The 144,179-nt window shown below is 39.9% G+C and overlaps 2 protein-coding genes, 1 long non-coding RNA gene and 1 pseudogene across 4 annotated transcripts in view; 3 read left to right on the plus strand and 1 right to left on the minus strand.

Moving 5' to 3' along the window:
* Window positions 1-15,121: 15,121 nt before the first annotated feature.
* On the minus strand, window positions 15,122-45,903 carry LOC108704865 (vomeronasal type-2 receptor 26). The gene is made up of 7 exons (XM_041586542.1): window positions 45,705-45,903; window positions 22,979-23,270; window positions 21,980-22,810; window positions 20,571-20,780; window positions 18,224-18,231; window positions 16,472-16,593; window positions 15,122-16,023 (listed from the first exon to the last, which is right to left on the minus strand). Exons 1-7 carry the CDS (start codon window positions 45,890-45,892, stop codon window positions 15,122-15,124), a joined length of 2,553 nt encoding a protein of 850 aa, XP_041442476.1. The 5' UTR covers window positions 45,893-45,903.
* Window positions 45,904-53,124: 7,221 nt separating this feature from the next.
* On the plus strand, window positions 53,125-86,425 carry LOC121401514. The gene is made up of 3 exons (XR_005966302.1): window positions 53,125-53,155; window positions 73,681-73,908; window positions 86,299-86,425. It is a non-coding gene; the product is annotated as an uncharacterized LOC121401514 (long non-coding RNA).
* A 4,746-nt stretch (window positions 86,426-91,171) lies between these two features.
* On the plus strand, window positions 91,172-91,296 carry LOC121396306 (annotated as a pseudogene).
* A 10,477-nt stretch (window positions 91,297-101,773) lies between these two features.
* LOC121401515 (vomeronasal type-2 receptor 116-like) overlaps window positions 101,774-144,179 on the plus strand; it is a 76,255-nt gene continuing 33,849 nt past the window's right edge. For both annotated transcript variants that reach the window (XM_041586561.1, XM_041586558.1), the window contains exons 1-3: window positions 101,774-101,855; window positions 128,472-128,699; window positions 130,537-130,660. In XM_041586561.1, the coding sequence (XP_041442495.1) occupies window positions 130,616-130,660 (45 nt within the window). In that variant the 5' untranslated portion in view covers window positions 101,774-101,855; window positions 128,472-128,699; window positions 130,537-130,615. The remainder of the gene's footprint in view (window positions 101,856-128,471; window positions 128,700-130,536; window positions 130,661-144,179) is intronic.

Raw genomic sequence — 144,179 nt, forward strand, 5'->3', positions numbered from 1 at the left:
CTCACATGGCACCTTCTGACACTGGAGTGTCAGACGTACGCAGCAAAGTGACACCAGCGTCAAGTCGCCAGCGTCAGAATGGATGCCGGTGTCGGAATGGACGCCAGCATTGGAATGGACGCCAGCGTCATGATGTCATCAAGCCCATTTTAGTGCCAAAGGAGGCCTATTTAAGGAGCCTGGACATTGTAAACATTGCCCAAATATAGGTTCTTCTTCCCTTATTGGATTCCTGTTTTGACTTTGGCCTGTTTTTGGATATTGAACCTTGCTGCCTGGATTGACCCTTTTTGTCTGGACTTTAACTACTCTTTCTCTTAACCCTTCTGATACCACGAACTCTAGTGAACCATTTGCTTCCTCCTTGGTCCGCACTTCCAACTGCACCTTCGGGCCCTTACACATAGTTTCTATCAAGAAACCATGTATGTGATTCATTAACTCTATTAATGAATTAAATTCCCCTATGACCACATTAGCCTGAGGAAAAGAAGACATCTTTTGTAATAACTGATTATAAAATACTTCCTTGTTTTGATAAGGAGCACATTTTGATCCTAAATAGTACATTAAGATTATGAAAGAGAATAGTAACTTTTATTTATAGCAGCAGTAAAAAATGCAAATCTCACAGTCTCTCAAACAGTTTTCCTGTTTATTTAGGTGGGTTTTCTATAATAACACAATGTTGGATTTCAGTCGTTTTAGTTCTCTTAATATTCTGTCTACTTTAATAAAATGACTCAAGCAATTTGCATTCCATGAATTAATATTCAAAACATTACTTGTATGCGCATACATAGCTCCAAACTTAAATGTCCTTTCACTCAACACATTATCAGCATATTTAAGACATTAATACATTTTGTGCATTAAGTATAAGGCTTTGTTTTGTAATCATTTTCTACAAAGAGGGGCTTATTTATTATGCTTTGAATTTTTCTGGTCGAGTTTTTAAAAGGGAAAACTTAAATTGTTAGAGATTTATTATTGCACAAAACTGCTAAAAATTCAAGTTTGGAAAATACTCCATCTCATACTTGTCAAGATCATGTAGAAGCCAATGGCAGATGTCCCTGAAGTTGTTTCTTGAAATCATGATTAGTGATCCAATAATCCCAAAAATTGAGTTGCCATGGCAACAATTCAATAAAGTCAGAGTTTTCTGAGCGTCAGTTCAAAAAAGTCATACAATTTGACGCACAAATTGGATGTGAGGTTTTTTTATGCACCAACTTTTTAAAGAAGAATTATTGATAAATGAGTAAAATCCATGTATGGGAGTTAGGTTGAGTTTGTTTTGATAAAAAGATGAGATTAATTTGAGTTTTACTAATAACCCCTATAGTGGGAAAACAAAGATCTACGAGTTTCAGTTTGCAACATTTGATATGATTTAATTATATTAAAAATTGTAATTCTCACCTGAGAAAGGCCAACGGTGCTCAAAATCTGGGCTATGGGTACAGTTGTCTCTGATGCTCCATCCCCAATAAATCCAGCAATGTTTCTCTTTCCCACACAGGAGTAATTGGGAAGCGGCTCCCTGGTACCAGATAATATCTGTAATACACTCTTCACGGCCTTTTGCACATCCCCACAGGAATCATATATATGGTACCCCAGAGATACATTTGGTAGTAAGTCTGGATTTTTATTTATTTGCTCAATGGCAAATTGGAAATCCACAAAGAGTTTTGAATTCTGGCGATGGGGGCTGAAAAATTGAATATTGAAGCTCAGATATCTACAGAGATCGAAAGCCAATCTAATTTAAAAGTTAAAATTCTAAAGTTGTGTTACACTTGGTTTTGAGAATAGTCGATTTCGATGGGATTTAGGGGCTGCTGTCACTGAAACAAAAAGGGTAATTTATGACAATTTCCATGATTTTCCCCCCTTTATTCAGCTTCTTGCCCCCCAAATTGCAGTGTTGCGTTCATCGAGGAGAGTTGTGTCTGATGCAATTGTGGACTATGAATCAAGATTAAAGTAATAGCACTGGGCAATAAACTAGATGTAATTGTGCTGAAATTCTGACTGGTATAATTTCCAGCATTTGCCATGAGATATGTAACATGTATACCTGACTTTTTGGATGCAAGTGTGATACACCTATTGACACTGATGGAACTGGTCCAGAGGTGGAGGTACAGTAGCTTTAGCTTTCAAATTTAGCTTTACTGAACTGTAACGAATGCCATTTGAAGCAAATACCTTAAATGAATAGGGGTTTACACACAACTACAGAAATCTTGCAATTGTAACAGAACAGAAATAACTCCCAAAATGTTCATAGTCAATTAGATACTTCAGGGTTTGGACTGGAGTTCTTGGATCTTGAATAGATAAATGACAGAGCAAAAACAAAAGCAAAAATATATGAAGTACGAATTATTTACTTGTATTCTTGAACATCAAATATGAGTTTTAGAGGGCATATTATTGACTCTATATAGTGCCACTAGAATGTGCATAAAAGTACAGACAAGGAGGATAAATATTGCAATAAATGAATATAAATTGTAGGAACTGCAGGTAGTTGGGCCTTGGACTCACTATGTGATTGGCCTTTGCAGACAATTTCAGAAACCCAAAACAGAGGCACAGATTGTTCAATGCACTATAACTGGTCCTTGGCCGGTTTATTTAAGGCTTTTCCAAAGAGGAAAAAAAATACGTAGCTCTAAATAATACCCCAAGCCAAGAAGTAAAGTCATTTACAGTGGCTGTATCTACATTCTTATGAAATTATGCTTTAGAAGATTGTACAATTAAATGCCCTAAGCAAACTAAGTGATATACCTGTCTGGGTTAGGAATTTATGGAGCCCAATGAGACTACCTATATCACCTTTCATCTTATATCCTATAATCTGACAGACAAAGGCACAAACTTATAGAAACATAGAGGTCCATTCCTGCCTGTCCACACAATGTGTTTCCTCATCTGCTTCAGCCATGGTGGAGTTTTTGATAAATGAACTTGGTGTGTAGTTTCATGCATCATAGATATTCTACAGTTTAAACCTTTTGCTACCTACTCAATACACAACAATCTCTGGGAAGATTTCCCTGGATCAATCAGAGCAGATGATATATGTCCAGTCATTATTCCTCCAATAAGGACATCTCCTTCTTTAATGTATTCGTATTCCGCAACTGCCTTTATGATCTCCAGGTGACAGGCAGGTCTCACTGATTTGCAGGGTCCCACACACAGGGCTATGAGATATAGAACAACTTGGGAATCAGATAGGGCCATTCTTACTGTTTTGTTTCCTCACAAAAGCACAATGTGCCCTTATACCAGGCCAAGAATCAGAGGATTTCCACAGCTTCAGTCAGTAGCACAGAGAGACACCGGGGATATAGGATCAGACTTGATGTAAGGGGACTGGCTACTCCAACCCTCATTTTATAGAGAGCAGATGACACAATTTCTCAATATAATGAATATAGACACAGGCACCTGGGGAGCTCTACTGTATTCTAAAAAGTTTCATTTCCCTGATTATCTCAGCTTTGAATATAAATAGTCAATTAATAGAATTTACTGTGCATTTCCATATTCCAACGTGATTGCCAAGACTGATGCAAACTAAATCTAACCAAAACTATTTTTTTAAAATAAAAAAGTCAATGTATGTGGCTAGCTGGACCTTTTTATTTAATAAATAGTTTCCTAAAAAATGTTTCCATATTCCAAGAAGGAAATGACTTGGTCTCATTGTCAGAGAAGTCTAGAGCCCTTATACACTGTATGTATAGATAGGCATTTTACTAAATATATTGTTTTATTTTTCCACAGTTTGAGAGATAATGCACTAGTTTAGCTGTCTGTACACATCCCCTACACTTTCCTACCTTCTTTCTGGCAGCTCACCAGATTTCTCATCACCGACTTCACATACAGTATACCATACATAACTACATGTTTGCCATATGCTGTAAAGATGCATTTTATTTTCCTGAATAAATTGGTGGGATATTCATCAAGGATGATTCAATCCTGATGACATTTGTATACTAGCCATAAGATATAGTTTTGGCTTACAACAATATCTTTTATAGCCTAGTGGTTAAGTTGTCTGGCACCAGTGTGAGAGGTCATGGGTTTGAAAATGTTATTATTGAGCTACTGTCTCATGAAAATGAGCTGCCAAATTTAAAGAAAATATTTTATGATATGACATTGATTTTAGCACTTAAATATTAATTATGGAATAGGTTTAAACATCAGATATTTAATAGAGTTGAATTTATAAACTCCTATTTTAAATACCAATCTAAAGTGCTACCAAAAAGGCTAAAATCAGTGCTTTAAAACGTTATGGCCTAATGCTATGGATCAGTAAGGACTCCAGTATGTTAGGGCTCAGTGTATCATGTATTTGTAGCACCAATGGATATTCTATATGCTGGAGCTGACACCTGTGGTGAGACTATTAGTGTATCTATTGGTGTATTGCTAAGTCTATTGCCTCATCTATTATTGTTGTAAGGAAATACTTTATTCAATCATTCAAACCCATTATTTGGTCTAATAAAGTATTTAGGTCATTGTTCAGAAACATCATCCTTCCTCCAGAATCTTCTAACATGGACCCATTTCATGAGAGAGATGTAAATGTACCAGTGCTCTACTACTCAACAGCTGAGGTGAAGAAGAGACTTCATTAATAGTGATTGTCCAATTTGTCCCGTTTCGTTTCACTGCAACATTTGGTAAAAAATTTGCAAAACAATTTTGGTGCTGGCGACAATTTCAACGCGCTTTACAGTCAATGGTCTTGCTTTAATTTTCGTCAGTGTAGGAATTTTCGCTGCAGTACTTTTATAGCATAGCATGGCAACGTCCAGCATTTTATCCCCATACATCTCAAATGTACCCCAATATACCCAGCAAAAGACTAGGAGTATTTCCCCAGCAGCTGTTGGGTTCATATGTTTTGCTCTCTTTTATATATAATCTTCCACTAGGGATATTTATGTCTCACCCACAATGAGTAAGTCTCTCTTAGATATAAATAAATACTGACTCAAATCGAGCCTGGTCTGGGGTTCCTCCTAGGCCTGACTACAATCATTCCGGTCCACTCAGGTATTAACCAGACAGCTTTAGCCCAAGGGTATTACAATACAGAGTATTATATAATAGCTTGTATGTCTTGAGAGCTCTTGAGGACATGGAGGGACATTTAGCAATATACAATGTTGCCATTTAACCATTTCTTCCTCCATGGGGCTGATCCAATTGCATCATCAGTCTTGTTTTAGCATATCCAGGCGGGGTGAGTGGAGGAGCAGCTTTTAAAGCCTATTTTACACTATTACACACTTACCATTTACACTACACAACACTTACATACATTTTTGGGGGATCAGGCGGGTTTCACACATTCACAACACTCACACATACTTGCACACACACACATGCACACACACATGCACACACACACATTGTACATGTCAGAGCCCAAAGTCTCTGCTAGGATTTGTGGACCAAGGAGGAACACAGTTCGCATTAACAAAGGGGGTTAAGAACAAGAGTAATCAAATTCCAGGCAAAGGGTCAATACAGGAAACAAGTCGATATAACAGGCCAAAGTCAGTAAAAGAAATCAAGATCAATAGCAGAAGTCACAACCAGGAACACAATTAGTTGAACGCATAATTGGGCAAGGTCTGTAATGTTCTGGCATCTTATATAGGCTGGTTTTCACGCCAAACGAGCGTAATGATGTCATGTGTCATGTGCTGCCATTGTGCGTCGATGCTGCACATTTGACGCGCCAGTGTCATGATGCTGCACATGTTTCAACGCGCTGGCATCAAGACGTTGCGAATGTTTTGATGCATTGGCATCAGAATAGGCCACAATGAGGACTGGGTGCCGCCATCTTGATCATGGCATTGGCTGGAATCGCCAGACAGGTAAGTATTCCCTACAGTACACTCACTGCATCATGTGTTGTTTTAACTGAAAAAACAGTTCATTGCCATTGCGAATAGTGTTTTTGCTAATTGCACTGTACAATACCTTTTGTATGTTATTATGGTGATTATATTGCAATTTCGGTGATTTTGGTGCATTTTTAGCCATTTTATTGCATTTTCAGCTTTGCATAGGTGTTGTTTGCTTAATTCTGTCCGTAAAACCTATTTGGCCTTGGTAAAATATTCAAACTGTGATTCTGACTGCTGATTACACTAAGCAAAAAAAAGCATAGATTTTTTGTGTTTTGTTTGATTTTAGCGATTTTAAAACATTTCGCTCTGTTCTTTGTTACTTTGTTTTGCCAATGGAAACTGTGTCTGCTTTTTGCCAATTCTCAGAAATTTCATAAAAACAGTTGTGTTTAGCATAGATTTGTAGTTTGCAATAGAAAGATGTAATTTCCTGTTTTAGATTTCTCAGAATGTGTACTTTTGGAAAATATATGTTTTATAGGGTCTCCATACTGTTAGGGAGTCTAATGGCACATTAGTTGGGAGTAGAGAGACATAGTTACCCATTTTGGAATCAGCAGAATGTGTACTTTTCAAAAATATATGATTTTCTGGGGTAAACCTACTGTTTCAGGATTTTTTTTGCCTTGGAATTTAAAGTATGCCGTTTTCTGCCTTAGTGCTTTCAAAATTCAGTAATATACTGTACAGAAGTCCTAAATCTCCCTAAAAATATCTGGTATTGGCACATTTGAGAGACATAAAGCTTTCGAAATCAGTTGGATTTTCATGTGTAAAATTAAATATTTTTATAAATGTTATAAATTCACTCGAAAAATACTTGAAAAATAGGAATTTTTCTTTTTTTTGGTATTTAGCACTATAAATCTTTTTGCAGAGGTGGAAATATAAGAAAACTTAGGCAGATTTAGAAATCTCAGTGTGAAGAGTTACCCTGGTGGTCTAGTGGCGGGATGGCTGCTGCGAGGATCTGCTCCTCTTCCTTGCTGAATGCCCTATGGTGCGCATGGCGTGCACTTCCATGTTTTTATGCGTCGCGAGCGTCATGATGTCAGCACATGGCACAAAATTCAGATATTTAAAGGGGCTCTGTGAACAAACTTGTTGCCTATTGTTAGGTCTAACTTGTTAGTTCCTGGGTGCGATTCTGATGCTGTTTGATTCCTGTTTTGACCCTTGCCTGCCTGACTATTCTAAACTCAGCCAAATCTGACCCTTGCCTCCTGACAACTCTGAACTCTGATTATCCTGACTCTTGCCTGCCTGACTATTCTGATTCCACCGGTATGGACCCTTGCCTGCCTGACTATGCTTGAACGCTGCCTGCACTGACCCAGCCTATCTGACCTTCCTTGAATTCTGCCTGCACCAACAATTGCCTGTCTGACCCTGCTTGAACTCTGCTCGCACCGACCCCGGCTTGTCTGACTACGCCTTTGTCTATTCCAAGTACTGTGCTTTCCATCTGAAGACATTATAACAACCTTGTCCCATTGCTCATTCAGAACTTTTGCTTGGCTCCTCTCTTATTAAGACCTGGTGGAATCCAATTAGCGGAGGGCTCCTCCCGAAGTAAAAGGTGGCTGCTACAGGAAGAAGTGGAACCGAGGCTAGGGAGCCTAGCACCTGTTCTGGATTTTGTGAGCCGTTCATCACACTAGAATGGGCCAAGATAGGCACCGAAGGTCATGCTGCAGTGCTTGGAGGAACAAGAGCAGAAACATTTCTCAGGTTGGAAGCCATGCAACAGATGCCTAATCTTGCAGCCCAACCTCCTGCTGCAATTCCTGTGAGTCCTTCCACTTCGGCTGTTCTGGATAGCAGGAGCAATCTCCACAAACCAAAAATTTCCTTCCCCGACAAATTTAGTGGGGATAGGAGTAAATTCTACATTTTTCAGGAGGCATGTAGGTTGTATCTCAGCCTTTTCCCTCATTCCTTCCCTTCTGGAGAGGAAAAAGTGAGGTTTGTGATGACCTTGTTACAAGGTGACCCACAAGTTTGGGCACCAAGGTTACCCCCCTCTGACCCTGGCCGCTTTTCCTTAGAAGTATTCTTTAGTAACATGGCATTATTATACGATGACCCAGAAGGTGCTGGGGGTTCTGCTTTTGTGTATTCTGGGGGTGCAGGGAACTTCTTAGATGCTGCTTTCACACTCCCGTGAGAATCTTGTCAATTGATAAGAGTCCACTTGGGTCTGGGCTGGTGACCCAAAAATCTATGCCTGTCTCCATTATACATTTTGAGGAAATATCCTTTCTTAAGACTTCTTCCTCTTCTCCCTTGATTCTAGGGTTACCCTGGTTACAAATTCATAACCCACACATAGATTGGGTTTCTGAGGAGGTTATTCAGTGGGGGTCAAAATGTAAGGCTCCTGTATGAACTCCTCTCAGGTGGTTTCAGTAACCTTTTTAGAGGGTTTGCCTTCTCTTTATATGGATTTCTCTGATTTATTTTCAAAGAGGGCCGCTGAGACTCTACCACCTCATAGGCGGTATGACTGCCCTATTGATTTGGTTCCAGGATCCACTCCCCCTAGAGGAAGAACATATCCGCTCTCTTTGCCTGAAGCTCAGGCTATGAAAGATTACATTAAAGAAAACCTGGAGAGAGGTTTTATTAGACCCTCTAACTCTCCTGCAGGGGCTGGTTTTTTTTGGGCAAGAAAGATGGGGGTCTTCACCCATGTATTGACTATTGTGGCCTTAATAACATGATGGATAAAAACCATTGTCCCCTTCCTTTAATGTCTCAGCTATTTGATCAAGTTAAAAATTTTCACTAAATTTGATTTTAGGGGTGCGTATAATCTCATCTGGATTAGGGAGGGGGTGAGTGGAAAATGGCCTTTAATACCAGGGATGGCCACTATGAATATTTAGTCATGCCATTTGGTCTTTGCAATGCTCCTGCATTGGTCTGTGGTCTATATGTAGTAGCTAACCTCAATTACATTTTGATTTTCTCCTCTAATCTGGGTGACCATCGTTGGCATGTACGTGAGGTTTTACGCAGATTAAGGGAAAATAATCAGTTTGCCAAATTGGAGAAATGCAATTTTGAGGTCTTTTCAGTACCATTTTTGGGGTTCAATATTTCTAGCAAGAGGTTGGAGATGGATCCCGGGAAGGTTAAGGTTGTATTAGACTGGGCTCAACCCCTCTCATTAAGTGCAACCCAAAGATTTCTAGGCATTGCAAACTACAGGCAAATTCATAAAAAATGTTTCTATTGTGGTATCCCCAATTATGGATCTGACTAAGAAGGGTGCAGATCCCAGTATGTGGCCTCCTGAGGCTATCCAAAGCCTTTGCATTCTTAAAAAAGGAGTTTGTGTCTGCCCCTATTCTTCATCATCCTGACACAACCCTACCTTTTATTGTAGAGGTTGATGCCTCTGAAGTTGGGGCAGTTCTCTCTCAAAGGCATCTGATTACCAACAAGGTGCATCCATGTGCTTTGTTTTCCAGGAAATTCTCATCTGCTGAGGCCAATTATGATATTGGTAAAAGAGAATTGTTGGCTATTAAATGGACCTTTGAGGAATGAAGACACTTGTTGGAGGGGGCTAAACATACCATCACTGTTTATATTGACTACAAGAATCTTTTATATATTGAGTCAGCAAAACATTTGAATCCAAGACAGGCCAGGTGGGCATTATTCTTTACCAGATTTAACTTTTCTTTTTTTTTTTTTGTATAATCTTTTTTTATTCAAGAATTATTTCAGAAACAGGGAGAACAGAAAGAAGAAAAGGGGGAGGCCATTTTTTTGGGCTCAGGGCTTTTGCTGCTTGCTTTAAGAACAACAACAGATGATTCTTAATAGTCAATTCTGTTTTTGGCAGAATTGTCTAATTTTTTCCATTATTGTTCCTACTTTTTCCCAATAGTTTTTAAGCACTTCACAATTATACCAGATATGGGTGTAAGTTCCTTCCTGCTTGATGCATCTCCAGCAGGTGTCTTGTGCATTAGGGAATATAGGTTTTAATTTAGTGGGGGTGTAGTACCATCTAGTTATTAGGTTGTATGCAAATTCTAGCGTCTTAGACGCCATTGATGATTTATGGATATAAGCATATATAGTGGGCAATTTAGCTTGTGGAATTGCAATCTTGAGGTCTTTTTCCCATCTCTATTGGGGGGATGGGTTAATTTTCAAATTAGTTAAGATCGGGTTTTTATAAATCAGTGATAGAGGTCTCTGGGGTATTGTTTGTGTTAACAGAATTTTTTCCCATCACTTAGTTGTTGATTTCATCAACAGTAGTTTAGACCTGTCTATAAAGTGGTGTAGTTAGTTGTAACTCCATTGAACCCTTTGGTGCGTACTCCATACGTATTTTTAGCTTAATTTGGTATTTCCATTTCAAAAAATACTGGGGCATGATCCGATATTGTGATGTTACCTATATTAGCTTTTGTTATCAAGTGAAGCCAGTTTTGATTTATAAATGTGTAGTATATTGTGTTGTAGCATTGAGAGGGTCCTGCATAATGAGTATAGTCCTTTATTTTGGGATTTTTAAATCTCCACGTGTCTATTCGGTGCAGGCAATGTAAAGACTTTTTGTCCTGGCTTAGTCTCTTAAAAGAAGTATTGAAGCTTCCTATTGATGAGTCAAGTAGTGGGTTCATAACTAAACTGAAATCTCCTCCTAGGATTAGTATTCCTTCAGTGAACCCAGCTAAATCCTTGAATCCTTGGAATTTTGATAAAAAAAGATACTTGTCCTGTGTTTGGTGCATATACATTGGCTATTGTAGTTTTCTTATTGCTTAAAGTGCTTTTGATTATTATGTATCTGCCTTCTAAGTCTTGTTTATAAGCAGTGGTAGGTTTTTATGTAGAAGAATCATAACCCCTGTGGCTTTTTTTGTTGGGTTATTACTCATATAAGCTTTATGGAATACTTCAATGGAAATCTTGGGAACTTTTGTTTTTTTAAAGTGTTTCTTGTATCAGGGCTATTTTTGCCCCACTTCTTGAGCATTCCCTGAATATCTAAGCTCTATTTTTAGTTTCATTTAAGCAATTAATATTCCACGAACATACTATACATTTGTCTAAAGCCATATATAATAACACCAAAATAAAGTAACCATTAGCTCTTGTTCTATTTAATAAGGATATTTGCGCTATAACCTGGGATGAGGGGGAGATAGGTAAGCATATAGAAAAAGGTGGAGAGCTAGAGAGATGGTAGTGCAAAAAGATTGGTCTTTTGTAACATTATACCACACCAAAGTAATACCAGGTCTATGATATGCCTGGGTAGTATGGGTTCCATGGTGGTTTTAGTTGTCAATTGGGGGGTATGTGGTTGCCACCTCTGCAGCCCACCTTGAGAGTTTTTTACTCATTTTTACTTTAGTCCACTTTTCCGGGCCTTTTGGGCCATTAATAGAAATTGGTTAGATTGGTCTACAATCCAAAAAATCCTTTCTTTCTCCTTCTCTTTCTATTTTAATTTTGTTATTAATGAACAGGGGAGAGTAGGCAATAGTCTAAACAAGTAAATGAAAAACAATTAATTGAATTTTTAGAATTGCATGTAATTAAGCACAAATAAAGGAGAAAAAGCAATGAGAAATATTAATGTCTCAGCAGTGTAATATATATATACTTTTTACAAGCCAGATGGGATATATCATGGACGGCAGATATGCTTCCCCTCTTTTTGTGTTCTGAGTCATCCAGTTAAGTGATCCCTTTAAGAAACACCAGAGGGTTAAGCAGCCAGGGGGTGGGCTGGTCAGCCAAGAGGTGTTTAAGGGAGTGAGTAGCAAGTGTGCAGAGAGTGAGTATGAGCTGTACAGGAGAGCTGCCCTGGATGTTTGTTTTGTTCCCCGGTTGAGCTTTCAGAGACCTGGGGGTCTGATATCAAGTTGGAGTCTGGAGGGAAAGTGATTTGAAAAGAGAGTGTAACACCGGCAGCGCGCCAGCGCATAAACACTGGAGCGCGTCAACTTAGGCGCCGGCGCATAAACAACGGTGCACGCCAAAATGGACACTCCCGCCAAAACACTGAGGAGCTATGACCTCTAAATTGGGCGCCTGGCTTCCTATTGGTCCCTGATCTGTCTGTCTTCCTCAGCCTGCTCCTGATTGGTTCCTGTCCCCTTAAATACCTTCCTCTTCCTCCTCACATTGGCCAAGCCGGCTTCTGTTTCCACAGTTCCTGCTCAAGCCCCGTTTGCCTGCTTTCCTGTTTATTTGACCCTTGGCCTGTTAATTCAACCTTGCACCTTCGCTGCCCGGACCGACCACTGCCTGTAATTGACTACGCCTGTGCCTGATCCCTGGATACTTCGCTTTTGGCTAACACGCTTGGCTCCTTTGCTGACTCTGCCGCAGAAAGTCCGGGGCCCCAAAAGGGCGTCGGTGAAGACCGGAGCTGGAGAGGAATTCCAGTTGCCATCTGTCCACCTAGGACCAGCTGTCCTTCTCCGGGATCCCAGGTAACAGATCGTTACAGAGAGAGGATTCCTGCAGAGAAGCAGAATTTCAGTGAGAAGTTTTATGTAGGAGACTGCACAGAACTCTACAGAAAGTCACACACAGGTGATAATGTGGGTGCAGCAGGGAATCTGTGGGTGGGTATTTTTTCTAGTGAATTACACTGACATCTTAATGTAACATGGAGGCTCTGAGGGCAGAGAGCTGCAAATTATCTTTCTAGCTCAAAACAAATCTGCTTCCCAACTATACTTTTTATATATTTGTGCAATAAATGTGCTGTACAAGCGATTGTATTGTGTTTCTTAATGCTAAAATAGTACAACCCTAGCTGATTTGTTTATTTCTAACATTTTTAAATTACATGGTTTTCCAGTTAATATTGTATCAGATAGGGGAGTACAATTTGTTTCTAAGTTTTGGTGACCCTTCTGCTCCTTGGTAGGGATCAATCTAACATTTCCACTGCATACCATCCCCAAACCAATGGTCAGACAGAGAGAGTTAACCAGTCCCTTGAGCAATTCTTAACATGCTAATAACTAATCCTCCTGGGCTGAGTTGTTACCTTGGGCAGAATTTGCTTATAATAATAATGCATCTCATGCTTCTACTGGTCAATCTCCATTCTTTATTGTGTATGGGTTGCATCCTAAAGCATTTTCATTTTGTGGCCATTTGTCCTCTGTACCTTCTGTGGACGCTTCTATAACTAATTTTTCTAAAATTTGGTCTGGGGTGCATGACTCCCTTTCAGCAGCTACTATTGCTCAAAAAAAGAGCAGCCGATAGGTTCCGTAAAGAGGCACCCACATATCATGTGGGAGATCCAGTCTGGTTATCCACAAGGAATATTAAACTTTATGTTCCCCGTCTCTCAAGTTGGGACCTAGGTTTATTGGTCCATAACTCTTGTGGAAATTATCAATCCTTCCTCTGTCTGTCTCAAATTACCTGACAATTTTAAGATCTAATTCTTTTCATGTCTCTCTTTTGAAGCCAGCCATACAGGACTGTCAACAACTTTTCCTCCTCCAGTTTTGGTAGAAGGTCAGCCTGAATTTTTAGTCCAGAAACTCCTCTCGCCTTGTGTGAGGTAAGCTACAATACTTGGTACAGTGGAACGGGGTAAGGTCCTGAGGAGAATTCTTGGGTTCCTGATTGTGATGTCAGGGCTGATTATCTCAGGAAACAGTTCCATCTCAAATTTCCTGAGAGTCCTGGGGGTCCGGTGGCCCCTCCCTGAGGGGGGGGGGCTAATGTCACAACTAGTCTAGTGGGCTAGCAGGGACACCCGCCGTGACGATCTGCTCCTCTTCCTTGCCAAATGCCCTATGGCGCAAAATTCTAATATTTAAAGGGGCTCTGTGAACAAACTCTGTGAACTAACTTGTTAGTTCTTGGGTGTGATTCTGATGCTGTTTGATTTCTGTTTTGAACCTGGCCTGCCTGACTATTCTAAACTCTGCCAAATTTGATCATTGCCTGCCTGACTACTCTGAACTTTGATTATCCTGACCCTTGTCTGCCTGATTATTCTGATTCCACTGGTATTGACCGATTAGCATCAAAATCAGCTTGTATTGCAGCCAGGGAAGCTCATTTTCTGCTGGATAATTAGTGACGAGCCCTAAGCTTAGCTTCTCAACAGCCAATCAGAGCCCACTGAGCATGTGAGTGTCACAGACACTTTCCAAGATGGTGACCCCCTGTGACAAGTTTGAAGTCCTGGATCATTGCTGCTATTGACAAGCTCAAACTTTAGCCTCGTGCAATAAGTTGACTTTAGAAAATAGGCCATTTTAGCCACATTCAATTTTATAGTTCAGTTCTCCTTTAACCTTTAGCGCTAAAGTCTTCCACAACACAGCAGTTCTGTGCCAGTGTCATGTTCTATAACCTTTGTTCTTTGATAAAAACCAAGTGTTTATAGCATACATCTAAACCCCCAATATCTACAGTAATATAATGCCTAAATTGAAAATATAAGGATATCAAAGAACCCCAGAGCCAAGTGTTTTCAGAAAATGAATGGACCTTTGAGGTACTGGACACCCTAACATATTAATATTTAAAATATAGTGGTGCATGTGACATCACAAGCCACAAAATTTGATATATTTTATGTTATTCATTGCAATTGTATATTATAAAATGTACATTATTGGTAATTACAGTATAAAGATACTAAGGGGTGGATTCATCAAGGGTCGAATTGAAAATTCAAATTCAAAATTAAAACGTTGACGTTTTTTTAGATGGTCAAAACTGTCAAATTTGACTATGGAGTTATTCAAATTCGATTTGAGTTTTTAAAAAAATTCCGATTACATTTTCTAAATGTAACATACTCCAACCCTTTAAGACCTTGAATTCAACTATTCGCCACCTAAAACCTGCCGAATTGCTATATAAGTAAATGGCAGGGAGGTCCATTGATAAATTTGGAGTTGTTTACAGCTTTCCTGACATTCAAGGTTTTTTTGGAGAAAAAACTCAAATCGAGTTTTTAACATTCAAACTTAATTTGATTGAATTCAATTCAATTTTCAGTTTGATTTAGAATTTATGGGAGTTTAGGGGAGTTTTTAAAAACTCATGACATGAATTCGAAATTTAACCTTTGATAAATGTGCCTCTAAGAGGTGCAACTGTTATTGGTGTTTGCAGCATTATTTCTATTTGTTTCTAAGCAAACTGGATTTCAGATTAATTTCTTGCCTGAGCAGAATTATGTAACATTTTGGCAGAAATATACAGAATAGAAGTCCAGCACTTGAGGTGAGTATGGCAAATATCTCCACACACACAGTGTTTTTGCCTTTGGTGCTCAGATAGGCCGGGATCATTGTGATCCAAACACTGCAGAAGAGCAACATGCTGAAAGTGATGTACTTGGCCTCATTAAAACTGTCCGGTAATGTCCGAGCTAAAAATGCTAAAACAAAACTAACAGCTGCCAGAAGCCCCATATACCCAATAACTGAGTAAAAGCCAATAGCTGAGCCCTCATTGCACTGAATGATGATGGTTCCAGGGTAAGTGTGAAGGTCCAGTTCCTGAAAGGGAGGAGAAATGGCCAACCAAGTCATGCAGATTATTATTTGAATGGATGAGCAGAACAAGACTACAGAATTGGACAGTTTGACTCCCACCCATTTTCTCCATGAGCTCCCTGGCTTGGTGGCTTTGAAAGCAACACAAACCATGATAGTCTTGGCCAGGAGAGAAGAGACAGCTATGGAGAAGGTGATTCCAAAAGTGATGATGCGCAACATGCAGGTTATATCCACAGGGCGACCGAGGAACAGAAACACACTGAGGAAGCTCAGCTTGATGGAGACAAGGAGGAGGAAGCTGAGGCTTCTGTTGTTGGCTCTCACTATGGGGGTGTCCTGGTATGTGATGAAAATTGCCAGTATGAGCACAGTAATTAAGTACAGCAAAACAGAAAGAGATGGTAAAAATATAGAAATCACATCATTAGTGTAAGATAGAAACTCCTCTGTTTTAGGAACACACTGATCCCTCTTCTTATTGGGCCATTTTGTGGGAGAGCATCTGATGCAGTTTTCGCTGTCTGCAATGAAGAAAACAAATATTATACAGTCGATAAATGTTTCTTCAAATACATTTTTGACATATTTTAATATCCCAACTGCAATTTAAGCCTTAAGGTGTTTTTTTTTACAATATGCATACAGTGATAATTTGAGACAGTTTGTACTTGGTCTTCATTTTGAGGGGTTCTAATTATTCAGCTCTTTGGTCAACAGCTCTCTATTAGATATTTTATTAGATATCTCATTACTAGGGAACAATTTACCCAGTCAAACAAGCAGCAGGTTGAATGAGAGACTGGCTTGCATAATCTTTGCCTATAAATGTAGCCAGAACTATAGACTTTCCAGCCTTTCTTTGCTCGACTTGTCCTTAATTGTTTTTATTTTGTTCTAATATATGTCTGACATACACATGTTGATTTGACAAGTAAATATACTGAATTTACATTACTGAACCAATCAAACCCGTTACATTGGAGATCTCCCCCTCTGAACACTGGGCACAATCATAACAGGAGGGACAGGTCCCCGTCTTTGATGCTTTCCTGAAACCAATTGGGCAGTTGTCTGAGCACTGAGCTCTTGGCCTCTAGAAGACAAATAAAATACACAAAAAGGCTCATTAACATGTTATGAATAATCTACAAGTATTAAAGAGTCGATGAATGAAGCAAGGATCCAAACTTTGTTGGGGTGAAGGTGTAATGGCAGATAAGTACAAGGTGAGGGCTACCATATAAATCCTTTCATTCTATATCTCTGGTGATTATCTCAGCTCATTGAGGCTCACTTGAAGTATTACAATTGGGAAACTTTGCAGCTATAGTGATGAAGCACTGCCATGAAATGTAAGCATTTTAATAACCATTAAGTTATTAAATGATAAAATATATTATTTGACTCAATGGTTACTAGAATCACCTTGCAAAGCAGCCAATTGTGATATTGCATAAGAGCAAGAAACACATGTTATGTGAATATCCAGACTGAAAGGGCTACTTTATTTCTATAGACTGTCCCTCATAAAGCCTGGACTAGTTCTAATCCTTATACTGCTATAGAAGCAACCAATGTGGTTAGGGGTGTTCAAGTGAAAGTCATTATGACCCATAGGTAACATTACCCATAGATACTCCAGGGCTACTTTCATCAGTATTTACACCTGCTCACTGTGCCCCATATTACCAAATCTCTGGCTGTTATAGCTGGATCGAAGATGATGGAGAAGATGAATGTGTAGAATTGAACCCTCCCTGTGACTTAGATGTAAATTTAATATTTTTGGGTTATAAATTACTTTATGGGAAACCACAAGTTGTTGTTCAAACTGAAGCCCAATCCCACAGCATGGAAAGGGTTGAAGTGTATTATCTCCCCCCCCCCCAGTCATCTCTGGGAATTTCTCATCAGAGCCCGTGGCTGGGAAGCAAATCCCTCTTCTTGCCTTATGGTAAGACCACCCCGTTCGGTAAGTACTGTATACAAATGGAGACTAATTAGCAGGATAAATAATGTTCTTGTCCCTGTGTGAGTTTGTATTGGACTGAAGTTAGTGAGTTAGTTTGTAAATTAGGAATCCACTTGGCCTCAGTAGCAACTATGATGTGAATTTCTGCTGATTATAAAGTCCATCTGTTTCCTCATATCAACACAATTAAGGTAAATCTAGTAAAGATCTCCACATCTTTTCTAAAAATGTTATAATTGATTGTTCAATAACAGTCCATTCCCCAACCTCACTGTCTTCACCATTAAGAAGCAATTATTCTGCTTCAAATGAAAGTTCTGTTTCTTTAGTCTAAAGGGGTGACGTCTGGTGCATTGATCCTTTTTATGGGTATTTTCTAGCTTTTTATTGAATTTTATTTTCTTGACCATATATTGTATATAGGACAGCCCACTGCACAAAATCACATTGTTTTACTGTTTATAATTTTTCCTTTTGTTTACTCTTTTTCCTTTATTCACAGGTCTTGGTGTCAAATATAAAAACACGTGTATGCTGTATATTATGAAGCAGACCCCTACTCTTTACTTTTGGGTTTCAATGCACCTGATTGGCCCAGTCTATGGCATGTTACCAAGTGTTTTGTTTTTTTGCAGTTGTTTGTATTGGTTGGCTTGGCTATTGTTTTGATTAGACCCAACTACTGTAATCCATTCACTGCCAGCTGATTTGGCTGATTTGGTACTTTTATTGCCAGAGCATTTTTGAACATTTTGTACTCTTTCCTCTTTCACTTTGAGAGCCTTTCCATGGAGTGGTCTTTTAGTTTACCCAGGAAAACAATCTATTGTTTTTTCAGGACAACCCAAACTTTCAAAATGTGCAAGAATTTTGGTGTAATTCCACTTCTGTAAAAAGATATAGGCTTCTAAGTGTCTATGTCTATGTCTATGTTCCACATAGTACAATCACATATGTCAGAAACATAATTTATTTTATGTATGAATACACAGTTTATTTGGAAAGTTCTGTCTCCTGAATGAGCCAATACCAAATATATATAGTTTTATGAAAACTCCATACTTCTAATTTCAATGCCAAACATTCCACTAACAGTAGGTTTACCCTAGAAAACTATGCATTATAGAAAGATCTGGCAAATCAAAAATTGGTAAATATATCTATGTGCTCCAAACAACCAAGTTGCAATTCATTCTTAAAGTTATACATTTTTTTTTATAGAAATTGGTGAATTTTTTTGAAAAATTACCTTAAATTTTCCAGTCTACAGCATCATATCTCCCACACCTTATTAGGTACAAATGTAAAACTCCCTAAATAAATATGAATGCCAGGAGTCCATTGAACAGTTTAATGCCCAATATTTATAGGTTTACCTAAGCATGTGGCACATAGGGGCCCCAAAATGTAGACACCATTCTGACTAATCCAAAACAGGAAATGATGTTTTTCTACTCCATCTACTATACTGCAAAGCTACACTAAAGATAATGGTTTCTATAACATTTCTGAAAATTAGCCAGCATTTTGCAATTGGTCACTATTATCTCACCCAATTTCATACATACAGTAGTAAAACACCAGGGGGGTAAAGGTAGAAAAAATTATGTTCACCCCATAATACCATAAATTTTCATAAGGTACACATTTCCCTGACTCCACAAACCTTTTTTAGGACATTCCTGAAAATCGCCTAAAAATATTGCAGTTGCCCACATTTATCTCACCCAATTTCTTAAATACAATGGTAAAAACCCTAAATATGAATGTTATGGGTCTACTGAACAGTTTGATGCCCAATATGCATAGATATACCAAAGCAACTTGCATGTGTAGACCCCAAATGAAAGTAGTACATATGAATTTTCTGGGCTGCCAATTTGTCTTCTGTGAACAAAACTCCCTGACTGTGTATAATATGCTACAAGACCCCCAACAGTATAAAGACACCCCAAAACCATATATTTTTGTAAAGTACACATTGTGACTAATCCAAAACAGGAAATTATGGATTTCTACTCCAAACTACTATACTGCAAAGCTATACTAAAGATAGTGGAGTGGTTTCTATAACATTTCTGAAAATTAGCCAGCATTGTTGCAATTGGTCACTTTTATCTCACCCAATTTTGTACATACAGTAGTAAAACACAATAAATATGAACTCCAATGGTCTACTGAACAGTTTGATGTCCAATGTGCATAGCTATACCAAAGAATGTGGTATGTACGAACCCCAAATTAAAATAGTGCATAGGAATTTTCTCAGCTGCCAACTCAGCTGCTGCAAACAGAGTTCCCTGCAAGCATATTATGTTTTGTAAGACCCCCAAATTCTACAAAGACCCACAGGAAACCATATATTTTTGGAAACTACACATTTTGACTAATCAACAATGAGTAAATACATCTTTCTACGCCAAACTATCAAACTGTAAAGCTATGCTAAATACTGCACATATAATGAACAATTATGCAAGGAAAAAAAAGAAATAAAACCACAAAAAATGTGCAAATCAGTGAAATAACTAAATAATTAGTGGTAAAAATACCTGATCAAATAGCTCTACTGCTAAATAAACTGTTTTTATGTTAACAAAAAACAAAATGGTAAAAATAGATAATAAATAAAACAAGTGAACTACAAAAACTGTATGTGTATGCATGTGTGTACACTTGAAAAAGTTGTGTGACAGTGTGGTGTATGTGTGCAAAGGTGTGCAAAAAAATCCCAAAAAAGCCCCATATGCAGAAAAATACAATCTTTAGAAAATAAAAGGCAGGCAAAGTGATAAAGAGTCTAAAGGGGTTGTGACCACTAGACTTTGAGTGTCCTGGTTTGCACAAAATGCGTTAGTGATGAGTTTCCATTTTAACTGATCCACTACTTCATTCATTTTTTGCTAACCCTGCCACTTGAGCATTTTTGAAGTGATCAGAGATACCGGACACAACAGCAATAATACAAATAGTACAGTAAAGACCTTTTAAGAGATATTTAATGATCACTGCTCCCCTCCCCTAATCACATATTATAAAGGAACCCTCTTCTATGGATGTTGTTGCTTTAATGGAAAGGAAGAGACAGTCTCTCACCTGGCCTGTTTTCCATTTTACATTTGCTGGAATAAGTTTCTGTTCTGGTGGAGCCAGTGGGTTAAATTCAAAATATTGCACATCTACTTTTTGTTTAGCTTCAATCATGTAGTTATATATGAAATATTGACTTTTGAACTCTCCATTTCCATCAAAAATGTAAGGAGACCACTGGGCTGGATATCTAAGAATCTTCAAGTAGTGATGTAACTATAAAGGACACAGATTTAGAACAATTAAATACTAAAGTTTCGTTCATACGTCATTGAAAGCTTCATAGTATCAATGACAATATAAAAATAATAATAAGAGATTCTAGGAAGCTATTTGAAGCTAGAAGATAGGGTTAAGGACAATAAATAATAATGTAGGTGTTGTTCCTCTCTGGATGCTTTTATGATAGATCACTGCAAACTTATCTAGTACATCTTCCTGAGGAAGGAAACATCTAGACTATAGATAAGATGGCTCTCTTGTTTATTCAGACATTTAGAAACAATGCACCAATCTAAGTGGTTACATCTGCACATGGATAAGGACATTATATTCTCTATGTCTATCAATATCAGTATAGATAGTGTCTTACTCTCTTTTACCCTCTAGCAGTTGGAGAGTAAGGATAGTTGTAGTCCTTTTCCATAAATACAAGCTTTTATAGAAGCTAAATGTAGTCCATTTCCATACATACAAGCTAAATGATAGGGTCCAATGGAAGAATTTAATAATAGGCTTGAATATCAGCAGTGTCAATCAGAGTTTAGACACTAACAATAACTAAGAGAAAATAACATGTATGGAGGGGTGCAGCACCCACATATAAGCTTGTGACAGAGACAAACAGGATCGGGGAAGCAAAATAATAGTTATCAGATATTTTACAATAAAAATTGACAATGGGCATATTTATCAAGGGTCGAATTTCGAATTCAAAAAACTTTGAAATTCGAATTCAAAAAGACTAACTTAAATTAAGGTTTTTTTTGGTCGAATAGGTCCATTTTTGATTGAATAGGTCCGTATTCCGCTGGATTCGAATCGTTTGAATCAAAGGAATATCGCATTCGATCGAATTTGATTCAAAGTTTTCCCCAAAAATAACCTAGATTTTTCAAAGTCCACCAATTGGCTCCAAATAGGTTCTAGGAGGTCCCCCATAGGCTAAAACAGCAATTCAGCAGGTTTTAGATGGCGAATGGTTGAAGTGGGATTTTTAAAGAGACAGTACATGACGAATTTCGATATTCGAATTTTCGAATTTTTTACAAATTCAAATCGAAATTTGACTATTCCCTAGTCGAAGTACACAAAAAATAGCTCAAAATTCTAATTTTTTTCATTCAAAAATTGATCTTGACCTTTGACAAATCTGCCCTATGTGTATGTAGCAGTTTCAGATTCAATTCATTTACCTGATACCTGTAATTATACAATCTTCTGTCCTGTTTGGGGTTTAGCTTACTGAGGGACATGTGCATGTTATAAATTGCACGAGACAGAAGATTGCCTGCAAGGTGCACCTGGGGGGAGTGTAAGATATTGTCAATGTTCCAGATGTCAACAATACGTTCTTCTCCAGTGCAGTTGTACAGACGATATTCAGGGTACAAATATTTATAAAGGTGATTTTTATATCTGTTACTTGAGTAACACAACTTATATTGCATCCAAAGATCTTCAAGCAACTTGTCTTTGGGGTATTTGGAAGGATGGATGCTCGCTATGAAAGCCTTCACTTTGGGGCCACTTAGTTTATATGGTGAACGCTGCATAAACCCCAAACTGCCATTAAACACTTCTATAGCAATATACATTATGTGATTGTCTGCCCAGTTAGTAGTGAGAACTAATGTCTTCTCTCTGAGAACATCATTTAATATACTGAATTCCCAAGCTATTGCTGTAGACACCGTTCCACAAACTACAATTACACTGGTGGTGGATGTTTGGATCATCTTATGTTTAGCAATATAGGAGTCACTTGAGTTTGTATCTGCATCAAAATTTATTTTTGTTGTGAACTCAATACATATTCCGTTGTTAGAGAAATATTTGGTCAGAAGTTGGAATTCTCTGTCTCTGGCATCATCATTGAATCTAACAACTCCAACCCAAGTCCAGCCAAAATACTTCAGAAGCTCCGTTAGAAGAGAACAATGATGGTGATCACTTTGTACTGTCCTAAAGAAGTATGGGAAGGTGAGTCTGTCACTCAGTAATGGGTCTGTAGCTCCATAACTGATCTGAGAAAATGAACTGGAGGTTAAACGTTGTATATTGGAATAGAGACAGATACATACAATAGACACTTAGTTCAACAGAAATTATACATAATCATTGCAGCTTGCAGGATTATAATAAGTCTTAAATTTATCTAAAAATTATTTTATGAAACAATATTTACATCTTACCTGGGAATATCCATACAGAGTCAGTATCTGGGCTATGGGTACAGTTGTCTCTGAGGTGAGATCCCCAATAAATCCAGCAATGTTTCTCTTTCCCACACAGGAGTAATTGGGAACCGGCTCCCTGGTACCAGATAATATCTGTAATACACTCTTTATAGCCTTCCGGGGGTCCCCACAGGAATCATATATATGGTACCCCAGAGTCAGGTTGGGGAATATGGCGGAATTATTGTTTGTTTGTTCAATAAGATATCGGAAATCTATAAACTGTCTGTAATACTCAGGCATGATTCTGGGGAAAATAATGAGGAAAATCAAGTTCATGGAATTGCTGTATGTCCTAACAGCACATGATTTCTGAAGAGAATATTATTGTCTATTAATGTAAAAAAATAGAATGTGGCACCAGAAAAGGAATAGGAAAAGGATACAGAGAGTGGATGGGACATTGGGGAGATGAAGAATACTTGGAAAGAATACATAAATAAAAGACAGAGGTGTGTGGGATAGGGGGAAGAACAGGGAAAAGGTCACATTTGGTAAATATTAATTTGTTACTGTGTAACCTTATCTCAGTGTGAAAGTGTCTTTTCAGCTAATACAAGTAGAGCATGAGTTACACTGGACTCTCTTACTCAGGTGGACTCTCTTTAATTGGAAGATAAAGGTAGAGGCTGTTTGGCCACTAAACCTCTCTACTGCTGTGTAGACATAAAAGTTAGGACACTAAAGGGGTTTATTGAACCACACCACAGGGTTACTACTCAGATTCAGCTGAGGTGGTATTTGTATGCAGTCAGATAGGGTTCTGTGACACCACTGTGGAGACACTTAGTAGACTTAAGATACACCTTTAGGTTATCAGCTAGTGGTCTTGATCCCCTTGCAGCATAAATTGTTCAGAGAGTAATGTACTAAGCCAGAATCCCTATTGAGTACTGCTGTCACTTTACTTTAGAATATACTCCTGACAAAGCTAGGTCTGTAATCTGACTAAATCTAGTTTGTAGGCTTTATATATAAAGTTTTTCCTTCTAGGACAGAACACTCTGTTAGGTCTTGTTGACGCTAGGCTCCTCAGACACTTCCATCTGGGTCAGAAGATGGAGGCCAAAGAAGAAGAACCAACCCTTTCCAATCACTATAACAAGTGGCTAATAATATAGATATGGAAGTAGGGTAACATATGTGCACAGGCTTCTGCCAAGCAACTAGAGGAATAGCACTTCCCAGTCACTGGAACTGTTAAGACTATGGGTCCCTAAATTTTATATAGATACTTTCCCTTTACTGTATCTATCTGAAATATGAAAAGGCCACAGTCTGTTTTCTCACATTGTTGTTGTTGTGGTATAATCAAATAACAAGTATTAGGGAATTGGTCAGTGCAATAACATGGACATATCTGCTGAATGACATATCTGCTATTCCCATGTACTAAGCACAAGTCAGTAAGGACATCCCACTAGTGCTCACCTCATAACGTTGTATTGCAGCTGAGAGGAACAAGATGATTGTGAGTATTAATTAAGCTCAGTCATAAGTATAGTCTTCTTCTGCTACTGCATGAGATCTAGCACGCATTTAGTTGCATTTGGCGCTACAGGAGTCCTGTTGCTTCAAAGTCCTGAGAAGGACTCCCTTTGGCTTTCTGTGCCCTGAGAAGAGCAGCTTTGTTCTTCAGAGCCCTGACAAGGACCCCCTTTCCTTCCGCACCCTAAAGACAACGCGCTTTTCTGCCACTGGGGTTCCCTATTAAGTTTCACACACAAAACTCTGGGAGTCCACCGTACTTGTAGTCTGCTGATTCTATATCCCAGCAGCACTTCCTTTTCTCCCAGCAACACTTTCTCTCTCTCAGCAGCACTTCCTTTTCTCCCAGCAGCACTTTCTCTCTCCCAGCAGCACTTCCTTTTCTCCCAGCAACACTTTCTCTCTCCCTCTTCCTTCCTGTCAGCTGACAGAGGGTGGGACTCCTCCCCCTCCTTACACAGAATCAATACAGAGGAGATACAAGTGTACAGAGCTCAACTACATAATCAATTTTAGTCCTGGTGGGAGTGGTGCATCTAAGAATGTTAACCCAGGACTCAGCAATATCATTTAGGCCTTGTGGGGCTTCTGCAAAAGAATATGTATCTGAGGGGCCCCGAATGGAGTCTTCAGAGTCAGATGCCTTGTTTAACCCTGAATTGCAGCTTGGTGATCCAGATTCCAAGGTTAAAAGGATCCAGAGGTAGAAAGATAAAAACATAGAGATTGCTAGTTTTGTGTTTCTAATAAAGACCTAGAGGAATGAGTGTACAGGGGAATACAGTCTGGCTTGGCCTAAGAGAAAGGTGGAAATTGCTGCCCTGACAAGCGGCATACACTGGATCTGGAACTGGACTTTCTCGGCAAAGGAATTGGCATGGTAAAGGAAGAATTTGATCATGCTGAGTGGTTCTGGAATATGCAATAAAGGCACCAGTAGGACAGGGAATCACTTAAAAGCAGACCAATTGCAAGGTTGTCCAATGATGATGACACTAATAACTCTAGGGCCCTCCAGCCAGTTCCAGGGAGCCCTGGGACCCCCATTAGTTACCTCCTCTTTTACCCCCTTTGGTACCCCATCTAAGGATCTGAGAAGCAGAATCTGCACTTTGAGGCTATAAACAAGGGGAAGCAAAAAATATCACAGCAGCCAGAAGTAAGTGGCTCTTTTATATAGAAAAATGTTTCCCTGCTCACCAGCCAGCCTAAAATTAACCTACATCTCTGGGAGTCTCACAGGCAGTCCCCACAATCAAGGGTACAGCAACAGGGGAGAATGTTATCACCTACTGTATTGGTCCAAAAGGCTCAGAAAACCAAAGCCCATGTGGATGCAGCAGTGGAAACATCTTTTAGACGAGCATATCAGGTAGTGCAGGAAAAGGCAGAATGGAAAGCAGTTTGCCACATCTCAGCATTCTCCTGCTACTCAGCCTCTTTTAGGAAAACAGTGGGAAATGGAATGGACAACATAGTGATCAGGTTCAAATCTCCCAAGAAGTAGTTCAGGAGATGCCCCACTTCTGTTCTACCAAGTTTGGCTATGACCATAACAAAAAGCAGGATAGTTTTATTAAGGTAGGAAAACTCATGAAAGCTACTAAGACTATGCATGGGAGATCACAGGAAAATAGGGCAAATAGAGGAAAGTGTGGAGGTCACCCCTTCATGTGTACAGGTTAAGTTGGGATGGTACAATTCCTCTATCTGCAAATAGGTTTGCCCCATTATCTTGGGGTCAGAAAGCAAAGCTGAAGGAACAGGAATTTGAAAAGAAGAATTGGATATTCAGCTGAAGCTGAGATCCTATTGTACTGCTTACTCTACCTCTTCTGAGTTTGAGGAGATAGATCCTTCTGAATTGGAAAACATATTAACTGGGAAAGACTTTTCACATGCTTAAACAGAACAAAAATGGGAAGTCTTTAAAATGCTTCTTAATAAATCTACATGTCAGTATATTACCCTTGTAAGCAAGGAACATCGTTGCAAAGCAAAACCTTTGTGGTTGGATAGAAGCGTTGGTGTTGAGGTGGGTAAAAAAAGATGTGCGTTTAAGGCTTTCAAGTTAGCTGGGACAGCTGAAACATTTGTCAAGTACAAGGAGGCTAAATCAGCCAAGCTAAAATTGAGATGGAAAAGGATATTGCAGTGAATAGTAAAAAGAGTCCACAATTAATTTAAAAAAAAGTAAGTAGTAAAAAAATAAACCATGAAGAGGTGGGACCCATAATGTGAGATGGGGGTCAGTTGGTTGATGAGAACAGAGAAAAAGCAGAGCTTCTGTACTGTTATTTTTCATCTGTCTACACAAATAAGGAAACAACTAATTAAGGTTTCCTTCTAATAGACCCAATTCTAGTAATACAACTTATGATGCATGGTTCATGCAAGAAGAAATTCAAAAGAGACTAGAACATTAAAGGAGAAGGAAAGGTTAAACCTAAGTAGACTTCTATCATAAGACTGGTGCATTCATAACTTACATAACTTGTCTAGAACAGCGCTCTGCAGAGAATCTAGTAGTGGACTCGGGTGACTTCACTCATTTTCAATGCAGCTTCTTCCCTGTTGCCTGAGGCAGCCTTGAGGTGCATTGGGCTCAATTATAGTTTAATGCGCATGTCAGAGGCGCAGCCTTTCTCCCCAGATGATGCGCTCGTGCTGCTATTGCTAATGAGCGCTGTGACCCGCTTAGGGGAAGTATTTTTTCCGCACATGCGCATTACTGTCTCAAATCCTTTCGCAAGATGGCTGCTGCGTTCTACAGTTCTACAGCAGAGCAGAAGATCAACCATCATTTTCTGCTTTTGTATGCGCATTGGTGAGGAGAAAATATAGCGATTAAGGACAACAATGTGAGTCCTATAGAGGGAGGTAGTGTATGAAATTTACCTTTCCTTCTCCTTTAAAAGATAAACAAACGTCCGGGACAAGATGATATTGATTCCAGGGAACTAAATACACTTAGCTCTGTTATTGCCAAACCTCTTTACTTCATTTTTCAGGATTCATTGGCATGGTCTGGCATGGTGCTGAGAGTATGGCTAATTGCTAATGTGGTGCCAAAAATGGATCCCGTTATCAGCCTCAAAACTATAGCCTGGTTAGTCTGACAGTAGAGAAAGGAAAGCTTTTTGAAAGGGTATTAAAACAAACTACATCCTAAAATAAAATAACACTATAAAAGCTGTATTTTGTATGCTGAACATAAACATAAAAATCTAAACTTACCGTATATACCCGTGTATAAGCCGAGTTTTTCAGCATCCAAAATGTGCTGAAAAAGTCTACCTCGGCTTATACTTGGGTCAGCGGTACCCGACCCGAGTAGCTGAGATTGCAGTCACTTTTAATCATTCCTATACCAACAGTTCACTTGTGGAGAGACTGCAATATCCCACAATGCCCTCTGTTGGTTATATGAAAGAATAACAGTGACTGCAATATCACACAGCGCCCTCTGTTGGTTATATGAAAGAATAACAGTGACTGCAATATCACACAGCGCCATCTGTTGGTTATATGAAAGAATAACAGTGACTGCAATATCACACAGCGCCATCTGTTGGTTATATGAAAGAATAACAGTGATGGCAATATCACACAGCGCCATCTGTTGGTTATATGAAAGAATAACAGTGATAGCAATATCACACAGTGCCATCTGTTGGTTGTATGAAAGAATAACTGTGACTGCAATATCACACAGTGCCATCTGTTGGTTATATGAAAGAATAACAGTGACTGCAATATCACACAGCGCCATCTGTTGGTTATATGAAAGAATAACAGAGACTGCAATATTACAGCACCCTCTGTTGGTTATATGAAAGATTAACAGTGACTGCAATATCACACAGCGCCCTCTGTTGGTTATATGAAAGAATAACAGAGACTGCAATATCACACAGCACCCTCTGTTGGTTATATAGTAACATAGTAACATAGTAACATAGTAAGTAAAGTTGAAAAAAGACACATGTCCATCGAGTTCAACCTTTTTTTTTTTTTTTTTTATTAACTACCTATCTGCCAGTTGATCCAGAGGAAGGCAAAAAACCCATCTGAAGCCTCTCCAATTTGCCTTAGAGGGGGAAAAATTCCTTCCTGACTCCAAAATGGCAATCGGACTAGTCCCTGGATCAACTTGGACTATGAGCTATTTCCCATAACCCTGTATTCCCTTACTTGCTAAAAAGCCATCCAACCCCTTCTTAAAGCTATCTAATGTATCAGCCTGTACAACTGATTCAGGGAGAGAATTCCACATCTTCACAGCTCTCACTGTAAAAAACCCCTTCCGAATATTTAGGCGGAACCTCTTTTCTTCTAATCGGAATGGGTGACCTCGTGTCAGCTGGAAGGACCTACTGGTAAATAAAGCATTAGAGAGATTATTATATGATCCCCTTATATATTTATACATAGTCATCATATCACCCCTTAAGCGCCTCTTCTCCAGCATGAACATCTCCAATTTGGCCAGTCTTTCCTCATAGCTAAGATTTTCAATACCTTTTACCAGCTTAGTTGCCCTTCTCTGTAGCCTCTCTAATACAATAATGTCCTGTTTGAGTGATGGAGACCAAAACTGTACGGCATATTCTAGATGGGGCCTTACCAGTGCTCTATACAGTGGGACCCCCTCCTCCTGTGACGCTCTGCCCCATTTAATACAAGTCAAGACCTTATTTGCCCTTGATGCTGCTGACTGGCATTGCTTGCTACAGACAAGTTTATTATCTACAAGGACTCCAAGGTCCTTTTCCATTATGGATTTGCCTAGTGCAGTCCCATTAAGGGTATAAGTGGATATTGTTACATCCCAGGTGCAGGACTTTACATTTATCAACATTGAATCTCATTTGCCACTTAGCTGCCCAGATTGCCAGTTAGTCAAGATCCTGTTGCAAGTGCCACATCCTGGATGGAATTAATTGGGCTGATAGTTTTGTGTCATCTGCAAACACTGATACATTACTTACAACACCCTCCCCTACCCCTAAGTCATTAATGAACAAGTTAAATAAAAGTGGACCCAATACTGAGCCCTGGGGGACCCCACTAAGAACCTTACTCCAAGTAGAGAATGTCCCATTAACAACCACCCTCTGTACCTGATCCTGTAGCCAGTTTCCTATCCACGTGCAAACGACTTCATTAACCCCAACAGACCCTAGTTTAGAAAGCAGTCGTTTGTGGGGCACAGTATCAAACGCTTTGGCAAAATCCAAATAGATCACATCTACTGCCCCCCCACTATCCAGAATCTTACTTACCACATCATAAAATGCAATCAAATTCGTCTGACATGACCTATCCTTCATAAAGCCATGCTGATTGCTGCTCATAATGACATTCATTAGGACAAAATTTTGAATGTGATCCCTTAACAAGCCTTCAAATAATTTGCCCACCACAGATGTCAAGCTTACTGGCCTATAATTGCCAGGCTGAGATCGTAATCCCTTTTTAAATATTGGAATAACATCAGCTTTTCTCCAATCCATAGGCACCATACCAGATGACAGTGAATCTGAGAAAATCAGAAATAAGGGCTGGTCAAAAACTGAACTAAGCTCTCTTAGAACCCGGGGGTGTATGCCATCAGGCCCTGGAGCCTTGTTTACATTAATTTGTATTAAAGCTTTATGAATCATATCCTGAGTCAGCCACTGACTAGATTGAGCTGAACCATTCGTGCAGTTACCTCGGCTTATACTCGGGCCGGCTTATACTCGAGTATATACGGTACTGCACCAGCCCAGAAGTTGAGAAACCCAATTAAACAAACAAATTATGCGTTCAAAGTTGGCCACAGGGGGTCACCATCATGTAACTTTGTTAGACCATGTTAAGAGCAATACCATGTGTGATCTGTGCTGATGTTGGGAGGCTAAGCTTAAAGGGATACTGTCATGGGAAAAATTTTTTTTCAAAATGAATCAGTTAATAGTGCTGCTCCAGCAGAATTCTGCACTGAAATCCATTTCTCAAAAGAGCAAACAGATTTTTTTATATTCAATTTTGAAATCTGACATGGGGCTAGACATTTTGTAAATTTCCCAGCTGCCACAAGTCATGTGACTTATGCTCTGATAAACTTCAATCACTCTTTACTGCTGTACTGCAAGTTGGAGTGATATCACCCCCTCCCTTTGCCCCCCCCAGCAGCCAAACAAAAGAACAATGGGAAGGTAACCAGATAGCAGCTCCCTAACACAAGATAACAGCTGCCTGGTAGATCTAAGAACAACACTCAATAGTAAAAACCCATGTCCCACTGAGACACATTCAGTTACATTGAGAAGGAAAAACGGCAGCCTGTCAGAAAGCATTTCTCTCCTAAAGTGCAGGCACAAGTCACATGACCAGGGGCAGCTGGGAAATTGACAAAATGTCTAGCCCCATGTCAGATTTCAAAATTGAATATAAAAAAATCAGTTAGCTCTTTTGAGAAATGGATTTCAGTGCAGAATTCTGCTGGAGTAGCACTATTAACTGATCTGTTTTGAAAAAAACATGTTTTCCGATGACAGGATCCCTTTAAGGATCAGAACAGTAACAGCTAACATAACATAGAAGAATTACTAATCAGCAAGAATGATTCATAATCAGAATCAGAATATGCAGACTGCCATGTAATGAAATGTGGCTTTTATAGTTTTGTATCGTTTAATAAAATGTTTCCCAGCTCTCTAAAGTCAGTGGCTCTATTAATATGTTTAATAATCCTCCAATGAGAATCCCATCTGATCTGTGTGACTGTGACTACAAGTTCTTTGTTCCTACAACTGGAGTTGGGAGCAGAAAGCAACACATTACTGCGTATTTTCACAAGGCTATATAAATAAATGATGAGGATGATGATGATGATGATGATGATGACATCACTAAACAAGTCTGTCCTTTATTCCCTTCTGATTCCAGTGTCACATAATGAAGCCAAAAACGATGTAATTATCTCTGTATGTAAGATATGAGCAAGATGACATTCTCATTGGTCAGTTCTCTTGCATTCATAATTAGTATTTTTATAATTAGTATTTAGTAAGTATTTCTTTAACTACTATAGAGAAATAGAGAATTAAAGGGATCTAAAAAAATCAATACTGGAAGGATTTCCATAAATGAGTCTGGGAATAAAGGTGCAGGTGTATCATATAATCAGGTACATATACAATTATTACAGTGTAACTTGTGACCAACATGGAGATTAAACTACTACAATAAAATCCCACAGCACTGAAGTACAATGTGCAATGAAAACACAATCATCAGGTTACTTGGCACATTAATACACTGAACATTAGACATGGGGAGATCACAAGGTGCAGATACAAATCACTATATCACATATAGAGAAACCTTTGCTTTGGCTGCAATAAATTGTGAATTTTTTTGTTTCTTTATTTGGTATATAGGTGATAGTTCCAAACTATTTTAATTAAGGATATAATGTATTTAAGTCATTGTGCAGAGAGAGTTTCAATCTTTGTGGCCTTCCAGTAATTGATATCAGTGACAATGAGACAATGCAGTGTAAAGTCTGATATACTGACCTGAATACACTGCTCCAGTCTTATCATCCTAACAAGTTCTCATTTTTATCATTTATACTTTTTTTTTTAATTAAAAAAAATAAACTTTCTAAAAAAACCAAATGCCATTTTATCACATATACAAGTAGTGAATATGGTTTCTCTCTTCCACTCCCCACCCTGTACTTGTGTATGTGTCTCCTCTCCCTGTATATATTCATTCTGACACTCACCCCTTGATTATGTCAGGGAACTAACACAGTTCAGCATTTGGGATCATTACAAGGTGGAAAGTCACACAACTAGGGATGGAGGGAATTAAGTATTCAGATAAACTCTAGCTCCAACCTCAACCTGTCAGACAGGATCGTGATTGGTTAGTGTGTGTGTATGATTAATAGTGAATGGGAGGAGACTAGAGGGAGAAGACAGGACTGTGATTGGTTAGTGTGTGTGTGTATCATTAATAGTGAATAGGAGGAGACTAGAGAGAGAAGACAGGACTGTGATTGGTTAGTGTGTGTGTATGATTAATAGTGAATGGGAGGAGACTAGAGGGAGAAGACAGGACTGTGATTGGTTAGTGTGTGTGTATCATTAATAGTGAATAGGAGGAGACTAGAGAGAGAAGACAGGACTGTGATTGGTTAGTGTGTGTGTATGATTAATAGTGAATGGGAGGAGACTAGAGGGAGAAGACAGGACTGTGATTGGTTAGTGTGTGTATGATTAATAGTGAATAGGAGGAGACTAGAGAGAGAAGACAGGACTGTGATTGGTTAGTGTGTGTGTGATTAATAGTGAATAGGAGGAGACTAGAGAGAGAAGACAGGACTGTGATTGGTTAGTGTGTGTGTATGATTAATAGTGAATAGGAGGAGACTAGAGGGAAAAGACAGGACTGTGATTGGTTAGTGTGTGTGTGTGATTAATAGTGAATAGGAGGAGACTAGAGGGAGAAGACAGGACTGTGATTGGTTAGTGTGTGTGTATGATTAATAGTGAATGGGAGGAGACTAGAGGGAGAAGACAGGACTGTGATTGGTTAGTGTGTGTATGATTAATAGTGAATAGGAGGAGACTAGAGAGAGAAGACAGGACTGTGATTGGTTAGTGTGTGTGTGATTAATAGTGAATAGGAGGAGACTAGAGAGAGAAGACAGGACTGTGATTGGTTAGTGTGTGTGTATGATTAATAGTGAATAGGAGGAGACTAGAGGGAAAAGACAGGACTGTGATTGGTTAGTGTGTGTGTGTGATTAATAGTGAATAGGAGGAGACTAGAGGGAGAAGACAGGACTGTGATTGGTTAGTGTGTGTATGATTAATAGTGAATAGGAGGAGACTAGAGGGAGAAGACAGGACTGTGATTGGTTAGTGTGTGTGTGTATAATTAATAGTGAATAGGATGAGACTAGAGAGAGAAGACAGGACTGTGATTGGTTAGTGTGTGTGTATGATTAATAGTGAATAGGAGGAGACTAGAGGGAGAAGACAGGACTGTGATTGGTTAGTGTGTGTGTGTGATTAATAGTGAATAGGAGGAGACTAGAGGGAGAAGACAGGACTGTGATTGGTTAGTGTGTGTGTATGATTAATAGTGAATAGGAGGAGACTAGAGAGAGAAGACAGGACTGTGATTGGTTAGTGTGTGTGTGATTAATAGTGAATAGGAGGAGACTAGAGGGAGAAGACAGGACTGTGATTGGTTAGTGTGTGTGTGATTAATAGTGAATAGGAGGAGACTAGAGAGAGAAGACAGGACTGTGATTGGTTAGTGTGTGTGTATGATTAATAGTGAATAGGAGGAGACTAGAGAGAAGACAGGACTGTGATTGGTTAGTGTGTGTGTATGATTAATAGTGAATAGGAGGAGACTAGAGAGAGAAGACAGGACTGTGATTGGTTAGTGTGTGTGTATGATTAATAGTGAATAGGAGGAGACTAGAGGGAGAAGACAGGACTGTGATTGGTTAGTGTGTGTGTATGATTAATAGTGAATAGGAGGAGACTAGAGAGAAGACAGGACTGTGATTGGTTAGTGTGTGTGTATGATTAATAGTGAATAGGAGGAGACTAGAGAGAGAAGACAGGACTGTGATTGGTTAGTGTGTGTGTGATTAATAGTGAATAGGAGGAGACTAGAGGGAGTAGCCAGAGGAAAGAAAAATATTGTGAGTCGGTCCCTAAGCTCAGGTCAGGAAAAAAAAGTAAAAAAACAAAAATAGTGACAGTTATAATAACAGTATAATATTCCTGGGAATCTTTGAAAAGTTGCCAGAAAAAAAAACTTGGCATATAAAAGCTGGCTAAGTTCAATATGAGTCAATGGGAATTGTGTCTAACAGCTTTAAGTATATCATTTATTTTCTCCGCTCATTAAAACATTTGCATTTTTAAGCAACTTACATGTGACTTATTTTCAGTTGCTTTTCTCTTACATAAGCTTGCACTCCAGTTATTTTGCTCAACCTCTAATTTTAAGTCTTCCTAATTTTACAACTTTCTTTGCTGTTCTGTCTATATATTTATATCCCTAAATTTTACATTTTCCTGGATTTCACACCATTTTTTCTGTTCCTTTGAAAAACATAAAATGGGGGTTCTACTAAGAAGTATGTATGGTACAAAAGTTTATGAGAATTCAGTTTCATTATAGGACATACTTTGTACACTGAGGGGCACATTTACTATTGGTCAAATATCGAGGGTTAATTAACCCTCGATATTCGACCCTCGAAGTAAAATCCTCCGACTTGGAATATCGAAGTCAAAGGATTTACCGCAAATACTTTGATCAATCGTTCGATCAATCGATCGTTCAAAGGAAAAATCGTTTCCAAGGATTTTAATCCATCGATCGAAGGATTTTTCTTCGATCACAAAAAGCATAGAAAACTTATGGTGAAGGTCCCCATAGGCTAACATTGTAGCTCGGTAGGTTTAAAGTGGCAAAGTAAGTTGTGAAAGTTTTTTTTTGGTTATCCAGTATTCTACATCTTTTAAATGGGGTGTTCAAGCCTCCCACATTCTAAGAAACAATTTTGAAGTGGTCAATAGGTTTTTCCTGGACACTCCATGTCATACTTACCGGGATAGCCCCGCCCCAGTGCTCCCATCAGAAGGACCCTCCCCAAAGCTTTAAAAGCCCAACCCCACCCCCTAGTCCGGTGTCTTTTTTTCCTTCTGCTTCAGTTTTTTTTTTTTGCTCCTGTTAGAAGCAAGTTTTCTTTTTAACCTTGGGGAAGCAGTAGGGCTGCTGTTAGCGTCCTAGGGACTCGGGTTGGTCCTGGTGATCTTTTACCCCTAAGCACATTACCTCAGGTGGAATCTTCAGTGTTTAAACATCTGGATCAGGTAGGCACAGTTTTTACTGTGGCTAATATCATTGCTTTCCTTGATCCATGTGCCCTCCAGCCTGATTACATCCAGGTCTGTGGCAAGTGCTATGTCCCCCCATCCGTATGCCTACCTGGGCATGTCTAAAAAGCGTCCAGCGGCATTGGGGTATATGGCTCATACACCCTTTATGATTTTTACGGATGGGAGAGGGAGGTGGCAGTTAGGTACGTTATTCTGATGACAAATATTTAGTTAGCGGCCTGAACCTTATGGCCTCCTTCTCTTTTTTCCCCCACATGGGGGTATTATTTTTTTTCTTCTGGAGGAATTTAGGTGTCAGAGCCAGCTGCCTCCCTCAAAAGACTTTCCCAAGGTTGAGGTAATTGGCAGCTTCCAGGGTTAAATAAAAGAAAACCCTGAGGTCTTAAATCTACTGGCAGTTAAAACTAAATTTAAGCTGAGAATGCCACCTTGTTCCAGAGTCTCCTAACTCTTAAAAAAGTATGAGCCTTGTTGGCCATTGGAAGAACTGTGCAGCTGCAAGGCTGATATATACGTTCTATGAGCAATGATAATGCAATGCAGTGATAATGCAATACTGTTTCTACGTGCTGAGAGCAGTTCTATGCAATGATGATCTGCAGGGTCTGAAAGCAGCATTAAGGCAAGACTTGTCTATATGTGATGGGAATGTTGCAAATACAATGTTAGCCTTCTTATTTGAGCGCTGAGAATACTATGTTGATCTGCAGGTTCGGTTAACAGCAGCTGCAGGTAATTGGGTAATTAGTCTGCAGGTCAGTGTTCAAGTTCAGTTAATGAACAGGTAGATCCCCTCCCAGCCCCTCCCTTAGCAGCTCAGATTGATTATCTGAAACATCAGGTAAGGTTCTGTGTTACGACTCTTTCCTTTATAGTATAGGTTTGTGAACTAAATTAACATGTACTTCTTCTACTCTGCTTCTGATTTAGCTAGCTTAGAAGCTTAGACATTACTGTATGGAAGGAAGTAAACTGTTTAGCCAGTATATATATGTGTTTATATATGTGTGTATATGCGTGTGTATATGTGTGAGCATGTGGATACTGGCTAGCTGGGATGGGCAGCCAGAGAAAGGGGCCTCTTTACTCTTGAGCCGAGTGCTCTGTCTGCATTATGTAGGAATTCCTAGTCCTGGCACTACTGAATATTGCAACCAAACTGACTGTTTGTTTCAGTGATTCTAGAGCTGGCTTTAATAACCAAATACAAATGCATATGTTATCCATTTATGGGCCTGTCGCTGCATAAGGCAGTAACCAAACTGTCTGTATATGTGGAAACAAAATGTGTATGTTATACATTTATGGGCCTATCACTGCATAAGGCAGTAACCAAACTGACTGTATATGTGGAAACATTTCAGTGATTCTAGAGCTGGCTTGAATAATCAAATACAAAGGCATATGTTCTACATTTATGGGTCTATCACTGCATTTTCTAGTAATCAAACTGACTGTATATGTGGAAACATTTCAGTGATTTTAGAACTGACTTTAATAACCAAATACAAATGCATATGTTATACATTTATGGGCCGGTCACTGCATAAGGCAGTAACCAAACTGACTGTATATGTGAAACATTTCAGTGATTCTAGAGCTAGCTTGAATAACCAAATACAAATGCATATGTTATACATTTCTGGGCCTGTTGCTGCATTATGTGGTAACCAAACTGACTGTATATGTGGAAACTTTTTAGTGGTTCCAGAGCTGGTTTTAATAACCAAATATGAATGTGCACTTTTTAATATTACACCAAACTGAATGTAGATGGGGTAACATCAGTGGTTCGGAGCTGGCTATAATAACCACATACTAATGCACATGTCATACATTAATTGGGCCAGCCACTGGTCACTACTATAACCTTACTGTATGTATATGCTTAAACATTTCAGTGGCTTTGGTGCTTACTAAGGTTATAACTAAAGTAAATGAACATGCTATACATCTCTCTGGTTTGGACACCAATCAATAGAACAACCAAACTGAAGGTAAATGTTAAACTGATGAGTAATGGGTGTGGTAAGGTTCTAGGCATTTCCGGAGGAGGGTGCCTATATAACCTTCAGGTTTGTATGTAAGCATGGTAACACAAGTTAAGGCTCCAGTATCCCTGGGTCATGTCTGTTTCAAGTAACTTTGATTTAGGTTATAAGCATGGATTACTCTTGCAAATAAGCCAATAGGGTAACGTATGCTTGCTGATAACAGCAGCCAAGACTGACTTAAAGGCGCTAGCCAAGTCAGATATAGGTATTATGAACTTAATTAAGTACGTCAGCTGTGTTGCAGATAAGTATTATACCCTTATTTACAGCAGTCCATAATGGCTTAGGGGACTGTGTCCCGGTAAGTATTCCACAATCGGTATATGGGTTACAGATACAGTAAAGGTGGTAACTGATGTAGACATGTATCTTGTCTAAATGGATTGGCTAAGGCCAATTCTGATTCATATAAATGCTATGTAATATATAGGATTATGCACAGTTACAAAGATGGTGTGAGAGTAGTGGCCAATTCTGGTTTAAAGGTATACGACTATATTGCATATGGGTGTTATGCAATAGTCAAACAGCAGGTAGGTATTATACAATGGCTGTATTATAACATGAACTTGTAGACCACAACTTTTGAAGTCAACGTGGTCCATATATTTGCTTACATTCAACTATAGGCTGTTGGAATAGTTATCAGTCTTAAGGATCTCACTAATTAGAATCTATGTTCTACGACTGGACTTATTCCTGCTGATTAAGAAAATAAGATAAATACGTATCCTGCTTCTGCGATAGGATTGGCCTGGGGCTAAATGGACGTAGACATGTATACAGTCATATATACATTTAACAAGGATTCTAATATCGCCACAGCTGGATATCAGGCAAGATAGATGTTCTGTATATTCCAATGATAAATCAAGGTCTATTTATAAAACTGGTATGATATTCATCAGGATCTCTTTCTTGGTTACAGGAGTGCAACTTATCTGGTCTCAGTCTGGAAGACAGTGGGTGCATCAGTCAGTGCAAATGTTTGGTTAAATCACATACTGTATACTGTATTCACTACTGCCACAGGGTTTTAGAGCTTTGCAATGAGGTATTTTATAGTACAGACCTATTTAGTTTGTCTCCAATACAATAGGGGTCAGCTCTTGGACTATATATTCATGGGACATATTATATTAATGGGTACCATATAAAGCTGGCTGTAAAATTAGGTATTCTCCATCAATTCAGTTATAGCTAAAAGTTTTGATCCACAGGTTCATTATAACAGGCTATTCTGTAATGTTAATCCATATGGTGGACAGGAAGCATGCAATCTTGGCATGCTGGGTTTTCTAAAGGTCTGTTACTCTGGGTTTAGCCTTTTACACCACCATAGACTGGCCTGGCTAGTTGAGGTAAGTATCATAGGGCTTAACATCAAGCTATAAAAAGGGTCTTATACACTATCCTTTTAGACCAAGGCTGCAGTATCGGCCTTAGGCAAGGTCCTGGTTATTGCATCTCTTGCCAACAGGCTTGGACATGCATGTATGGTTAGTAGGGGAGTTCCATTGCAGAATAATAGGTAAATAATTATATCTCCATACCTAGATTAATTTTAATCTTGAACACTTAAGGATGGTACTGTCCATGTCCGGGGATTTGAGAATAACCAATCTCTAGCAGTATTGTTGGTTGTAATACTTCCTTGAGTCATTCAAATTTCTTCCTATATGGTAAACTCATGGGAGCAGGCCATACAGATTGCTTATAAGCCCAATCTATGGTGTACAATAACTCCAGCTATGTACAGGTCACATCTGTGAAGGCTCGAGGACTGTATCATAGCAAGGTTATGCATATCTGCAGGCATTTCTTTTACCTGGTCTACTCCAGGGCACGCTGATCTTAATACTATCCAGTCTTGTTTGGTGTTGGATCATGAGCTAAAGATAAAAACAATTTCAATCTGTACAGACTGCAGAATGCTTCTAGATACCTCACAGGGCAGGTAAGGTATTCCCACATTGGCAGCACTCCTTCTCCATAAGTCATTCTACGGACCTCTCATTGAGAGGTGTATTGGTTATGGTCTGGAATAAATACAGGTTCCTTAGTATTAAAGAGACTGGGAACTACACTAGGTGATGCCATGTACCGGTAGTGTCATACAGAGCGGGGTCATGTAGAAGACTAGTGATGGTATTTTTCCTTCCCCCTACTAAATCCTCTTTTGCAGGTACCATGCTTTTGAGCCATTTCCAAGAGTCCTCTTGTGGATGTTATGCGGTTGGAATAAACGTGCTGGTATGTAGTAGGAGTAAGACTATGTAGAAGTGTTACTCTGGGTTCCTATCCGCTTCTATTTAATAAGAGATAGTTCTCTCTTTTTAAATGTAATTGTCATGCTGGTTTCACACTCGGTATCATTACTTTGGTGTGGGTTCCTTTAAAGGAAAACTATACCCCCCAAACAATGTAGGTCTCTATTAAAAGATACTGAGTAAAACAGCTCATGTGTAAAACCCTGCTTCATGTAAATGAACCATTATCATAATAATATACTTTTTTAGTAGTATGTGCCATTGGGTAATCATAAATAGAAAATTGCCATTTTAAAAAATAAGGGCCGCCCCCTGAGATCGTAAGATTCACTGTGCACATATACAAACCACATGTAAGGTCACATGAGCCAATTAACAGACAGAGTTCTGCCTTTTGCTTCCTCACTTCTTCCTGTTACAGTTAGTGTTGTAGTATTTCTGGTCAGCTGATCTCTGAGGCAGCACAGATAGAGTCACGAAATGGTGGTTCAAGGCAAGCGATGTAAAAGGGCAATATTTATGTAAATATATATTCCAGTTTGGTAAGATTCTTTAATATGTCATTCAATTTGATATAAACTATCTGTTGCTTAAGTATTCATTTTGGGGGTATAGTTTTCCTTTAAGGAGTACTATTTCCTTTTATTCTCTTCCAGTCCATTTCCTCTGAAAATAGAGTTCACAGATTTCCACAAGGTGATTTTGGTCCACCTTTGGGGGTTTCATTCTTCTGAGTTTTATCTGGTATAGATTATACTCGGCCACTTCCTTATGTGTAACAAATTCCCTCCCATTGGGATATTAGCTTGCTAAGTCCCGGTAAGTATGACATGGAGTGTCCAGGAAAAGGGAAGATTGTATCATACTTACCGTGATCTTCCTTTCCTGGACACTCCATGTCAGGTTTCCCATCCCTTTTTCGGTAGTTTCTAGAAGCTTATTACGAGACACCGGACTAGGGGGTGGGGTTGGGCTTTTAAAGCTTTGGGGAGGGTCCTTCTGATGGGAGCACTGGGGCGGGGCTATCCCGGTAAGTATGACATGGAGTGTCCAGGAAAGGAAGATCACGGTAAGTATGATACAATCTTCCCTTTTCTGAAGGGGTTTGAGAATGTGTCGTATGTGTGGAATACATTTTTTAACCTATTCCTATTTGCAAACAGTCAATTTGTAAGATATGTGTGTGATGTGGGACTGTCCCAGCGAGCAGACCTAGTCCCTAGAATATAAGCCTTATAGAACTTAGATTGTAGCCATAGCATATCCACTTGTTTTGTATCTGAAAAGACGTTGAGCTGAAATAAACAATAACTATACAAATTGCAAAATAACATAATCATTAAATGAGAGTAAAAGAACTCAGATAAACAAACATTGCATGTCTTGCCCTTTATGACATCGTCCAACTTTAACGTTTCACTCAAGTTGAGGAGATTGGTTTCAAAAATACTAGAAGTGAGTCCGTTATGTCCTAGTTAGGAATATTGGGTTTCTTCCATTATGTTTCACATATGAAATAGAGAGGAAAAAAAAGAGAAGTGATAGGGAAATTGTTTTCCCAGTTGTTGGATTAGGTATGGTCCGTGCCATTTGTTTTCCTATCAAAATATTCCTTGGCAAGTTTTGGGTTGTCGAAGAACAGAGGTTTCCCATCGTCTTTGTCTATGATCTTGAGCTTTGCTGGTAACAACAAGGAAAATCTAAACCCTGAATTGAAGAGGGTAGTGCAGATCGGTGAGAACTCAGAGGCAGAAAAATCTTGAAATATTAATATGCGGTTGGTGTCATATGATATATTTCTCGTTTTCCCGTAAGCCGAGAGAATATTGGTCTTATCTGCATAGTTGAGGAGTTTAAATATGACCTGTCTCGGTTTCTTGGCCTCTGTGGTTAGTGGGGGGCCGATTCTGTGGAATCTTTCAATCACTAAATGAGATTGGTCCTCTTCCATTTTTAAGAGAGATGGGAGGGTAGAGTGTAAAAACAGTTCCAACTCAGTTCCTTTGATAGATTCTGGGATGCCAATTATACGGAGATTGTTCCTCCTACTCCTGTTTTTAAGGTCATCCACCTTTACAGCTAGAATTTTAATTTCTCTTTGTTGTGTGTCAACTAGTTGTTGCGTTTTCTCCAATTCATCTTCCAGTGTACCAACTCTCTGTTCAGCATCTGTTATTCTCTGGTTTTGGTTAGTTATTTGTTGAAGTACTTCGGTCACTGATTCTTTGATGGTGTTCAACTTTTGATCTAGCCATGGACCCAGTATTTTCATCAGGTCTTCTGCTTGATCCGGTTCTGTTTCAGAGTCTGTTAGGTCAGCTTCTTGAGTCACCTTCTTGGTTTTTTGATTTTGTTTGCTTTTGTGATTTTGTATTTGAATGGCCCAGAAATTTATCCATGGTTGATTCATTTTCCGAGTCTGTTGGGTCAGCCTCCTGGGTTGTTTTTTTAGTTTTAGATTTTGTTTGTTTGTGTGATTTTTTGGTTGAGTGACCTAAATATTTGTCCATGGTCAGTGCTGGATATTCGTGCGACAGAGATTTGGGGTAGAACTTCTAAGAGTTCTTGAGTGGTTTAGTAGTGGTATAAGTTCCCTTTATTGGTGTGAATTGGTTTGGTTGTTTCCTCGTTATGGGCAAGTTTGGAATATTTAGTCCATCATGGTCTCAAGTGGTGAACATTTGTAATCCTGTGAAACTGCATGTGATAGTCTTTCAGTTATCTTTCCTGTAGATTGATGTGTAAGTGAAATCATTCCAACACACTTTGGTGTCTCCGATCGGGATAAAGTGGTGGTTTGTCTTTGTATTATTTGTGAGTTCCACCTATTCTTGGGTGTAGGGTATTCCCTTTCTGTAAGGTGCAGGTCATAGGTAGGTTTGTCTCAAAAGTAGAGAGTTGGTAGGTGTAGGTTGTTTAACATAAGTAGTGTTGCGTATCAACAATGTCCCATAGGCATAGCGGCCTGAATATGCTTTGTAGGAAGGTTGGGGAACAGCGTTTATGGCAATGAGGTAGCTCCTTTCCCGTAACTTATAGCCAAATCTTTCTTGTACCGTCGTATTTTGCCCAGTTGGGCTTTAATATGTGCAGTATGGTTTAAAGTTCGTAGCCTGTCTATTTAGGTAAGTGGCATATTTGAGTTGGCGGGTTCCCTTGGTGGGTCGTATATAAGCGCGGCGTATGTATGGTACTTCTGGCCCTGGTGTCGGCAACATGAAGGTTTACAGCCAAGGTGTCTTCCCATAACCGGATTGTACAGCAGCCCGTGAGAAATAAGATTCAGAAGTTGGTCACTCATCAATCTCTCTCCTACTACGGTAGGGTGAGGTGGGGCTGTATTCCGGTTCGGGTTCACACTTCCGTGTTTAGGTCTGCGAGTCCAATTGCCAAAAAAATGGAGCAAAGTCTTAAATACTTAAATATATGGCTGCGCATTTGTAATAAACGCCTCTTGATCGGCCTACACTTTCGGCCCTTGGTGCCAGCAGCGTGGGGTTGATATTCGATTTGCCTTCCCGTTAACCAAGTTTCCGGTTCGGGTCCACACTTCTGTGGTTGGGACTATGTGTCCGGTTATTGAAAAGTGGTGTCTAGGCCTGTATTATTTAATTTCCCAAATGTGGGAGTAGCTCACGAATAGTGAGGGCCTCGTGCTCGGCCTATGTTTCCGGCCACCGGTAGTAGCAATGTGGAAGTCCGTGTTTGGGCTGCCTTCCCGAAACTGGAGCGTATCACAGCTTGCAAAGGGTAAGGGTCGGGTATAATTCACTCACCGTCCCTTCCTTGTTGTTACAGGATCGGATATAGCTGCGCTCCGGTGTGGGTCCGCACTTCCCGGGTTCAGGTTGTGGTTTCCGTTTTTTTTAATGTGGCTGAAAGTTACTTAACTAGCTTAAAGTTTCAGGTTTCCACAGCCGGAGTAGGGCTGTTGATGGCAAGATTGGTTGGGTTACCACTTGGCATTCGGCTCTTTAAGATGTGTAGGCCAGCCAATTCGGGTGCACAAGGCAGGGATGCTGACTTCCAGGGTAAGCACTTGAGGGATGAGCCAAACAGATCTATATATTATTTCCCCTCACTATCCTTATGTTGGATGAGCTGTTTTTGCAGCAATCTGTGATATAGAGAGCTGAGATGGTGGTTGATTGCGATCTCGACAAAGGAGCTCTTCTAAAATGAGGCCATCTTTGGGTCCGCCCCCCGGAAGTCTTCCGTCAAAGTTTTTTTTAAAGAGACAGTACTTCAACCATCGAATGGTCAAATAGTCGAATGATTTATACTTCGAATCGTTTGAATCGAAGTCGTAGTCGAAGGTCGAAGTAGCCTATTCAATGGTCAAAGTACCAAAAAAAATTCGAAATTTGAAGTTTTTTTTTACTTCGAATCCTTCACTCGAGCTTAGTAAATGTGCCCCTGAATCTTTGCAGTACGCTGCTTCTTCTTTGTCTTATATCATTTATAGTCCTTATGGCTTCACCCTCCCTATGGTTCTCATCACTATTATTTGTATAGCACCATATTCTTCTGTAGTACTTTACAAAGTAAGGGATACAAACACTAGATATAATAGTTACATATTGTGGGAATTCACTCAGATCTTAACCTTAGCAATAAATTGTCAGAAGTAGAAGGGCAGCAAAATCCAGGTAATTTCAAAGGGGATGTAAACGCAGCCGTAAATGCAGCCGAAGAGTTGCCAAAAAATGAAATTATAGATGCAAGAAAGTTCTACTGATCAAAAACTTTATTATAAATGCAAAAGAAGTGACCAATGAGAAGGCCGATTCCCAGCACCATGTCCGGCATCTTGCTCTTATCTTATATATAAAGAAAATCATGTCATTTTTTCTTTTCATTTTATGAGATATAAAAATGCATATATTCAGCACTCTAAATTGGGTTCCAAAACAAATTCAATACATTCAGCCCCAATTTAGGTTCCACATCAGTTTTAAATGATATAGCTGTTCCCCTTTTATACTGTGCGGTTTGGGTGCATCCCGCCATGAAGCTGCTCTATACAAGAGCATTCCACAACCATCAATATAAATACATCTAGTTTGTTACCCATTTGTAGGGCCAAATTTCCATAGCATGAGCCCCTGGGCCCAGTGTCGTTTGTCACCCTGTCCCCTACCTTTTATTCAATCAAAGTTTCATCATCAGGACCAGAGCAATGGGGATTGACAGGCAGAAAATTCAAAAAACTGTTGTATCTCCTGTACCTCCCCAGTGTTTCTGAACCAATGTGGGTGCGTTTGGGCAGCCTAGGCCACCCTAGGCCTTGGTGGCCTCTCCACAAATCCAGGCCTGGCCATTTGCTCCATGACTCTGTTGCCACTGGCCGGAGTCCATCTCTAAAGAGACATCGTCACTGAAACAATGGAATAGAGCAGCGCACTCCAGGAAATGACAAAAGATTGCTTACTCAAGGGTTCAATCTAAAATCAATCATCTTACACAGTTATACCAGATAAACTCTGTAGTATACAATGGGATTCTTCTGAGTTTATTTGTGTACCCTGTACATGAATGGGTAGAATATAGACCAGCTCCAGCCTATAGCAGTATAAGGAATTACAAATGGAAAGTAACTAGGGTCCCTGTATCATCATCTTGCAGTGCAAATTAGACTGAAATTACTGAGAACAAAGCAAAAGTAACAGTGACAATGGTACAAATTCTTATGTGTTTCAAGTAGATCATCATAGTAGTGTGAGAATAATAACTAATAGACTCATTGCTATTCCCAGGGATATATCTATTACATATACAGTTGAATAAAAAGACTATGAAGAAGCCTAATACACTGGACAGTACTTGATAGATTTGGCCTCAATAAATATACTGTATCAGATCCAAGAGCCCAGACAATGTATTTATGTTTGAGTTTTGCATCTCACAGTTATTTCTGCTGGTGAGGGACGTGACTTACTCCATACACAGCATCTTGTTGGATTTATCCTCTGGGTTTTTAAACAACGTCATATTGGAGTTCACTGTTAATATCCCACCAAGTATAATGTCTCCTTCCTGAATGTATTCATATTCCTCAAATAATTTTATCATCTCCAGATGGCAAGCCAAATACTTGCTCCGAACTTCAGCCTTGCAGCTTCTCATCCAAAAGATCATTACATAGATCAACAACGTATATGGAGCCATGTCCCATGGAATTGTACCCATGAAATAGCAAAGTATCTCCCAATAAGAGCAGAGACCTGGCAGGCAGCAGCAGTAACACCGAGAGACACAGGGGCCCCAGGGTGCAGGTGTAGAACAGAGTAAGGGGCCCGGCTAATCCAACCCTCATTTTATAGAGAACAGAGAGAGGATTTGCACAGTAGAATGAATATAGACACAGACACCTGGGGGAGTTCAGCTCTATTCTGAACACTTTATGTTTTTAGAATTTAGTTATGCTTAAAAGAAATGCAAAGTAAAATACTTCAGTTCTTCTTAATTAATATTAAATTAAAATACAAAGATTATATTACATTCAATCTACTGCTTTATGTATGTAGGCAGGTACAAATGTGCAACATAAGTTTATGATATTGTTCTTGTCAGGATTGCAAGGCCAACTGGACCTGAGAACTAATGAGGACACTGGGTATCAGGGAGTGTAGAAGACAATACAACAGGAGGTACCAAAGACCTCCAATAAAATCTTGGGAATTGGCCACGGGTTGGGAAAGACAACAGACAAGAGACAAGTGTAACCAGCACCAGATCAACAGCCAATAGACCATACTATACTGTGGGGTAATGACATCATGATGCCACAAAGTGATTTGTCTGTGTCAGTGACATCACACACCATGAGTACACAGCCAGAACTGGAGCAGATATCTTATCAGTCTGAACAGATAATACAGATGAGTTGTTACCCTCTCTTAGAATAGGATCAGACTCAACATACAATGATCACTTACCCACTGGCAGTCAGATAACCCTGGGTAAAATGGAGTTAGGAGAGACTGGAAACTTGGATTTTACAAGTACAATGAATGCTCCTAATGGGAACTAATTGATACATCTCATTTTTCATTCCCCATCTAACTAGCCCTTGCACCCTGCTTGCCTTAAAGGCTGAACCTCCTGCCACTCTCTAACATGTGCCGTGCAAGTTAGGAGACAGGTAGAGGTCAGGAGGGGGGATGCGCTTGTAGCCTTTTTTGCACTTTGCACTCTGTGTTCTTCTTTTTAAAGGATCACAACAGAGTATTGCAAGAGTGATACTGTTACATAAGATATCTCAAATTCAGAACTAACTCCAAGGATCCGTCACGGCTCACTCTTCTGCCTATAGCAGCCACCGTTGGTTTTGGGAGGAGCCCTCCGATACCACAAGGACTTAATATGAGAGGATCATGGAGAAATGGGGGATTTAAGGATGGGGGAGCAGTCAGTCAGTCAGACATGAAATAGGCAGGGTCAATATCAGACAGGCAATGTGGTACCAAATTAGAAAACAGAAGCAAAGTCTGGGTCACATGGCAAGGTCAAAGCAAACAGCAGTGTGGTACAAAATTGCAATCCATGGAATAGTCAATAAGGGCTGAAGTCAGTACAGGCGGCAGAATGGAAAAGTCAAAAACAGGCAAGGGTAAGCAATATGAATTTAGAGTAGTGCACCCAGGAACTATAAGAACAGACCTTTACATTGGGCAATGCAAACCAGGGAAATGCATCTCTAAATATTTAATTTTCACCCCAGTGCAATGACGGCCAAAGCAGATGCGCTGAATGAATCCAGAAAGGGATTAGCAGCAAACCCAGAAGTGCCAGATAGGATCTGGGACTCCAAACAAGTAGCTTGTGCCAGAGGATTGTAACATGGTGGGCATCCCCACTGTAGGTGCAATGGAACCCCACTGGACCACCAGGTAATATTCTCACATTACCCCCCCCCCCTCTAGAAGGGGCCACTGGACCACTAGGTTTGTTAGGAAACCTAGCATGAAACTGATGCTTGAGACAGTTAGCATGTCAGAGGCAAAGACCCAACACCTCTCCTTGGGACCATAACCTTTCCAGTGGACCAACTAGTGCGGTTTACCCCTGGAAATACAGGAATCTATCAGCCTTTGTACCAAATATTCCATCTGTCCTTCAACAGAGATTGGAGGAGGAGAGTTCTGACGAACAACTCTGGCAGGTTTCAATAAAGAAACATTCAGGAGGCAAAATTAACCTGACTATGCTGGGATTAATAACGTTGGGTATAGGATAAAGACCAATGAATTTAGGATCTAATTTGGCCGACAAGACATTTAGAGGAATGTTTTTGGAAGACAACTAGAATTTATCACCAACCTGATAGACAGGAGACACTATCCAATGGCTCTCTTTTCGGCAGCCACTGCTGAGGACAAACAGTCTTGGATCAAGGTGGTGATCAACTAAACAGTTGACAGCAGGAACTTCAGAGAAAACACCAGAAAATGAAAAGGCTCTAGGATGCCGGCCAAAAACAGTAAAATTGGAGATTCCCCAGTGGACGTGCATAGCGTTGTTGAAAGTAAACTCAGTCCACAGAAGAAAATTTGCCCAAAGTGATTAATTATTGGAGACATAACATTTTAGATATTGTTCCAAGGATTGATTTGTTCTTTCAGTCTGACCATTAGTCTGAGGGTCATATGCAGAGAAGGACAAATCCGTACCCACGAGAGAGCAAAAGGGCCACCAAAATTTTGATAAAAATTTGAGCCCCTCTGTCAGAAACAATATTTAACGGGGCCACAGGAAATTTTAATATTTTAGACATAAAGAGTTCAGCAAGAGACTTGGCAGAGGGGAGGGCGGAAGGTGAATGAATTGAGACATTTTGCTAAATCGATCCAGTACCACCCAGTTTACAGTATTCCCTTTAGAAGGAGGTAATTCCACAATGAAATCAGTTATTTTTGTGGGATTATTCTTGAATTACAACTCCCATCATACCCTGCCTGGTGTGTATGTTTTGAATTGCTGGGCCTTTATGTTAATAAATTGCTGCTCAGATAAGGAAAGCCAGAGGGATCATATGCCCATTAATGATGGGCGAAGAAATTCGGCAGGGACAAATTCATAGTGAATTTCCGCATTTCGCTGGCGAATAAATTTGTGTAACTAACACGAAAATTTGTCGGAGTCAAAAAATTTTGCCCGCGCAATGGAAAAGCCGATAGCGTCAAAACCGTCACGCGTCAACATCATTCTGATGCCCATTGATTTCAACACAGTGACAAAATTCAAGTTTTGCAAATTTTACGCAGTTTCACGAATTTCGCTAATTTTTCTTCAAAGCAAACAGGACAAATTTGCCCATCACTAGTGCCCATTTCACTTTTCTCAATAAAAATACAAGAAACAATTAGCACTGTGTTTGTTACTAGAGAGCCATTAAATGGTTGGGCTTTTTTTTGAGACAGAAAGTGTGTGGCTATGTAGGGACTTTGGTTGGACTTTCTGGCAAAGCTTTAACAGTATTTTTATCAGATATTAGAGATGGGCAGGTGGGAGCCACTCGTACTCCTCTAGGAACACACACGGGCAGTCAGTAGTGCATTACATATAATTGGGCCATGCTGGAATCAACCAATTAGAGCAGCTGAAGTCTGGCTGACACTGCACAGGTCCCGGCTTCTTCTTAATGGGCACCACAGAGTCATCCTCTTCTTCTGCTTCTTTTTTTAAAGTCGGAGGTAGACACATGTTCATGTAGCACTATTATTATATTAGAACACCGGAAGGAGTTTAACCATTGGCATGCCAGTCTAGGGTACAGCACATGCTATTATAGGGACTTTGACTCAGAGCTGGGCACTATACTTTCTTTCTCCTTTAAGTTTATAGTTGATTTTGGGTCCATTGCTTGAGGATTTCTTGTGAGCTTCCAGTCCGACATAATCCGCACCCGACAGCACTGCCTTCCTCTTTAGCACTTGACAGATTCTCCTTGTGCAAAGTTTTAACCATCAGGGATAATTCTCCAGTCATTTCAGAAATGATTTTGGATGTTAGAGACCTATAATAAATAGTTAGAACCTGCAAGGGAGTAGATAATGGAAACAGGGGAATACTGAAATTTTTGGCAAAAGCATTGTCCATGAAATTCTCTGCTGCCCCAGAGTCTAGAAAAGCTTGCAAATTTAGAGTCTTGGAAGACAATCAAATCTGTAGAGGGAGTAGAAACTGATGAGAGTACTTTTGGGTTCAATGCCGCCCAAATAAGTGTGCTGGAGTCTCCCTGCTTCGACGGGCAAAGTGAGTCTTGCCACCACAGTATAAACACAGATCAGTGAGGCACCTCTAAAGTTTCTATCTCATTTAGTGTGGGAATAGTACAAGCAATTTCTTCATCAGCCAGGACATAGTGGTCCAGTGGCCCCACCTGGGGGAGGGGGTACTGTCAGGAGCACCCAATAGCGCTCCCTTCCTCTTCTGCACCATGCCCATGGCCGTCACATGGGTTACAGCACCAGTGCATTGATGTTGGCACGCAGACTTATGATGTTAGCAATATTAAAGGATGTAGAGGTTATGGGTTCAATGCCTGATTATAGGTCACACTTGCTAGTTTTCCTAGGTGTGCTATAATTCCTGAATTACTTATTACTGGACTTCTGACCCTCTGCTTTGTCCATGACAACAATCCTTGCTGTCTGCCTTCTGAATGTTTGACTGATTCCCGACTACACTTATTTTTCATCCCTTTGGCTACCATAAACTGGACTTTATTATTTATTACCTCCTCCTCTTTGGTCTGAACTGGTCAGCTGAGCCTTAAGGCCCTGACATTAAGACACACTGCCCATCAGTTTTCTGTGGGACTTCTCTGTGCAACAATATGGAAATATGGAGGGGTGTGGAGGGGTGCAGCATTATTTAAAGCAGGGGGTGGGGATGACCACTGGCATGAATGATGAGGTGCTCTTAATGAGTAGAGGCCACAAGGTGGTCATTTCAATTACTGAGTGCAACTCTTCTTTCCTGCTGGTTTTACATGCACCAATATGCCCGATTGTGGTCAGCTATCTAAAACAAAGAGGAAAACTTAAAGGAGAATAAAAACAGCAGTACAAAAAAAAGGGGGTAGAACTTGGCAGTTTAGAACAGAAGGACAAGTGAAACAGAAAAAAAAAACAAATGAAAGAAATGGAAGAGCTTGGAGAGAACATGGAAAATATATAAAAGATATAGAATAAGAGCCAGAACAGTGGAATAATGACAGAGAGAAGGTAAGAGTCCATATAAATGTAGAGACACGACATTCAAGTATGAACAAATAGAACAAAGAAGAAAGAACTAAATAATATACATACATATTCAATGAGAGTGGTCACACTATAAGTCAATTACGTTTTCAAATCCAAGACACAGTTCAAAGAAGGAGACGTAGGGGAAACCGTGATGATGAATTACTGTGTAAAGAGGCGCAGTGGATAAGAAAGTTGGGCACTTTGGCCCCTCAAGGTCTAAACCATAACTATGATCTGAATTAATTTGTTGTAAACTAATGTTTAACTGCAAGTTGATTTTATTCTTTATAGGTGGTTACATGGACATTTTAAATTCCTTTGTCAGGATCTGAGCTTGTATCGGACACATTTCAGATAAGTGTTCCTCTTTGATGTTATACGGATACACTTACATTTGAGAATTACTTATGTACCAATAACTGGACACTTATGTATGTGGTTTCCATGTACCTTGTTATAATGTGTGATGACACCAGGGCTAACTGGGTCTCATGTATTTAAGACCAGGTGATTATGGGATTTTTTATGCTTGACAAAGAGTGGAGTGCCACTTGAAACGTTGCATTAGGCTGCTGTCCTAAAAGCGATAAAGACAGTTTTAATGAAACAGGAGTGCTGTCTACTGGAGGAAAATTTGTATCTCTTGATGTGGCCCTTGTGAACAGACTACAGGACGCGCAGCCAACTATTAACGTGGGCAGAAAACGTAAGTGCGGTCTAACTTGTGCTGTGTATAACAAATTGCAACACAGGGGTTAACATTAATGTATTGACCTACTGAATACAAATGTTAAGAACTATTATGAACCACAAACAATCAACAGGTTCAGATGATAGTATTTATTTAGATTCATTTGAGCATTGTCTAAAATATTATTTGTGGGAGGATAAATAATAATATAAATAATATAAATAATACATAAATATAATAAGATAAAAATGATTCCAGATGAATAAATGCCAGCGTGTTGATGCTTACATGTGACATATTTGTTGTTATACAGGATATGATGTCACTAACATAGTCATTTTGAGGATGTAGCGTCATCATGGGTGTGACTATAGAAAAAGCAGACCCTGTGGCTGCAGGGGGCACAAGAGGTATATGGGCCCCATCAGGCTCTAATTCATATACAATTTGAATATTGATAAACCAGGTCAAACTCTAGACATTGTGGGGGCCCTGAATTCAATGTGATGTGGGGTCCAGTTATATCTAGTTACACCCCCGAGCTTCATCGTATTAATTCGCAAGTCAGAACCTGGCAAAAAAGAGTTTGTCAAAAAGGGAAAGGACTAGAAACTTTTGAAACTTTTGCCTGTTCATCTGAGCGAAAATATACCTGGTGAAACGGCAGGAAAGTTCTTTAGAGATAAGGTATTTCACTAACGCAGTGTCTTGACTTTTAGTTAATTGGTTATTTCACTGCGAATTTCATCCAAAAATCCACAATTCGCTCTGTAGTAATGTGCCCCAATCCCTCTCAATGTATTTAGTAGCCTATGAAACCTTTCTCCACTGATGTTAATAATGTCACATTCAGTCCTGACATATTAAAGTTTGGAATTAGAATGTCATTTGACCACACATAGTCTACTTTTGCACTTCTATTTTGCCATGCAACTATTTTATCTTTTTTTTAATTTACTTAATATAATGTCAGTTACTTGTACTATTCCCAGCAACGTTCCCCCAGGTGACTGTGTCTATATTCATTCTACTGTGCAAATCCTCTCTCTGTTCTCTATAAAATGAGGGTTGGATTAGCCGGGCCCCTTACTCCGGCACCTGCACCCTGGGGCCCCTGTGTCTCTCGGTGTTACTGCTGCTGCTGCTGGGAATCTCTCTGACCTTCCTCTCTCTATTAGATACATTGGACTGTATGAGACAAATGCTGGGAGTCACAGCTCATCCCACTGAAATACTGATTTATTGTATAATGTGTTGTGTCAGACCCTTCACATCTGAGGTCGAGCCTTTCAGTGAGGCCTGTCGCTTGCAAATAACTAAAGCACATAAAGAAGTGAAATATATAAAGGAAGGAGATATAATGATAGGAGGCCTGGTCACTGCACATTTAAATGCCTTGCTTGTTCCATTTAGATCAGATGGTTATCAGGACATTTTCTGTATTAAGTAAGTTATAATTTTTTTTTTTGAGTTTTATATTGATTTGTATTGTATTTGTATTTGTATTGACTTTAAAAGTAGGTTTAACAAATGATAGTGACAAATTGTTTCACAAGGTTGTGTCAATGGGCATCATAATGTGTCACAGTTCATTGTATCAATTAAATAATACACAGCGACTGTTGGACGGTTGGAGAAAGAAAAGATTTAGGTTCAGCTCTACTCATACTCATCATACTCATCATACTCATCAGACTCATCAGACTCATCAGACCATGTCCAGTAGGTATAAAGGACCCCCATTCCCCTCACCCTCTGAAACAAGCTGAGAGGTCTGGATTGATTTTGTGTTTTTACTAGAGGATTCACAGACACATGTTTTCCTGGTCATGTTCCAAATGTACAACCAGGACTTTTCTGAAATTTGTCATGTTTGGTTATTGTATGTGAGTGTTATCTGCTGTTAGGCAGGAATATAGTAGTGACATTAGGTGAGTTGGGCAGGAGTGTCTGTGACATGTAGTTTCAAACTATGTGAGAGATTTCTCTGGGTTTTAATATTGGATTTCCACATAGAGTCTAATTTGTAAATAGTGAACAAATTCTACATGTGGAATATTGTGTCCCTTTTTACATTGCTGAAATGCTTTGCCCCTCTGGTCAGATAGGAAGGCAGATTGCTATTGTGTTAAATAGATCTAGTGTATGCTTTGATGGGGTCTGAATGCCTAAAGGTGGTCTCTTTACTTCAGGTGTGCTAATTGCAGGGGGAGGGGGGTGAAGTGATTCTCAATTTCTTTCCATGGTTACCCTGATAGTACATGTGTATTGACCAAAGTTTCCCGTCTGCTTGCATTTTCCTGTTTTTGCCCCCCCCCATGAAAAATGGATATGTTTTTTTGGAGAGAAGAGTTTGTCTTTTTAGGCAAATGTGTAGGCAGTTGTGTCCTCAGAAATAGGGCGATATGGTGACATGACATCAGCTCTATCCTACATGTGCGTTCTTCATATCCAGACCCAACTTCTTCTTAAGCCAGAAGTCAGTCGCTGTGTTGCTGTAGAGGATTTTTCAGCATGTTCTAACCTTAAGTCTGATTTGTTTCTGTAATTGCTGGGAGCAACAAAAACAGCACCCGGTCAGCCATAAATACTCTAAGTACCACAAAAGTCCCCCATAATTGTGCTCATGCCTTCACTGCTCACAGCTCTTACCGACATAAATCAGGTCAGCAAGGAGATAAGACTGCCCACACACCTCATTTCCCTGAACCTAGATGGAATGAATCTAAAAAAAGAAGGAGAATGGTCAATATCAGGATAAAAATCCCTTCTAGTGCTTCACAAACAGACTTCCAGTTTTAGTAGATATAGCGCTTTAAGTTGTGGAGCGCACACGTAGGATGTAACTAAAGTCTTGTCTCCATATCGCCCTATTTCTGAAGACACAGCACAACCAGAAGCAGATATTTATTATATTATTTTTTAATAAAGCATTAAAACTAATTAACATTGTGCTCATAGGAGGAGGTACTAGAGGGGGCTATAATGTTTTTCTTAACTTAAAAAAGTTTAGTGTTACTGGTCCTTTAAGTTGCAACAATATTAAATCTGATTTGAGCATTTTCAGTGGATGTGATTTTGTTTGATTGATTTTTTATCCCGAGATGCATTGGAAACATTTGAGGGTCTGTTATGTGGTTTGGGGTGATGTTAGAGTAAGTATAATATCTTCTGCAAAAACAGTTGATCATATGTTCTCTATACCCCTCTGTAAAGTTCTGGTCTAGACTGATTGTGTGGGCTAAGGGCTTTAGGGACAGGGTAAATATCAAGGGAGACATAGGGAATCTCTGGTGATTCCCCCCTTTATCTCTGTTTGGTTCATGTTTAGGCTGCTGAGCACCTGAGCTGAGGGTGCCACATAGAGCTGTTGTAATCCCTTAAGGAAAAGATCTGGTAGTTTCAGCTTCTTTAGGACCACAAACATGTATCTCCAATCCAACCTATCCAATCTTTTTTATCTGTCAAGAGATAGAAGGAAAGGGGCAGAGTTCAGCTTTGGTGCAAGACCAGGTCAATCTCTTTACAGATATTATCTGGCATTTGTCATCCTGGCAGAATTAGGTCTGGGACTACCTTAACTAATCTGTTGGTATTTTTGCAACAGTTTGATGTCTGTGTTGATAAGCAAGATGGGTCTGTGACTATCTTAGTATTAAGGGTCGTTTCCTTCACTATCATTACAATGGATGCTGTTTGCATGTGCTGTGTAGGAGGTGAACCTTCAAAAAGAAGTGCAAGGTTAAGTATTTTGAGAATATTTTTGTAATATTTCACTATGTAGTGATCATATTCACTATGTAGTGACCTGATGCTTTTTCTGATTTGGAGTCTTGAATTAATTGATATATTCAATATGTATCTATTGGTGAAGCTACTGTAGCATCTCCTTGAGTTATTTTGTTAATGTGGGGGATACAGTCAGCCAGAAATTCAGACATTCTTCTCAGACTTCCTCAAGGAGCCCAAGGAGCAGATATACTTTACCAAAGGATGAAAATACCCCAACGTTTCGGCAGACTGGCATTGGTTAAGTGTATCTGCTCCTTGTGGGTTGTCTTCATTTTTTTGCCTTGAAACCTACAAAATTGGTGGTATGTATATACTAGTTAGTATCATTGTGTATACGTTGTCTTGTATAGGATATTGATCTGTCTAACTGTACATTTTTATATCTATCTATCTATATATAATGCAATGCCGTTGGGGTCCGCACTCGCTATACTTCGATGTTTAACTTCCGGGTGCTGTGTCAATGTTGTATCATAGAAGAAAGGCTGTAACGGCACGCACTCCGGTTCAATAAAATTCAACTTTTATTTATCTTAAGTGATACATAATAAAAGCATCAACGTTTCGGTCCATGGTCTGGGACCTTTGTCAAGATGCATTAACTCATTTAAAAACAGACAATGAAAGTGTCAATTATAAAGGTTTAACAAATCCCGCCTTGTTGCTGACATCACATTCAATTATGTTAATGGGGCTAATTAAACAAAAACAAAGCTAAACTCAGAAGCAACAATAATGAAAAAAGTAATTAGATTAAAAACATATTATCTTTTAGCCAAAAAGCAGCTATATGTGCAATACTCATTCAGACCTTTAGGAGAGAGGGTATCTAGTGTTTTTATCCAAAAGGTTTCACGTTGCAGGAGAAGACGAGATCTATCTCCACCCCTTCTAGGCATAGGTATGTGGTCAATCGCGATAAATTTCAATGTCGGGACCCTATGGCCAACCTCTAAAAATTGTTTGGCCACCGGTTTAGTGTTTTTTTGATCTCTAAAGGCCGTATTGATTGCTGATCTGTGAGCATCAATACGAAGTCGCAACATTAAATCTGTTTTGCCCACATATGAAAGCCCGCAGGGGCAAGTGATAAGGTAAATCACATGCGTGGTAGTGCATGTTATATGATGGCGAATCTTATATCTATGGCCAGTTAAGGGGTGTACAAAACTCGTACCTGGTGTTATATATCTGCATGACAAGCAGGATGGGCACTTAAAACACCCTGGTTTATTGGAAGATAGCCAAGTAGTTGCCGTTGGGCTCTCGCTGTAACAGTGAACCGGGTCACTGGATACTAAAAGATCACGAAGACTTCGTCCACGTCGAAAACCCATCATAGGTGGATCAGGGCAAAGACGACTCAATGTGTCGTCTGCTTTAATGATGTGCCAGTTGGTTCTGAATACTTGATTAAGAGAGGAGGACATGTTAGTGAAACAAGTAGACATTATAAGCGGACGTGTTTTTGGAATATAGTCAACTGATTTCTGTTCAGAGATTTTAAGTCTCGCTTTCTGTAGTGCCACATCAAGTAATTTAGTGTCATAGCCACGGCAAATGAATCGCTCCCTCATCTGTGTCAGTTGTTTCTCACATGTGGTTTGATTGGAATTATTCCTTAATACACGACAAAATTGTGACACAGGAGCGCTTCAATGCTGGTGCGTGGCAACTTGTGGAATGAAGCAAAGTATTTCGATCAGTCGTTTTGCGAAACAGAGAATATTCGACACTAGTGTTTTGTAAGTGTAGATGTAAATCTAGAAATTCAAGCTCAATGCCACAATTGGCAGTGAACTTGATAGTTTCTGAAATAGTATTGATTTCATCAATCATCTGCAAAAAACTCATCTGATCGCCTTTCCATATGAGCACAATGTCATCGATGAATCGTTTATATAGTATGATCTTATGACTGTACTTCAATAGGATATGTTCCTTCTCTAGCTGATACATGTAAAGATTGGCGTATGATGGCGCCATTGGCACCCCCATCATGGTCCCTGACACCTGTTGGTAATAGCTATTCTCGAATCTGAAATAGTTAAATGTAAGGCACATCTGTAATAACTCAATAGCAAAGCGGATGGGTGGCCCTTTGTAATTAGCATTCTTAATAAGGGATTTTTCAACAGCATTTAACCCATCCTGATGTGGAATGCTGGTGTACAGACTGACTACATCAATAGTGGCAAGCAATTTAGGAGTATCATCTTGCCAATTGCATTCGCGTAAGCATTGAATAAAATGTGGAGTATCACGTAGGTACAAAGTGGTTGAACAAACTATTGGTTGCAAAATTCGATCAATAAAAATGCCCAATGGGTGTAATAAACCATCTCTGGCTGACACAATAGGCCTTTTATCTATCTATCTATCTATCTATCTATCTATCTATCTATCTATCTATCTATCTATCTATCTATCTATCTATATATATATATATAAAAGATATTAACTTTATATCATCTTTTGTTTGTATGTTGTTTAGAGTGTGCGAACCCATTCTATGTTATATTGAGTTTTGGGCTACTTGTTGGTGGTATCCCTGGGCAATAAGCATTTTTTTTGGAGTGCCCTCCTTTGATTTCTGTTCTTGTATCTTGTGTTTCCCTGGAGCTTTTCAGTGTTTGACTAAACTAAGTTGGATAATGGGTAATTCTGCAGTCTCTGTGCAACATGTTGTATGATCCCTTCTCTGATTTTTATCAGTCGTGTGGTGTGTTTGAGGAGAATTCTTCAGATAACTGCATTGTAAGCATCCCATCTGATGGTGAGGGAGGTGTCAGATTAAAACCTTCTGTAATATTCCCAAACCCCAGAAATGCTCAGACCTTCACACCTACACCTTCTCTGAGGGAATCTACCACTGCCTGTATTTCTGCAGATGGTTATCCCAGTCAGTACTGAACATGACAACATCATCCAGATAGGCAGAGGCATATTTACTCTGGGGTTGAAAAATACATCAATCATTCTATGAAATGTGGCAGGGGCCCCAAATGCACAATGTACTGGAATAAACCATCAGGGGTAGAGAATGTTGTTTTCTCTTTATCCCTGACTATAAACCTTAGTAAGATCCAGTGTTGTCAAATACTTGGCACTGCCTAATTTCCCAATTGGTTCATCCACTCTTGGCCCAGGATATGTATCAAATATTTTGTCAACCACAAACATGAAATAATGAACTTGCAATAAGGTTCTTTCTCGAAAAAAAACTTCTTTTCCAGGTGATGTAGAAATAAATTGGCAAATGCGGGCTCAAGAACAAAGAAAATCTTCTGGTTTTGCAGATTGGTTTCTAATAACACTTCCTCTATACAGGCCATAACTTCACCATGAGAGGTAGAGGGATGTCTCTATTCCACAAACGATTACCCCTGGTAGAAGTACATTTAAAATATTGAGTCTGCAATGGAGATCCATAGTGTCCCTAAGGCACACGTTCATTTTCATTACTTCTTTTTGTAAAAAGTTATCAACAAAACTGACAAGGGATCTAGTACTGAACCAATACCTGAAACTGTCAGTCTAACTGGAGGGTTGACAAGGGTCTTATGAACTTTTGGTAGGAAGTTATAGCACCTAAATCCTCAGGTTATCTGTGATCAAAAATTCTTTCTCTGTGTCATCTATAACAGAATATAGCCATGCTTCTTCTGCCATCAGGTCAGTTTGTTTTTTGATATTACTGGTTGGGTCATGCCCAATTTTAGTGTAGTGCCCTGGAGTATTCAATTGTTTGAGCACCTCAGTATTATTATTAGTACTTTGTCAAGTACTACAATACTTTCCCCTTTTTAAGCTTAATGATAATAATATAATTATTTATTTGGAAATCATGTAATACAACTCAAATTGTACACACATTTCTCTTTCATAACCCACACCTTTTTTATTTCTGAAAGCAAAACATTAGCATCGGTGTAAAAAGTTAGGCTTTATTTCCTCAGAGAAGTGCCGGGAGATCCGGCAAGAAACGCGTAAGTCAGTCAGCCCTGCATACCCACCGCTGTAACCCTCAACCATGTGTGTGTTGAAATAAAGCCTAACTTTTTACACCGATGCTGTCTGCATACCGTGTCCTGCATCAGGTATGAGAATACCGAGTGTAATATATAAACGCACCCAGGAACTATTAAGATAGCCCTGTGTTGGCCAATGTGTAATTGCCCATAGTCCTTTTAAATATTTGAATTTCATGCTAAGCACAATGATGTCACAAGGTGCTCCAAAGAGAAAAAGATGCACATACACGCAGAGGAGACTAGCAATGTCGGCATCCCCACCTCCCCACTGGACCACCAGGTGTTCTCACACATCTGGTATCATTGTGCTTGATTTTTAAAAAATACTCACTGATTCAGACCCATTACACTCTGAGTATAACATTTTAAGTTTCAGTTTATGAATACATTTAAGAAAGTCAATTTCCCAGTCCTCTGCATTGATATTATAGGTCAGTACAAACCATAATCCTTTGTTTAGGACGAAAGTTGAGAGGTTGACAATTCATAGAAGGACAGATTAATAAGTAGGTTATAACTAGCCTGCCTATGGGATTCTGGATCTCTATAGGGATTGAGATGGACCCTCTACAAAAGTTACTCTGCACACGACATCATTAGTACAGACACTTATGTTATGCAAATAAATGGTGTAATAAAACAAATAATTACAACAATTTATAATTACAAAGTCATTAAAACATATAATTTAGTACATACCAAACCAGTGTCCCAAAAAAACAACAGCACTTGTAAGGCAGACAAGTTGGTGTATGGGGGAATACCCCAATGTTTCAGACATCAAGTCCTTTGTCAGGGGTATTTTTGTGATGATGGAATTGTTTTGCCAAGTTTCGCCATGAAAATAATGCCCATAAATTCCAAAGGGTGAAAAAAATTGTCGTCTGTAGACTTCAATGCATTTTCGCAAATATTCACCATTTTGTGAATTCTTTGAAACAGGTCAGATTCAAATACATTAGAGTGGAAAGCTGAACTTTAACTGAAAATTCGGCTTTTTTATTCTACTGTGCATGTGTCTGCCCCGGGCAATTTGAAGAAAGAAGAAGCCGAAAGTGGATCGATCCGTGGCGCTCACTGGAATAACCCTGGGCCGTTGCAATTTTATGCTGATAGGAGCACCTCAGACTCTATATTCACATTTATTAGAGTTAAAAAAAAAACTGACATGAATTCAAAATTCAACAAATTTTGATGAATGGGCCTTCCAATGTTGTAAAAATATTTTTGTATTTCAACATCTAGGGGGTTATTTAATAAAGTCTGAATGTAAAAAAACTATTATACCCTGATGCTGCAAAAAGCTTGAATCTGAAAATCCGCCATCTCAGACCTGTCAAGGTCTTGTATAAGTCAATGGAAGAGGCACCTATCTCAAATTGAAGCTTTCATGGTCTTCAGGGGGAGATTGCTTGAAAAACTGACTTTTTCTTGATTTTCGGGCAAAAATTTGAAAAAATCAAGAGATTCAGGAAAAAAACCTGAACAATTCGATTGATTCTTTTATCTTTTCTTTATTTTCCGCAATTTGATTAATTCAGGAAATTTCATTAATAAATAAGATCAAGTCAAGCATAGGAGTTTGGCAGTTGTTTAATAAAATATCAGATAAATTCAGATTTTAGTAATTAACCCACTTAATGTTACTTTATAGCCAATATTAGTGGGAACATTCTGCAAATCTTTATTAAGAACACCTATCTCAGTTTCAGACAACTCCCACTGGCTGATGTTACCAACTAGAGTGCCTTCCTTCTGGTTATGGTTTGGAATACCACTGGGTTTTTGTTTCCCACCTTCAGCTTTTCTTCTCTGACTTTTTTCCCCAAATGTACTTTCCCCTGATTTAGAAGCAACCTGTTTCCTGTACCTTATAGAGAACCAATTCTAATTATACACCCAATCCTCTTGGTAATCTTTGGTATCCCGCCTATATTTATTAAGCTTAATCTGCAATAGGTCAGTTTTATGCTTCTCAAGGATGCCTTCTAGTCTCTCACTGAGTTAAGCTAATTTGGCCGTACTCTCTAATGTCTGTCATTTTTGTTTGAGCTCATTAATATCCCTTTTGGTTTGATTAAATTGAGAAAGTAAGTTGGATGAATAGCGAATCATCTTCAAAGAAAAAGTAAAAATATACAGCAAGTCCAGTTGATTTGACTTATTGTTCTAGATATGGAATCTCACCAGTTTTTTCACCCCATTCAAGCACTGGTTACTTTTCATGTTTGATTAGGTCTTTCAAAAGTGTCATGATCCAGTCTGAGTTTTTTTTGCAAGTTTTCCTTTCTCTCCCATAATTAATTACCTGCAAGTGAAGAAGTGTCTCATACTATAGAGGCCACAGAGGTCCAGGTTAGTGACGTATCTAACTCATAAGAAATGTTTACAAAACTTGGACTTGTCTTGCTCTGAATACAGAATTGTTGTAATAAATGATTTGTTGTATGGGAATGATTCACTTAATTCCTATTCTAGTTTGCTTTTCTGACAAATAGTGACTGGATTATTGGTACAGATGATTAACCCAAGGAAGGTTAAACATATGACTTAGTCATCTCTAAGGCAACAGCTTTGATCAGGGCTGACTTTGATCTTTGTAATTGGACAAACCAGGTGAAATAACTTCCATATTTTTGACTGTAGTAAAATCATGATGATAACATTTTGGGGTGCAATCTTATGTTTGCTATTCATTCTTTCAGTCCTTATCAACAGGGATTTCGCCATATTGTGGATTTTCTATTTGCTGTTGACCAAACTAACAAGAATCCAATGTTGTTACCCAATGTGACCCTGGGATATTATATATATGATTCCTGTGGAGATGCAATGAAAGCCATGAGGAATGTCTTCCACATATTATTTGGTACCGGAGAGCCAGTTCCCAATTACTCCTGTGGAGATAAGAGTAAGATTGCTGGATTTATTGGGGATCTCACCTCAGAGACAACTGTACCCATAGCCCAGATACTGACTCTGTATGGATATTCCCAGGTAAAAAAGAATCTGTCCTGTCCTATAAAATGAAAAAAAAAAAAGAATCTGTCAAAGATGTTTTCACATAATTCTGTTTTCTTGTTTGTGGGTCGAGAGGGTGGAATAGTAGGGACTGGCTGTATTATTCAAGTCATAGGGGGAAATTTACTAAAGTGCGAAGTGGTGAAAGTTCGCCAAGGAGATAGACTCTGGCACAACTTTGCACTCTTACGCCAGGCGAATTTTTGGTCTGGTGAAAGAGCGTTACTATGCAAATTCACTAAGTTTTCAATTTTACTGACCGTTACCTCTATCGCCAGACTTGCCTTCGCCACCTCAGACCAGGCGAAATGCAATAGAGTAGATAGGAGTTCCTCAAAAAACATTGGCGTTTTTTCCTATTTAAAGGGTGATAGACTGAAAAAGATCATAATTTTTTTTGGGGTACCCTCCTTCCCCCCTACATTTGCTAACATATGAGACCTAAACTATACTGTGGGCTCATGTGTAGGGCATTATAACAACTTTATAGAATTTTATTAAGATTCCCTGGCCTTGTGTAGTGTAATGTATTTGCTGCAACATATACGTCCATTGTACTTGTAACTGCACGCCGTATGCTAATTAGCCAACGCTAGGGTAACTTCGAACTGCTGAGCGTAATTTCACTGGCGCAATTTCGCCAGCATTCAGTACCATGTGCGCAACTTCTGATCTTCGTGAATTAGCGTTGTCCAGGCGAATTTACGCCTGGCGAAGTGTTACTAAACAAAAACACAAAAAGGTCACTCCAGCTCAAAATTTTAGTGTCCCCCCTGGATCTGCATCCCAATATAGGCAACTGGACGGCACTTCTGGTTAAAAAGATTTATTACAACAGGCTGCTGATAGGAGTCACCTGTGAATAAATCTTTTTTAAAAGATTGCTTTTTATTGGTTTTCATTCAATAAAACAAAAGAAGAAGGGGGGGGTAGTAGTCCCATCTGGGGATCTCCTATAGTTACCGGAATACACATATTTTCCTCAGAGTATCACGTACATTTCAGGTTTTAAGTTCAGACATCCAATAAAGTTAGACCTTCAGCCTCATTCCATGGCTGCCAATTTTAACAAATTTATTGGGACAGCCCGTGCCAGGTATGTGATTTGATCATAGGTAGGATATTATTGACTTGTCTTTGCTACATTTTCAGTGTGGGAGCTCTAGACCCCATAAATCTCAGAATGACATATTTTTTTGCGTAATATAGTAGTCCTCTAGTAAGAAGGATCATGTGCTTACTCATTACAACTCCATCGAGCACTCCCAGCAAGCAGCAGTAGGGGGACAGCAGTGGGGGGAGGACCAACTGTGTTGAAAGATATGCTGTAACTGCTCCCCAAAAGTGTTGTATGTGGGGACATTGCCAAGTCATGTGGAGGAAGTCTGCTGGGTCAGTCTGACACCTGTTGTCTCGTCTACCAAATTCATGTAGTTTGGTGGGTGTCAGATAGATCTGGTACCAGAATTGTACTGTATCAGTCTATCTCGGGAGGATACTAGATACAAGTGATATAGGTTGTTAGTCACCTCCTCCCATTGGTCCTCTCCCAGGTCTCCTAATGTGTCCCCCCATTTAAGGTAGGTTCGGTGGAATGGGGCTGTTGGGGTGCGGACTAGTAGCCAGTAAATTTGGGATGTGAGCTTCACGGGCATCTCAGAGCTTAGAAATCTCAGAAGTGGATAGTCTTCAAATATTACTGACTGGGATCGAAATTGCCTGATAAAGGCCTCTCTTAGTTGAAAGTAGGTATGGAGTCTCAGGTTGTGTTCTGCCATATTGTTTCTGAGGGTTGTGTATGACGCTAACATGTCATCAATTGTTTTAAAGTAATAAAAATATAATGCAGTATTGGATGCAGTTAGTAAACAAACGTAGCCAACCGACCGTAGTCTGGGCCTTGTTTAGCAACAATACCCAGACTTGAACATTGAAGGGGAGAAACATTTGGTGGCTAGGTTGGTGGCAGTGTCCCGAAAGGCAATTCTTCATCAGTGGCTCTCAACAGAAACCCCATCAATTACACTAGCAAAGCAAAAATTACAACACATCTTCCACATGGACTGGCTGGAAGCTATGACAAAGAAAGAACAACAAACTAAAAACATCTTTCTCACTTGGACCACAAATATCAACAACCTCCCTTCACCACTCAAATACTTAACAACCCACACCTTCCCAAACACAACTTGGTACGACACAAAAATCTTGAGGGGAAACTCACTGGTACAAGAAACAAATCAATACATTCAAAATACGTTCCCAAGAACTGGAATACCTTCACAGTCCCAGGAGTCAACACACTAATAGGCTTCTGACATCTTATTTAAGGTAAAGAATATTAGCCTGTTAAATTTGTATTTAATCTCAATATTCGCTGAATCTAATGGATTATCAAACGTGATTTTAGAAAGGAGAAGTGAAGCAGAAGCTGAGGGAATGGATGCTAGGGTACTGTCCCTTGGGTTAAGTCTTCTTTCCAAGCTAGGCAATAGAATGCAAAGACCTCAGAAATAATAAATAGCAGCATAGCAGGTTGGGTAGGTGGATAGAGTTGAAAGTTGTTTAGGAGATTTTGGATGTGAGAGTTGAAAAAGAAGAAGAATATTTTTGGATATGCTCTAACTCTGCAGCCAATAATTTTAATACAATGCGGTAACACACAAAAATCCTCCTTAAAATCACTCACCCTTTAACTGGGTGGGTCCAGGTGCAAATGCCCCAGACCAGTGGCTTAAATTGTTCCTCTCATAAGCATTCAAGTCAGGTTACTCACCTCTCCAGGACTCGAAAACCCGAAAGCCGTAGCTTAGGGAGGTCGAGCCGACAATCACTTCAAAACTGCTGTGTGCACTTTCACAAACCAGAGGTCAGCGGTGGATTAAAAAGTAACTCCTGTTGAGAGAGAAATATTGGGGAAATAAAGTTACTTTTTAATCCACATCTGACCTCTGGTTTGTGAAAGCGCACACAGCAGTTTTGAAGAAAAAGAAGAACTAATTTACAGATAACAAAATGTATTTTACAAATAATTACAAAATTATTACACAGTTCTAGTCTGCAACCCAGGATTCATTTGTGTGTTAGTGTTGTCTGTTGGCACAATGTGGGTGATGTGCAGAGAGGGGTACAAAACTGGCCAAAACAGTGATGATGTGTGACCCTATCTTGGCTCAAACAGGCTATGTCTGGCTAGGCAGATGGAACACAGGTCACATTGGACTCTCCAGAGGATGGACATTAGCAATGTGAAAAGGTAAAGGGGATGTGTTGTACAACTACACTTCACTTATGCTGTTGTATAAAATAAAATAAAGGACAGCAGAAGGATCTTCCCACAAAAATAACTCAAAGGCTTTATTATATATAGTCAAACAGGTTTGATACTCACAAAAATGAGGTAGTAGAGATGGTTGTCAGGTATTATAACAGAAGCAGTAGGGATGCATTGAATACCCTGTTTTGGGATTCAGCCGAATCCTTTGTGAAAGTTTCGGTCAATTAAATAACTGAATCTGAACCCTAATTTGCATTAGAAGGGCCAAGAGAACCTTGCACACTGTGTGTGGCTAAAATCTTTTTATCTCAATTTTTGAGTGACAAAAAGTCACCTGATTTAAAAATTCAGATTTGGTTTGGCCAGGCACTTGGATTCAGCTGAATCCTACTAAAAAGGCTGAATCCCAAACCGAATCCTGTGTTCTATGAATCCCTAATTAACAGAGACAGCAATATGACACCCTGTGGAGGCAGCTTGGGGAGTTAATGGTTCACCTTCTTGGTGTTCTTGTAGGAATGCCGAATACAAATCATGCTGAAAAAGGCAGAATCTTGGCCAAATTCCAAACTGAATCTTGGGTTTGGTGCATCCCTGGTTTCTTGGCAATGTGGTCCAGATCCCCTGCAGCAGAAATTTAAAAGGGGAAGAATATTACCTGAATCCCACTTAAGTCACTTCACTGAGGTAAGTGATACATAGGGGAGAGCTACTCCCTTCTATCCCTACTGGTTGGAGCACAGGCTACTCTTGATAACTAGATCTATCTGTCTCATGTTCCTAGCGTGTGCTATGATAGTCCTGTAAACTGACTAAAACCTCATTCAATGGGTCCCTATTTTTTGACTTCACTCAAGGGAGTGGTCACCTAAACAACAAAACACCCTTCTCCAAATTCTGAATGGCAAGGGGGCAGTAAGATTAACCTTTTTTTTTAAACTGAAATGTTTTATTGATTTTCCAAAGAAAAAATTCAACACGATATTGCCTGAGTTCCATAACAAAAGAGAATAGGATATCATAATAAAGTCGAAACGTGGTTTAAAATACAGTAAAATAATATAAATTAAAACAAAAATTAAGTTAAAGGTAAATAATGTGGCTGGGCTAGGTACCAGAACAGATAGAAACATAAGGCATAGACTGTTTCAGGACTAGAAATATTCAGCTTACCCAATGAAAAAGCTGATTAACTATAAATGCAATGCTGAAAAAAGCAAGGGATCATTTTTATATGCCAACCAGGGCAAACAAATCTTATCGTAGTCCTCCATATCATTTTGCAACATATACGACATTCTCTCATTAGCTGCTATATCAATTATATTTGCTTTAAGCATGGACTTAGAGATGGTAGGTTTTTTCCAGTCGCGTGCAATGATCAATCTGGCGGCTGTGAGAATATGTTCGATTTGTGTAAGTACATAACTTGTCTCGGTATACGAGGCTTTTTATTTTGCCAAATAAAGTTATTAATGGCTGTTTGCAACTTGTGGATATCTGTATTTAGGACAGGGACTGGTAGAGTCCTGAATAGGTAGAGGATCATTGGTAGTAGTACCATTTTTACACAATGAGTTCTGCAGATCCAAGAGATTCGGTGTTTGTCCCAAGCTAAAAGTTCCTGCATTAGAAGGTTTATTAAAGAGGGATAGTTAGTCTTGTATAAGGTAGAGAGAGGTTGTTATTTTTACTCCCAGGTATTGTAAATATTCATTCCTGATAGAGAATCCAAAATTCAGCTCAATCAGCTTAATCATTGGCTTAGGTAGGTTACAGGGAAGCATTTCCAATTTCTCTGGGTTCATTTTCAGGCCTGATAATTTTGCAAAGAGTGACAAAACATTTAGCAGGTTGGGTAGAGATGTGAGGGGATAAGTTACATGCATGAGTAAATCATCAGCAAAAAGTGAAAGCTTATATTCTTTACCTTTGACAGTAAGACCTTTAATATCAATATTGTCCCTGAGTGCTCTTGCTAGAGGTTCCATCGCTAATACGAATAGGGCAGGGAAAAGAGGACATCCTTGTCGTGTACCTCTTTGTATCCTGATAACGCCTACATTTCTAGTAGAGGGGAGGTCCAGATGAGCTTGTGGGTCTTGATAATATGCCTTCAGCATGTTAATTAGAATAGATCCTAGTCCAACCTTTTCTATGAGGGAGAATAGATAGGGCCAGATAAGCGCGTCAAAGGCTTTTTCAATCTCCAACGCCAAAAGGCAGGTCAGGATTTTATTTTTGTTGGCATATGCTATAAGGTTCAGGGTCTTCCTGATATTATCTGGACCTTGGCTAGTAGGAATAAAACCTATTTGGTCTTTATGAATGGTAGATGGCAAAACCCTATTTAATCTGTTCGCTAGAACGGTGGCTAGTATCTTAATGTCCAAATTGAGTAGTGATATTGGTCTGTAATTTTTAGGGTTTAAGACATCTTTATTAGGTTTCAGAATGATTGATATGCTAGCATCATGCATTTCGGGAGGTAGGGATTTGCCACTAGTAATGTGTTGAAAGAGTTTTTGGAGTTGTGGGATAAGTTGGTTTGATAGTTTCTTGTAGTATAATGAAAAGAACCCATCTGGGCCTGGGGCTTTACCTGTTTTTAAATGTTTAATCATGTACTCTATATCCTCATAAGTAATATCCTGGGTCATGATCTGTTTCATGTCTTCTGAAAGGTGTTCAGGGGCATATTGTTTTAATCTATCTCACCTGGTTCCCCAGGGGAGCTGGAGGAGTATAATTATTGAAAAAAGGATATAAACGTTTCAGTTATTTTATCAGGGTTAGAGGAAATTGTACCATTAGCTTGTCTGATTTCCTGGACCTGGCCTCGACGTAGCTCTGACTTAAGCAAATTAGCTAGCATTTTGTCTGATTTATTTGCATATCTATAAAATTTGTGTCTAGTCTTATGGATAGCTTTTTCGGCTTGTTCTATTTGGCATGCATGGAGTTTTTGCCTAGTCTCTTCTATCAGCTTCCTGAGGTGCACAGTCTGTTAGCTTGCTCTAGTGATGCTTATTCGGATTCACACTGTTTGGAATGGCAGGATGGATCGTCGCCCTTTCGCCTTTTCTGAAGAGGAGCGGTAGTGGAGTTTCTGTAAGTTATTTCTTAATAAAGACTTTGCAATGTTAAAGTTTCATTTGACTTGGTGTTTTTTTTTTTTTTGATTTATACCATCAAATTTGATGTTACTGGTCCTTTAATATCTGTTTAGGCTGAAGTCTGTGCATGTGGATCGATAGCAGAAACTGACTGGCTTTTTTATGTAAGTCCAAATATATAAGTTTGAGTCCCAGGAAGATTAGGTATCCCCAAAGTCCAGCAAATCTTAGGCTCTCCTCTGCCTGATCAAAATTCTTTTCTTTAAAACCGGATTGCTGTGTTCCTTCAGAAACAAAATTTCACGAGGACGGGGAAAACAGAAAAGATTATATAATCTTTTCTGTTTTCCCCGTCCTCGTGAAATTTTGTTTCTCAGTGTGAAAGTGTGAAAGTATCTCACCCTTTGTGAGTTAAGTGCCTTAATTATTTAACACCTTGTGAAAAAACACTCCCCACCTCTCAATTAACCTCTGACATGCACGTGTTACACAGACCTCAATATCTATACGTGTTGCCTATTTATAGTGAGGTTACATTTAACACATACTCCAATTGTCCAAAGTCCCCAAATGCAAAACTTCTTTAGACACGTAACTTGTGAATGGGTAAAAGGGAAAATAGCATCAAACCGCTGAATTCCTAATGTCTCCAGTGGTATAGAATAGTCACAAGATGTGAGTTGAAATAGGCATAAATAAATGTGAGCTCCTTTCCGTACTTGAACTCCTCCTTCGTTACTTGGGTGAAGAGAAAAACAGAAACGCTTAAAAACATTTTAATAATAAACAATAAAACACACTCACAAACGAGTTCTTGATAAATCGCATAAAAGGTTTCAGTGTAAGTCCCCAAATGTTGCTATGGCTCCTTGGCGTCCCTCAGAGCTCAATCCGTCTTGCCAAAGGGGCTTCTGCAAGTCACAAGTGTCGTCTCACTAACGCGTTTCGCATGAAAGGCTTTTTCCTTGAGCGATGCTTTTCTATGAAAACAGATTTGTTCATTAAAGTATATGAAAGATCTTAACTGTATATGTTACTGTCTAGGGATGGGCAAATTTAATCTGTTTTGCTTCACCAAAAATGTGTGGCTGGCGAAAATTTGTTGAAATGCATTGTCTATTGGCGACAATTTTTTTTTGACATGCAGCAAATTTTTTTGATGTGCGTCATGTTTTTTCTCTCATTGAAGTCTATTGGGGTCATTTCCACAGTAAAACGCAGCAAAAATATTTGCTCATCCCTATTCATCCGTGACTTTAAGAACTTAATCTTGTCTCCATCCCTACAGATCAGTTATGGTGCTACAAACCCAGCACTCAGTGACAGAGTCACTTTCCCATACTTTTTTCGGACAGTACAAAGTGATGACACCAATTATTTTGCTTTAAGTAAATTACTGAGACATTTTGGTTGGACCTGGGTTGGAATAATTACATTTGATGATATGAGTGGAGAGGAAGAATATGAAAGGTTTCTCAGATATCTCTCCAGTGAAGGCATCTGCACTGAGTTCAGAATACAGATGAGAAGCAATGAAATAGAATTTGAATCTAATCGAGTACTTTGCTATAACACAATTCAGGCATCATCTACAGGTGTAATTATATTTATTGGCAGCAGAACAGTTCCTGAAACTTTTGTTTATGCATTAGGTCAATTGAATGCTGAGTTACAAGACAAGACTTTGATACTTCCATCACATTGGGGGAATAACGATATTGTTATTAGATACGCCCCAAATATATTCAATGAAAGCCTTGTATTCATGCAAGCGTATAATTACGATGTGCAAACCAATGAAATGAGCAGATTTTTAGGGAATTTACATCCTTCAAAACATCAAGAGAACTCAGTACTTGAAAATATCTTTGCAATTTTTCATTTGTGCTTCTCAAAAGACAAAGAAATGAATGACTTGTGTCAATATGAATACTTTCTTGAGCTCCATAACTGCTCAGGGAAGGAACATATTAGGGACCTTTACTTTTTTAGAAGTAAATACTCTTCTCCTCGAGTGCTTCTTGCCATTGACATGATGTCTCATGCTCTTCATGAGATGAAGAAATCTGAAAGTCTTCCATTCAAGCACCAGGTAATTATCAAATCCTACTCAGCTGTCCTTTGTTTCATTAGTTCTGTGATAGATAGTAACAGATCTCTGTGAGTTTAGAAAGTGTCTCCTCTCATCATAAATATTGGGATTCACTGTAAGATTTAGAGCTTTAAAATCTGAGGCTTCAGAGATTCTCCAGTATAAAATGGATGTATGTGTGTAATGGTTTTATTTTAATTAAAAAGTATTTATAATGTTCAAAATATTATACAATGAGGTAAAATAAGAAAAGGGTGTATAAGGGAGTTCCCTGCTGTATGGGATGTCCTACTGAGATAACCTTTGCCCTGTGAGAGGTTGGTATTGCCATTGGTTCAGGGGAATTGTGCTTCTTCACCAGACTCAATAAAAGGGGTGAGATTCCATAGTACTAATTCTCTGCACTCTAGTGGGGAATGAAGAATTGAATGAAGAATGCACAGTATAACTAGCTTGTGTCTAAAGAAATATCAAAAGAAATATATTATATACTTTCCACTACCCCAGATATTTTCCCCAAATCTATAGGCCATTGCAGGTGCCACATGCTTTAGTCATCTAATGATGATACAGAAGATAAATAATTACCTGCACATTCAGCAGAAGGAGAGTTTGGAGGTGGAAGTTGACCATGAACTGGAATGGCACCGTAGTCTGATTGCTCCTGGGGACAATAAGCAACTAACACACATAAGGGGCCATTTACACCCACCTCATACAGAAGTGCAAGAGCAGTAACAACAACTCAGACAGTGTTAAAACTGGAAAACTATAGAGAAAAGAAAAATATAAAGAAACTCGAATTTTGTGAAGTTGTAATTAAAGGAGATGGGAAACCCACTCCATTCAGCCAAATATTTTATTTAATCTCTTATGAATATCATGAGCTATACAATTGAATACACAATCCTGTATAATAATGACATATATGTATATATAGTGATTACCTAAAAGAGAAGGTATGTAATGATATAATAAATACTGGTCTCTGAGTCTGTAGATATAAGGGCGCACCAAAAAATGCAACTTTTAAAATGTTTTTAGTTGCATTATGACAACATCACATAAAGGTCAATGGACGGTACATTTTCACACATACACAATTAGTAATTATGGATGCAGACACCTCAGGAACAGAATTATATATGGTGCATGAGAGTGTATTAAACATATGGGACTTTCTATCAATAATTCTGCAAAGCAGTAGCTGTTGATTCAATAATTATGCCATGTCAGTGTACGGGGGGGGGGTTAAATATGTAATAGCTTGTCTCCCCAGATCTCTAACTCACAACTATGTGTAATAGTACCTGGGGGGCCATCTCCCCTCTAGTGCGTTGGATGAACCTGACTGCGCGTTTGCATGCGTTCTATCATTGGCACGCTATGTGACGTCATCGCGCTTGATGGTCCCTTTTTTGAGGTTCAATGTTGATAAATGCAGGTTATGCACTTTAGCAAAAATAATATAAATGCAAGTTATACACTAAATGGCAGTGTGTTGGGAGTTTCCTTAAATGAGAAGGATCTAGGGGTCTTTGTAGATAACAAGTTGTCTAATTCTGGGCAGTGTCATTCTGTGGCTACTAAAGCAAATAAAGTTCTTGTATAAAAAAGGGCATTAACTCAAGGGATGAAACCTAATTGTGTCTCTTTATAGGTCCCTGGTGAGGCCTCATCTGGAGTATGGGGGCAGTTTTGGACTCCAGTCCTTAAGAGGGATATAAATGAGCTGGAGAGAGTGCAGAGACTAAGTGCAACTAAACTGGTTAGAGGGAGGGAAGAGTTAAATTATGAGGGGAGACTGACAAGGTTGGGGTTGTTTTCTCTGGGGGAAAAAAGGCGCTTGTGAGGGGACATGATTAGACTTTACAAGTACATTAGAGGACATTATAGACAAATAGCAGGGGACCTTTTTACCCATAAAGAGAATCACGTACCAGAGGCCTCCCCTTCAGACTAGAGGAAAAGAAGTTTCATTTAAAGGAACAGAGTAGGGGGTTCATCACAGTGAGGACAGTGAGGTTGGGGAATGCACTGCCGGGTGATGATTCAGTTAATGACTATAAGAGGGACTTGGATGATTTCTTGGACAGACATAATACAAAGGCTATTGTGATACTAAACTCTATAGTTAGTATAGATATGGGGATATATCATTTATGTGACAGTATGGAGGGGTGTGTGTATGGGGCTGGGTTTTCATTTGGAGGGGTTGAACTTGATGGACTTTGTCTTTTTTCAACCCAATTTAATTATGTAACTATGTAACTATATAATATCCACAATAACATTCTATTGACTGAAGCAAAATAGGTAAATAAAAATCAGTAACAATGGAAGGATGCATTGTGGGATAATAGTTAATTATACAGAAGCTAGTGCCCAATCTATTCAGCCACTAAAGGTACAAACAGATTGTTCCTGTAATGAGAAGTCTGGCAAAACCCTACTGTGAGTGTAACAATGTGGCCACTGGAGTGCAGAGCTTTTGACATTCCCAGATCTCTGCTGACAATAGACATAAATCATTATGTAACTCAAACTTATATTATCTCTATGGGTTTAATGGGCTTTACTCCATTATTACCAAGTCTAATTTGTCAGCACTGACCTATTCAAACATTTTTCCTAAACAGCAGCTGCACTGGCATTTGAGGAAACCACAAGATAGGACCCAACATGGAGCAACCTTCTCATTTGATGAAAATGGAGAATATATCACTGGGTTACGGATCTATAAAGGTATCACAGATGCAGATGAAATGAATAACAACTTCTTTGCTGAGTTTTCACCTTGGGCTCCACCAGATCAGCAGCTGAACCTCACTTCATCATTAATAAAATGGAAGACAAATAACAATGAAGTAAGAATATTACTCTGTATTCTCTTTTTAATATTTTTTACACTGTGTGGCGCATATTTATATATATATATATATATATATATATATATATATATATATATATATTAATATAAGGGTTTAGTTATCCTCTAAGGTTAATCTGAAATCACTGTGACCATATAAAGACACAAGGCTACAGGCTGAGTTATACAGGGAACTCTGAGTATCACTCATGTATTATAAGGGATAATGTACCCCCTACTGTAAATGATAAGGATATTAGAAGTCACTGAGGGGTTGTTCTGTGACCATATAAAGGCACAAGGCTGCAGGCTGAGTTATACAGGGAACTCTGAGTATCACTCATGTATTATAAGGGATAATGTACCCCCTACTGTAAATGATAAGGATATTAGAAGTCACTGAGGGGTTGTTCTGTGACCATATAAAGGCACAAGGCTGCAGGCTGAGTTATACAGGGAACTCTAAGTATCACTCATGTATTATAAGGGATAATGTACCTCCTACTGTAAATGATAAGGATATTAGAAGTCACTGAGGGGTTGTTCTGTGACCATATAAAGGCACAAGGCTGCAGGCTGAGTTATACAGGGAACTCTGAGTATCACTCATGTATTATAAGGGATAATGTACCCCCTACTGTAAATGATAAGGATATTAGAAGTCACTGAGGGGTTGTTCTGTGACCATATAAAGGCACAAGGCTGCAGGCTGAGTTATACAGGGAACTCTGAGTATCACTCATGTATTATAAGGGATAATGTACCCCCTACTGTAAATGATAAGGATATTAGAAGTCACTGAGGGGTTGTTCTGTGACCATATAAAGGCACAAGGCTGCAGGCTGAGTTATACAGGGAACTCTAAGTATCACTCATGTATTATAAGGGATAATGTACCTCCTACTGTAAATGATAAGGATATTAGAAGTCACTGAGGGGTTGTTCTGTGACCATATAAAGGCACAAGGCTGCAGGCTGAGTTATACAGGGAACTCTGAGTATCACTCATGTATTATAAGGGATAATGTACCCCCTACTGTAAATGATAAGGATATTAGAAGTCACTGAGGGGTTGTTCTGTGACCATATAAAGGCACAAGGCTGCAGGCTGAGTTATACAGGGAACTCTGAGTATCACTCATGTATTATAAGGGATAATGTACCCCCTACTGTAAATGATAAGGATATTAGAAGTCACTGAGGGGTTGTTCTGTGACCATATAAAGGCACAAGGCTGCAGGCTGAGTTATACAGGGAACTCTAAGTATCACTCATGTATTATAAGGGATAATGTACCTCCTACTGTAAATGATAAGGATATTAGAAGTCACTGAGGGGTTGTTCTGTGACCATATAAAGGCACAAGGCTGCAGGCTGAGTTATACAGGGAACTCTGAGTATCACTCATGTATTATAAGGGATAATGTACCCCCTACTGTAAATGATAAGGATATTAGAAGTCACTGAGGGGTTGTTCTGTGACCATATAAAGGCACAAGGCTGCAGGCTGAGTTATACAGGGAACTCTAAGTATCACTCATGTATTATAAGGGATAATGTACCTCCTACTGTAAATGATAAGGATATTAGAAGTCACTGAGGGGTTGTTCTGTGACCATATAAAGGCACAAGGCTGCAGGCTGAGTTATACAGGGAACTCTGAGTATCACTCATGTATTATAAGGGATAATGTACCCCCTACTGTAAATGATAAGGATATTAGAAGTCACTGAGGGGTTGTTCTGTGACCATATAAAGGCACAAGGCTGCAGGCTGAGTTATAAAGGGAACTCTGAGTATCACTCATGTATTATAAGGGATAATGTACCCCCTACTGTAAATGATAAGGATATTAGTACCTCTGACTTTTATTCATATATTATGACAGTAGTGCCTAGTGGCTGATTTGGATGAACAGGAAATTGGAAAAAAAGTCACTAAAAGAAGGGATAGAGTCCCCAAAGTGAGTGAGGGGAAGGAGGGTATTGTAGGGTACTGGGGGCATTGCACCTTCTCTAAGGTCCTGATTGTTCGCGCGAACATCGACCGTTCGCGTCCGCCGAATGTTCGCGAACGTAACGCAACGTTCGCCAATTTGGGTTCGCCTTAGCTGGCGCTTTTTTTTGCCATTTCTCCCCCAGACCAGCAGATACATGGCAGCCAATCAGGAAGCTCTCCCTCCTGGACCACCCCCACACCCCCTGGACCACTCCCCTTCCATATATAAACTGAAGCCCTGCAGCGTTTTTTCATTCTGCCTGTGTGTGCTTGGAAGAGCTAGTGTAGGGAGAGAGCTGTTGAGTGATTTGAGGGACAGTTGATAGTAACTTTGCTGGCTAGTAATCTACTTGATACTGCTCTGTATTGTAGGGACAGAACTCTGCAGGGATTTGAGGGACATTTTAGGTTAGGTAGCTTTGCTGGCTAGTAATCTACCTTCTACTGCAGTGCTCTGTATGTAGCTGCTGTGGGCAGCTGTCTGTCCTGCTGCTGATCTCTCATCTGCATCTGTTCTTCAAACCACTGCCACCTAGCTGTGTGAGCTTTTTCACATTCTGTCTAAATATCAATAATAATACCGTCTCCAGAAACACCACCTGAGTGACGTTTTTCAAGCAGCAATAATATATTCCGTATCCACTGCTGTAGTAGTGTATACGTTGACCTTGTAGGCATTGTTTGCCCAGTGTGTTCTTCATTTTCAAACAACGGCCATCTAGCTGTGTGAGCTTTTTCACATTCTGTCTAAATATCAATAATAATACCGTCTCCAGAAACACCACCTGAGTGACGTAGTGTGATTTCTGCCCTTTACAGCACAAAACGCAGCGCTGTGTCAACAATGGATTTTTTAGAAACATATTTGCCCTTGATCCCCCTCTGGCATGCCACTGTCCAGGTCTTTGCACCCTTTAAACAACTTTAAAATCATTTTTCTGGCCAGAAATGTCTTTTCTAGCTTTTAAAATTCACCTTCCCATTGAAGTCTATGGGGTTAGCAACGTTCGCGAACCGTTCGCATTTTTTTCCGGACGTTCGCTACATCCCTAGTCCTGATCATAAATATTGTACTGAAAGAAACACCTGTCTCAATAATGTAAGCACAGGGGGTGAATCTGATTTTATTGAGCATCTGCACCACACCCAGATTGTCCATGATCAGTGACTTCTTCTATTCACTAAATTTGTCCCAATCTTCAAGCACAACTAAAATAGGATTTTTTTCTACCAGTAGCAGGTTCTTGTTAAATATTGTACATTTCAACTTCTGGGCCAAGTATCTACACAGTGACCTTCATAAAAGACACCAGTAGAAGATGCTGCATCTGTAAAGATTTGCAACACAGATGACTCAAAGAAGTTGTCTTGCCAATAAGACGACCATTAAAATCTTTTAGAAACTGTTGGCAAATCTCTAAATCCTCTGACAACATAACAGACCCTGATGTTCCAATTCTGGTTATTAATACCTGATGTTAAAGAAATGAAGTGCCTGTTAAAGACATAACCAATTGATATCACTACTGTAGTAAAATTCAGGTGCCCAGTAAGGGACTGATTGTATTTAAGCTTTTGATTTTTGCAAACAGGTATAGGTTTACTTAGGAATCTCTTATTAAATAGTCTATAGAGATGTCGCGAACTGTTCGCCGGCGAACTTGTTCGCGCGAACATCGGGTGTTCGCGCTCGCCGGAAGATCGCGAACGTCGCGCGACGTTCGCCATTTTGGGTTCGCTTTTTTTTGCCCTCTCACCCCAGACCAGCAGGTACATGGCAGCCAATCAGGAAGCTCTCCCCTGGACCACTCCCCTTCCCTATAAAAACCGAAGCCCTGCAGCGTTTTTTCACTCTGCCTGTGTGTGCTGAAGAGATAGTGTAGGGAGAGAGCTGCTGCCTGTTAGTGATTTCAGGGACAGTTGAAAGTTTGCTGGCTAGTAATCGTTTTGATACTGCTCTGTTATTGGAGGGACAGAAGTCTGCAGGGGTTTGAGGGACATTTAAGCTTAGGTAGCTTTGCTGGCTAGTAATCTACCTTCTACTGCAGTGCTCTGTATGTAGCTGCAGTGGGCAGCTGTCCTGCTTCTGATCTCATCTGCTGACTGCTGCAATAACAGTAGTCCTTGTAAGGACTGCTTTTATTTATTTTTTTGTTGTTTTACTACTACTACTACTACTACTACTACTATAAGAGCCCAGTGCTATTAGTCTAGCAGTGTTGGGGAGTGGGACTGGTGTGCTAATCTGCTGCTCCTAGTAGTTCAGCAGCACCAACTTTAATTTTTTTTTTTTAATATTCATTTTTTTTTTATTTTACTTTTTTTTATTTTACTACCGCTGTAGTAGTGTATAAGTTGACCTTTTAGGCATTATTTGCCCTGTAGGCATTATTTGCACAGTGTTTTCTTCAACCCGCCATCGAGCTGTGTGACCTTGTTCACATTCTGTCTAAATATCCATAATATTACCGTCTCCAGAAAAAACACCGGAGTCACTTTTTTCAAGCAGCATTCATATATTTTACGTAATCCGTATCCACCGCTGTAGTAGTGTATACGTTGGCCTTGTAGGCATTATTTGCACACTGTTTTCTTCAACCCGCCATCGAGCTGTGTGACCTTGTTCACATTCTGTCTAAATATCCATAATATTACCGTCTCCAGAAAAAACACCGGAGTCACTTTTTTCAAGCAGCCATAATATATTTTACGTAATCCGTATCCACCGCTGTAGTAGTGTATACGTTGACCTTGTAGGTATTATTTGCACACTGTTTTCTTCAACCCGCCATCGAGCTGTGTGACCTTGTTCACATTTTGTCTAAATATTGATAATATTATCGTCTCTAGAAAAACCACTTGAGTTACTTTTTTTCAAGCAGCATTCATATATTTTACGTAATCCGTATCCACCGCTGTAGTAGTGTATACGTTGACCTTGTAGGCATTATTTGCACAGTGTTTTCTTCAACCCGCCATCGAGCTGTGTGAGCTTGTTCACATTTTGTCTAAATATTGATAATATTATCGTCTCTAGAAAAACCACTTGAGTTACTTTTTTTCAAGCAGCATTCATATATTTTACGTAATCCGTATCCACCGCTGTAGTAGTGTATACGTTGACCTTGTAGGCATTATTTGCACAGTGTTTTCTTCAACCCGCCATCGAGCTGTGTGAGCTTGTTCACATTTTGTCTAAATATTGATAATATTATCGTCTCTAGAAAAACCACTTGAGTTACTTTTTTTCAAGCAGCATTCATATATTTTACGTAATCCGTATCCACCGCTGTAGTAGTGTATACGTTGACCTTGTAGGCATTGTTTGCCCAGTTTTTTTGGCCACAGCCACTGAAGCACAGAGGCCAGAAAAAATATGCCATATAAATGCTGAAAATAGTCATTTTTTGCCATACGTTGACTCAACGTATATGGCAAAAAATGACTATTTTCAGCATTTATGTGGCATATTTTTTCTGGCAACTGTGCTTCAGTGGCTGCAACCAAAAAAACTGGGCAAACAATGTCTACAAGGTCAACGTATGGCGAAAAATTACTATTTTCAGCATTTATATGGCATATTTTTTCTGGCAACTGTGCTTCAGTGGCTGCGTCCAAAAAAACTGGGCAAACAATGTCTACAAGGTCAACGTATGGCGAAAAATGACTATTTTCAGCATTTATATGGCATATTTTTTCTGGCAACTGTGCTTCAGTGGCTGCGTCCAAAAAAACTGGGCAAACAATGCCTACAAGGTCAACGTATGGCAGTTGTTTAAAGAGAACAGTAGATTACTAGCCAGCAAAGCTACCTAAGCTAAAATGTCCCTCAAATCCCTGCAGACTTCTGTCCCTCCAATACAGAGCAGTATCAAGCAGATTACTAGCCAGCAAACTTACTATCATCTGTCCCTGAAATCACTAACAGCTCTCCCCCTACACTATCTCTTCCAAGCACACACAGGCAGATTTTTCAGATACATTTTTGCCCTTGATCCCCCTCTGGCATGCCACTGTCCAGGTCGTTGCACCCTTTAAACAACTTTAAAATCATTTTTCTGGCCAGAAATGTCTTTTCTAGATGTTAAAGTTCGCCTTCCCATTGAAGTCTATGGGGTTCGCGAACCGTTCGCGAACCGCTCGCATTTTTGCGCAAGTTCGCGAATATGTTCGCGAACTTTTTTTCCGACGTTCGCTACATCCCTAATAGTCTAACCAGATGAGAAGCTATTGGCAGCTGGTTCCCAAGATATGTCCTCTTGTGTATAGCTCTTCCATTGAATTAAGTATTGCAACCATCTGCTTCAAAATCTTGAATAGAGAATAGCTTTCAAACCTTGTACTGTAATAGGTTTCCAAGGAACAACTATTTTGTTAGGAAAATGATTCTTAAGAGTTTTCTTCAACAAAGACGCATGGACAACAGGATGAACTCAAAGTTTGTAGGAAGTTTCAATTCAAAAGTGTCAGGGTTGATTTATTTAATGATTGGAAATGAACACACAATTTTTTTAGAAGGGGAAGCAAGTTTTAAGATAATCCCCTTGAAAGTCAGGATTCCTCCTTTGCAAATGCTAGATTTCATAATCTTAGTAATAAATCTAATAGGTTTTTGGCTAACCTAGGGAAAAATTGGAATAGTTCTTTTCATACTTACATGATTAAAGACAGCAAGAATCTAGTTATTAACTCTCCTAAGGCCATATTTAATATTTTTAAAGATTATTTTCAAAACATTTACTCTCGTCCTTTGTATGATAAAGATAAAATCTTAGAATTTTTGTCTAAAATACATTTACCTCAAATCTCTCAGGATAAATTGAAAATCTTGAATTCCCCTATAACTACAGAGGAAGTGATGAAAACCATCAAAAGTCTTAAAAAATTTAAAGCTAGTGGTCCGGATGGCCTTCCCACTTCTTTTTATAAATCTATTTCCACTAAAATATCCCCTTTCCTCACTGATATTTTCAATGAAATTTATTTACAGGGTAAAACTTTACAATCCAGGATAACTTCAAACATTAAGCTTATTCCTAAAGAATGGAAATATCTTTTGTTAACTTCTTCTTACCACCCAATCTCTTTAATTAATCAGGATTTCAAGATCTTTACCAAGATTTTGGCTGATAGATTAGCTAATATGCTCTCCATGTTATCTCTCCTTTTCAAAATGGGTTTATTAGAAAAAGGTCGGGAATAACAAATATTAGGGCAATCCTAAATGCGATTTTTTACTCTAAAAAACATAAAATTCCATGCTCCTTAGTAAGCTTAGAAATTGAGAAAGCGTTTGATAATGTTAACTGGAATTATCTTTTTGATTGTTGTAATTTTAAAGGGGAGTTTATCTTTTTTTAGAGCAAATTTATTCTTCTCCCAAAGCCAGGATAATAGTTGCTGGAGAACAATCTGATACATTTACCTTGTGTATAGGAACAAGACAGGGTTGCCCTTTGTCACCCCTGCTCTTTAATTTAACAATTGACCCATTGATTAGATTTTTACATCGTTCAGACTTATTTCAGGGTATACAAGTTAATGGTAGATATATTAAAATTTTAGCATTTGCAGATTATCTACTTTTGGTAGTTCAAGATGCTCAAAACTCAATTAGGAATTTTTTTTATTTTTTCAATTCCTATTGTTCTTACTCTGGATATGTAATTAACTGTAATAAAACAGGATTACTTAATATTAATAGTAATATTCCAAAAAAAATCCTTTTTGATTTAAAGTTAAAGCCTCCAGGATGTTCAATTAAATATTTGGGTATTAATATTCCTTCTGATATATCTAGACTTTATTCTTTAAATTTGTCTCCCCTGATTAAGCTTACTGAATCTTTATGTGATAAGTGGCTTAATTCGCCTCTTAATCTTATAGGCAGAGCTGCTTTCTTTAAAATGTTTATTTTCCCAAAGTTATCATATCCGTTACTTAATCTTCCTCTTCTTTTAAAACATTCTGATGTTAAGAAGTTGGATAAAGCACTTTCACAATTTTTGTGGCAAGGGAAGAAACCTAAAATCTCTTTGATTAAATTACGTCAATCGAAAATTCTGGGTGGTCTTAATATTCCTAATTTTAGGTTCTTTAACATTGCTTCTCTATGTAGATACATTTTTGAGTGGATTTCGGGTAGGGAAGTTTACACAAATCCTTTTTTTGAACCTTATTTGGAATGGGGTGATCATATTTCCACCTTTCTTCATAGAAAATGTGGTGGCCTTCCTATTGATATTAAGAGAAACATTCTTTGGCAAGATACTTTTGCTACCTGGAAGATAGTTTATAAATTACATGGTAGCAATTATCAAATCTCTCCCTTTTTGTCACCTTTTGATCTATGTTTATTTACTAAAGTAGAAAGAAAATCTTTCATTCTGTATTGGAGGAAAAAAGGTATTTCCCAACTGATACATTTGGTTGATAACGTTTCTGGTTCACCAATATTATGGGAAGACTTGATAAGTAAATTTGATCTCAATGAATGTGACAGATTAATCCATATTAGATTTTTGTGTGGCTTAGACCTTCTTACAGATAAGAAAAATGTTGCCATTGATCAACTTCCTCTATGTAAAGGGTTTCAAAATTTTTTAGATGATCCTACCTTTAACAGGATATCCTATATTACTGACTTTTGTCTTAGATCTGCTCCTAGCAGTTTTGATCCATTACAAATTCTAGCGGGAAAATGGTCATCCTTATTAAAAATTAGCATTACCTCTCATCATTTATTATCTTCTATTAAGAATTTTAATAAACTTATTAGATATGAAGGTTGGCGAGTACAGCATTTTAGATTGATCCATTTAAGCTACAAGATATCTTACTTTAAGAATTCAGAGGGTATATCACTTTCTTACTGCCCTAAGTGCAAGTCAAAGAATGTTTCTCTATTTCATTATGTGTGGGATTGTCCTTTCATTTCTGAGTTGTGGATTGAGCTGGAAAATTTCCTAAATGACAAATTGAATATTGATCTTAAATTGTCTCCTGAATTTGCACTGCTTGATTGTCGGTAACATCTTTTGCTGTTTGTATTCCAAAGACAAAATTTTGGAATAATTATAAGAATTTTGTACATCTAGCTATTGCTGCTACCCGTAAATCCATTTTTTATCCAGGAAACTTCTCCAGATCTAAAGTTTATTTTATCCTATCTTAAGTCTCTCTGCATAGATGAAGCAATAGAATTTAGGTATGGGAATGTGGGTTTTAGAGAAAATTTTCTTGCGCTGTGGTCTCCCTATCTTAAAATTCTGGAGTCTGAAGATATGGTTTATATAGAAAAATTTATGTATAATTCTGGGCGAAGACTCCTCTTTTTATGTTCATTGCAATAAGATTGACTGAAGATGTGATAATTTTGTTTACTATTTAGGTAAATTTTTTTTATTTATTTTTTTGGTTGGTAGAGAGGAAAATTTTTTATCTTACTGTATCATATTTTATATAATTTTACTTTCATTAATGAATTTTGTTATTATCTTTATTTGATATTTGGTTATGAATGAATTGTTGTGTATTAATTCTCTTCTTATTTTGAAATTGACAAATGTTTGGCCAAGCTATTGCTTTTCTGCTTTCTGTTCTTTTTGTTTATTCAAAAATGCCAATAAAAACAATTGGAAAAGAAAGTCAGGATTTTTTTCAGCATATCTCTTAAAGAGGTTCTGTCAAGATTTTTATGGTTTACTTTTTATTTATACATTACACTGATTACATTGCAAATAATTCAGTCTACAATTTAAAATGGTATTCTCTAATTAAAATTTATTTTTTTCGATGTAATTGGTTTTGAGGTGCCATCTCAGTGCACTGAGCCTGATTCTAAACTTTCAGATGGAACTGCATTGAGACAGCTATTGTTTCTGTGCCTCCCATTGCATTATACCAGGGCCCTAGGTTGTGTCCCCTAGCACATTCGTTATTTATTATTGGTGTTTTTTGAGTTATTTCCTTTTTAATCAGCAGCTCTCCAGTGTCACGGTCGGCATCCGAAATCCAGAACCAGTGCTAGGCACCCAGTTCTCGGCTCTTGCTTCTGCCTTTAACAGTCGCCTTTCACCTCGGGAGGAGCCATCGGCTAATCAGATGCCGCCAGGTATTATTAAGAGAGGTGCCAAGCAAAACGGTTCTGGACGATCAAAGGGGCACGACGGTAAAGCACAAGTCTTTTGGGAAGAAGGTCACAGTACAAGGCGCAGGCAGAAAGCGTAGTCAATCAGGCCGGGTCGGGGCAGGCAGAGTACAAGCGGAGTCAGACAGGCAAGGATCAAACCAGGAGATCAATCAGAAGGGATTCGGATACAGAAGAGACAGGCAGGGTCAGGATTGTCAAAAACAGGCAGGGGTCACAACAGGAATCAGAATAAGACAGGAATAATCTCAGAAAGGCAACAGGAACTCACTAGAAATGAACCTATAACATGCAGTGAGAAAATCCAAAATGTGCCTTTAAATACATTTAAATTTCGCGCCATTGCACGCTGACGTAATCACGCCGGCGCCAATGCACCTACAACAACTGGGAGTGCGCGCCGCACACGCCCCAAGGCAGAAGATTATCGGGGGGAAAGAGGCAGCACCACGCTGCGGGCATCCCCGCCGGCCCACTGGACCACCAGGGTGAGTGCCCCTTACATTACCCCCCCTCGACCCCCAGGATTCTCAGGAAACCTAAGACAGGTATAAGCTCAGAAAGGCACCAAGAACTCACTAGGAATGAACCTATAATGGGCAGTGAGAAAATCCGAAATGTGCCTTTAAATACATGTAAATGTCGCGCCATTGCACGCTGACGTAATCACACCAGCGCAAATGCGCCTACAACAGCTGGGAGTGCTCACCGCACATGCCCTTAGGCAGAAGATCATCAGCAGGCAAAGAGGCAACACCACGCAGTGGGCATCCCCACTGGCCCACTGGACCACCAGGGTGAGTGCCCCTTACATCCAGTCTGCAATTTCACTCTTGCCAAACACTATGGGGCAGATTTATCATGGGTCAAATTGAAATTTCTAATTTTTAAATTCTAACTTCAAGTTTATTTTAGTGTAATTTGACTAGGGAATAGTTCAAATTTGATTCGAGTTTCAAAAATTTTTTTGAAATTCGAATTTCGAAATGTTTCTTGTACTGACCCTTTAAGAATTCTAATTTGACTAAAACCTGCTGAATTGGTGTTTTTGCTTATGGGGGACCTCCTACAATCAATTTGGAGTCATTTGGTGGACTTTAAAAAATTATAAAAAAAAAATCAAATTGAATTTGATTCAAATTTGATTCGAGTTTGCAGGTTGATCCTATTCACCCAAATATTAACAATTCAATTTTTTTCATAATTTTTGTTTAGTCATTTTATTTCAAATTTCGAGTTTATGGGAGTTTTTAAAAATTCAACCCTTGATAAATATGTCCCTATAAGCGTGGCTGGAAGTGGTCATAACCCTATAAGCCAGTGATAGAAGTGTATAAATGAATAAATTGATATATGAGCTTTTGTCCAGTAACTAGGAGAATAAGGAATAGTAGAGATTTAAAGTCATAGTAAGGATGCTAAACCTATGGGTCACTACAAATTCTGTTCTTGGTGATAGCAAAGAACTTGAGTAAATGAGAAATTGTTTTGGCATTCAGAAATGTTTATTTTATTTTATTTTGAAAATATTTTATTTGATTTTCATGATAAACAAATAATAACAGTATGACAGCAAATTTTATGCAGATGAAAGACAAGTTATAATCGATACAATGGCATAAAATTATTAAAAACTAAATACCATTTAGAAATGTTTTAAGAACACGTGTTTAACATTTCACTTCTTTGTGTTGATCAAGCTTTTCAATTTGTATAAAATAATTTATATGAGTCTCAGCTCAGACCTTGCATTTATTTTATTAAATGAGAAACAACTGTCAAACACTGGCTTTTTAATTAAAAACTCAGACTGCATATTTGCTGCAGTCCATTTTCAAGGGTTTAATTGTACCAAAAAGTGAACTTTTTTAAACAAATCTCTATCTTTCAATTTTACAACATTTCAGATATGTTTTTTTGTTAAGTCTACTAAGTTATAGACAACTGCATTTAAATACAGGTATGAGATCTGTTATCTTGAAACCTGTAATCTGGTGTTCATAGTACGATAAGGCCATCTCCCATGAACACCATTTCAACCAAATGAGAAGAAGAAAAGAGAAATGTGTTGAAATTATAAAAAAATTACACTGTTATCAGACAACTCCATAAATATAATCATATAATCAGACCTGCACCTGAATAATTATCCCTTGCTCTCTGCCCCCTTCACTTCCATTGCTCACTATAGAAAACTCCAATTCTCACAACTTTCTACACTTTTTTTAATTGTATTTCTAGATTCCAATAGCTCAATGCTCAGCCAGTTGTGCCCCTGGACAAAGGAAGGTGCCAATACCTGGAGCCAAAACCTGCTGTTATGATTGTGCCCCTTGTTCCAATGGAGAGATCTCCAACACAACTGGTACAAATGTCATTTTTGATTATGTATTTATTTTCTTACCTTAAATGTATGTGAAAGGAATAAATACAGCAAAGAGAAAGAGACATATAGAAGGTGAAGGCTAAATTGAGACATAAGCACATGGAATGTAGCAACACATTATTATTAAAATGAAATCCAATTGTAATATTGTTTTTTCTCTCTTCTACTTGCTCTTCAAGGGTTAACTCTAAACCATGTTCACTAACAAATAATTAATAGTGTAAAGCATATTTAATAATAATATAAATATTGGCCTTGGATGACATTAAACATTTCTAAAAAGAAATATCCAAAACATTAATAAATAACCATACCATAAATTGGTGTGGTGCAAGAAATACTGGTAATAATGAATAAATGGAGAACGTATTTCACACGCACACACACATATATACTCATAAACTACATATACCAATATCTATACTTAGGGGCAGATTTATCATAGCTAGAGTGAGTTTTTTTACCTTGAACAAACTCAAATGACCTCGAAACTCGAATATTCTAACAAATAGTCCGGACCGGAAATTCAATTCGAATTGAGTGTTTTTCCAAAAAAAAAACCCTTAAATGTCAAGAAGACTCAGCTGATTTTAAATAGTGACCTATCAAATTCAAGGTACTTACAGGGTCAAGATATGATAAATCTTGAATTAGAGTTTGGATTATTCCCAACTCGAATTTGTGAATTTTGACCAAAAACTCAAATTCGAATTTACCATTTAAACCATAATAAATCTGCCCCTAAATTTAGATTTTAGTATCACAATAGCCTTGGATGTTCTGCTTGTTCTAGGCAACATCCAAGCCTCTCTTAAAGTTGTTACCAGAATCAGCCATCATAATATCACCTGCATCACCCCCTACTCTGTTTCTTTTGAAGGTTATTTTCCTCTAGTCTGGAGGGGGGCCTCTGGTGTGGCTCCCCCTCTATCTGTCTATAATTTCCTCTAATTTCCTTGTTTTCCAGTTTGCTGCCCAGTTTCCCAACTTAGACAAATCACTGTGCAAAATGGCAGCATCCTGCATGGAACCTATAATTCTGCACAATTTAGTCTCATCTGCACAAATAGAAACAGTACTTTCAATGGCCACCTCCAGGTCATTAATAAACAAGTTGAAAAGCAAGGGACCTAGTACAGAGCCCTGCGGTACTCCACTAACAACACTGGTCCAATTAGAAAATGTTCCATTTACCACCACTCTTTGTAGTCTATCTTTTAGCCAGTTCTCTATCCAGGTACAAATACTATGTTCAAGGCCAACATTCCTTAATTTAACCAGTGACCTTCTGTGTGACACTGTATCAAATGCTTTAGCTGAGTGTAAATCACATCCACTGCCATCCCAGAGTCAAGGTGTTTACTCACCTTCTCATAAAAATAAATTACAATTAATTAGTCTGGCAAGATCTATTATAGTGATGGGCAAATAAATTTACCATGAATAAACTTGCGGCAAATTTCCACATAAAAATTGTCATGTGTCAAAATTATTTGGACTCCCAATTGACTTTAATACATTTGGACAAAATTATTGATGGTGTTGACATGCGTCAAATTTATTTTGATGCCCATTGACTAATCTATTATATGCATAAAGCCATGCTGGCACAAACTCATATTATTATTATTGCAATGAAGTCAAGTATCTTAACCCTTATTACCCCTTCTAAAAGTTTTCCTACCACTGATGTCAGACTAACTGGCTTATAATTGTGAGGCTGAGAATGGGATCCCTTTTTGAATAGCGGGACCACATTAGTTAATCGCCAGTCTCTCTGCACCATGCCAGACCTTAATGAATCCTGAAAAAATAAGTAAAGAGGTTTGACAATCACATGACTAAGCTTGTTCAGTACCCTGGAATGAATACTATCCGGTCCCGGACCTTTATTTATCTTTACAATTTCTCATGTGTGAACCATGCATTATTTGTTGAATTATTAGACTTAGGACTATTAAGAAGGAAACCTATATTACTTTGTTTGTCATTTATGTAGACAAATTTAAAATTACATTTCAGAATCTCTGCTTTATCTCTGTTCTCATCAATAGACCTCCTTTTGACAACAATGTTTCCATCCCATAAATTTTTTTACTATTTACATATTTAAAGGGATACTGTCATGGGAAAACATGTTTTTTCCAAAACACATCTGCTCCAGCAGAATTCTGCACTGAAATCCATTTCTCAAAAGAGCAAACAGATTTTTTTTATATTCAATTTTGAAATGTGACATGGGGGCTAAACATTTTGTCAGTTACCCAGCTGCCCCAGTCATGTGACTTATGCCTGCACTTTAGGCTGGAACTACTTTCTGGCAGGATGTTATTTCTCCTACTTAATGTAACTGAATCAGTCTCAGTGGGACTTGGCTTTAACGATAAAGTGCTGTTCATAGATCTACCAGGCAGCTGTTATCTTGTGCTAGGGAGCTGCTATCTGGTTACCTTCCCATTGTTCTGTTGTTAGGCTGCTGGGGGGAAAAGGGAGGGGGTGATATCATTCCAACTTGCAGTACAGCAGTAAAGAGTGATTGGATTTATGAGAGCACAAGTCACATGACTGGGGGCAGCTGGGAAATTGACAATATGTCTAGCCCCATGTCAGATTTCAAAATCGAATATAACAAAATCTGTTTGCTCTTTTGAAAAATGGATTTCAGTGCAGAATTCTCCTGGAGCATTTTGGGCAATATTGGAAATAAAACATGTTTTCCCATGACAGTATCCCTTTAAAAAAAAATATTTTGGGTTAATTTTACTCCTTGCAGCAATATCCTTTTCCTTATCAATTTTAGCTTGGCTGATGCTTTTTGTATGGTTTATTGGCCTCCTTAAACTGACAAATGTTTCAGCAGTCCCGACTAACATGAAAGCCTTAAAAGCAGGTCTTGTATTACCAACCTCGACACCAACACTTCTATTGAACCAAAAAGGTTTTGCTTTGCAACTACGTTCCTTTCTTTCAAGGGTAATATATGACATATACGTAGGGAATCCGTGCAAAATCATTGCACTTATCCCTGTAAGGGCAGAGAGTCTGTGTGTGGGCTGTAAGCTGTTACCTAGCAACCAGCTATTCAGTGATCTCAGTGCAACAGGAAGTGACACAGCAGCTAGTGAGTGACAGGAAGAGGAAGTCACAGAGACTGGCAAAAGAAGAAAGCCTGGCATAGAGAGCCGCATGGTGGACAGAGAAGGAAGCCAGAGAGCTGCTGGTGGGACCAGAGAGCTGAGAGGCTGCACCACATTCATTTGGATCAGACTGGCACAGGGAAGCCTCATACTGTGTCTGGAGAGACAGAGAGTGTGAGAGGAATCCAGACTGGAGGAACAACCAGCAGGAGATTCCTATCTGAGCATCCAAAGGGGCTGGTAATCTCACTGTATGTCTGACTGTGCTGGACTCACCTGAAGAGAGATCTAAAGTATCCAAAGAGGATTTGTGAGTATCCTGGTTAAAGGGACAGTACCCTAAAGAGCGCTGAAGATAAACAGGCTGTGTATTAAAGGACATTAAAGGACTTTACCTTTTTTCTTAGTTAGCTAGACAGATTGTGCTAGCAAGTTAGTTAGTGAGGCCCTATTGCCACCGGTTAGGAGTGCTGCATGTATTAGGTGCCCATTTATTTTATATAAACCATTATTTAGTTTAACCAATAGTGTGTGTGTGTTATTACTGTATTCCTAGTGGGGCCAACCGTAGGTCATTCCCAGATCCCACTAGGTGGAGGCACTGCGCTAGTAAGTACCAGGTACCCAGTCTCTCCCAATACCACTGCAGAGTGGCTTAGGTTTGTCCCGTGTCATCAGGTAAGCACCACACGTGGAGTGTAACACAGACAAAGGGGTGTCGAAAGGGTTACATATATATTTATTAGGCATCATTTTGAGACGTCCCATTTTTCTTTGTGTTTTTCTTCCAGTAAAAAGCCTTTCCCAGTTAATATGTTGCAGAGATGCCCTTGGCAAAGTTTTCATGTATATTAAGTGTTTTAGTTGGTCCCTTATAGAATTGCTTCTGCAACAGAATCTCAAAGGAGACCATGTTATGATCACTATTCCCTAAATGCCCCTCACCCACACAGATACTAGAGATAAGTCCAGTATTATCAGTTAGTGCAAGATTCAAAAGAGAGTTATTTCTAGAAGGTTCTTGAACGAGATGAAATAAATTTGTCATTCAGCATATTTACAAACCTACTAGCTTTTTCTGCAACCCCATTACTCTAGCCAAAGTCTGGATAACTGAAGTCACCCATAATAATTGTCCCATTTGTCCTGACAAACTCTCTGCATACAGTGGATGTTACTACTTTACCCTCTGATACTTACATTATTTAATAGAGTCTGCCCCTCACTCCTCCCCCATGACCCCCTACTAATCCCACTGCCCAGTCTACCCTAGTTTCCCCATAATTCATTATGTGTGAATACAACTATTCTAATTTGCTGGATGCTAAAGAGAGGCAAAGTGGATGCTAAAATGATACTGCCACTAACTTCTCACAGAACAGTATCATTTATCTATCAGTTGGAGACTGTATCTATATTCTATTATATTCTCACACGTACATCTCCCCCTAAGATCACTCCCCATATAAATTACTCTGGGGTGCCTCATAGACCTTGATTTCTACCATTAATACCATCTATCTATCTATCTATCTATCTATCTATCTATCTATCTATCTATCTATCTATCTATCTATCCTCAACTATCTGGATCGCTTCTCTGCCTTTTGGCTAAGATCAAGTGTAGTACCTTTGGAACCACTTGGTCCTCTGGCTGGCAAGACCAAAGAGGAGTATCTGTTCTTATGATCCTATCTGAAGAACGGAGAAACCATTGGTCCTCTGGACTAGGCTGACAAGCGGAAGCTTGATGAAAGCTGGGTCGCTGTGCTCCCATGAGGGAGGCCCCTGACTTTTTTTTTGAGTCAGGGGAGATGCACATGCACCCATGCTTAATCAAGCTTCACTTCCTTTGCTCTTACCATTAGGTGGGCGGGAAGTCTTTTCTTTTTCTGGCTGCCAACCAGAGCCTTGCAAAAGGCAACCAATGGCCTTGCACCGCCCACTCCAGCACCCTTTTTGTGTCCGGTTTGAGCACCCTGGATGGGGTCACGGTCTTTTGGCTGGACTCGCAGGCCATGACACACCCTGGGGGAAGCTTGGGCAGAACCCAGGGTAGACGGGACTCCCCCTAGCTTTGAGTCCAAACGGCCCCAAACCCCTTTGGGGGGCGGGAATGGTGGACCCACCCGTTCGAGCTGTTTGTTGTCGGTAGCTGGGAACAGCCTGGGCAACGGAGCCCATGCCTTCGGGTAGGACTCGAAAGGATGATTCAATATCATCTGGATTTTATGGTCTCTCCTCAAACAATGAAACTTACAGTTTATCTTTCTGGTAGAGAATCCATTAATGTTGTTCAAGAGCTGATACATAATGGCTGCCTGTAGTACTTTTCCCCACTCCAATTGGTTTCTAATTGGTAAAAACAAATAACCTGATCAGCACTGCAGAGTTATGTATTTCCCTGACAATTCCTATTAACCGCATATTTACAAAGTCAGGAATTCACATAAAACCTGATATATTTTGTTAATTTGTATTATATATTTTCTTTATTGTAATAAGGTTCCATCAAGACTTTCCCCCTCATTTTCAGACAGTGAAAACTGCTTCCAATGCTCAGACATGGAATGGCCAAACAAGAAGAGGATTCAGTGTATTCCCATGATGGAAGATTTTCTAAAATACAGTAATGATGCAATTTCTCTACTTTTTTTATCCATCTTAGTTCTGTTCTTCCTTATTACTGATGCAATGTTGGGAGTTTTTATTAAATACAGGACCACACCCATAGTGAGAGCCAACAACAGGAGCCTGAGCTTCCTCCTCCTTGTCTCCATCAAGCTGAGCTTCCTCAGTGTGTTTCTGTTCCTCGGTCGCCCTTTGGATATAACCTGCATGCTGCGCATCATCACTTTTGGAATCACCTTCTCCATAGCTGTCTCTTCTCTCCTGGCCAAGACTATCATGGTTTGTGTTGCTTTCAAAGCCACCAAGCCAGGGAGCTCATGGAGAAAATGGGTGGGAGTCAAACTGTCCAATTCTGTAGTCTTGTTCTGCTCATCCATTCAAATAATAATCTGCATGACTTGGTTGGCCATTTCTCCTCCCTTTCAGGAACTGGACCTTCACACTTACCCTGGAACCATCATTATTCAGTGCAATGAGGGCTCAGCTATTGGTTTTTACTCAGTTATTGGGTATATGGGGCTTCTGGCAGCTGTTAGTTTTGTTTTAGCATTTTTAGCTCGGACATTACCGGACAGTTTTAATGAGGCCAAGTATATCACTTTCAGCATGTTGCTCTTCTGCAGTGTTTGGATCACAATGATCCCGGCCTATCTGAGCACCAAAGGCAAAAACACTGTGTGTGTGGAGATATTTGCCATACTCACCTCAAGTGCTGGACTTTTAGCCTCTATATTTCTGCCCAAATGTTACATCATCATATTGAGACCTGATATTAACACAAAATCACAGTTACTGAGAAATGAAGCTTTATGATCTGTAGTTGATCTGTGTAAATGAACCTTAGAAGTGTCATCATTGAGTATCGGTAAAATGGTTCCCAGTGGCCACTGTCAGAGACTCTATGATACACAGCACTAAGGTGTTAAGTGAATGCTATTTTATTGTTACTTATATAGAAACTCACTTTTTAAATACCTGCTTACAGTATATACTTAGCTGTTATTGATACATACTGATTATAACAACAACCACACCATATAGTGTGATCATAATAAGGAGTAACTTTAGTATCTTTCTTAGGTAAGGATTAACATGCACCGATAACATAAAGGTGTTAATTGTCATAGAAATTAATTTAAAAAGAATTTGAACCCAATAACTAAAACATGTTCTAGAAAGATTAGAAAAGTAATTTATTATTCCACATGGGAACAAGTACTGGAGCAGTAATGGGAGCCAAAGTGGTACTTAGTACTGACCTACCAATCACTTGTGCCCCAGGAAATGATGCTGCCGCCACCCTTCATGGATCCCACATTGGGTGCTGCTGGGTGCAGAGTGTAACACCAGGGAACACAGGCCAGATTTATACTGTGGGTACAAGACAAGTTTGGGTACATTTTTTACACCATAAAGAATATACACATTGGTTCATAAGATTTACTGTGGCTAAAGGTAAATATTGAAATGCACCAAATGCTCATTTATCTGAGCACATATGGTGCAGACCTTATTAAAGGGGAAATATGAAAATTTGATATAAGCTTAATCAGACTGAAATAAAAAAACTTTCTGAATACAATTAACTAAATATTCTGTACCATTTCTGAAATAATCAAGTTTACCTTCACTATTCCTCTCTCAGCATCTGTTTCTCTTCATTCTCTCTTCATGCAGCAGTTGGGTGTCAGATATTCACTGACAGTTACATCCAATATATCTTATAGGGAGGCTCCTTTCCTAGCAGATGAATTAGAGCTCACTCAAATAACTGATTCCAGTACAAACAAAATGTAACAAAATAACTGCCTTTTGCACAAATTCTGCATGTAGAGAGACATAATATCTGGTGAGTTTAATAGAGTGAGCTCTAATACATCTTCTAGGCAAAATGAGCCTCCTTATAAGATATATTGGATGAAATAACATCTGCTATAGAAGCTGATAGAGCAAGACTGATAAATAATCACAATCAGAATATGCAGACTGTACTGGTTCCTGAATTGCATGTAATCTAATGTGGATTTTATAGCTTTTTGTATTATCTAATAAAACATTTCCCCAGTACTCCAGAGCCAACGGTGTCATTAATATGCAAAATAACCCTCCAATGAGAATCCGAGCTGTATAAATCACGTTATTTGTTCCTGAGTTGAAAGCTTTAAGCCCAGTTTCCCAGCACTGAACAAGGCTGTCCTTTATCATCATCATCATCATCATCATCATCATTTATTTATATAGCGCTGTCAAGATACGCAGTGCTTTACTGCAGTTATAGCAAACAGGGAATAAATGGTGGATAACAGACAAGGATTACAGAGTACAATAGGGTTTACAAACTAAAAGGTTAGGGTACAATTGAGACATTAGGATTGTATAAACACTTTGTCATTTTTGATACAGCAATGATTAATTAAGGTACATCGAATAAGCCTCTTTAAACAGATGGGTCTTTAAGGAGCGCTTGAAAGTTTGGAAGGAAGGAGAAAGTCTGACAGCTTGTGGCAGAGAGTTCCAGAGAAAAGCAGAAGCCCGAGAGAAGTCTTGTAGACGAGAATGGGCAGAAGTGACCAGAGGAGAAGTGAGGCGAAGATCAGAAGCAGAGCGTAGGTTTCGTGAAGGAGTGTATTTGGAGATTAGAGATGAAATATAGGGAGGGGTTTCATTAATAAGGGCCTTGAATGTGAGTGTAAGTAATTTGAATTTGATTCTAGAAGAGATTGGGAGCCAGTGAAGGGACATACATATGGGAGCAGCTGATGTTGAGCAGCGAGCTAGATGAATGAGTCTAGCAGCCGCGTATAGAACAGATTGGAGTTGTGAAAGGTGACTTGTTGGAATACCTGTGAGGAGTAAGTTGCAGTAATCAAGGTGGGAGATGTTGAGAGACTGAATCAGTGTTTTAGTTGATTCTGAACTGAGATAGGGTCATATTCGAGCAATGTTCCGCAGTTGAATACGGCAAGATTTTGCAAGTGTTTGAATGTGTGGTGAAAAAGACAGATGAGAGTCTAAGATGACTCCTAGGCAGTGTGCCTGTGTGGTGGAATGAAAGGTGGTGTTGTTTACGGTGAGTGATATCTGAGGGACAGGGGAAGATCTTGGAGGAAATATAATAAGTTCTGTTTTAGAAAGGTTCAGTTTCAGGTGGAGCTGAGACATCCAGGAGGAGACAGCAGAGAGAGAGTCTGTGACTTGGGAAAGGACAGAATTAGAAAGATCAGGAGTAGACAAGTAGAGTTGGGTGTCATCAGCATAAAGGTGATACTGAAGTCCAAATGACTGAATAAGTTTTCCTAGTGAAGTTGTATAGAGCGAGAACAGCAGGGGGCCAAGAACAGAGCCTTGAGGAACTCCAACAGAGAGTGGGAAAGTAGTAGAATTAGAGTTAGAGAAGGAAACTTTAAAGGAACGGTCAGACAGATAAGATGTAAACCATGAAAGAGCAGTGTCCCCAATGCCAGATGAGTGTAGAATGTCAAGGAGGAGTGTGTGGTCAACTGTGTCAAAGGCTGCAGAGAGATCTAGAAGGATTAGAATGGAATAATGACCTTTAGACTTTGCCAATAGAAGATCATTGGTTACTTTGGTGAGTGCAGTTTCAGTCGAGTGTGATGGGCGGAAGCCAGATTGCAGGGGGTCAAGGAGGGAGTTGTGAGTGAGATGCTGGATCAGGCGTTTGTAAACCAGCCTTTCTAGTAGTTTGGATGTGAATGGAAGAAGGGAGACCGGTCGATAGTTAGTGGGAGAGCTGGGATCAAGGGAAGGTTTTTTGAGGATAGGAGTGATTAGTGCTTGTTTGTATAATGATGGAAAGGTACCAGTAGAGAGTGAAAGATTAAATAGGTGGGTAAGTGCAGGAGAGAGTGTATCAGAGATTGGGTGGAGAAGGCGAGAGGGTATGGGGTCAAGGGAGCAGGTGGTGGGTTTTGAGCAGGCTAGAAGTTTGCTAACTTCATCTAGAGTTGCAGGGGTGAAGGAGTGCAAAGTAGATGTGAGTCGACTGCACGTTGGTCTGAGATTGTTGTCGGACGGTATGCTCAGCCTAATGAGATTGATTTTTTAATTAAAGAAATGAGCAAGGTCTTGGGCGGTAACATTAATAGGTGGAGGAGGTGGAGGGGGGCATAGGAGAGAGTTAAATGTGGCAAATAGCTGCTGTGGCTTGGAGGACATAGTAGATATTAGATAAGAGAAGTATTGTTCCTTGGCTAATGATAGAGCTCGGTTATAGCAGGAGAGCATGAATTTGAAGTGGATGAAGTCAGGATCAGTTCGTGACTTTCTTTACCGTCGCTCAGCTGATCTACTACATCTTCTGAGGTACCGTGTTACACTAGTGTGCCAGGGTTGGGGTTTAGCTGGCCGGCTGTGACGGGTGGTAGAAGGTGCAAGGGAGTTAAGTGCTGTTGAAAGGGCATCATTGTAGAGAGAAGCTGCCATATTGGGACAGGAGAGAGTATTAATATGAGATATGGATTGTGCTGATACTGTTGATAATTGTTGTGGTTCAAAGGCATTAAGGTTTCTGTACGTGTGGGTAGAGAGAGATGGTTGTGAAGGTGCAGGTGAAGGCAGTATCTGAAAGGAGAGTAGATGATGGTCAGACAGAGGGTAGGGAAAGTTAATTAAGTTGGATGGGCAGCATGAGTGGCAGAATATAAGGTCAAGAGCATGACCCTCAGTGTGGGTAGGTGAGTCGGTCCACTGAGAGAGACCAAATGAAGCTGTTAGAGAGAGAAGTTTAGAGGTGGCAGCAGAAGCAGAGATGTCAATGGGGATGTTGAAGTCCCCTAAAATGAGAGCAGGTGTCTCACTGGAGAGAAAGTATGGAAGCCAGGCAGCAAAGTGATCCAAGAAGGTGGAGTAGGGACCAGGGGGGCGAGATATGACAGCAACACGCAGAGAGATTGGAGAAAACAAACGTATGCTGTGGACTTCAAAAGAAGTGAAGGAGAGAGAAGTCGGTGTAGTTAGATTTTGAAACCTACATTTGGGGGAGAGAAGAAACCCCACCCCACCGCCATGACGGCCATCCGGTCTAGGAGTGTGAGTAAGTGAGAAGCCTCCATAGCAGAGGCAGCAGGTGAAGCAGTGTCTGAGGGGGAGAGCCATGTTTCAGTGATAGTCAGAAGGTGAAGGGATTTAGATATAAAGAGGTCATGGACTGCTGTTAGTTTATTGCAGATTGACCGTGCATTCCAGAGGCACATGAGAAAGGCAGGGAGGGTGCTGGTTTTATGTGAATTAGGTTTGCAAGATTAGAAGTGCGTAAAGTCTGAGAGCCTGGAAAAGACCTTGTTGAATGCCTGAGAGTAGGAATAAGTGAGGGTACAAATGAGTGAGTTGGACCAGGGTTTGGGGAGATGTCCCCAGCTGCAAGTAACAGTAATAATGAGAGTGAGACAAGGTGTGACCTAGATTTGACAGTGCGAGCAGTGTATTGTTTGATGGGATGAGAGGGGATAATAGATCTAACAATACAAGACAGTGTGTTTAAATTGAGAGAGGGTGAGGGGAGCAGTGAAGAGGAGATTTCAATTTCAGGATAGTTTGATGGATGTTGGTGTGCAGAGGATATATGCAGAAGTATAGAGAAGAGAGAGAGAAAAAGAAGGCAATCAAATTAAACATCGTTAAACAGTATAATCTGGCTTATCTTGTTGATAGAAGAACTGATGAGCAGTGATGTCCAATGTTTGCTTGGAGATTCTAATCAAACTCTAATCCAACTCTAATCCAACTCTGTCTAACTCTATATGTTGTACTTAAACTTTCTGTACTTCAACGTGATGGACTTAAATTGTTAAATGTGCCATAGCTCTCCTGCCATGCTCACCCCTGCTATGCTTCCCCTAGAGTCAATGTCCTGATATACAGCAAGAGGGTCACATGGGTGAGGGCCAGCAATTGATTTATTAAGACAAGTTACAGAAGAATCTCTGAGTCTGGTCATCTAACAGAAATCAATAGCAATAAAATGGACATACCAAACTATTCACTAAAGCAAGCAACAAATTGCTAGATAAATGTTAACTGGTGCATTTTAACACCTACCCCACAATTGAATAATTGGCAATGGTAATACAAAGATTTGCAGCAGAGTTGGATGGTGAGATGCAGAAAGCTAGGAGCAGTAAGTTCAATTAGCAGGAATTAGACATACCTGGAAGAGATGAGAAAGAGAGATGCAGTTCAGCAGCTATCCATATATGTAAGTTCTTAACTCTGTCTAACTCTATATGTTGTACTTAAACTTCTGTACTTTAACTTGATGGACTTAAGTTGTTAAATCTGCCATGGCTCTCCTGCCATGCTCACCCCTGCTTTATCCCCATGTCTCATTCCAATGTCATATAATAACCTTAAAATGGCACAATAATCTCTGTATGTAAGATAAGAGCAAGATGGCTGACATAGTGTTGGGAATCTAATTTTCTTGCATCTATAATTAAGTTTATACAATATCTATAGATCACTAGGGGGATTCAGAAAATATTCCCTGGAGGGATTCCCATAAATGATACTGAGCAGATACATCCCCAGGACATAGAGACACAGGTGTATTAAGGTTACAGGTACATATAAACCAGTGCTGCCTGTTATATACATTCATTACTGTATTCCATAAATATACTGAGCTGATAATCAATAACTAAATCTAACAATTTCTTTGCAATTACATAAAAATCCTTGCACTGTACATTAGACATGGGGAGATCACAAGGTGCAGATACAAATCAGTATATTACATATAGAGAAACCTTTGTAAAGGGGAAATTGCTTCCCAGATGGACTGTTTTGTATAAGCAAAGTGACTAACATATTGGGCACAGTTTGTGTCTCCCTATAGTAAACAGACTGTACATCATCTCCTTTCACTTGCTTTCAGCACAGTACATTGTATGTTGTTGTATGTTGTTGTATGTTGTTGTATGTTGTTGATATCAGAATTAGAGAGAGAGAGAGAGATGGTATTTCAGCTTCACGGCTTGTAAATGAATTTTGGGGGAATTAAGTGACTTATATCAGTGACAATGTGGTGTAAAACCTGATATATTGATCCAAAGACACTGCTTGATAGGGAACTTCAGTCACTGCCCAATGATGTCGTATCTATTTATCATGTTAATCACATATACAAGTAGTGAATATGGTTTCTCTCTTCCACTCCCCACCCTGTACTTGTGTATGTGTCTCCTCTCCCTGTATATATTCATTCTGACACTCACCCCTTGATTATGTCAGGGAACAAACACAGTTCAGCATTTGGGATCATTACAAGGTGGAAAGTCACACAACTAGGGATGGAGGGAATTAAGTATCCAGCTAAACTCTAGCTCCAACCTCAACGTGTCAGACAGGACTGTGACTAGAACAAGCTGCCAGAGTAAAAAAGAATAGTGTTCCTTAAGCTCAGGTCAGTGACATCAGCCAAGAGCAGACTGAGCATGTGCAGTAGTTTGGCAAGGCAAAAGATGGAGAGTTACTATGGCATCTTCTGAATTAACTGTATCTTTTAATGACCAAAAAGATCACAAAGTAGACACAACTATACACTTATTAAAGCCAATATCTATGTTTCATAGAAATTATAATTCTCAGCCAAGGCTTTAAACAGGAATCAAACTGGGAGGAGTCTAGACAAGAGGCCAGACAGGAGGAGTCTAGACAAGAGGCCAGATAGGACAAGTTTAGCCAGGAGGCCAGACAGGAGGAGCCTAGCCAGGAGAGCACACAGGACGAGACTAGCCAGGAGGCCAGACAGGAGGCCAGAAAGGAGGAGTCTAGACAGGAGGCCAGAAAGGAGGAGTCTAGTCAGGAGGCCAAACAGGAAGAGTCTAGCAAGGAGGCTCGACAGGAGGAGTCTAGCCAGGAAGGCAGACAGGAATAGTCTGGCCAGGAGGGCAGACAAGATGAGTCTTTTAGCCAGGAGGGCATACAGGAGGAGTCTAGTCAGGAGGGAAGACAGTAGGAGTCTAGTTTGGAGGGCAGACAGGAGGATTTCCAGCCAGGAGACTAGACAGAAGGTGTCTAGCCAGTAAGCCAGAAAGGAGGAGTCTAGTCAGGAAGCCAGACAGGAGGAGTCTAGGTAGGAGGCAAGCCATGAGGATTCAAGCTAGGAGGCAAGACAGGAGAAGTCTAGCCAGGAGGCCAGAAAAGAGGTGTCTAGCCAGGAGGCCAGACAGGAACACACTCTCTTATAAATAAAATAGAAAAGGAAACTCCACCAATAGTTGTGGTTATAGAATTGACGAACGATTCTATAACCACAACTATTGGTGGGGTTTCTTTTTCTATTTTTCTATAATCTATTGTATGTTCTGACCTTGTCAGACCTCAACTAATAGTTGATAAATAAAAAATCCTTTTTTTATTTGAATAAGGGCACCTAATTTGGGTTATAGGAACACACTCTCTTGTTAGCTGAGTAAGTCATAGGCTGTAAAAATCATTATTGTTACAGTTCAACAACAACAATGATAAGCTTTTATAACAAATTGCAACAACATTTCTGAGTGAAGTAATGCATGCATATGTTAAAACTGGGATGAACCACAAACAATCAACAGGTTAAGTTGAAAGTATTTATTTAGATTCATTTGAGCATTGTCTAAAAAAGTATTTGTGGGAGGATGGCAGTCATATGTTAAAATGATTAATAGATAAATAATAATTTAAATACAAAATAAATATAATATTATTGGTAAAGATGAATAAATGCCTGCATTTTGCTGCTTACATGTGACATATTTGTTGGAATACAGGATATGATGTCACTGACTGTCATTTTGGATGTAGCTTCATTGTATCAATTCGCAAGTTAGAAAATGGCAAAAAACACTTTGTCAAAAAAGGGTAAAGACTGGAAACTTTCCGATTTTTCACATGATAACTTGAGGAAAAATGGCACAAATGTTTCCAGTAATAAGGTATTTTACCAACACAGTATATTACTTGACCTTTAGTCAATTGATGATTTTGTCAAAAACACACAATTTGCTCTTTAGTAAATTTGCCAAATGTCTCTCAATGTATTTAGCAGCCTATGAAACCTTTCTCCACTGATGTTAATAATGTCACATTCAGTCCTGACATATTAAAGTTTGGAATTAGAATGTGATACAGTTCAAAAATAAATTTGACCACAGTCTAAATGTCAGTTACATGTACTATTCCCAGAATAGAGCTGAGCTCCCCCAGGTGACTGTGTCTATATTCATTCTACTGTGCAAATCCTCTCTCTGTTCTCTATAAAATGAGGGTTGGATTAGCCGGGCCCCTTACTCCGGCACCTGCACCCTGGGGCCCCTGTGTCTCTCGGTGTTACTGCTGCTGCTGCTGGGAATCTCTCTGACCTTCCTCTCTCTATTAGATACATTGGACTGTATGAGACAAATGCTGGGAGTCACAGCTCATCCCACTGAAATACTGATTTATTGTATAATGTGTTGTGTCAGACCCTTCACATCTGAGGTCGAGCCTTTCAGTGAGGCCTGTCGCTTGCAAATAACTAAAGCACATAAAGAAGTGAAATATATAAAGGAAGGAGATATAATGATAGGAGGCCTGATCACTGCACATTTAAATACCTTGCTTGCTCCATTCGATTCAGATGGTTATCAGGACATTTTCTGTATTAAGTAAGTTATATATATTTTTTTTATTTGAGTTTTATATTGATTTTTATTGTATTTGTATTTGTATTGACTTTAAAAGTAGGTTTAACAAATGATAGTGACAAATTGTTTCACAAGGTTGTGTCAATGGGCATCATAATGTGTCGCAGTTCATTGTATCAATTAAATAATACACAGCGACTGTGCTGGGTAACACCACATTATATAATATATCAGTTGTATTGTGTTGGGAAATCGAGGCAAGTAGTGTTGGAGAAAGGAAATATATCATACTCATCATATCTGTCATACTCATCATACTCATTATACTCACCATACTCATCATATGCATCATACCTGTCATGCTCATCATACTCATCATACTCATCATACTCATCATACTCATCATACTCATCATACTCATGGTTGTTGTGTTACATACAGGATACCTTTGGTTGTGTAATTGTCTCTCAGCTGCAGGGTTTCTAGGTGATGAGCCCATGGAAACCATTTCCTCTTCCCTTTATATCTCCTGTCCAGAAGTTTATCTCTGATCCAATTTACTTTAGTAATCAGTGTCTGTGATCCTGGGATCTGCGGTTGTTTCCAGTTTGTTGCAAATAGGGATGTGAGTAACTAGTCTGTGGAATGTTTGGGGTGTATGGCTCTTACTTTAATGACTAGTATAAATGTGAGTGGGGCTACTTGTATTGTGTGAAGTAAGACCTCAGAGAGCAGAGTCACTACCATCTTCCAGAATTCCTGATCCAGGTCCAGTAGGTATAAAGGACCCCCATTCCCCACACCCTCTGAAACAAGCTGAGAGGTCTGGATTGGCCCTGAGTCTGCAGATTCATGAAGGAGTGTGATATTATTTGTATATGATTTTGTAGACTCTTCACTAGAGGCTTCACAGACACATGGATTTTTCTGAGATTGTCCTCTTCCCATTGTGTGTGTGTGTGTCATGTGATGTTAGGCAGTAATATTTCACTATGTAGTGATAAGGACCTGATGCTTTTCCTGATTTTGAGTCTTTGATGAATTGTTATACTAAATCTGTATCCATTGGTTAAGCTACTGTAGCATCTCTCCCCTCTTTCTCTGAAAGAACTTCTTTTGCAGGTGGTGTACATCCGTAGCACCTATCGACATGCCTTGCAATAGTATTCATTCTCAAATGTAAAATCATTTTTAATCAACACCATTTAAAGACAATCAAGAACAAAGAAAATCTTCTGGTTTTGCAGATTGGTTTCTAATAACACTTCCTCTATACAGGCCATACCTTCACCAAGAGGGATAGAGGGATGTCTCTATTCCACATAAGATTAACCATGGTGGAAGTAAATCTAATTTATTGAGTTTGCAAAGAAGGTCTGTAGTGTCTATAAGGCACATATTCATTTTCATTACTTCTTTTTGTAAAAAGTGGGGTTCTAGTACTGATCCAATACCTGAAACTATTGGTCTACCTGGAGGGTTGACAAGAGTCTTATGCACTTTTAGTAGGTAGAGCACCTGAATCCTCGGGTTATCAGTGATCAAAAATTCTTTCTCTGTGTCATCTATAACAGAATATAGCCATGCTTCTTCTGCCATCAGGTCAATTTGCTTTTTGATATTACTGGTTGGGTCATGCCCAATTTTAGTGGAGTGCCCTTGAGTATTCAAATATCTTAACACCTCACTATTGTACTTTTCTTTGTCAAGTACCACAATTCTTCCCCTTTGTCAGCTTTATGGATAATAATATCATTATTTTTTTTGTAAATAATGTAAGGCTGCTTGTTCAATACAACTCAAATTGTACACACATTTCTCATTCATAACCCACACCATTTTCATTTCTAAAAGGTCAACATGTTCAAAAGCCTGAAATAATCATTATTCACATATTGTTATGAAAGAAGTCCCAAACCCAGAACTAGTGCCAAGGTCCCAGGCGCAGCTCATTCTTCCACCTATAACAGCCACCTTTGGCTTTGAGACAAGCCCTCAGCTACTTGGGTGTCACCAGGTCTTAATGTAAGTGGACCATGGAGTGAGTTCTGGGCAGACAAACGTTGTAACTGGAATGAAAAACAAGGAGCATGCTCAAGGGACTGGCCTGGTTGATACCTCCAAATACTCTCCTTCACGCAACCTTCACTCTGTGTCTGATCTTCCCCTCTCTTCTCCTCTCATCACTTCTGCCCATTCTCGTCTACAAGACTTCTCTCAGGCATCTGCTTTTCTCTGGAACTCTCTACCTCGAGCTGTCAGACTTTCTCCTTCTTTCCAAACTTTCAAGCGCTCCTTAAAGACCCACCTGTTTAAAGAAGCTTATTCAATTTACCTTAATTAATCAGTCATTGCTGTATCAAAAATCACAAAATTGTTTCTAAAATCCTAATGTCCCAATTTTACCTTAACTTTTACTTTGTAAACTCTATTTTGTAGAGCCCTCTAATCCTATTGTATCTGTAACCCTGGTTTGTTATCCACCATTTATTCCCTGTTTGTTATAACTTAGGTAAAGCACTGCGTATCTTGACGGCGATATATGAAAAATTATGATGATGATGATACTAGGCGAAGCAGTACAGATTCAAGAGATGAGAGAGTAGCCGAGGTCATACATCGATTTAAACACACCAATATCGCAGTACAAAACAGGATCCAAGAAAGTCATGTAGGGTCAAAGGTCGGGCAGCAAGCAAGAGAAGGTCAGGGACAGGCAGTGTCAAGAGCAAGGATCAGACAATATAAGGAACTATGAAGATAGGCTAATTATTATTGCCCATGGTCCCTTTAAATATTCAAATTTCACACCAACCGCAATGACGAGGTGCTCTGAAGAGAAAAGGATCAACATGCATACAAATACACGTCAACCGGGATCAAGCATGCATTGGTGTGCAAAGGAGACTAGCACTGCAGGTGTCTCCGCAAGGAGCATGGCATTCCTGCTGCCCCACTGGACTACCAGGTATTCTTACACTTCTGGTATCATTGTACTTGATTTTTTTTTAAAATACTCACTGGTTCAGACCCATTACATTCTGAATATCACATTTTAAGTTTCAGTTTACGAATAAATGTAAGAAAGTCGATTTCCCAGTCCTCTACATTCACCTTATAGGTTGGTACAAACCCTTATCCTTTGTTTAGGATCGAGAGTTCAGAGGATGATAATTCATAGGAGGACAGAGTAATAAGTAGGTTATAACTAGCCTGCCTATGGGCTTCTGGGACTCTAAAGGGATTGAGATGGACCCGATACAAAAGTTACTCTGCACAGCACATCATTAGTACAGACACTTACGGTTTGCAAATAAATGCTTTAATAAAAGCATATAATTACAACAATGTATACTTACAAAGTCATTAAAACATATAATTTAGTACATACCAAACACAGCACTCAGGCTTATAAGGTGAACAAGTTGGTGTATTGGAGAACAACCCAACTTTCAAACACCAAGTCCCCTTTTGACAAGGGGTTTCTTGTGTCTATAGCCCAAAGCAGTGATGAGGGAAATTGTTTGCCAATTTTCGCCGTAAAAATGATGCCTATGAACTAATAATTGCCATCCGTAGACTTCAATGTATCTTGTTAATCTGGTAGCAGTTGTAATGGGCAGTACTATTTCCAAACCAAACATGGCTTCCCTGCCTCTTCTATTATACTGCACATGTGCCAGATCTACATATCTTATTCCCCATGTGCCACCTACTGGATGCTTAACCTATTCATATAACCAAATACTATAACCACAGCTAATATCTCTCAATGAGAGGAGGCATAATATAACAAACACATCTCATATGTAACACAGATTAAGATTAAAAACACATTATAAATAAAGAAAAGTCATATAAAGTGTTAAATGTATAATCTATAATAGCACTGAAAGTGCAAAGAGTGCAAGTAAAGTGCAAACACCCTACACTGTGTACTCTGGGTGAAGAATATAATGACACATCAATCTTAATTTCTCTTCAACAGGTCTGTCTTCATCATATTAATATTCCATATATATTAATAACCAATTAGTGCAAAAGTGAGCTAAAATCAAAGATCAAAATAGAATTATTTAAAATAGGATTAAAATACACTAAAACCGATATGCCTACAACAAGCTTTGGTTAATGAATATACCGTCATCGAAAAAACCATCATCGAGATTACAGTAAAAACCATGCCACATTTGATATCGCTCCTATGTTGTCCCACCCTTATAGTAAGTGGCCTTGTAGTCTCCCCAACATACAGTTTCCCACAAGGACCATTTTAAAATGTAGATCCCAAACCATTTTATAGTTGATAAATTTATAGTTAGAATTTTTTTCCTGTCCTACGGTGTGAACAACTTTTGCAAAATCCACACACTGTCCACAGCTACCTACATACCTTTGGTTCCTAATAAACATGTACTCTGTTCCTTTGGGGGATCACTCAAGGCATGTTCCAGACAATCTTTCAAATTCTTTCCTAGTCTGTTCTTCTCTTTTAATTGCCTTCTACTTAATAGTTTCTCTCTCCACTTTCATTACTTTCTCCAAACCATTCTCCAATGTAATCTAACCATTATTTCACATTATTGAAATGTGAAATAATTTCTGCCACCATTACTTCAAATCTTTCAGGGTCATTTACAATGCAGCGGGCTCTAAGTAGCTGGCTATATGGAAGCCCATTAGTGTTGTGGGGTGAAAACTAGCAGGGTTAAGCCAATATTATCTTAGACTTAGACCAGTATTCAATAAATAAATCCTGTTCAAACTGAACCATGAATAAATTAGCATAGGTCTATGCTGCATTAGAACCCAACGACATGCCCTGGCTCTGCTCATAGAACTTACCCTCAAAACGAAAGTAGTTCTTGTTCAAGACCTAATGCAAAAATGTTAAAAGCATTTCAGGTACTCCCTCTGGTAATTCCATAGTGTTGAGAACTTGCTGAATCACCATCATACCCCCATCATGGGGGATGGAGATGTAAAGAGATGTCACATCTATTGAGCACAACATTGCATCATCTGGAAGATCTGTGATAACCCTGATTTTGTTAATAAAATTAGTAGTGTCATTAATTTATTACTTAGTATTGACAACAACAAGATTAAGGTGGCTATACAGGAAAGTGGTCATTGGTTGAAAGACTGATGCCATCCCTACAACATGGGGTTTGCCAGGTGTATTACAAAGATCTTTATGAAGTTTAGGAAGCAAATAAAACACTGGAGTAATTGGGTTATCCACCTGTAGAAACCTTCTGATTTTCTCCAGTAAAATGCCAATTGTTTCAACTCATGAATATATGCATCTATCTCTAGCTTAATATAGCTTACAGAGTCTTTAGCTAGTAAATGGAAGTGTCCCTATTAGTGAAGAGCAAAATCTTTCACAAATTTTCAGTGAAACAAAGAAGGTTAGATTCACCCATCACTAGTCGCTATCACACAGTTGTCTGTCACCACAATGGCGCCTCCCTTGTCAGCTGGTTTAATAATTAAAGAATCATCTTTACTCAAACTTTGTAATGCTTCTTTTTCCATTTTAGTTAGATTACCACTCTGTTTGATGGGGGGGGCAAAGTAGTTTGGCAATATCCCTCTCAACTGCCTTAATAAATGTTTCAACCACATGGTTATTAGTGGGTGGATTAAACTTTCTTTTAGTGCGATATTTAGAGTAGTCAAACCAGCTATTCTCATAAACAAATGCATTCTCTTTGTCGGTTTCAGCCATGTTTTCTGATTCAGTGGTATTCTTGCTGTCACTTGTCATACTTGGCACCCAGAATCCAGAACCAAAGCTAGGCTCCCTGGTCTCAGCTCTTGCTTCTGCCTTTAACAGCCACCTTTCACCTCGGGAGGAGCCCTCGGCTAACTGGATGCCGCCAGGTCTTATAAAGAGAGGAGCCAAGCTAAGGGTTCTGGATGAGCAGAGGGGCATGATCGGTAAATAAAGTCTTTAGGCAAAAGATCACAGTTCAAGGAGCAGACATAAAGTGTAGTCAAACAGGCCGGATCGGTGCGGGCAGAATTCAAGCAAAGTCAGATAGGCAAGGGTCAAAGCCGGGAGTTCAATCAGAATGGTCAAGACAGGCACAGGTCGGAATACGGATATCAGAATAGTCAGTTTAGCAGGCAGAGGTCAGGATCACAGAAATCAGGAAAGTCAAGGCAGGGTCAAAACAGGAATCAGAACGCAGGATAAATCAGGATAGCACCCAGGAACTCTCAAAAGATGAACCTAACAATGGGCAATGATAAAAACGCCAAGTCCCCTTTAATACTGTTTGAATTTCACACCATTGCGCGCTGACGAAAACACTCAGCACAAGTGCGCCTATAAAAACTCAAAGTGCGCACCGCGCGCCCTAAGCCACAGTATCACCAATGTTTTAAGGAAGACCAATGTTAAGGCGTCCCTGCCAAAGGTGCGGTGGGCATCTCCGCTTGCCCACTGGGTGAGTTTTTGTCACATCAATCTTTTCAACAAAGGCTTTTACTCTTAATGTTCTGAATATATTTTTGTACTTCAATATCTAGGGGGTTATTTACTAAAGTCCGACTGGAAAAAACTCAAAGAATGTATGATACCCCACTGCTGCAAAAAGCCAGAATCTGAAAATCCACCATCTCAGACCTACATGTATCTCAAATTGAAGTTATTGGGGTCTTCAAGGGGTGGTTTGCCTGAAAATCCAACTTTTTCAAGATTGTTGGGCAAAAATTCAAAAAATAAAGAGAATAAGCCAGAACAATTCGGTTGATTCGAGTTTTCACTCAATTCTATCAAGTTTTTCTGTGATCCAATTAATTCTGGCTATTTCATAAATAAATAAGATCAAATCGAGTATGTGAGTTTGGTTGTGGGTTTTTTTTTAAAAATAAAATATGAGATAAATTCAGATTTAAGTAAATAACCCCCTTAATGTCAATTTATCACCAATATTAGTAGGAACATACTGAAAGCCTTTATTAAGAACACCTATCTCTGCTTCAGACAAATCATATTGGCTGATATTCGCAACTAGAGTTCCTTCTTCTGGTGGAGGATTGGAATATCACTGGGTTTTTTGCTTCCTCCTCCTTCGGGTTTTTTTTCCCCAGACCTTAGTATAAAAAAGGGCTCACAGAGCTATCAGAGACCCCAAATGTACTTTCAATCTCTCTTTCCCCTGATTTAGAAGCAACCCGTTTCCTCTACCTTATAGAGATCCACTTCCAATTATACACCCGATCCTCTTGGTAATCGTTGGTATCCTGCCTAAGTGTATTAAGATTAATCTGCAATACATCAGCTTTATGTTTCTCAAGGATGCCTTCTAGCCTCTCACTGAGCATAGTAAATTTGGCCGTACTCTCTAATGGCATTTTTGTTTGAGCTCATTAATATCACTTTTGGTTTGAATGAATTGAGAAAGTCAGTCGGATGAGTAGCAAAATGCCTTTAAAGCAAAAGTAAAAAAATACAGCAAGTCCAGTTGATTTGACTTATTGTTATAGATATGGAATCTCTCCAGTTTTTTCACCCAAATTCAAGCACTGGTTACTTTGTATGTATGATTAGGTCTTGAAAAAGTGTTATGATCCAGTCTGAGTTTTTACTATCATCTAGATTTCACCTTCCAGCTTTTGGGTGCTCAGATATTGTGCTCCTGATGTGTTTTCGTAGTTTTCCATGCCTCCTGACAACCTCCATTTTCTTTAGACTCTTGCTCTGTTTTGTTTCACTTACCTGTTCTATGAGCTTGCTATAGTTCAACTACAAAATCACCTTGTGCAAATGTCCATCCTCTCCCATAATTAATTACCTGCAAGTGAACATGGCATCTTATTAGGATACAGGACACAGAGGTCCAGGTTAGTGACTTCTCTAACTCTTTATAAAATGTTAACAAGACTGGGACTTGTCTTGCTCTGGTTACAGAATTGTTGTAATAAATGATTTGTGTTATGAGAAAGATTTCCTTTATTTCTATTCTAGTTTGCTTTTCTGAAAATATTGACTGGAGTAATGGTACAGATGATTAACTGTAACAGCCTTTGATCAGGGCTGACTGAGATCTTTGTAATTGGACAAACCAGATGAAATACAATCCATATTATTGATAGAAGTAAAATCATGATGAAAACATTTTGGGGTGCAATCTTATATTTGCTTTTTATTATTTCAGTCCTTATCAACAGGGATTTCGCCATATTGTTGATTTCCTATTTGCCATTGACCAAACTAACAAGAATCCAATGTTGTTACCCAATGTGACCCTGGGATATTATATATATGATTCCTGTGGAGATTCAGAGAAAGCCATGATGAATGTCTTCCAGATATTATCTGGTACCAGGGAGCCGGTTCCCAATTACTCCTGTGTGGGAAAGAGAAACATTGCTGGATTTATTGGGGATCTCACCTCAGAGACAACTGTACCCATAGCCCAGATTCTCACTCTGTATGGATATTCCCAGGTAAAAAAGGATCTGTCCTGTCCTGTAAACTGAAACAAATAATCAAAGATATTTTCAAATGTTAGAATAGTTGGAATCAAGTCATAGTCCACATTGAAATACTGTAACTGATACTTATAAACATAAAATGTACTGCACTAATATTTGTTTTTCTAATCACTGGCAAAGCAACACTTATGACTTGTGGCAGTCAAGTGGTTAACAATGGTGGCCTGGGTATTGAACCTGTGATTGTATTTGATAGTCATAGTTATTTTTATTTCTATGTGATTGTGTGACAGACCCATAACAGGCAGTTGGTCCATGAAACTCTAGTGGAATATCAACAGCAGTGATTGGCCAAAGCAAAAAACCGGCCCTTGTTTGCAGGGGTACATTGATAATATTACATTATACAGATTATAAAGATTACAGGGCAAGGGGCGGTCCTTAGCCATGCTGCTGACCGGACGCAAAGAGTAGGAGCTCCGTGATTTGGGACCTCTGCACTCCCGCATATCAGCTTCTAAAAGCAATAACTTGCAGCACGGGATGCACATTTGCTGAGCCAGACCATGGGGAAACGGCAGAACCGGCAAAAACAGCGCACCACGATGTCTCCCTACCTGCAGAAGACGCCGAGTCGGAGCCTGCGACACACTCCCCAAGATGGCGCCGACTCTGATAGTGCGCCTCCAAGCTCACCCCACGCTGCTGCCTCTCCAAACCACTCTGTGAGTACATCGCCTTCTATGGCCTCCCAGTCGCCACAACATTTCCTATCTGATAACCTCCCGGCCCAACAACAAGCCGAGCAGCCCGTTACTGCCCAAATATTGGCAGACCAACTGGCGCACCTACAGTCTGCCCTGACGGCCACCATTACCCAGTCGGTTGCGGCGGCAGTAAATGTGGCCCTGAAAGAGGTCCGGAGGGATGTGACTGATCTGGGCGATCGGACTGATAAGCTAGAGACATTCACAGACGATATTGCACAGAGATTGATTAATACGGAGGAGGAAAATGCCGCCCTTAAAGGGGAAGTGTACCTATTACGGGACATGTGCGAAGACTTGGAAAATAGGTCGCGCAGACAAAACCTGCGGTTTCGGGGAATCCCTGAAGAGGTAACACCGGCAGACATTCCGGGTTACCTTAAGGACCTCTGTACTCATATCTGTCCGGACACTTCATCTGATATGTGGGGATTTGACAGAGCCCACCGCTCGTTGGGCCCCAAGCCACTTCCACCCAAACCTCCGCGTGACATAGTCACATGCTTCCACTACTACCAGGCCAAGGAGTTTGTTTTAGCGAAAACAAGGGCGGCAAATACAGTGAACTTTCGCAACCATAAGGTGCAGATCTTCACTGACCTCTCTCCCATCACTTTGACCAAACGAAGAGAGATGAAACCTGTCACACAAAAGCTTCGGGACCTTGGCATACCCTACAGATGGGGCTTCCCATTTAAGCTGGTGGTCAATCGAGCAGGTCACACTTACACCTTACAGAATCCTCAAAATGGCGCTCGGTTCTTGAAAGCACTCAACTTGCCGCTTCAGGACGTCACCTCTCCAACCCGGCCCAGCCCAAGAGAGAAGCCAGTGGTTACTTTTGAACCTCAGTGGCTTACGGTCCAGCGACAAAATGTTCTGCCACCATTGGCCCTGAGCCCATCGCCTCCACAGTTTCCTTGAGGATTTACTGCCGGATCTTCTCCACATTCTGGGGCCATATTGGCTCATGTATGGCTCTATCCGACCTATGAGGTCCCCGTGAGTGTCACGACATGTTGCCTACTCTTGTGTATTACATCGACTGCGGTGATCCTTGGCATCACGGTTATTTCTCACCCCCTCCGGAGGTTCCTGATTGTTCCTCCTTGGCCGTTGACTGTACGTCACCGCCACTACTACACCTGATTTTTCTTTATTTTTCCACCACAGTTGTCATTAAGCTGAACAGAGCTTGGGAATGTTTGGAATAACTATTTTTCAATATTTGTTTTACCTAATGTTGTTCTATTTTTTTTTCTTTCTTTTCTGTTTATTACTGCTATTTTGTTGTCTTGGGTTCACTTTGCCTTTTCAGGTTCAACGCATCTGTTTTTTGTGGGTCTGTTTTGAATTGATACATGGTGGGCTCACTTTATTTGAATACCTTGTGGTTTATAACTTGTTACATGGATCGGTTGGGGAATTTGGTCGACCACATTTGTTGATGAGTATGTCAGCTAACCTACGGCTTATTCTACTGCTCCCTTATCTATTCCCCCATGGCTAAATTCATCTCCCTTAACGTTAAAGGTCTCAATAGCATACAAAAGAGATACTTGACTCTTAAGGAACTCAGAGATTCCCGGGCTGATATAGCCTTGATCCAGGAGACACATTTTTCTAAGGATAGCTCTTATGGCCTTCACTCTAAATACTACCCTACGGCCTACTATTCCTCGGGCCCTTCCAAAAAGGCCGGGGTGGCGGTCCTTATTCATAAAGACTGTCCTTTGTCGGTCGACCAGGTCCTTCCCGATCCGAAAGGTCATTATTTATTGCTAACGGGATCTTATGCTGGTGTTCAGGTTCTCCTCCTTAATGTTTATGCTCCTAACAAGCGCCAAATTCGCTTTCTTAAAAGGGTCATAGCTATGACGCAACGACATACCCCCTTACATACTATACTGGGAGGGGACTTTAATCTGACGTTCTCTCAGGTGGCTGATAGGTCCCACCCGGCCACACTGCAGGCGGCACACAATTTATCCAAATTGTTCAGACAAACCATGAGACAGGCCCAACTGTTTGACACCTGGCGAATTAAACATCCTAGAGACAAACAATTTACCTTTTACTCTCCTGTACATAAGATTCATACCCGCATCGATTATTTTTTCATTTCGCACTTTTCTCTTAACCTACAGTTCGCAGCGGAGATATTGCCTATCTCCTGGTCTGACCATTCTCCTATACTCTTGACCGTGGATTTCTCTAGGCCCCCCTTCCCAGAGTCTCACTGGCGTCTGAATGAGACGCTTTTGCATGACTCCACAGCTTTTGCCCAAATCGAAGGTCGACTGAAAGATTATTTTGAACTTAATGAGGGCTCGGTAGATTCCATCCCTACCCTTTGGGAGGCTCATAAGGCTACGATACGGGGTCACCTTATTGCATTGTCGGCCCATAGAAAAATACTCATCATGACTCGTACTTACCTCTCCCTACATAAAAAACTTAGAGACACAGAAACTCAATATAACTTATTGGGCACTGACTCCCTATTACGCCAAATTAGTTTACTACGCAAGGAACTAGCCACTTTGAAGTATAGACAGGCGGAAAAGGCCATCATTTGGACCAGACAGATGTTCTATGAAAAAGCTGATAAGCAGCACACACTGTTAGCTCGGAAATTGAGAGATCAACAAGCCAAAACCAGAATAACTTCCATTAAGCGCTCTTCTGGTGGCTTAACTTATGACCCAGAACAAATAGGTGCTGAATTTCACGATTTTTATAGCAAACTCTATAATTTACCTCAACCATTCCCACAAGTAGGCTATCATAGGGACCTGATAACTGACTTCCTGACAGGCCTTGATCTTCCTAAGTTCTCAGCCGAAGACCTAGACGTGCTCAATGCAGCTATCACCCCGGAGGAATTAGCCTATACTCTCAAACAAATGCCTACAGGGAAAACTCCGGGCCCTGATGGCCTCCCTTATAAATACTACAAACTGTTCCAGCATATATTGTCTCCATATTTGCTGCAACTTTTCAACCTGTACTTACAAGGGACTGCCATCCCCAATACCACTTTGACTTCACACCTCTCCCTTATACCCAAGGAAGGAAAGGATTCCGCGTTATGCTCGAATTACAGACCCATAGCGTTATTAAATTCCGATTTGAAATTGTTTTCTAAGATATTGGCAAACCGCCTTGCACCCATCTTACCGCGACTTATTAATAGGGACCAAGTAGGCTTCATAATGGGCAGACAGGCTGGCGACAATACCAGACGTACTATTGACCTAATCGAGATCCTTCAGAGGACTCAGAGCAAATCAGTGATCCTCAGCTTGGACGCCGAGAAGGCGTTCGATAGGCTTAATTGGACATATCTATTCTCTTTGCTAGGTCACCTCAACCTCTCAGGCCCTTATCTCAGTGCTCTCCATAGCCTATATAGTACCCCCCTCACTTACCTCAAACTGCCTGGTCAATCTCGGAATCCAATACCTATTTTCAACGGGACGAGACAAGGCTGCCCCCTTTCCCCCCTTCTGTATGCCCTTAGTATTGAACCTCTGGCGGCGGCCATACGGAGCCACCCGGACATTACGGGAGTTCCGGTGGGCGAGTCTCATTATAAAATAGCCTTATTTGCAGACGATGTCCTCCTTACGCTATCGAACCCATTTGTTTCACTCCCTAATCTTCACCAGCTATTAAACAGGTACAGTGCACTATCTGGCTACAAATTGAATCTAGACAAAACCGAAGCTTTACCATTAAATCTCACCCCCAGGGAGCTGGAGTCCTTGCAATCAGCTTTCAATTATAGATGGAAGAGAGACTCCTTATCCTATCTTGGTACCCATCTATCTGCGGCCTACTCCCACTTATATGACCTAAACTTTAAACCACTTGTTCAGCAGACTAAGACTCAGTTGTTGCAATGGTCTCATTATTCTATATCTTGGTTGGGCAGGGTGGCTGCTATAAAAATGAGTGTGCTACCTAAATACCTCTATCTATTTGAGACTCTCCCTGTTGCTGTTCCACCCTCAACGCTTAAGGAAATACAATCCCTGTTTCAAGGTTTTATCTGGGCGAATCGGAGTCATAGGGTGGCCAGCTCGGTCCTGCTGTCATCTCGCAGTCGCGGGGGCTTGGGTGCCCCTAACATACGGAAATACTATGAGGCCGCCCATCTTCGACAACTCTTAGCCTGGTCTCATTGGACTTCTCCTACTGCTTGGGGTCACATTGAAAATGTGATGGCACGTGATTACCACCTGAATGCACTTTTTTGGTGTCCTACAACTACTGTCAGATGTTCTCCTACGATGCTTTCGGCTACTAGACACTTACATTCGATTTGGCTCAACACCAGGCGTAAGCACAATTTGATCTCGGCCAAGTCATTGTTAACCACTTTCCTGAGGAATCCTGCCTTCCGGCCAGCCATGGCTCCAGCGTTTCACTTGCGGTGGTCGAAGTTTTCCTATTTCACTGTACGGGATCTTATCCACCCACTCACCCACATGCTGCTTCCCTTGCAGACTATTCAGGACAATAATCCATCTGTGAGACTTAGATTTTTTGAGTACCTTCAACTCCGACACTTCGTGGACTCTTTCGCAAAACCTGCTATTGCATCTAGACCCACTGCATTTGAGGTCCTGGCCGTCAATGGTCTACCGCAAAAAGGTCTCATTTCTAGTATTTATTTGATACTCACGACCCCCCAAGCATCTCCGCCACATCGCCATAATTATATGGATAAGTGGGACCAAGCGCTTCCACAACCGCTTACCGCCTTGGACTGGTCCAGAATATGGGACAATGCGGCCCACATGGTATCCTGCGTACGACAGAAGGAGCATATTTACAAGATCCTAACGTTCTGGTACTACACCCCAGAAAAACTTCACAAGTTTTTCCCCGACCATTCTCCTCTCTGCTGGAGAGACTGTGGTGCCCGTGGTTCCCAGCTACACATTTTTTGGGACTGTCCCCTTATTCAGCCTCTATGGAAGGAAGTTCAGGACCTTCTCTGCTTGCTGCTTTCCAGACCAGTGCCATTGGACCCGGTGGTGTTCTTGTTGGGCAAACCCCTGCCACGGATTCAGAAGAGTGGACAAGCACTTGTTAATCAAGTACTGACCGCCACCCGATTGGCCATTGCCGCTAAATGGAAAACCCGGACGATTCCCACGATGACCGAGATTATCAACAGGGTGAACAGCAACAGGTCTTTTGAGGCTAACATAGCCCACATCCACAATACAACAGACCGTTTTCTCAAAATTTGATCCATATGGGACCTTCGAGGTATGGCACCCGCCCTGCCCCACTAAGATCCTCAGAGACCATCCCTGAGCTCCCTCACATATCTTTCCTGTTGCTCCCCACACCCACCCCGCTGCTATAGACTGAACTTTAACTCATACTGTCCTAACTTGAACCCTTGATGTTGTACCTTCTGCTTGATAATTTTTCTTTTGCCTGTTGTTTATGATATTGTCAACAGTGTCTCGCCTTCCCTATGGGATTTGCGAGCATCACTTTGCTTATTGACATAGATCTGGTTGTTGGCCATATCGGCCCTAGCTTTTGATGTCTATCTTGCTGTTTTCAGCTTTGTATAATTTTCAAAACCTGTCAATAAAAATTTAAGTTACAAAAAAAAAAGATTACAGGGCAAGTCATTTAGAGTTACTTTGCTGCTCTACTACATATCAACAATTTGAGAACTTCTAATACATTCAAATGCATGTAATTCTGATAAAGATATAAAAATAGGAGAACTTCATATTTGGAGAGATGAGGATAAATATAACATATATGTAGTCTATGATTTCCAGTATTTCAAAGATTCACAAACATATTACCAATGTACATATAGACCTATAACATGGTTGTTTCACTGGTTGTTGTCCTTTATTACTGAGTGGAAGAGGAGATATTGTTTAGTATCAATAGACATTGGTTATTTTAAACATATAAAAAGTCAGTACTGCAGAGCCCCTGAATGAATATCTACTAGAAAATAAATCATGTGTTTTGTTGCAACCTCCCCCATGATTAAGTTTTTATTCCTTGAACTTGAAACATTATGTCTGTCTCAAAATCCACCTTTTGAATGAAAGCATGTAAGAGCATGTAAGAGTGTTGAATGGGACAGGGGCAGACAATTCCAGTAAATTACTACAGCATGTTAAAAATCCTGGATACAGGAGTGAGGAGGGGAGATGTAGATGTGTAGACTTATGTATATCTATGAAGGTTTTCATTTTTATGTAGTAGAAGTAAATCTAGGGCAAATGGACTTGTTGTGTAATCATTAGAGCTGTTTCAATACTCATCTCAGAAGATTCTTCAGTTCAACTGACTGTTATGGGAAAATCCTCAATTAATATGTAGGGGATCAGACAAATCCTTCCCCTGTTTTTTTGTCTGTGACATAGGCTGGAGAGACATCCAATAGGTTGGACACCCCAGTGCATCCTTCGGAGAGGGGGAGTAGCCAAATGTACGGGGTCTCCAACAGAACTTATAAAGGGTTCCCTGCTGCAGCAACCAATGAGATCCAGATCTGTGGAGAGTGACAGTGCTGCATGAAAGGATTTTAAAGGAAAGGGTTGCGTTTTGCTATGCTTGATAAAGTATTTGAGCATCAGGGAGAGCCAGATTCTGTCTCCTGCCGGTGGATACTTTGGCCACTGTGTGTTCCCCAGGGTGAGGACAGGTCTTGCTTGTGAACCTGCCACATGGGAGTGGCTACTACTTTCCAAGGGAAAGGTACCTTGGGGCAGGTAGTGCTACCTGGGGACATAAGAGCTCTTAATGAAGGGACATTGAACTGACTGGAGTTATTCTGCATTTATCCACCCAGTGTGGAGTGTGGGACTGTGGCATTTAGGAGACTGTGCCAGGGGTTGATAGTCCACACAGGTTCCCCTGATTAAATTGATATTGTGTGATTTGCATTTACAGTTACTAAATACCATTTTACATACAGTTTATATTTGTTTTGTTGCAAACTGTGTTTTATTTTTCCTAGTATAAATCCCCTGAGGTGTGTTCCTCAGTGTTCCCTAGGTGGAGGCACTGCACCAGTTCCCACAATTGTATTATGCAAAAAAGTCTCAGGGCCCTGGATTTCCAAGGGTAAATTGCTATTTAAAGCGACAGTAACCAAATTAGGGTTATTTATAAACTCTTCCAACAAACCCATCACAATGGAGCAGACAAGTGAAACTCGCAGAGGAGGGAATGATGTGTAGTTACTGTGGCACAATTACCATTGCAACTCAAAGAGAGATGTGATGAGTTGTATGAATGGAGGTGTGAAGTTTTGTGAAACAGCCCATGTTAGAACAGCATTGTATGTAGCAGAAAGATGGTGTTGAAGGCCCCTCCTCTGTTTAAGGACAGGTTCTCTACTTTAACATAAATGGACTGTTTTATGCCTAGTTCAAACCAATGGCCTTCTCTGTTTAAATTATGAATATTACTATTTTTAAAGGAGTCCCTTGTCAATTAGATGTAGAAAGATGGCTATGTCTTGCCCTAAATCTTTCAACCTCCTATGCTGAGCCATTCTCTTAGTTACATCTAGGGGTATACTTGATAATTGGGGGGTTATATATGTATAGTGGTGAGGCACTGGTGAGTCATTTGTAGGTGATTAGAAGAATTTTGAATTGAATCCTGTATATGAAAAGTGTCAGCGCAAGGACAGACAGAGAGGGGACAGTACTTGTGAAGCAGGAGGAGAGGTGTATGAGTCTGTGGTGGTTTCAGTTTAGACAAGGTAAGTCCATAGTTCACTGAGTTACATTCATTTAAATGAAATATGACAAATGCATGGATGTAAATTTCAGTAGTCTCTTATGCGAGGAAGGATCAGTTGTGAGAGGTGTTCTTTAGGTAAACGTGGCATGATTTAGGGAATGAATGAGAGGACAGGGTCAAATGTGACATTAGAAAGGAGAAGTGAAGCAGAAGCTGAGGGAATGGATGCTAGGGTACTGTCCCTTTTGTTAAGTCTTCTTTCCAAGCTAGGAAATAGACTACAAAGACCTCAGAAGTGATAGATATCAGGATAGGAGATTGGGTGAGTAGATGTAGCAGGGTGTTGAAAGTGTTAAAACGTTGTTTAGAATTGTGAAACTTTGAATGCGAGAGAGGAAAAAGTAGGACTTATCAAATGACAAAGCATCCCTGAGGTTTTTGAAGTTTTGCAGTGCAATTTTTTATTATCGGAAGTTAGTGGTGGTGCTGTTTTTCCCAAACGCAGTTCTAGTCTGCAACACATAATTTGTTTGTGTGTTTAGTATGTTAGTGACGAGGTGTCACCTGGTTTTAATAATTCAGATTTGGTTTGGCCAGGCACTTGGATTCAGATGAATCCTACTAAAAAGGCTGAATCCCAAACCAAATCCCGGATTCTGTGAATCCTGTGGAAGCAGCTTGAGGAGTTAATGGTTCACCTTCTAGGTGTTCTTGTAGGAACACCAAATCAAAATCCTGCTGAAAAATGCAGAATCTTGGCCAAATTCCAAATCGAATCTTTGATTTGGTGCATCCCTAGTTTCTTGGCAATGTGGTCCAGATCCCCTGCTGCAGAAATCAGGAAAGGAATATTACCTGAATCCCACTTAAGTCACTTCACTTAGGTAAGTATTACATAGGGGAGAGCTACTCCCTTCTATCCCTACTGGTTGGAGCACAGGGAAACAGTCCCTATTGTTCGACTTCACTCAAGAGAGTGGTCACCTAAAAACCAGAACGCCCTCCTCCAAATTCTGAACTGCAGGGAAGCAGCAAGATTAACCTTAATGTGAAACAAACATATACATTAACCCCAAAGCTACTTTCTTGTTCAGAATTTAAAAAAATTGCAAGAGTGCTGATCATTTTGAAGTAGACAAGATACAAACCCTTTAAGATCTGTGTAGGCTAAAGTCCTTGCTTGTTGATCAATAGCAGAAATTGAAGTGCAGAAGACTGTTTTTTTATGAAAACAGTGCAGATATGGCCATTAGTATATGAAAGATATTTAACTGTATATTTTACTGTCCTTTAAGTGACTTTAAGAACTTAATCTTCTCTCCATCCCTACAGATCAGTTATGGTGCTACAAACCCAGTGCTCAGTGACAGAGTTGCCTTCCCATACTTTTTTCGGACAGTACAAAGTGATGATTCTAATCATTTTGCTTTAAGTAAATTACTGAGACATTTTGGTTGGACCTGGGTTGGAATAATTACATTTGATGATATGAGTGGAGAGGAAGAATATGAACAATTTCTCAGATATCTCGCCAGTGAAGGCATCTGCACTGAGTTCAGAATAAAGATGAGAAGCAATGAATTAGAATTTGAATATAATAAAATACTTTGCTATAACACAATTCGGGCATCCTCTACAAGTGTAATTATATTTATTGGCAGCAGAACAGTTCCTGATTCATCTGTTTATGCATTAGGTCAATTGAATGCTCAGTTACAAGACAAGACTTTGATACTTCCATCACATTGGGGGAATAACGATATTGTTATTAGATACGCCCCAAAAATATTCAATGACAGTATGGTATTCGTGCAAGCGTATAATTACGATGTGCAAACTAATGAAATGAGCAGATTTTTAGGGAATTTACATCATTCAAAACATCAAGAGAACTCAGTACTTGAAAATATCTTTTCAATTTTTCATTTGTGTTTCTCAAAAGACAAAGAAATGAATGACTTGTGTCAACAATGGTACTATCTTGAGCTCCATAACTGCTCAGGGCAAGAAGATATTAGGGACCTTTACTTTTTTAGAAGTGAATACTCTTCTCCTCGAGTGCTTCTTGCCGTTGATATGATGTCTCATGCTCTTCATGAGATGAAGAAATCTGAAAGTCTTCCATTCAAGCACCAGGTAATTATCAAATCCCACTCAGCTGTCCTTTGTTTCATTAGTTCTGTGATAGATAGTAACAGATCTCCATCACTTTAGAAAGTGTCTCCTCTCATCATAAATACTGGGATTCACTGTTAGAGTTAGAGCTTTAAAATCTGAGGCTTCACAGATCGTCCAGCATAAAATGGATGTATGTGTGTCATGGTTACATTTTAATTAAAACGTATTTAACATTATATCATAATTTAAGGGGTGTGAGTTCCCTGCTATATGGGATTTCCTATTGAGATAACCTTTGCCCTGTGAAGGGTAGGTATTGCCATTGGTTCAGGGGAATTGTGTTTCTTCCCCAGACTCAAAAAAGGGGTGAGATTCCATATTACTACTTATCTGCATTATAATGACTGAATGAAGAATGCACAATATAACTAGCTTGTGTCTAAAGAAATATTCTCTTAAATATAAGTTTTTTTGCCATTTTGAAAATACATTCCACTACCCCAAGATATTTGCCCCAAATCTATAGGCCACTGCAGGTGCCACTTGCTTTAGTCATATAATGGCGTACGATGATACAGAAGATAAAGAGTTACCTGCACATTCAGCAGAAGAAGAGGTTTGAGTTGGAATTTGATCATGAACTGGAATGACAGCACAGTCTGATTGCTCCTGGGGAGAATAAGCATTTAGCAACTAACACACATAAGCAACTTACGTCTACTGCATACAGAAGTGCAGTAATAAAAACCCAGACATTGTAAAAAATGGAAAACTATGGAGAAAAGAAAAAATATTGTGTGTTTGACACAGATTAACTAAACCCAAATAACTCACTTATCTCTATGTCAAAGCATCTCATCTAATGAAGGAATTTCTATGGAGGTTTCATGTGAACAATTGTAGTACAGTATTGTATTGTTCTTAGAAAGATTAAATGCATTAAATGAGTTTAGATGACTTTAGATAACACAGTTTCTTCAGTTTATCTCGAGTCATGACTGTCAGGGCCCGAAGGCTCGGATTTTGCAGACCAAGGAGAAATCAGCAAGTTCAAAAACAGTTCACAGTATCCAAAAGGGTTATAGAAGAGGAAAAGTCAAGTCCATGCAAATGTTGATTCAGGCAGCAAGGTTCATAAAAAAGATAACAGGCCAAAATCAATAACAGGAAACAGAATAGTAGTAATAAATCACACCCAAGCTGCAGGTACATTAGTGAGAAGCAGATCTTGCAGAAAAGCCAGTGGATGTTGACCATAAACACAGAAGAAGCGAGATCTTTCAGAAGAGGCATGCAGAGCATTGTTGTGAGCGAATATCGGTCCATGGAAGGAGATCCGCCCAATTGTCTTGACATAAAGAGACATAACATCTCAAAAATTGTTCAAGTGCTTGATTAACTTTCTCTGTGGCACTGTTAGACTAAGGATGGTAAGCAGATGACAATTGAAGGGTAATATTAAGGGTTTTGCACAAAGATCTCCAAAACTTAGAAACAAATTGGGAACATCTATCAGACACAATTTCAGTCGGAAATCTGTGGAGATTAAAAATATGCGGAATGAATTACTCAGAAAGCTCCACTACCAAGGGTAATTTAAGTAGAGGCATAAAATGTGCTATCTTACTGAATCTATCCACCACCACCCAGATGACGACCGTGTAGCCTAGAGAAACAGATAGATCCACAATAAAGTCCATGGCTAAATGGGACGGGGGTCTAGAGGGAATGGGTAATGGCTGGAGAAATCCTTCGGGAGGAGAGTGCCCAGACTTAGATGCAGCACATATAGTACAGAATGGAAGCCCATTAGACCAGCCTGTTTGGAATTATGAGATTGACTGAGGATGGTGTGACAGAGTTCTGGTGGTATGTACATTGAAGGTGCCGAAGATTGTGCCAACAAGATCTGTGAGAGCATGTAGGGGAATAAGACAGCTTTTAGCTGGGGGCACAATGGGCTCAGTGTCTTTAATGCAAGGATTTTCAGAAATAAAGCTTCTAGAAAGTGCATCTGCCTTTTTATTTCTGGAGCCAGGACGAAAAGTTATGATGAAATTGAAACGGGAAACAAAAAGTTCCCACTGAGCCTGTCTGGGATTTAGACGTTTGAGGGCTTGGATATACTCAAGATATGTGTGGTCAGTGAACAGTAGAGCCATCTAATAAATGTCTCCATTCCTCCAAGGCTAACTTGACAGCTAGAAGTTCCCGAATTCCCACATCGTAATTCTGTTCAGGAGGAGAACATTTTTTGGAAAAGAAGGCACAGGGATGTAACTTCCCATTACATGGTAGCCTCTGGGAAAAAATGGCCCCTTCCCCAACATCTGATGCATCTACTTCGATGAAGAATGGAAGAAGAGGATTGGGATGTCTGAGAATTGGAGTGTGACCAACAGTTAGGTTTCTCTCCCTTATGGATAAGGGTCAGAATTGATGAACTTTGATGAACTGTCTGTAGTAATTTGGGAAGCCAATAAATCTCTGTATGGACCTTGTACTGGTAGGAAGAGGCCAATCTTGTATTGCAGAGATCTTTGCAGGATCCATCTCAAAGCCCTTTTGGGAAATTATGTACCCCAAAAAAGGAATCTTGGGAGTTTCAAAGGTGCACTTTTCTAGCTTGGCAAAAAGAGCATTCTTTCTCAACTGGGAGAGGACTTCACATTTTTAATCTGGAAATTGGCTTTAATGATGCGAGAGAGCGTAAAAGCGCTCTCCACATTAGAGTTCCTGCCTCCCATCCCGACTGGTAAACCATGGAGGGGGGTGGCATTGCAGGAGCCGCCTCAGGCGGCGTTTTCCCTGAATCGGCGCTGCATGTACTTGGAGCAGATGTTCCTCCAAAGTCTTGGAAAAGCTTTAAATGTCATCCTAGTAAACCACAACACTTTGGGCTAACAGGTCTCGAAAAATTTAATTGATGTACTCTTGGAAAACTGCAGGCAAGTTGCAGAGCCCAAAAGGGTGTTAGAAGTAGTTTTCCACTCATCGCCTTCTCGGATTTGGATTCATTTATATGCTCCCCGAAGATCCAACTTCATGAAGAGACAGGCTCCTTTAAGTTGGTCGAACAGTTCCGAAATGAGAGGAAGAGGATAGCGGTTTTTAGAGGGGATTTTATTTAAGCCCCGATAATCAATGCAGGGTCGTAAACTGCCATCTTCCTTCTCAATGAAAAAGAACCCTGCACCAGCAGGTGATGAAGAGGGACGAATGAATCCTCTTTGCAAATTATTTTGGATATACTCCATCATATCTTTAGTTTCTGAATGGGTGAGTGGGTATGTATGTCCCCGAGGAGGCATGGTGCCAGGAAGGAGTTTAATGGGGCAATCGTACATCCGGTGAGGAGGGAGAGCCTCTGCAGATTTTTTGCTGAATACATTTGAGAAATCCTGATAAGCAGAGGGAAGATCAACTGCCACAGAAAATATCTTCAGGAGAGTATTAGAGGGAAAGCAGTTCTGTTGACAGAAAAGGCTCCAACTGGATATCTGAGCTTCAGCCCAATCAATGACTGGATTGTGGTGGCAAAGCCAGGGTAGCCCTAAAACCACTGGCATGGAGGGAGAATCGATGAGGAGGAATGAAAGTCTCTCATTGTGAAGAGTGCTAAATTTATATGGTAATTCCAGTGATGACTAGGAAATGAATGCTCAAGATAAGAGTCAGTCAAAACTCGAAGAAGTACAAACAAGGATTGCAGGGGTATGACATGGTGTCCTGCAAAACTCAGTCCCCGCTACACCAGAGTCAAGGAATGCTTGGACATGGATGGTCTTAGAAGAAACTTGGGAAGAAGGAATCTGAGAGAAGCTTTATGGGAAAAGGATCAATTCTGCCCAGGTGAGTCTCCCCAAACTTATCTAGGCGTGGAAGTTTCTCTGTTTCGCAGAGCAGTTATAGGCAAAATGAGCTTTCCCCCCACAGTACAAGAATAACCCAGCAGCATGTCTTTGCTGTTTCTCCTGTTTGGAGAGCTGAGCTCCCCATATTTTCTTAGGTTCATCAGTGAAGTTTGAGAATAAGATGCAGGTATGCTGGGAAGTATGGGTTTCTGGAAACATGTTGCCAGCATGAGCTGAAACTTCCTACTCCTCTCTTGTTAGACTGATCTTCACGGAGATGAGTATCCACCTTTATGGCAAGTGCGATGAGGTAATCAAATTTAGTAGGCAGATCACGGGAGACCAGATCATCTTTCAACTGAGTGCATTGCCCCTGGTAGAATGCGGCATGGTAAGCTTCATTGTTCCAGCCTGTCTCACCTCTAGCGTGCGGAAATCACTAGCACTCCGATTTCCTTGGCAGATTTGTAACAGCCAAGATGAAGAAGAAGCAACCCGACCAGGAGCATCAAAAATGGCCCGAAAAGACTGGAGGAAAGCTTTGGCATCATGAATTCAAGGAGAGTCTTTTCCCACAGGGGAGATGCCCATTCTAGTGCTTTCCCTTCCAGACAGGTAATCACGTACCCCTTGCAGCTTGCACTGGGGTTGCCGGCATGAGCACTGAGAGTTTGTCCAGAATGGCTTCCATAGCTTGGCCAAAATGTGACTGTTGGGCCTCATAGGCCTCCATGCGAGAAGCCAATCCACAAAAGGCCCTGCCGAAGTCTGGTTGGGCTTCCTCAGACTTTTGCGGTATCCAAAAGGGTTATGGAAGAAGAATAGTCAAGTCCAGGCCAAGGTCGATTCAGGCAGCAAGGTTCTTAAATTAGATAACAGGCCTAAATCAATAACAGGAATAAGAATAGTAGTAATAAATCACACCCAGTTGAACCTATAAATGGGCATGGCCTGCAAGGTTCTGGCTTCTTTTATAGGCATATTTTCGCACAAAATGAGCATGATTTGTCACGTGCTGACGTTGTGCGTTGATGCTGCATTTTTTGACGCACTGGCATCATGCCATTGCGCCTGTTTGACGCTCTGGTGTTGTGATGCTGCGCATGTTTTGACAAATTGGCATTAGAACATGCCTTGTGGGAGACCTGGGCGCCACCATCTTGCCTCTAGCTTTGGAGAACCGGAACGCTGGTAAGGATTCCTCACAATGGCACATTTAACACAAAAATCCAAGTGGATTCATCTGTATAAAGAAACTAAAATTTTGTGGTGGGCAACCCACACCATTCAGCAAAATATTTTATTTACTCCCTTATGAATACCATGCGCTAAACAATTTAATACACAGTCCTGTATAATAAAGACATATATGTATATATATATATATATATATAGCGATTCCCTAAAAGAGCAGGTATGTTATTGTAGGAGATTAGAGAAATCCTTCACCTGTTTTTCTGTCTGTGACATCATCCAGCCCAGTTACAGGCTGGAGAGCCATCCGATTGGCTGGGCGCCCAGTGCATCCTTGGGAGAGAGGGTGTGTCTGATTTTGAAGTCAAATGTACAGAGGCTCCAAAAGAGCTTAATACGAGTTCTATGCTACAGTATCCAGCCAGAACCAGTTTTTTTAGACTGTCCAAGCTACTGCATCTCTAGAATACAGAGAGAGTCCATTCCATGCCAAGTTGCCAGAGACTCAGGAGTTGAAAGGTGCCACTGGTGAGATTGATCCTGCCACAGAGCTGCCTGTAATCTCAAGTGTGACTGCCTCTGAGAGCACCCCAGTGAGTGAGCCACCCAATGGAGGATACTGGCAAGGATACAAGTCTGGGGCCCGGTTTGAGGACAGGTCTTGTGAATTCACCTGCTACATGGGAGTGGCTGCTAAGTTCCAAAGGGAGAGGTAATTTTGGGAAAGGTAGCGCTACTTGGGGTATAAGAGCTCAAGGGACATTCCATTTTAACTGAACTGTGTGATTATTAACCCTTCCAGAGGATTGGGACTTTGATAATAAAAAGGACTGTGTTGGAGAAACAGGTACCTAATAGTGAGTTAGGTATGTCCCACATGTCCCCAGTGCAGGAGTGCATTGTGTATTAGTTCTTTCATTACTGTTTTATATAAAGTTTATATTTCTTTCATTGCAAACTTGTGCGTTTTATTTTTCCTAGTGGAACCCCCCTGAGGTGTGCTTCTCAGTGTTCCCTAGGTGGAGGCACTGCCCTGTAAATCTCAGTTTCCAGTACTTTTCATATGCAAAACTAAGACTCAGGGCCCTGGATTGCCACGGGTTAATTTCTATTTAAAGAGACACTTACCAAATTAGGGCTATATTATTATATAATAAAATATTTGTCTCTGAGTCTGTAGACATAAGGGCACACCAAAAAATTTAATTTTTAAAATATTTCAAGTAGAGTTGTAACAGCATCAAGTAAAGGTCAATGGGCGGTACATTTTCAAACATACAAAATTAGTAATTATGGATGCAGTCATCTCAGGAACAGAATTATATATGGTGCATGAGAGTGTATTAAACATATGGGTCTTTCTATCAATAATTCTGCAAAGCAGTATGCTTTTTTTATGCCATTTCAGTGTACTAAAATCCTTGGAACTCTAACTCACAATTATGTGTAATAGTACCTGGGGGGCAACTTCCCCACTTGTGCACAGGTTGACTGCGCACCTACATGCGTTATTTTATTGTTACACCATGTGATGTCATTGTGCTTGGTGCAAAGTTTAAATCTTTAAAAGTGCTCAGTTCCTTCTTTGCTTTGCCTAACATTGGTCTATTCAAGATAGTTCCTGGGTGCACTTATTATTGGTTTACTACTCCTTGACTGTTGCCTGTCCTTGACCATTGCTGTATCACTGCCTGAACCAACCTTTGTCTGTTTTCTGACTACGCTTCTAGATCCTGACTCTGTACCACGCTGACTGATTGGCTTTTGAACCCAGTCTGTTTCTTCAACTACACTCTGCTCTTTCCCCATTACTCCAGTCACATGTTCCTGTTCTCTCACTTTAAGACCTGGGGCATATGAGTAGCAATGTGAAAGGCGGCTGTTATAAACAGAAGCTTCAGCCGTGACATGAACTTTGGGGTCTGTTCTGGGTTGGGGATACTAAACATGATACCTTGACTGTTCTAAGTCTGTTTCTTATCAACACTCTAAGTGTCCTGTGACCAAGCTGCTCTCCATCAGGCTAAAAACTTTTATAAATAGAAGGATCAAGGTCGGCTGATCTGAGCATGCTCAGTGTCCTGGACAGCTCCATGATTTTGCCTTTAGGACCCATTACACATCCACAATAACATTCTATTGACTGACGCAAAATAGCAATGCTAAGGTAAAGAGAACCCCAGTAAAATACAGTGTAACAATGGAAGGATGCATTGTGGGATTATAGTTAATTATACAGAAGCTAGTGCCCAATCTATTGAGCCACTAAAGGTACAAACAGATTGTTCCTGTAATGAGAAGTCTGGCAAAACCCGACTGTGAGTGTAGCAATGTGGCCACTGGAGTGCAGAGCTTTTGACATTCCCCAGATCTCTGCTGACAATAGACATAAATCTTTATGTAACTCAAACTTATATTATCTCTATGGGTTTAATGGGCTTTACTCCATTATTACCAAGTCTAATTTGTCAGCACTGACCTATTCAAACATTTTTCCTAAACAGCAGCTGCACTGGCATTTGAGGAAACCACAAGATAGGACCCAACATGGAGCAACCTTCTCATTTGATGAAAATGGAGAATATATCACTGGGTTACGGATCTATAAAGGTATCACAGATGCAGATGAAATGAATAACAACTTCTTTGCTGAGTTTTCACCTTGGGCTCCACCAGATCAGCAGCTGAACATCACTTTATCATTAATAAAATGGAAGACAAATAACAATGAAGTAAGAATATTACTCTTTATTCTTTTTTTAATGTTTATTAAACTTTATGGTGCATATTTATTTATTTATATATATTAATATATGGGTTTATAGTATTTATCCTCTAAAGTTAATCTGAAATCACTGTGAACTTCTGTGACCATATAAAGGCATAAGGCCAGGCCTGGATTTGTGGTGAGGCCACATAGGCCCGGGCCTAGGGCAGCAAAAAATTAGGGTCAGCATGTCGCCCAGCCGCTGTCTGTGAAACACTGGGGAGCGCAGCTCTCGAGTGCTCCTGTTACGGTGCGCATGCATGCTCATGGGGAAAGGTGTAAATGGGCTAGGACCGCAAGGCTGGGCGACAGAACAGCGCGGCCTTGGGGTGCCCGCCCACATAATCCGGCGCTGCACAAAGCTGCAGGCTGAGTTATACAGGAAACTCTGAGTATCACTCATGTATTATAAGGGATAATGTACCCCCTACTGTAAATGATAAGGATATTAGAAGTCACTGAGGGGTTGTTCTGTGACCATATAAAGGCACAAGGCTGCAGGCTGAGTTATACAGGGAACTCTGAGTATCACTCATGTATTATAAGGGATAATGTACCCCCTACTGTAAATGATAAGGATATTAGAAGTCACTGAGGGGTTGTTCTGTGACCATATAAAGACACAAGGCTGCAGGCTGAGTTATACAGGGAACTCTGAGTATCACTCATGTATTATAAGGGATAATGTACCCCCTACTGTAAATGATAAGGATATTAGAAGTCACTGAGGGGTTGTTCTGTGACCATATAAAGGCACAAGGCTGCAGGCTGAGTTATACAGGGAACTCTAAGTATCACTCATGTATTATAAGGGATAATGTACCCCCTACTGTAAATGATAAGGATATTAGAAGTCACTGAGGGGTTGTTCTGTGACCATATAAAGGCACAAGGCTGCAGGCTGAGTTATACAGGGAACTCTAAGTATCACTCATGTATTATAAGGGATAATGTACCCCCTACTGTAAATGATAAGGATATTAGAAGTCACTGAGGGGTTGTTCTGTGACCATATAAAGGCACAAGGCTGCAGGCTGAGTTATACAGGGAACTCTGAGTATCACTCATGTATTATAAGGGATAATGTACCCCCTACTGTAAATGATAAGGATATTAGAAGTCACTGAGGGGTTGTTCTGTGACCATATAAAGGCACAAGGCTGCAGGCTGAGTTATACAGGGAACTCTGAGTATCACTCATGTATTATAAGGGATAATGTACCCCCTACTGTAAATGATAAGGATATTAGAAGTCACTGAGGGGTTGTTCTGTGACCATTTAAAGGCACAAGGCTACAGGCTGAGTTATACAGGGACTCTGAGTATCACTCATGTATTATAAGGGATAATGTACCCCCTACTGTAAATGATAAGGATATTAGAAGTCACTGAGGGGTTGTTCTGTGACCATATAAAGACACAAGGCTGCAGGCTGAGTTATACAGGGAACTCTGAGTATCACTCATGTATTATAAGGGATAATGTACCCCCTACTGTAAATGATAAGAAGCCTGAGAAACCTGTTATCCAGAAAGTTTTATAGTATCATAAGGTCATCTCCAATGAATGCCATTTAAACCAAATAAGAAGGAGAAAAGAGAAATGTGTAGCACAAAGAATTACACTATTTGACAATTTCAGACTGAATTAGAGTTTTGGAATTCACTCCATAAATATAATCATATAATCAGACCTGCACCTGAATAATTATCCCTTGCTCTCTGCCCCCTTCACTTCCATTGCTCACTATAGAAAACTCCAATTCTCACAACTTTCTACACTTTTTTTAATTGTATTTCTAGATCCCAATAGCTCAATGCTCAGCCAATTGTGCCCCTGGACAAAGGAAGGTGCCAATACCTGGAGCCAAAACCTGCTGTTATGATTGTGCCCCTTGTTCCAAGGGAGAGATCTCCAACACAACTGGTAAAAATTTATTTATTTTCATACCTTGATTGTTTATGAACTGAATGAATTCAGCACAAAGAAAGAGACAAATAGAAGGTGAAGGCTAGATAGAGACATAAGCACATGGAATGTAGCAACACATTATTTTATACAGAAAATAAAATCCAATTGTAATATTGTCTCTCTCTATTTGCACTTCACAGGTTAACTCTAAACCATGTTCACTAGCAAATAATTAATAGTGTACAGCATATTTAATAATATAAAAAGTGTTGACCTTGGATAACATTAACAATTTAAAAAAAAAAATCCAAAAATTCATCAATAATCATACAATAATCATAGATTGGCATAATGCAAGAAATACTTAATAAAGAATAAATGGAGAACGAGACTCTCATATATTTGTTACATTGTTACATAGTTAAGTCGGGTTGAAAAAAGTCCATCAAGTTCAACCCTTCCAAACAGGGTCGATCCTGCGCATATTGCCGCCTGAGACGGGCTTTGTTTTGCCGCCACCGGGACGGGGTGGGGGGTCCACGTCACTAATGCAGAGCACACAGTTGCGCGCACTGCACTAGAAGAGCCAACTTTCTGGGTTGAAAAACGTAAATTCTTCTCTTAGTTACCAGGAGCGGCATTTTTGCCACCCCTGGTAACCAGAGGGGCGCTGAAGCCTGAGGCGAGTGCCTCAACTCACCTCATTAGCGGAGAGCCACTGCTTCCAAATGAAACCCAGTGTCTATACATACACACAATCACACCAACCCCTCCATATACTCACAAGCTATTTATACCAATATACTGTACTTAGGGGCAGATTTATCAAAGGTCGAGTGATAGAGTTTTTTTTTATCTTGAATGAACTGGAATGACCTTGAATCTCGAATGGTATCTTATTTAAGAAAAAACTCAAACATCTAAAATTTGAACGAATAATACAGAACCGAAAAATGGAATTGAATTCAAATGCAATTTTTCAACAACAAAAAATCCCTTAAATGTCAGGAAGGCTATTAACATCTTCAAATGGGTCAACAGACCTCTGCCATTGAATTACACATGAACTCAGAAGACTTTAGGTGGTGACCAATTAAATTCAAGTTACTTCCAGGGTCAAAGTATAACTCTCAAATTAGAATTAGAATTATATGATTATTCCCAACTCGAATTTATGAATTTTGACCAAAAACATAACTCAAAAATTCGAATTTACTATTCAAACCTTAATAAATCTGCCCCTAAATGTAGATTTTAGTATCATAATAGCCTTGGCTATTCTGCTTGTCCAAGAAAACCAAGCCCCTCTTAATTTGTTATCAGAATCAGCATCACAACATCATCGGGCAGTGCATTCCCCGACCTCACTGTCCTCACTTTGAAGAATCACCTATGTTACTTCTTTTTTCTTTTGAAGGGGAGGCCTCTGGAGCAGTGATCCTCTTTATGTGAAAAAAGGTCCCCCACTATCTGTCTACAATAGCGTCATTAGAGGGGGGCAGGCCCTGGTGCATTACGCACAGTCGGGCCCCGCTCCCCTCCGTACAGCCGCATTTGGCTGCATTTGTCAGTGGCGCGTGAGCTGCCGGGGGGCCCTGTGGGGGTCTGTCTATAATTTATTCTAATGTACTTGTAAAGTATAATCATGTCCCCTCACAAGTTTCTATTTTACAGATACAAAAGCCCCAACCTTGACAGTGTCCCCTTATAATTTAACTCTTCCCTCCCTCTAACCAGTTTAGTTGCACTTAGTCTCTGCACTCTCTCCAGCTCATTTATATCCCTCTCAAGAACTGGAGCACAAAACTGCACTGCATACTCCAAAATAGAAACAGTACTTTCAATGCCCTCCTCCACGTCATTAATAAACAATTAATAAAGAAGTTGAAAAGCAAGGGACGTAGAACAGAGCTCTGCAGTACTCCACTAACAACACTGGTACAATTAGAAAATGTTCCTTTTAATATCACTCTGTGCAATCTATCATTCAGATCAATTCTCTATCCATGTACAAATGCTCCAGGTCAAAATTACTTAATTTAAACAGTAACCTTCTGTGTGGTACTGTATCAAATGCTTTAGCAGAGGCTAAGTAAATCACATCCACTGCCATCCGAGAGTCAAGGGGGCAAATTCACTAACGCGTGAAGCGCCGAACACTAGCGTTAATTCGCTAGCGTTTGGCATTTTCGCTACTGCGCAAATTCACTAACGAACGCTGGCGTAGATTTGCTAGTGTTACTTCGCAACCTTATGCCAGGCGAATCTTCGCTAGCGACGAAACTACGCAAATTCCCTAACTTGCGCAGTGTAGCGAACGCTACCTTTTACACTAGACTTCCTTCGCCACCTCAGACCTGGCGAAGCGCAATAGAGTAGATAGGGATTGTTTCAAAAAAAGTCAAAAATTTTTTCTAAGTCCCAAAAAACGCTGGCGTGTTTTCTACATGATGGCTGATAGGCTGAAAAAGATCAAAATTTTTTTGGGGCTCCCCTTCCTCCCCCCTACTTTTCCTGACTCATGGCAACTTACCTAGACAGTGGGCACATGTGTAGGGCAAAATAAAATTTTTATTTGCAGATTTGAAGGTTTTCTAGGCATTTGTAGTGCAGATACGTGTTCCTCCATTTAAATTTGAATTTCGCGCCGTATGCAAATTAGCCTTCGCTATCGCAACTTCGCTTTATATAGCGAAACAACGCTAGCGCAACTCCGCAACCTTACGCTACCCCTGTGCGCAACTTCGGATTTTAGTGAATTTGCGAAGCACTGGCGAAACTACGCCTGGCGAAGTGCGGCGAAGTGCGGCGAAGTTGCGCCTGGCGCAACTTCGCATCTTAGTGAATTTGCCCCAAGGTGTTTGCTCACCTTCACATAAAAAGAAATTAAGTTAGTCTGCAAGATCTATTACACTTAAAGCCATGCTGGCACAAACTCATAGGATTATTAATGCAATGAAGTCAAGTATCCCTTAATATCCCTTCTAAAATCTTTACTACCAATGATGTCAGACTAACTGGCTTAAAGTTTTGAGGCTGAGAACGGGGTCCCTTTTGAATAGCGTCACCACGTTAGTTAATCGCCAATCTCTCGGCATCATGCCAGACCTCAGTGAATCCTGAAAAAGTAAAGAGGTTTGACAATCACAGAGCTAAGCTTGTTTAGTACTCTGCAATGAATACCTCCTGTCCCAGACATTTGTTTATCTTTACATGTTCTCCTGTGTGAACCATGCATCGTTTGTTGAATTAATAGACTTAGGACTATTAAGAAGGAAACCTATATTACTTGGTTCCTCATTTGTGTTGACAGATGAAAAATAACAGTTCAAAATCTCTGCTTTATCTCTGTTCTCATCAACACACCTCCCTTTGACAACAATGGTCCCACCCTATCCTTCTTAATTTTTTTTACTATTCACATATTTAAAAAAAATATTTTGAGTGATTTTTTTGCATGGTTTATTTGCCTCCTTAAAACTGACAAATGTTTCACTTGTTCTGGCTAACACGAAAGCATTAAAAGCACATTTTTTTATTACCAACCTAATTATTATGTCAAAATACAAAGGTATTGATTTGCAACAATGTTCCTTGCTTACAAGGGGAATTTTCTACACTAGTTTCCCCATAATTCATTATGTGTGAATACAGGTGCAAACTATTCTAATTTGCTGGTTGCTATAGAGTGGCAAAGACAATATCAAAACCTCTCACATGACAGTATCATTTATCTATCAGTTGGAGACTGTATCTAAAGGCTTTATATTCTCACACATACATCTCCCCCTAACACCACTCCCCATATAAATTACTCTGAGGTGCCTCATAAACCTTGATTTCTACCCCCCTTACAATCCATTGCCATTTAGGGGCTCCTCAACTATCTGGATAATTGGTCTCTCCTCAAACAATGAAACTTACAGTTTATCTTTCTGGTAGAGAATCAATTATGTTGTTTGTGAGAAATACTCATGTAAACCCAGTGTTGGTAAAGTCACTAATTATCTGGGCAAGAGCTGATACATAATGGCTGCCTGTAGTACTGTTCCCCCACTCCAAATGGTTTCTAATTGGTAAAACCAAATCATCTGATCAACACTGCAGAGTTATGTATTTTCCTGGCAATTCTCATTAACCCTGTCATCTTTCTCAAAGTCCGGTATTTACATACAACCTGATATGTTTTCTTAATTTATATTATATATTTTCTTTTATTGTAATGAGATTCCATAAAGACCCCCCCACCCCTCATTTTCAGACAGTGAAAACTGCTTCCAATGCCCAGACATGGAATGGCCAAACAAGAAGAGGATTCAGTGTATTCCCATGAAGGAAGATTTTCTAACATACAGTGATGATGTCCTTTCACTACTTTTTTTATCCATCCTAGTCCTGTTTTTCCTTATTACTGAGACAATTTTGGGAGTGTTTATAAAATATAGTGATACCCCCATAGTGAGAGCCAACAACAGGAGCCTGAGTTTCCTCCTCCTTGTCTCCATCAAGCTGAGCTTCCTCAGTGTGTTTCTGTTCCTCGGTCGCCCTTTGGATATAACCTGCATGCTGCGTAACATCACTTTTGGAATCACCTTCTCCATAGCTGTCTCTTCTCTCCTGGCCAAGACTATCATGGTTTGTGTTGCTTTCAAAGCCACCAAGCCAGGGAGCTCATGGAGAAAATGGGTGGGAGTCAAACTGTCCAATTCTGTAGTCTTGTTCTGCTCATCCATTCAAATAATAATCTGCATGACTTGGTTGGCCATTTCTCCTCCCTTTCAGGAACTGGACCTTCACACTTACCCTGGAACCATCATCATTCAGTGCAATGAGGGCTCAGCTATTGGCTTTTACTCAGTTATTGGGTATATGGGGCTTCTGGCAGCTGTTAGTTTTGTTTTAGCATATTTAGCTCGGACATTACCGGACAGTTTTAATGAGGCCAAGTACATCACTTTCAGCATGTTGCTCTTCTGCAGTGTTTGGATCACAATGATCCCGGCCTATCTGAGCACCAAAGGCAAAAACACTGTGTGTGTGGAGATATTTGCCATACTCACCTCAAGTGCTGGACTTTTAGCCTCTATATTTCTGCCCAAATGTTACATCATCATATTGAGACCTGATATTAACACAAAATCACAGTTACTGAGAAATGAAGCTTTATGATCTGTAGTTGATCTGTGTAAATGTAATCTTAGAAGTGTCATCGTTGAGTATCGGTAAAATGGTTCCCAGTGGCCACTGTCAGAGACTCTATGATACACAGCACTAAGGTGTTAAGTGAATGCTATTTTATTGTTACTTATATAGAAACTCACTTTTTAAATACCTGCTTACAGTATATACTTAGCTGTTATTGATACATACTGATTATAACAACAACCACACCATATAGTGTGATCATAATAAGGAGTAACTTTAGTATCTTAATTAGGTAAGGGTTAACATGCACCGATAACATAAAGGTGTTAATTGTCATAGAAATTAATTTAAAAAGAATTTGAACCCAATAACTAAAACATGTTCTAGAAAGATTAGAAAAGTAATTTATTATTCCACATGGGAACAAGTACTGGAGCAGTAATGGGAGCCAAAGTGGTACTTAGTACTGACCTACCAATCGCTTGTGTCCCAGGAAATGATGCTGCCGCCACCCTTCATGGATCCCACATTGGGTGCTGCTGGGTGCAGAGTGTAACACCAGGGAACACAGGCCATATTTATACTGTGGGTACAAGACAAGTTTGGGTACATTTTCTACACCATAAAGAATATACACATTGGTTCATAAGATTTACTGTGGCCAAAGGTAAATATTGAAATGCACCAAATGCTCATTTATCTGACCATATATGGTGCAGACCTTATTAAAGGGGAACTATTGCAAATATGAAAATTTGATCAGACTTAATCAGACTGAAATAAGAAACTTTCTGAATACAATCAATTAAATATTCTTTAGTGTTTCTGAAATAATCAAGTTTACCTTCACTATTCCTCTCTTAGCATCTGTTTCTCTTCATTCTGTCTTCATGCAGCAGTTGGGTGTCAGATATTCACTGACAGTTAGATCCAATATATCTTATAGGGAGGCTCCTTTCCTAGCAGATGAATTAGAGATCACTCAAATAACTGATTCCAGTACAAACAAAATGTAACAAAAGAACTGCCTTTTGCACAAATTCTGCATGTAGAGAGACATGATGTCTGGCGAGTTTAATAGAGTGACCTCTAATACATCTTCTAGGCAAAGGGAGCCCCCCTATAAGATATATTGGATGAAATAACATCTGCTATAGAAGCTGATAGAGCAAGACTGATAAATAATCACAATCAGAATATGCAGACTGTACTGGTTCCTTTATTCCCATGTAATCTAATGTGGATTTTATAGTTTTTTTGTATTATCTAATAAAACGTTTCTCCAGTACTCCAGAGCCAACGGTGTCATTAATATGCAAAATAATCCTCCAATGAGAATCCCAGCTGTATAAATCAGGTTGTTTGTTCCTGAGTTGGAAGCTTTAAGCCCAGTTTCCCAGCACTGAACAAGGCTGTCCTTTATCCCCATGTCTCATTCCAGTGTCATATAATAACCTTAAAATGGCACAACAATCTCTGTATGTAAGATAAGAGCAAGATGGCTGACATAGTGTTGGGAATCTAATTTTCTTGCATCTATAATTAAGTTTCTACAATATCTATAGATCACTAGGGAGATTCAGAAAATATTCCCTGGAGGGATTCCCATAAATGATACTGAGCAGATACATCCCCAGGACATAGAGACACAGGTGTATCAAGGTTACAGGTACATATAAACCAGTGCTGCCTCATATACATTCATTACTGTATTCCATAAATGCTGTATGTTAAAACTGTGATGAACCACAAACAATCAACAGGTTAAGTTGAAGGTATTTATTTAGATTCATTTGAGCATTGTCTAAAAAAGTATTTGTGGGAGGATGGCAGTCATATGTTAAAATGATTAATAGATAAATAATAATATAAATAAAAAATAAATATAATATTATTAGTAAAGATGAATAAATGCCAGTATTTTGCTGGTTACATGTGACATATTTGTTGGAATACAGGATATGATGTCACTGGATGTAGCTTCATTGTATCAATTTGCAAGTCAGAAAATGGCGAAAAAGACTTTGTCAAAAAAGGGTAAAGACTGGAAACTTGGGGGCGTGGTTACCTACCTGATGTGAGCAGTCGCATATCTGGCGAGCTCCGTCCCTTGACTGCGTAACTATCCTGATACAGGTCGGTAGACCCTTTATTACCCTGCAACGTGGATCACATTTGGGATCCCCTTCCACCACGCCACTTAATGGGGCAAAATCGGGCGCAAAAAAGGGCGTCGGAAGCAGCCGCAAAGCTGCGGAAGTTTGCCCGGGAAGGCCGGGAAGGCGCCTCCACCTCAGGGCCTAGCTCTCCGACTACCGCATCAGATCCGAATTCCCAGGAGCTGGCCGAACCATCGTTGAGGGATGTTCTGGAGGAGATTCGCTCAACTTTAGACACCTGTGCCTCACTCATCAGTGCTAAAACAGACGAAATTAAAGTCGACCTCTCCATTATAAGGCACGACATGCAGAAAATGTGTGAGCGGGCAATGGCGGCTGAGCAGCGGATAAGCAACCTAGAGGACTCCTGTCTTCCCCTACAGGGTAACGTACAAGATCTACAGAAATCCCTGCAAATGGCCCAACAAAAAGCGGATGATTTGGAAAATAGGATCCGCAGGAATAACCTAAGATTTGTAGGCTTTCCTGAGAATGCGGAGGATGATGCCCCTGAACTGTTCCTGGAAGAATGGCTGCGTGTTACCTTTGGGCCACAATCCCTCTCTCAGGCCTTCACGATCGAAAGAGCTCACAGAGTTCCCACTAGACGTGGTCCCCCTGGAACTCCTGCTAGGCCACTCATTGCCCGGCTCTTGAATGCCCGTGACCGTGATGGTTTGCTAAAGCTGGCTAGGCAGAAGGGTTCGATTACTTTCCAGGACAGTACAATTTCTATATATGCCGACTTCTCGGCCGAAGTACAAAAGCAAAGGGCCCAGTTCATCGACTGCAAGAAACGCATGCGACAGAAAAATATACAGTACGCAATGCTATATCCCGCCAGGATGAGAGTGATATCAGAAGGCTCCACTCACTTCTTTACTTCGCCCAAAGATTTTGGAGACTGGCTGGACCGTAGACCCAGTCAAGGGGACGAGGAGGGCCAGGATCGGCCACAACGGCAGCAGTAAGAATTTACCTTCGGCTTTCTATCCTGCCTACATGATATTTGCTCCTGATGTCATTTTATTTTCTGGAACAGCATATTCCTGATATTCGCAAGATTGGTGGGTTTTTTTTTTCTCTCTCTCTCTCTCTGTGCTGCGCCAGGCCTGTCGATGGTGTATCGATGGTGTATATCCTCCTGCAGTTGGTACCTGTTTTCCCTTGCTGTATTCGGCAGGCCAAGTTTCACCAGTTCAATAACATTCACTACGTACCAATGGATATCGGTTTTCTTCTATATGTTTCATAAGTAATACGCTCTAGAACATTACCTCATGCTGTACAAGTTGGTTTCTACATTGCTTCAAGGATTTTTACTCCTGTTGGCATTTCCTTTTCTTGATCAACATACTCCTGATGTCCTAGGACTGTACTCGGTTCACTTGTCAGGTACTGCATGTTCCTAATTCTATTCAAGGAAGGGTTTTTTTATCCCTAATCAGGATGACCTTCCTACTGTTCCTTGCAGTTTTCTTTTTTACTGTGCACGGCAGGCCACGTTTCATCTGTGTTCTGGCGCCTGCCAAGTCCAAGTGGGTAAGAACTTCCTATTGCACGGGACTTATGTCACTTTGACTGAAATGTTATTCTTAATTCTATCGTCTGTAAAATCCTGTTAACTTCACACTATATGTTGGGGGACGGAGGGAGGCCACAGCAACTGGCCTCATTTGTGCGCATTTCTCACAGCTCGGATTGAGCGGTTGTGCTAACACCCCCACAAATCTATTGTTATCTGTTATGGGTTCATTTCTACTTAAAGTTGGGCACCAAAGTAGAAGGGGTGGGTGTAGGATGGGAATGTTTATCCGGTTTGATGCTTTATTTGTTCAACTCAGGTGTTTAATTTTCAATATGTTGACTGTCAAATTGCACGTGCTTCCCCAATGGTTTTGGAATCCCCCATGACTCTCAAATTGTTAAGCTGGAATGTCCGTGGCCTTAACAACCCTATAAAGCGTAGACTAGTGCTCAACTAGGTGAAACAAAGGGGGGCGGATGTCATACTTCCCATTTGGAGGGTAGGAGAATACTAGAACTCAAAAAGCCTTGGGTAGGATGGCATTATCATGCTACATACAGCTCCTTTTCATCAGGTGTTGCTACCCTGATTTCCAAGCAGGTACCCTTCCAACTTCTATCGCTAAAATCAGACCCTAGGGGTAGATTTATTTTTGTACATGCAAATGTTCATCATAAAGAATTTGTGATTGCTAATTTATATATCCCTCCGCCGTATGACTCATCGTGTATTTCCCAACTTACACAATTCATAGCTCAATTTCCCCATGACAGAGTGATAGCCGCTGGGGACTTCAACAACTTGATGGACCCGGCCTTGGATAGACTGTGTACTCGTCCTAGTAACATTACAGACTCTCAATCCTACCTAGCCTCACTTACTAGCAATGTGGGCCTTGTCGAAGCCTGGAGATTCCTACACCCTGGTCTTAGACAGTACTCGTGCTTCTCATTGTCCCATTCAGTGCTCTCCAGGATAGACTTAGCATTTGTCAATGACAAGGCCCTCTCTGACTTACATTTAGTGGAGTACCTACCTAGGGGTATCACTGATCATGCCCCCCTAGAGATACAACTTACTCTACCAAGTACCCAGATTAGACCTCGCTGGTCTTTACATCCTCTGTGGCTAACAATCCTTAATAATGACAAGGAACATGCAGCCACTATACAAGAATTTTTTCAGTTAAATCAAGGCTCCGCTGACATTAATATTGTTTGGGACTCATTTAAAGCCTATCTTAGGGGGGTACTTGAACAAAGAAATCTCCTCATACAAAAAGCAATCCAGACAAGCCCAGCAGGCATTGGAGGGTGAAGTCAAGTGCTTTGAAAACGCTCTCTCAGATAACCCTTCCCCAGATTTGGTTGCCCAATTGAAGCTAGCCCAGGGAAACTATGCAAAGGCAATGTGGGAAAAATCCCAATATAAGCACTTGTTTGCCAAAGCCCGTATCTTAGAACAAGGTGAGCGGGCAGGCAGGATTCTGGCCCTGCTCAGTAGAGCGCAGACTACTCCCCCCATGATAGCTAAACTCAAACGAGCTGACTCGGTAATTACCACAGACCCCACTGAAATTAATCAAATCATGACAACTTTTTACACAGATCTCTATAGTTCTAAACTGGAGCACGGGGATGAGGTGCTGAATCAATTTCTCGATGGTTTGAGGTTTCCTACCCTAACTGAAGAATTTAAACAGTTCTTAGACCAACCTTTGTCAATAATTGAAATCCAGGAGGCAATTGACTCTTTCCCTGCAGGTAAAGCTGCGGGCTCTGAAAAACATGCCCCTTTACTAGCCCCAAAACTTTTAGAATCCTTTAACAACTCCTTCAACATCCAAAGGCTTCCTGCCTCAATGTATGAGGCAACGATAGTACTTTTACCCAAACCTGGCAAAGACTTAACATACCCAGAGGCCTATAGGCCAATATCGCTTTTGACAACAGATGTTAAAATCCTGGCGAAGGTTCTAGCCGGACAACTAAACAAAGTAATAACCCACATAATCACTGAGGACCAAACTGGTTTTATCCCTCAAAAAACCACCGCGCACAATATAAGAAGGCTGATGCTCAACTTATCTGTGGACCACTGTAATCGGGGTCAGAGAGCAGTTGCTGCTTTGGACATAGCCAAAGCTTTCGATACAGTTGAATGGGCGTACCTGTGGCGTGTCCTCAAAGCATTTGGTGTTGGCCCTCACTTCACTTCGCTAGTTCAACTTCTCTATAAGACCCCGGTGGCATCCCTAAGGCTCAATGCCTCACAAACTGAGAAATTTACCTTAGCTAGGGGTACGCGCCAGGGGTGTCCACTGTCCCCCTTGTTGTTCGCCATGGCCATCGAGCCTCTAGCATTAGCAATTAAACAAAATCCACGTATTATTGGCCTATGACTGGCAAACAGAGAAGAAAAGGTACAAATGTATGCAGACGACACTTTAGTGTATTTAGGGGACACACACAATTCACTGACGGAACTTCTGACGTTAACGGCCGACTTTGGACGAATTTCGGGCCTCAAAATAAACCCCTCCAAATCCACTCTTTTTCCAATTGACCCCTTAACTGGTCCCCTGAACCCAGATTGCGCAAAACTACATTTGGTTGATAAATTTACATATTTGGGTATTCACATTGCTACCCCTATATCCTCCTATTATACTCTTAACGTTGCGCCTTTACTCTACTGGGCTCAAGCCAAGTTCCAGGCATGGGAACTTCTCCCTTTGGGTCCGACTGGGCGCATACAACTTATAAAGATGGTGATTGCCCCGAAAATTCTTTATGAACTGTGGCATGCGCCTATTAAGATTCAAGCCCCCTTTTTTGCCCACTTAGCATCCCTCTTCCGGCAATTTATTTGGGGGAAAAACAGATGCAGACTGTCCATAAAAACGCTGCAGAGACCCAAAACTGATGGGGGCATGGCCCTCCCAGACATGCATCTGTATTACCTCACGGCCCAACTCTCACAAATCCGTACTCTGAAAAGTGCTCTGCCTGAGGACGCTCTAGTTCAGCTGTGGCAGTGTTTATTAAATACTGATCTCTCTCCATTCTATGCCATTATGGCCCTAAACCTGTATAAGACAAAGCAGTTGGTGAGTAACTGCTTCCTGGTGGAATCCCAAAAACTCTGTTTGCAATGGTCTCTCCAACTGGTCCAACCAGTAGTACAAGAACTGCAAACCCCTTTATGGTATAACTGTAAACTGGCTCCTCTAGATAAGCTGTCCTCTCCAAAGGAGTGGATCCAGGCAGGGATATGGTCTATAGGCCAGGTTTGGTCCGATAACGGCATTTAATGAGTTAATGCAAACCTATTGATTGCCCAATTCTCAATGGCTAATATACCACAAAGTGAGAGCTGCGCTTTATAGACTGAATAAATCCAAGTGTCTGCAGTTTGGTACCTCCTCCATAATGGAACAATTGATATCAGAGAATTCCAGGCACTCTATCACTCATTTCTACAAAGAACTACAAAATTTGGTTTTAGGGAAAAACTCAATAAAAGCAAGGGCGCACTGGGAACACTCCATTGACTATATAACTGACGATCAGTGGGCCCAGGTGTTGTTAACCCCACTGTCTATTTCACCCATATATAAGTATAGCATTTTGCAACTGTACTTGATACATAGGGCGTATTATACAAGATCTCGGCTGCACAAAATCCACCCTGATATTGCGGATACTTGTGTTAGGTGCAATGCAGAGGAGGGAACTTTACTGCACACGTTCTGGTCCTGCCCTGTATTAAATGACTATTGGGCCAGGATACAAAAACGTATTACCACCATCCTAGGCTTTGAGATTCCACTTAATCCCAAGTGGTATATCTTAGGTATGGACCCACCCAATCAGCTGACTCGCCCTGCAAAAAAAATACTTCATAAAATTCTATTTCAAGCGCGTAGACTCATAGCTCAAGTATGGAAATCTCAACTCCCCCCTCTATATGCGGATTGGGAAAAATCGGTTCAAAACATGTGTAATGTGGAACAACTAATTGCTAGGCGTAACAATAACTCTGCCCAATGTATGAAAATATGGCAGCTGTGGATTCTGGAGAATAAAGTATAAATTCTTATGTTTACTGTATGTTCAGAGAAATGGAGAACTTGTTTTTTGAAACGATTTGTCACTGTTACTCTTTATGACCTGTCAACATTTGAACAAACTTTCCGATTTTTCACATGGTAATTTGAGGAAAAACACGCCTGGCCAAATGGCACAAATGTTTCCAGTAATAAGGTATTTTACCAACACAGTATATTACTTGACCTTTAGTCAATTGATGATTTTGTCAAAAACACACAATTTGCTCTTTAGTAAATTTGCCAAATGTCTCTCAATGTATTTAGCAGCCTATGAAACCTTTCTCCACTGATGTTAATAATGTCACATTCAGTCCTGACATATTAAAGTTTGGAATTAGAATGTGATACAGTTCAAAAATAAATTTGACCACAGTCTAAATGTCAGTTACATGTACTATTCCCAGAATAGAGCTGAGCTCCCCCAGGTGACTGTGTCTATATTCATTCTACTGTGCAAATCCTCTCTCTGTTCTCTATAAAATGAGGGTTGGATTAGCCGGGCCCCTTACTCCGGCACCTGCACCCTGGGGCCCCTGTGTCTCTCGGTGTTACTGCTGCTGCTGCTGCTGGGAATCTCTCTGACCTTCCTCT

Source organism: Xenopus laevis, chromosome 1L (genome assembly GCF_017654675.1).
Source record: "Xenopus laevis strain J_2021 chromosome 1L, Xenopus_laevis_v10.1, whole genome shotgun sequence".
NCBI lineage: Eukaryota > Metazoa > Chordata > Amphibia > Anura > Pipidae > Xenopus > Xenopus laevis.

Coding starts and splice junctions, on each gene's coding strand:
- LOC108704865 (XM_041586542.1), bottom strand. CDS start 45,892: ATGAGAAGCTGCAAGGCTGAAGTTCGGAGCAAGTATTTGGCTTGCCAT. Junction 22,811..22,978: donor CTCTGTATGGATATTCCCAG/GTAAGATGTAAA, acceptor TCATTTTCTCAG/ATCAGTTATGGAGCTACAGA. Junction 16,024..16,471: donor GGAGATCTCCAATGTAACGG/GTTTGATTGGTT, acceptor TCTTCATTGCAG/ACAGCGAAAACTGCATCAGA.